The sequence below is a fragment of the Salvia miltiorrhiza genome, chromosome 3 (genome assembly GCF_028751815.1).
Source record: "Salvia miltiorrhiza cultivar Shanhuang (shh) chromosome 3, IMPLAD_Smil_shh, whole genome shotgun sequence".
Lineage (NCBI taxonomy): Eukaryota > Viridiplantae > Streptophyta > Magnoliopsida > Lamiales > Lamiaceae > Salvia > Salvia miltiorrhiza.
This window is the reverse complement of record NC_080389.1, coordinates 15,921,937-16,066,115: the sequence shown is the minus strand read 5'-3', so window position 1 is coordinate 16,066,115 and position 144,179 is coordinate 15,921,937. Positions and strand designations below refer to the sequence as shown.

Below are 144,179 nucleotides of genomic sequence, written 5' to 3'. Positions count from 1 at the left end.
ATTCATCAACAGGAAGAAGATCCGAAGATTCTCCCAAGAACATAAATCGATCGGGTTGAACGATAACCCTCCCACTACGACGAAGCGGTGGTGGTACAGCTGTGACAACGATTTGTGCAGTGTCCTGTGGTGCATTCACTTGCACACTTGGCTGGGGTGATGGAATCGCCTGCCCATTGCCTTTGATTTCTTGAAGGACAATCTCGGACTTTGACTTATGTTTATCTATATAATCCTGTTCCAAGAATCATGCGTTGGTGCTAACAACCACTTTCTGATCCTTAGGATTATAGAAATAACCACCTTTCATTTTCCTTGGATATCCTACAAACAGCATTACTTCGCATCTAGGCTCCAATTTCTTTGCCTCTTTGTCAAGCACGTATGCAGGACAACCCCACACCTTTATATGATGCAAGCTAGGCTTTCGCCCTAACCATAATTCGGTAGGAGTCTTAGGCACAAACTTGGACGGTACTAGATTCAGCAAGTAAGCTGCTGTTTCCAAGGCATATCCCCAAAATGAAATAGGCAACGATGCATAACTCATCATTGATCGTACCATTTCCAAAAGAGTCCTATTTCTTCTCTCCGCTGCACCATTCTATTGGGGAGTACCCGGTGCACTTAATTGGGATGTAATCCCAGAATCTGACAAGTATTTCTTAAACTCGTTCCCGAGGTATTTGCCACCGCGATCAGACCGCAATGACTTGATAGATTTACCCAATATCTTCTCCACTTCCGCCTTGAATTCTTTGAATTTTTCAAAGCATTCAGACTTGTGTTGAAGTAAGTAAATGTACCCATATCTTGAGTAATCGTCAATGAAAGTGATGAAATACTCATACCCTCCACGAGCTTTTGTGGACATTGGTCCACACAAGTTAGAGTGAATCAATTCTAACACATGCGAGGCCCTATTCCCCTTTGCCTTAAAAGGCCTTGTCATCTTTCCTTCTATACGGGATTCGCATGTTCTAAATGGAACAGCTTGAAAGTTTTTCAAGATTCCATTTGACACGAGCCTTTGGATCATATTTAGATTGATGTGGCCTAACCTTAGGTGCCATGCATGTTTATATTGTTCATGAGAAAAGTATTTCCTTTTATTTGGATTTGGACAGATTTGTGATGTAGATGCAACATGGACAGAGTTATTAATTGGACATGTAATAGTATAGAGAGAGTTGTTCAAAATTTCGGAGCAAATAGTCATGTTATTTTTCATGATAGAGATGCCTCTATCAAAAGTAACAGAATATCCATCCAAAAATAATTTTGAAACAGAAATTATGTTCCGTCGAAATTCTGGCACATATAAAATATCTCTCAAAACTAAAATGTCATCACCAAAACATAAAGATAAATCTCCAATAGCAACAACTGCGACCTTCAACGCATTGCCCATGGAGATGGTGATCTCATCACTTTCCAGATTCCTTGTCGGCTTGAAGCCCTGCAAGGTGTAACAAACATGGTCAGTTGCCCCCGTATCCACTACCCAAGAATGAGTAGAAAACGAAGCTAAGCATGTCTCAGTTACTAGAACTTGTGACGTACCTTGTCCCTTTGCCTTGAGCACCGGATAATCTTTCTTCCAGTGCCCAGTCTTGCCGCACTTGAAGCACTTTCCCTTTCCAGTTGGCTTCTTCACGCCGTCGGTAGGGCCGCCTGCTTTCCCACTCCCACTTGCTTCCTTGCCACCTTTGCCCTTTGGACCTTTGTGCTTCTTTTTCCCGTCTTTCGACGAAGAAGTAGATCCTTTGGCAGTGACAAATACTTCTTTCCTATTGCCCAAGACTCCCTCTGCCGTAACTAGAGCATTCAACAACTCATTAAGAGTATAGTTGACCTTGCCCATGATGGCATTGAGACGGAAGTTCTCAAAAGACTTGGGGAGAGTGTTCAGGATGATATCGACTTTGGCTTCTCCTTCGATACCTCCTCCGAGTAACTCGAGCCTATCAAAAAGATTTATCATGTGCATGACATGCTCGTGTAAAGAACTGCCCTCGCTCATCTTACATGCTAAGATTTCTCTCATTATGTTAAAGCGAGCAGATCTCTCGGACTCCCCATAAACCTCAGAGAGGTTCAACATGATGTCAGCCGCGTCATTCATGACCTGATACTGGAGTTGCAAAGTTTGTGACATAGTCATCATAATATAGCACTTGGCCATATTATTTGACTTGTGCCACCTTTTATGCGCCTCTCGTTCCGCATCAGTTCACTCATCAGTAAGGGCCGTAGGACGTGGAGTGGTGAGCACAAAACTGTGCTCCTCAGCGTCAAGAATGTACATAATGTGGCGTTTCCATTCAGTATAGTTTGGACCGGTGAGAGGATTGTTTGCAAGAATAGAGATGATTGGAGACATAGACATATCTGAATGTAAACAAAATAAACATGTAAGAACATGAAGCACATAATTCGTAACAATAATATTGTAACCTTTTGATAAAACAATATTAATGAAACCTCCAACTGCCCAAGAAATCTCACGAGTAAGCCACGATAGTGTGGACATTTACATATGAACCCCTCAACCAGACTATTTACCTAGTCGTTTAATTTTCATCCATGTCAACTTTACCTTTTGACAAAGGAAATTAATAGTTGGACCTTAACTAGACCATATCATATTCAAGAAGGGACTCCGATGGGGAGTTGTATATTGTACTTGAAATGATATCTAAGCAGCGACCACAATTTAACCTTGACAATTAAATTCTTGAAATTGGCATACTCACTAGGACCATGTTGCTTTCAATTTAACCTCTTGGTTATCTTATTTAAAATCCATCCTCTAAAGTACTTATGAAAATCATACGAGTAAGCCACGATCGTGTGGACGTTTACCGCATAACTCCCACTACTTAAATGGATTTAAATATTTTTAATAGAAATCTCAACTTAACAAACTTGTGAAATCAAATATGAAGTAAGCCACGATCGTGTGGACGTTTACTCATATTCTCAATCACTTTGTCTTGAGACCACATGTGGAGGTCTAAAATAATTTTTAAATATCATAAAAATTATTAAAACAGCTTAGTCTTTTTCTTTCAAAAGGTTTGATCATGCTCAAAACACATAATCCTAAACATGCTCTTCTAGAATGCAACACGTAAAACATGCTCGCAGAATTCTAAAACTTGCTTAAGAAAATGATAAACCCAGCATGCTTGTCTAAGCGTAGTTAATAAACACATATTGACAAGCAAAGACAAAGAAAGCAGGTAAAGAGCATAAAGGATTAACACCACGACATGCAAAGAACAGAATAAAAGAATAAAATTCTTCGTGACCCATTCGTGGAATCCAAATTCTAATCTATTACATTTTATTAATAAAAGAAAAACTCGGCCCGAACAGCTTCATCAGGCCCGTCTTTGAAAATAGGGTTTGGGCCACCTAGGGTTTGAAGCCCCAGGCGGCGCCGCCACCTCGCCTTGACAGCAGCCGGACCGGCGCGGCAGCAGCAGCCCCGATGCGGCAGCAGCAGCCTGGCTCGGCAGCAGCAGCTCTGGCGCGGCAGCCCTCGGCCTCGACGCGCACCGCCCTTGGCAACGAACGAATGACCGTGCGGCGCAGCTCTGGGCGCACAGCACACAGCGCGCAAGCACGCACGGCACTCGCCTCCAGCCTGACCCCAGCGTGCTCTCCTCCTCGGCAGCCAGAGCAGCAGCGGCCGCGCGGTGCCTGACTGGGCACGCAGCGCACGGCGCGCAAGCGCCCGCGCGCGCGCAGCCTCTCGGCGCACGCAGCCCCGTCTGCTCCGATCCTGTACACAGCCATCCAGCTCTAGAGTATGTGCGCGCGCCGTATCGCACGGGGCTCGCGCAGTGTGCAGCCCTTTGTGCCCTCGGCGCCCGCTGCCTCCCGGCTCTCCTACCTTAATTCTTTCGATGTTGATTCGTCGTCATCTTCGTTTTGATTTCCAACAATTACAGATTACAACGGAAAAATAAATAGAATTTGAAAACCTAATCTAACCACGTATTTTTCTCGTGGTGAAAAAGGATTACAACGTCAAAACGACGTATCCTACGAATCAACAGACCACGAAGAACAGCAGCAGTAAAAACAACGCACATTATTAATCGTACGTAAATTAACTGACAGAGCCAAGAAAAGCAATCGAGGCTCTGATACCAATTGAAGGATTATTAGCCCCAACGGGATCGTTTCTTGGATATCTTAATTTACCATACAACGAATAATCCTAACATGCTCCTATGAATTTTAGTGCTGCACGTTGGAGTTAGGATTACTTACTTGTAAACTGTATGCAGAGGTTATCGATGATCGTGTTGAACAACTCCAGCTCTGACCTTCTGAACTGTATCCCGCTCAGTTTTCACCGTTGGATGGACAACGAGCTATGAAAGTCCCAAGAGAGAAAAACTGCTCCACACGTCTGGCGCCTCTTTCTCTGCTCTAAAAAACGTAATTTTTATCTGTGTTTTTCCTGAGAGCAGACAACTATATTTAAATAGATTAAATAAGCTATGGGGTGCCTCTCATTCTGTGCTGGGCGATTTCTCCCTCTTCTAGGGCAAGGAGACTTTGGGCCAGTCCAGGAACCAAATACAAGGAATAAAGATGGGCCTCAAATAAATTAATTCTCCATGGTCAGCCCAGACCATAATTAATTTATAAATATTAGTTCATTCCACTAGAGAACCAATATTGACCTACCCCTTTATTACCGGTGATGAGTCGGGGCTTGTATTTAGACTTATTAAATCTCCGTATTTAAAATATCCGACATCCATTAATTAATTACAGCTCTGACAGCTTAAATTAATTAATCTCTTTGTAATCCTTAAGCAGTACCACTCAAACCTTATTATTGCGCCTGAACTTAATCAACCTGCAGGGTTTAACACAATAAACCTTATTCAGCTCCTTAAGGGGATGTCATTATCCTATACCGGATACAGGTACAAATACAGATAATCAAATATCATATATTGACCGCTATCACCCAAGATAAAGAGTACTCAAGTTACTATATAACTCTCACCCATAGTAAATCAAAGTGATATACGAATCAACATATATATATGAAATCTTATTGGTATTAAGATTCTATTAAGTCACCGAGATCTTGATTCTTCACTTAAGTCAGACAGAAGAATATATCTCACTGTGGTCCTATCAATACGTTATGACGTACCAGTATAGACAAGTAGTCAAGACAAACTGCTTCCATCTATACTGAAACCTAAACCAATGACTCGTGCTAAAGTCATCTCGGTTGTGATCATTTTATATATCTTAAGGTTATTCCAATTATATGGCCTTCTGTGATCTACAACACACCATATAATCTACTTATATAGAGATAAGGAACATACATATGCAATCATGAACACAATCAGATAGGAGATTAAACAGTGAACATAGGAATCATTGTATACAAGCATAAAAGGTTCTTGCTCTCAGTATACAAATCCAACACTCTTCCACTTGGTCCATCACGGAGTGGGAGTCGACCATCTTGTAGTCCAACCACTTGGCGATGACATACTTTGTAGTATTCGTCTTGTCCACTTGATATTTGAGATCAAGTGCCTCCCACACCTCTTTCAAGGTCTTATGGACCTTGAAAACATTGTAGAGCCACTCGTCCAAGGACAAGAGAACGGTGTTGCGGCACAAGTAGTCGCCTTAACACCAATTCGCATACTCGGCACGAACCTCGAAGCTCATCTCCCCTTCACTCGGGGTCGGAGGCCTATTCTTCGACGTTTGCAACGGGGCCATGGTGGAAGTGAAACCACCCGTTGAGCCAAAGATGAGCCAAAGAAGGTGGAAGAGGTGGAGCCGATAGTGGCGGAGGCGGTGGAGCCAATGGTGGCGGAGGTGGTTGAGCCAATGGTGGCAGAGGCGGTGGAGCCGTTGGTGGCGGTGCCGGCAGCAGGAACGGTGGACGTCATCTCCAAGCAAAGGTTTTTAGTTTCGAAAGTTTTAATGTAAATTAAAATCCAAACTCGAACGTGCGGCAGCAGCGGTTAATCTTCTTGCGATTGTTACAGCGGGGTACACGATCGAGTGAACTTTTACAACTCAAACTAAAACAATCGATGCTAGGAAACTGAACTAAGAAAATAAACAAATTAGAAGTAACAAGAAAACTAGAAAGAAAATACAGCGAAATAAAAACAAACGTGAGAAAGGCGTCGAGTCAAGATGAAACTCTTCCCGCAAGAAGATTATCGCCCCGGTAGTGCTCATTGTGTTGGCGAATCTTCCCCAAAGGTAAAATGACGACGTCTCGTAGGATGTAGCACCACAATCCGGCGAGCTCCGGCGAACGGAATAGGATCGAGAACTGAGCACGAGAATGATTTTAGAGAGTAGTGGAGTATGCAGATTTTCTGTGTCGCCAACAATGCCGTGCTCTAGACCTATTTATAGGCTACTCATCAAGGGGGAAATTAAGACTGCATTATGGGAATTAATCCACATAAAACTGTTGGGATGTTACACTATTTGAATTCTGAAGTTACAGAATTCGTTCTGCATCAATTCCAGAATTCAAAAGATGAGCAGTTTCGAAAACTGCTACAGCACTTCAAGGCTTGGGTGGGCTGAAAACAAATACAATTGGGCCGAGAATTATCAATCCAAAAGAGGCCATAAGTATTTTGTCCAAAAAATTATATAGTTTGGACCCAAACACCACCCAAAGCACCAATTGCCAAGATCCAAGTCCTTGGCCGCGGCCCGTACCCGACCCGTCCGTCCGACGGCATCGTCGTTGTTGTCCGTCCGATCGATCGATCGTCGGCGGCGGCGCGCGCGTGTGTGTGCGCGAGGTCAAGGCCTTCATCCAAGCCCACTAGCAAGCCCACAAGTTATTAACTCCATGAGCATTGCTATTCTTATACAAGAGTATTCTTCCCTTGTTTTCCAATGTGGGACAATAGCACTTCACAAGTGTTATTTCCTTTCTCAACATCCAAACTTTGATATACAATATCTCACTCACCGGAAATCGGTTTTGAGACTTCAAGTATACCACGTTCATCTACTCAAGACGTAGATTAACATTCAATAATTATTTCAATTAAATAATAAATATTTAATTAAATAATTAATTTCAGAAATGGTCTAAAAACCATATTTCCAACACCTCATCCCCCCCCCCTCCCCTCCCCTCCCCCCCCCCCTCCCACCCAAAAAAATATATATTTTTTTATTTTTCTCGCCACCCCCACACCCCACCCACCCCTCCCTCCCCCCCTATTTTTTTTTGTTTTTCTCCCCACCCCACTTGCCACCTACCCCCAACCCCCACCCTCCAACATTTTATTTTTTAAAATTTTTCTCAACCCCCCTCCCCAACCCACCCAAAAAAATTTAAATATTTTTTTAGTTTTCCTTGCCACCCCCACCCCAAAAAAATTTATTTTTTCTTTTATATTTCTAATTTTTCTTGCCACCCCCAGAACCCACCCCACCCTCCTCCCCCAATTTTTTTTTTATTATTTTACTCGCCACCCCCACCACACCCACACCGATCCATCATGATGCAGAAATGTCACAAAGACACATGCCCCATTGGTATTGCAACTCAAGATCCAGTTCTTAGGGAAAAGTTTGCTGGTGAACCTGAACATGCAATAAAAAAAGGGTTAATAGCCCAAAAATACTTGAACTGTTTTCAAATTTGCATACTGCACATCACCTTTAAAATTAGCTCCAGAATACATCACCTTTTAATTTAGTTGTAAATTGCACACGGCAAAAATTTCGGCAACTCTTAAGTTTAACCGACGACGACATGGACAGCCACATGGCTTTTTTTACACGCTGGCAAGCCACGTGGGCAAAACGATATCGTTTTGATGTTTTGAAGAATTTTTAAAAAAAAATCTTGCTTTTCCGGCGAGCCATTCCACTGCCTTCTTCCTGCTCTAGGCGGTCCGCCACGCCGCCGTCACCATTTCCAGAATCCGGCGAGCCATCATCGGCCTCCCCTTTCGATTCAAAGACCGAGCAACATGACTTCGCCCCTTCGAAACACAACCACAACCACCGCAAGCACTGTTTTCCCTCACCTCCACCATAACCACCACCATCGTTTTGCCAAAGAAAATCAAAGACCAAAACTTAGCAAATCGATTGGGTCCGCGGCGGCGCAGAAGTAGAGGTTGGTTGCTGCGACGTCGATTGCACGGGGCGATGGAGTCGCTGGCAAAGATTTAGGGCTCGGTGGGGGATTTGGGGGTTTCGCAAACCTGGTAGATCTATGGTAAACTGAGAAGTTTGTGGCGTGGTGGTGGAAGGCGGCGGCTGGACCTGAGCGGTGGTGGCGGAACCCGGTGGAGGCGGTCGGCGTTTTACAGATGGAAAAAGGACGGCGACGGCATGAAAATAGCAGCGCAGTGGCAACGTCTGGCAGCGATGGTGGTGGAGGCGGCACAATATCTGGAAATTAGAGGTGACGCGTCTTGTGGCGAGGAGGGCGGAGGCGAGCGGCGGCCGGCGACGAACTGGAGTGGTGGTGGTGAACTGAGGTAGGCGGCTGGTGCAAGGGGTGAGGGAGGCCGGTGAGTTTGGGAGTGAAGATGAATTAGGGCTCAATTTTGATTTTCACGATTCCCCCCCACTCCTTTCCCCCGTTTTTTTTAAATTTATATGCACTCAAAACGATGTCGTTTTGAATGCCGGTGAGTCAACGTCTGAAAATTTCGGTGCCACATCAACACCGATCAGGGTGGTGGTCAACGCGTGTGCAATTTGCAACAAAATTAAAAGGTTGTGTATTCTGAGGCTAATTTTAAAGTGATAAAGTAGGAAAGAGAATGTGATAAAGTGATAAAGTATGAGATAGAATATAATTAAAAATTCTTATTGTTTAATTAATTGTTACTCCCTCCGTCCCACTCCAATAGGCTCATTTTCCTTTTTGGGTAAAAAAGTTGTACTTAATTGGTGTGGACCACACCACTTTACTACTACTTTCCTACTAAAAAGTAAGTTTCCTTAATCTCCGTGCCCAAAAGAAGTGAGCCTATTAGAGTGGGACGGAGGGAGTACTATTTATAGAAATGAGACAAGATAGTGGGACAAACAAAAAAGGAATACGGAACAAGATCAATGGGACGGAGGGAGTAATAAATTTCTAAATTTTGGTTTTTCCCACAATCTTTCATTCTTGTTTCGAAATTCATAATAAATCATTTTTTTGGAATTTTCCACGATGACATATTTCAATCAAAAATTTAAATGACGTGGCAATACAATGTAATTACATGGAAATTATGTGACATAACAATCTAATTGCCCCCTGCGTTTTAACAGTGATTGATCCCGTTAGAGCTGCGCTTGGGGCTGCCGTTAAAACGTGGAGGCATTTTATTTTAGTTTTGAAACGTTGAGGTAGTAAACAACGTCAGCCCTGACGTTAGGGTGTTAAAGGCAATAGGGGTGTCAACGTTGAGGGGGAAATGGTTCTTAACCCTTAAATATGTCACATCATTCAAGTTCGGCGCCAATTTAAAAAATTCGCCGAAATATCACACTACGGGAAATTCCAAAAAAGTGATTTATTATGTATATTTGAAACAAGAATGAAAGTTTTGTGGGAAAAATAAAAATTTAAAATTTTATTATTGTTTTGAACCAAATTTACCCTAAAAAAAAATTGGGAGGTAGGGGGGGAGTTAGTGGGAGGTGAGAATTTTTTTTTTTGAAAAATAAAAAAACAAATTGAGGGGGGGGGGGGAGGTGTGGGGGTGGCGAGTAAAATAAACAAAAATTTGGGGGAGGGGGGTTTGGGGTGGCGAGAAAAATTAAAAAAAAAAAAAAAAAAAGATAGGGGGTAGGATTGGGAGTGGGGTTTGGGTGGCAAGAAATTTTTTTTTTTTTTTTCAAATTTTTTTCTTTTCGATTTTACCCCAATGCAGATTTTGGTTTGTCCCTACAAATATAACACAAAATAGAGATGGAAGAGAGATGCAAAATAATGCTAGTTTGATAAATTATGATGTAAATGTAAATTTAGTAAAACAAAATAATTCCATTCCATTGCTAGAATTTATTTTTAGATACCAATCACAGAAATGGAATCAAACAAGGAATTACAATTTCATTCCTTTTGTATTCCTTATGCATACCAAGCAAAGGAATCACCAAGGTTTGTCGTTCCTTTCCTCCCTTCATTCCATTTCTACCTTCATTCCATTCCATCCTCATTCCATTCCATCATACCAATCACCTCCTAAGAAGTCATGCGAAGGTGGCTATGAGTGGCCATGTCAAGACGAACTTCGTGTTTTATGGCATCAATCTCGTGGGGACACTAGCCATCCGTCATGTTATAATTTGCCATAATATTCGCAATTTTATTTCCTTCTCCGATGATTTAAGTAATTTACATCTGGAAACCCTGAAGGAGACCAAGAACGTTACGCCAAGATGCAACAAACCGCCAAGGGACCGCCGTGGATCGGGACCTAAGGAAACGAATCATGTAAATCTGATGTGTGTATTTTAGTTGTTCATATTCTTGGATTATTTTATACTTTAATTGAATTTAATATATACAATTAAGTTATTTTTTGTGCAAGAATTGAAGAATTCGATGTTGACTTAGTGAAAGCAAGTGGAGAAGTTTGATGCAAAATGATAAGATTATTATTATTATTATATAATAATATATCTATTTATTATATGAAAACACAGTTTGTGGAAAAATTGTAATTAAAGAATCAATCAAAGGTATTTATAAAACTCAACAAACCTCATATATTTTCTCTCTTCTCTCTCCTCTCTCCTCTTTTTCATCCTACCCATTCTTCAATTTTCTATACTCTCTCTCTCTCTCTCTCTCATATTCTCTTTTTCATATTTTGATGATTTTTTTAAATTAAAGATAAATGCAAGATCTTTGATTTGGTATCAAATAATTATTCAACTCTTTTATTAGTATTCTAATAAATTCTAATAATATAATTTATTTTCATACTTATCAATTGAAGCTTTTCTAATAAGATGACATAGGTAATGAGCTAACTTAGAAAAAATAATTTTATGCATGATTAGCTCATGTTTTAAAAATATATTGTGATGTGAAAACTCTTTTTTTATTATTTCTTCGTTTCTTTTAATTTGAATGATGTGTTAATTCTACTATAATTCTAGGGAAGAAAATAAAGTTTTCCATCAAATAGATGGAAAATTAAAAACGATACTTTTCAAAATTATAAAATAAAATTAAGGATCTTTACTGAGTAATTGATGTAGATTATTTTATTTTTTAAGAAAAAATAATTTACATTTACTTATATTCTAACTATATTTAATATTTATTTTTTATTTATTTGATACATCGTTTAATTTATTTATTTTTGATAAATTAACAAGATTAAATAAAGAAATTTAAAGGTCGCGCCACAGGGGGCTCGAACCTAAGACCTTCGGTTTTAGACATTAACTCATAATCGCTTAATCGATACACACTACATCGTTTAATTTTGATGCAAAACTATGTTCGCCGTGCGATGCACGGGCGAATGTACTAGTTTTATAATTAAGCATTAGTTGACTAGATGTATTAGTTTTTGGGCTTAATATAGATTGATTCTTATTTTGGCCCATGAACTAAAGGGTGGTTGAGTTCATTTTATTAGATGAGGACGTGGACTTTATTTAGGAGGAGTTAGGCGGCTAGGTAATTAGATTAGGAGGTGGAGATTTTGACCTTGGCAGAAGAGACTTGGACGAACATCAACACATTTACGGCGACAGTAGAAGTTTTCTTACTTTTGTTTATTTTATTTCTTAGTTTAGATTTATTTTGAGTTTAAAAGATGTGTTCTTACGTTTCTGGTAATATTATATATTTCAGTTTATTAGATTAGTAATTATGTTTTCTTTATTTGTTTTTATTGTGTTTTATTTTAATAGCATGAGTAGTTAATTTTCTTAATTCGGCAAGAATATTGAAATAATAATTTAATTTCTATGAGACCTAATTGTTTATATAATTGATTCCTATAAATTTCGATTTATTCCTTGTGTTTAGAGTCAATTCCGGTTTTATTTGAGTCTGATCAATTTAAATTTAATTGGATTAAAGTCAATTGGTTCCTCCAATCCGTAATTGTTGGAATATGGCTGATTAGTGATAAAGCTACCATGTTCGTAGTAGGGATAATTTGGTAGACGAATTATTACTTGTGTTCTTGGGTAATTTGTCTAAATTGGGTCTTAATGCTATTGAAACTGTTACGTTTTTGGCTTCAACATTAAGCCATGCACATGTGTGCATGCAGGGGGCTACTTTGCAAAGTTGGGAAAGTTTGAGGATTAAGCTGTAATATATGAATCTGTTATAACAGATTCATAACTCTTTTATCTTCATCCGTCTGATCTGATTCAACGTTTCAGATTAGTTTTGGAGTTAGCTTTTATTCTTTTTCTAGCTTTCTTAATAAGCAGTCGTCATTTTCAGTTTTGAGAGAGTGAGGAAGAAGAGATATTGTATGAGAGTTGTTGATGCTTCTCTGCGATTGAGAGCTTGGATGTAGCAGTTGTTCTTGTTGTGATTCTTGTACATGTAAATCTCATTTCATCACTTCAATAAAGTCATCAAGAGTTCACCCTCCCGTGGATGTAGGATTACGATCCGAACCACGTAAATCCATTGAGTTCTTTACTGTTTTCTTTGATCGTGGATTGAATTTGTGTTATCACAAATTGGCTCCGTCCGTGGAACTCTATCAATCCGCGTTGGCAACTCGATTCGATGTGGAGAAATTCACGGGTAAAAATGATTTCGGTTTGTGGCGCATCAAGATGCATGCGATGTTGATCCAACAAGGATTGGATGAAGCTATCAGTCCAGAGCCAATCAAGAAAGAAGGTGATCCGAAGTTGGAACAGCAGAGGAAAGAAATGATGAAGAAGGCTCATAGTGCCATCATTCTGTGCCTCTCTGATAAGGTTTTGAGAGAAGTCTCAAAAGAGACTACTGCTGCTGGTGTTTGGGCGAAATTGGAAAGTCTGTACATGGCTAAATCCCTAGCCAACAAATTATTCATCAAGCAAAAGTTATACTCGTATAAGATCCTTGAAGACAAGGGGATCAGTGAACAATTGGAAGAATTCAACAAATCAATTGATGATTTGGAGAACATAGATGAAGAATTGAAAGATGAAGATAAGGCCATTATGCTCATTAATGCCTTACCAAAATCTTTCGATCAACTTAAGGATGCCATGCTTTATGGCAGGGAAAACTCCATCTCATTAGAAGAGGTCCAATCAGCCCTAAGATCAAAGGAGTTACAGAGGCTCAACAATGGAGTCCATGATAATGCAGTACAAAGTCTCAATGTGAAGAAATTTAAAGACAAGAAAGCCAAGAAAGGATCATCTGATGGGGCCAAGCAGAACCAACAAAAGCCTAAAGATGGTGATGGAAAGGAAACCAGATCATGCCACTGGTGTAAGAAACCAGGGCATCTCAAGAAGAATTGTTTTGCTTGGAAAAGAAAGCAAGCAGAGAAGGATCAGAAGCCCAACACTGCTGATGTTGCAGAAGGCATTGATACAGCTGAAATTCTGAATGTGGTGGAGAAAGCAGTGGAAGAAGAGTGGATAATGGACTCAGGATGCAGCTTCCACATGTGCCCACACAAAGGCTGGTTCCAGCAACTGAAACAAGAAGAAATGGGGTCAGTCCTTCTAGGCAACAATGAAGTCTGCAAAGTGAAAGGAATAGGTACCATTAAACTCAAAATGCATGATGGTTCTGTGAAAATATTATCTGATGTTAGATATATACCAGGACTTAAGAGAAATTTGATCTCACTTGGCATGCTTGAGTCTAAGGGCTATTCTTTCACATCTGAAAATGGACAAATGCATGTCATTAAAAACTCCATCACTGTCATGCTAGGAATAAGAAGAAATAGTCTCTATTACCTGAATGGAGAAACTGTTATAGGTAGCTCGCATGCTGTAAAAGATGAAACTATAGAATTATGGCATAAAAGGCTAGGACATGTTAGTGAAAGTGGAATGCATCATCTCTCTAGAAAAGGTTTTATTGAATTTAATTGCAATACTAAACTTGATAATTGTGAGGCTTGTTCTCTTGGTAAAAGCAAGAAGCTAGTATACCCTACTGGTAAGCATACTTCATCAGCACCTTTAGACTATGCCCACAGTGATTTGTGGGGGCCTTCACAAGTTGAAACTGTTGGTGGAGGCAAGTATTTCATGAGTATCATTGATGATTACTCAAGGAAGTTGTGGGTTTATGTACTCAAGGATAAAACTCAAGCTTTTGACAAGTTTAAAGAATGGTGCACTGAAGTAGAGACAGAGAAGGGTACTACTCTAAAATGCTTAAGGACAGATAATGGTTTGGAATTTCTGTCAGAAAAGTTTCAAGTATTTTGCAAAACTAAAGGTATAAAGAGGCATAGGACTGTGCCTGCTAACCCACAACAGAATGGTGTGGCTGAGAGGATGAATAGAACCATTTTAGAGAGAGTAAGATGCATGCTCTTAAGTTCAGGCCTCCCTAAGAAATTTTGGGGTGAGGCTGCATCTACTGCTGCTGTTCTGATAAACAAATGCTCATCTTCTGCCATTGAGCATGACACTCCTGATCTCAGATGGTATAGGAGTGTTGGAGATTATTCAAGGTTAAGAACTTTTGGTTGCAAAGCATATGTTCACCTGAAGCAAGACAAGCTGGAAGCAAGGGCCATTATCTGTGTATTGCTGGGATATCAGAAGAATGTGAAAGGCTACAGACTCTGGTGCATAGAGAAGGGAAAACAGAAAGTAATCATAAGCAGAGATGTGAAGTTTGATGAAGGAGAGATGCCATATCTAAATGATGGAAAACTAAAGCCACCAGATCAGCAAAAGGGAGTACAAACTACAAGAGTTGAGGTGGAGTTGGGCTCTGAAAATCAAACTAACATTGATGATGAAAGTGCACCAGATGAGAACACCAATAAGGATCAAAGATCAGATGAAGAAGATCTCAGTGATTACAGGCTTGCAAGGGATAGAACAAGAAGATCTATCAGGCCACCCACCAGATTTGCAGAAGCTGATATGCTTTATTATGCCTTGAATGTAGCAGAAGATATTGAGTATGCAGAGCCAAGTAACTATAAAGAGGCAGTAGGAGGAAAAGAAAAGGATAAATGGCTGAAAGCCATGGAGGAAGAGATAGATTCATTAATCAAAAATGGAACTTGGATTCTGGTGGAGAAACCAAAACATCAAAAGGCTGTAAGCTGTAAATAGATTTTCAAAATGAAAATTGAGTCAGCTGATAGAAGGAGGATAAGGTACAAGGCTAGACTTGTAGCCCGAGGTTTTACACAAAAGGAGGGGGTGGATTTCACTGAGGTTTTTTTCTCCAGTGGTAAAACATAGCTCCATCAGAATTCTGTTAGCTATTGTGGCTAAAAACAATTGGGAATTACAACAACTTGATGTGAAGACAGCTTTCTTGCATGGAGATCTAGAGGAAACTATATACATGATGCAACCTGAAGGTTTTGTGAAACCAGGAGATGAGAACAAGGTATGCCTTCTCAAGAAAAGTCTTTATGGTTTAAAGCAAAGTAGCAGGCAGTGGTATAGAAAGTTCGATGATCACATGCTAAAGATTGGGTTCAAGAGATCTGATTATGATAGTTGTGTGTATATTAAGATGAAAGATGGAAAGGCAGTGGCATATCTTCTACTGTATGTAGATGATATGCTGTTAGCAGGAGAAAGCAAGTTAGAAATTGAGAAGATTAAAAGTGATTTGAAGAGCAGTTTTGACATGAAAGATCTAGGAGATGCAAGGAGGATCCTTGGCATGGATATAATCAGAAATAGACAGAGAAAGGAGTTATGGTTAGTTCAACATGATTACATTCAGAAACTCTTGAAGAAGTTCAGGATGAATGAGACAAGAGAAGTATCAGTTCCTTTAGGTCAACACTTCAAGTTATCTGCAAAATAGAAACCAGAAAGTGAAGCAGAAAAGAAGGAGATGGATCTGATTCCATATGCCAACATAATAGGAAGTATAATGTATTTGATGGTGTGCACAAGACCTGATGTTGCTCATGCAATTAGTGTAACTAGCAGATACATGTCAGGATATGGAAAAGAGCATTGGCATGCTTTGAAATGGTTGCTCAGATACTTGAAGGGAATTGCAAGACATGGAATTTTGTTCAAGAGTAATGAAAGTAATGAAGAAAATGCCATTGTTGGTTATTGTGATTCTGATTATGCTGCTCACATTGATACTAGGAAATCTCAATCTGGATATGTGTTTAATTTGTTTGGATCTCCTGTTAGTTGGAAATCATCTTTGCAATCCGTAGTGGCATTATCAACAACAGAGGCAGAATATATGGCTCTCACAGAAGCTGTTAAAGAGAGCATATGGTTAAGAGGCATTGTTGGAGATTTTGGGATAACTCAAGGTCATGTAGTGATTCACTGTGACAGCCAAAGTGCATTACATTTGGCAAAACATCAAGTGTTTCATGAAAGATGTAAACATATTGATGTGAGACTGCACTTCATTAGGGATGAAGTTGAGAAAGGGGTTGTGAAATTAATCAAGATTCCTACAGAACACAATCCGGCTGATATGCTCACCAAATCATTGATAGTTGCTAAGTTTTCTCATTGCTTAGAGCAAATCAATGTGATTCCTCACTAAGAGGTTTGAAGGATGCCCTGTAATGGGGCATAGGTGGAGGGGAAGCCAAGCTTGATGTCTGATGTTGTGGATTCTTGAAGCTATGACTGTTGCAGCCAAGGTGGAGTTTTGTTACGTTTTTGGCTTCAACATTAAGCCATGCACATGTGTGCATGCAGGGGCTACTTTGCAAAGTTGGGAAAGTTTGAGGATTAAGCTGCAATATATGAATCTGTTATAACAGATTCATAACTCTTTTATCTTCATCCGTCTGATCTGATTCAACGTTCCAGATTAGTTTTGGAGTTAGCTTTTATTCTTTTTCTAGCTTTCTTAGTAAGCAGTCGTCATTTTCAGTTTTGAGAGAGTGAGGAAGAAGAGATATTGTATAAGAGTTGTTGATGCTTCTCTGCGATTGAGAGCTTGGATGTAGCAGCTGTTCTTGCTGTGATTCTTGTACCTGTAAATCTCGTTTCATCACTTCAATAAAGTCATCAAGAGTTCACCCTCTCGTGGATGTAGGATTACGATCCGAACCACGTAAATCCATTGAGTTCTTTACTGTTTTCTTTGATCGTGGATTGAATTTGTGTTATCACAGAAACATTAAATTTAGGTTTGGTGTCTACAACTAGGTTATGTTTTAATAAGGGAAATAGTTAGGTCTGGCGTCTACAGCTGACTATCGACAAAGTACGTATAAATTGGGGTATGTCTGTTGCATTCACGGTATCGTATGACTGGTTGGTTAATAGGGATTAATTTAGCATTGTGTCGATCATCGGAGTTATTAAATTAGTATGAATTTATTCGAGCCGAGTTACCTTTCTTTGATTAATTTCTAGTTGCAATTTTTGTTGATTTATTTGCTTTTCGTAGTTTATTAGTATTTTCTCCAATTTAAGGTGCGGTGGCTACACCAAACTTGATCTATAGGAAATTGAGTGCATTTACCCATTCTCTGTGGTTCGACCCTACTTATTGTTATACTCATTTAATTTTGGGAGAATTGCAGAAATTATTTGGTGGTATACGACGTCCACCAAATTGGCGTCGTTGCCGGGGAACGGTGTTAATTGTTTTTCTTTTTCCTATTGATTTTTTTTTTATTATTATTGTTTATGAGTAGTCTTCTAAGCCAACTCTTCTTTTCGACTTTGAAATCAAGAAGACTGCAAAACGGTTGAGGAAGGAGGCCAAGGCAAAAAAGCAGTGGAATCTGTCTGAATTGAAAACTGTTCCGTTTGCCTAGACGGACCGAATTTTCGAAACTGAATCCAGTGCCTCAAGTGCTGAAGAGGATCTGTTTGGCTAAACGGAACCTATCTCTGAAGCAGAAACAGACACCGTGGAAGAAGTTGAGTCTACTTTCGTCGCGATCACTAAAGGTGATAGGTTGTCCATGATCCTAGATTGTGTGACCTTCCTTTTCATGAGGATGATGATCCTCCTACGCCGATAAGGATGTTGGAGACAAACACACCGATTGAGATAAAACTGGGATTGCTCAATATTCTTCCCAAGTTTTATGGCATAAAAGGAGAGGATCCATACAATTTTCTTAGTGAGTTTGTTAAGCTATGCAAGGTGCAGAAACGACCAGCGGGGGTCTCCGATGAACAATTTAAGCTAGCCGTGTTTCCTTTCACTTAGACGGCAGAGGCGAATTCCTGGTTCACAAGTCTTCCGCCAAACTCCATATCCACATGGACTGAAATGAAGAAGTTGTTTCTGGAACACTTCTTTCCACCAACTAAGACTAATGCATTGAAGAAGGAGATTAGTGGAGCCAAACAAGAATATGATGAGTCGTTGACTACTTACTGGACAAGATTCAAGAGATTGGTGGATAGTTGCCTAAATCATAAATTTTCTGATGGTGACTTGTTGCAATATTTCTACCAAGGAACGACTGTCGACACCAAAAATCTTGTTAACTCGTCAAGTGGAGGAGGATTTTCGAATTGCAGGGTGAGCGAAGCTAAAAAGCTTATCAACACTTAGTGGAAGTAACGAGAGAATATGATAACCCAATTCGTTTACTTAAGAAAGCTACAAAAACAAGTTCCTCTAATTTTGAGGACAAGTTTGAAGAAAGATTGGGGAGGATGGAAATAATGCTAAGTATTGTGGTGGAAAAAGTGGCGAGTGTTGGACAGCCGGAGAAACCATGTGGAGCATGTGGTAATTTTGACCACACGAGCTTGCAATGCAATGGGAACGATGAAGATCTCCATGCTCAAGTAAACTTGTCTCATAATTTTTATAGCTGCCCTGATCCACCACCAAAGAGGGAACCATATGCGAACACTTACAATCCAGGTTGGAGGGATCATCCTAATTTTCGCTGGAGAGACCAAAGCAATCAAGTGCAACAGCGGCAGAGCTATAGACCTCCTCATCAGACAGAATTCCAACAAGCATCACCACCTCCACAAGAAAAGCAAGGCAAAACTCTTGAAGAGATGATGAGAGAGTTGATTGGCTCACAATAATTTTTACAAAATAATGTGCAACAACTTCAACAATCACATGTTGAGCAAAAAATATATATGGGTTGAGAAAAGAAAGATATATTTAAAACCTTATGTTTTGATGATACCAAAACCACCCAAAGGTACACTCTAGCTAATGATGCTCATATGATCCTAACTGTCTTAAGTTCTTTGTATAGCTTGAAGGATCAAGAAAATTGAAATAAATGAAGACATCGTCTCGACTGAAGAAGTGTTTGACAAAAAGATTCCACATGAGTCTAGAACATGCGAAAGATGCAGACTCAACTAAAAGCTCCTAACTAAAGGAAACTTCATCAAGAATGACTGAAGAAAGAAAGGTCACATGAATAAATTCCAAGACACACCGCAGTCAATGAAGAAGTCAGAAGCATTGACTTTAAAAGAAGATGTCCTTATACCTGAGCCAGAAAAGAGACGTTATCTCCCAATGGTAGGATTTGAAGAAGAAGATCTCCGCCAACGGATCTATTCCTCAAAGACGCCTATAAATAGCTCAGAAGATCTGTCAATCAGAAAGAGAGAGAAGACAAGATTCTGATTCAATCCTCAATGCAAAAGTTACATTAGAAAATCAAATAGAGCTCAAAAGTCCTTGAGCATTAAATCGATGAAGAGAGGATTTAAATATTGTAAAATCAGTTTCACAGATTACTTAAACTCTCTTATTGTAACTAGGATTTTCACTTAGATAAATCACTAGCCTAGTTATCGATTACTTGAGATTCTGTACTCAATAATCCTAGTTGGTATATTACAATACCCATTTTCAAAAGAGCGAGAAAAGTGTTTGTAATCGAGCTTGAGACTTAGACCAAGCTCAGTGGTTGTTTAGTACCAAAAAACTAAACAGTTAGGTTCCTTGGCACCCGCAAGCTAAGTGTGTAAATCCAACTCAATGAGTTGGTTGCTGTAAGGAGTTTCCTTTCAATAAAGGTTGCTTTGCACCCGTAAGCACTAGCAAGTGATCGTCAGACTAATCATCTGGCCGTGGATGTAGGAACGTTGTTTTATGAACCACGTAAAAATCCCTTGTGTTCTTATTTGTTTTTATATTCAGTATTTGCGCATATCTTTGTTTCTCTAATACTGACTAACTGAAAAGAGTAACAGCTGATACGGCTAGTGTCTGTTTGGTGCCATTATTCATGTCTTTCTCTTGGGCTCATGTTGCCTTTGAAGAAGTGTGAACTTCTCCAAAAGATCATCATAACTCTCCTTATTGACAACTGCAATCCTCTTTGTTGAGGCTATCTCCTCAATCACCCTATAAGCCTCTTTGGTTTCCCGATATAGCAGACATCCTCTGGCTGTAGCATCCACCATGCTCATTGTGAGACTAGTCAAACCATTATAGAAGAATGATTTGTTGCTCCTATGTGAAACCATGTTGGGGGCAATGTCTCAAATCTTTCAAGGCTATTTCACTAAGTTTAATATTCCGCTACTAGAGTTATAGGTTTAACTGATCATTCTTTCGATAGTCAGTTGAATTAGTAACTCTACTCTGTTTCACTTACGACTGAAGCTTTACATGGACGGAAGTTAATTGACCAGCTCAATTAATTGAAGTCACCCACTGAACCTCTGTTTCAGTATCAGTCGTCACCCCTTGTCAACTGAAGCGTGCATATTCAAAGTAGCCAAACTGTCTTCCAGAACAAAGGTGTTGGTTTTAAGTAACCTTGTTTCGAAAATAGCTTACAGGTGTATTCCCCCCATACAGCTGTCCTTTCAACCCTCAGGGGACCCAACAATTGGTATCAGAGCAGGTTGTTCGAAAGAACAATTTGTTTTGATCAAAGTTCTACTGAACTAGATCCTGTACAAAAGGGTTGTCAAAAGATTTCAAAAGTTTTCAAAACTTTTTACAAAACTCTTCTTATGTGTTATGTGCTCTTATTTATCTGTGATCTTTGCTTATGCCATAGTCACTAATCCGCTCTTTCAGTTCTCTCTCTCCGAGATCGACTCAACGACTGAAGTCAAGAAGAAAGTCGACTCACACTGATGAACGGATCAGTCCTCAGAAAGAAATTTGTGCTCTAAAGATTTTATTTCTAATGGATTTCTCAATGTATTCTCAGTGTATTGTCATCCAGATGAGTCTTTTTGAAGGGATGATCAAAAATCAAGTTTAGGCAAAGGAAATAGGAAGCTAATTGCTCCAAGTCCATTCACACTCATTCAACCAGAAGATGTAAGCTCCATCAGAAGTCAAGCTTCATCAAATCTGAAGAAAAATGAGCTGATCAAGAACCACTTTAGAAGATGTCAAAAATGCAACTGAAGGATCAGAAACAAAAGTCAAATCTACCAGCTGCATCTTTCAGTCATCTAAAGTAAGTTCATCAACTGAAAGAATGTTCACCAAGATATGAGAAGGTCAATTATGTGAATCAAAGTCAACATCAATTCTGGCCAGGTTATCCGAGGCAGCAAAGGGGAAATCAACCTGACTAGCTTAGCAATAGGAATCACCCAAATTTCTCCTACGGCAATCTGAGTAATGGTTTACAGCGTTCGCACGGTTTTTCGGTCTCTAGTGGAGGAGCCGTCAATGTGCCTAGAAGGCGTCACTTGAGGAAATGGTGCAGCAGTTGTTGGTTCAGATAGGGCAGACAGGAAACAAGATTGCCAACATTGAGAATACTGTTTCTGATCTAGCTAAGAGGATAAAGATGTTTGGTCAGATTTTTCACATACACTACAAGAATTTAGATCATAGACTACATGAAATAGACGACATTGAACAAAGCATGTTGTGTAATAAGGTAATAGACGACGCATTTTAAATTCGTGTTGTCTATGAGCAAGGGAATAGACAACACACAGCCAAGCATGTCGTCTAATATGATAATAGACGACGTGGAACAGAGTCGTGTCGTCTATTGTTGGCGGTCATAGACAACACGCCCAAAACACGTCGTCTATTATAGAATAGACGACGTGTTTTGGGCGTGTTGTCTATGACCGCCAACAATAGACGACACGACTCTGTTCCACGTCGTCTATTATCATGTTAGACAACATCTAAAATTGCGTCGTCTCTATCAAAATTCAGATTTACTCAAAATCCAAATTTTCTCCCTCACGCAATATGTTCTCTCTCCCTCCCTCTCTGTCGTTTCCTTCTCCCAAATTTCTCCGACGAACGTTGCCGGTTCTCGTCGCCTCCGGCGCGGCGAGGCTGGCGTCTCTCTCCCCTCCTCCTTTCTTTCCTTTTTTCTTTCCCTTAATTTAAATTAGTAACTACCTAGGGTTTTTAAATCTTGTTCAATCATGTTCTCTGACGAGTTCCGCCGCGCCGCCGCCGTGCTCGTCGCATCGCCACTCCTCCATCTCAGGTAACCCCCTATCTCTCTCTCCATCTCTCACACTCGATCTCATTTGCTCTCGATCTCTCTCTGCCCTAGATCTTTCTCTGCCTCTCGCTATCTCTCTCTCTCTTTCTCCATCTCACCGTGTAATGTGATGATCCCTTTTGGTATCAGATCTGGGAATTTCGTTGTTGAGCGACAACCCATTCCACAACATTTAATGACGAGCACGATTGAGGTGGCTGATCTTTATGCCTTATTACTAGTTTTAGTTCTGTGCTGAGATTGGTTAAACTTGATGCAGTGAGTGATGAAGGGGAGAACTGGAGCATGGGGCAGAGGCAGCTCTTCTACCTAGGAAGGATGCAACCGACTGGTCGCAGCCATGGTGGTCGCCGCTGTCAATTTCGCCCGCTTGCATCTCAACAGATCTGAGCCTCTCTCTTTCTCTCTCATTTTTTTGATGAATTCCTCAATGTGTTTGGGAATGAAACATGCAGCTCTTTCTGATAATTTATTGGACTTTTGGTGGCTTATTTACTTATATTTTCACTTTTTTCTGGATCTGGAAGGCTTATGATTGTTGCTTTGAGTCTGAGTTCATGAATTTCTTCTAGTTATTGATGGAGATTTCGTGTATTCCGTAATATTATAGAATCATTGGCGTTGTTATTGATTAAATTATTGCTCGCGTCTGACAATTGATCCTTATTTTAATGATCATGTTAGCAGTAGCAACCAGATCAAGAGCAGCTTCGTGGTTGGAACCTCTGCAGGCGGAAGGAAGACGGTGGGGAGGTGGTTGAAGGATAGGAAGGAGAAGAAGAAAGAGGAGGTGAGGGCGCAGAATGCACAGCTTCATGCTGCCATTTCTGTTGCTGGTGTAGCAGCTGCAATTGCTGCCATCGCGGCTGCCATAGCCGTGTCGTCTGGAGCTAGAAAGGACGAGCAGATGACCAAGACTGACATGGCGGTGGCCTCGGCTGCAACACTAGTGGCTGCTGCACAGTGTGTTGAGGCGGCTGAGGCAGCCGTTGGCTACTGTACGAGGATCGGTTAAGAGATGTGGCTCTCTCTTTTCCCCTCCCGGCCTCTTACTTGGGATCACTTGATGGTGCTCAAGTTTATGATTCTATCAATACAACTAGGTGCTTTTTTGGTATATCCATTCTTGTTTAATTCTCATGATTGGTTGATTTTTTCACTCATTGTTTTGGATACTTTTTCAATGTAGGATGATAATTAACTTTGAAACTAATGAATGACCTTTTTATTATTTGTGTATATATTTTAAATTATTTATTATGAATTTTTAGATTTCATAAAATATTTATTTAAAAAATAAGAAATTTAAGTATAATTGCAAAATTAAAATAAAAAATTAAAAAATTCAACGAATAGACGACGGACGCATGCACGTCGTCTATTAGCTAATAGACAACATGCACATGCGCGTTGTCTATCAGCTAATAGACAACATGCGCATGCATGTCGTCTATTACGCGTCGTCTATTAGGCCTAATAGACGACGTGCATGCGCATGTTGTCTATTAGCTGATAGACAACGCGCATGCGCATGTTGTCTATTAGCTAATAGACGACGCGCATGCGCATGTTGTCTATTAGCGCCCTCAATAGACTACACCCACATAGATGACATGTGATTTTCAAATAGATGACACGCTTCGCATGTTGTCTATTAGCATTTTTCTTGTAGTGATAGTAGCTGCTCAACACAAGCCGAAACATGCAGAAGTCAAGCAAAATACCCAATGCAAGGTAATTTTCGCTGTCACAATGACTTCGAGACGTGATGAGACAAGCATGGAGCATGAGTATCCATATGATGAACCATACAAGGCTCATGTCCCACCAAGAGAATACGTCCCCTGTTTAGCCCTATTTTGTGATGATTTTGTGAGTTTTCCTGCTGTGCATTCGAGCTCGTTTCGTACCTTTCTGCTCTATTTTTTCATGTGCTCGATGATCTTTTTGGATGTACTATTGTCGCGTGCAGGATTCGCGAGTTGCCGAGTGTTTTGGCATTGTTTCGAGCATGTTTTGGAGTCAGGATCACGGCCGCCGCCGCCAGGCGGCGGCCGCCGTGGAGACGGCGGCCGCGGCCCCACGGCGCGGCCCGTGCAATTCATGGAAGAGATCAGCGAAGGGTGCTCACGGAGGCGCCGTCCCACGGCGGCCGCCGTCCACGGCGCCGCCGCCTCACGGCGGCCGCCGTCCCTGGCAATTTTCGGCAGTTACGTTTTCACCTTTTAAAAGCCGAATTTTAGGGTTTTATTTGGACTCTCGACTCCCAGCAGCCTCGAGGCGATTTTACCTTGTTTTCCCTAGTTTTAGAGTAGTTAAAATATCATCAAACACCTTGTAGCTTCGTGGATTGAAGATTATGTTTGCTTTCATACATTAGATTGAAGATTGGATCATACTAGCTGTAAGAACTTGGTTATTGATTTCTTTATGATTGAATGTTAGTTTACTTCCATTGCCTAGGTTATTGATGCTTAGTATTCAATTGCTTAAATGTTTATTCTTTTATCTTTCCTAGATAATCGTTAATTGTTGAAGTATCTCATGCTTTCTAGATTGCTAGTTAGAACCCTAGGTTTATTGGTTCCCTGCGTTCTTAATCTGCTTCATATTTATTTCTCGCCTAGATAGATTTATATGCTTCCCGTTGATTCTGCACTAGATAATTTTACAAGCTTTATTAAATTACGCCTAGATTTAAAGAGAGAGAGTGCCAGACCCAATTACCCGATTAGAATGTTTAGGTTTCCTTCCTGTTTCCTGTGAGTAGCACGATCGAAGCCCTGCTAAGCCTTCCTTGAGAGACGACTTGAGTCACCTTACCGCCCTAGGACGACCTCGTATAAATTCGAGTCCATCCACTAGGTGTTTTTGGATGAGTCAAATTTTGGCGCCGTTGCCGGGGAAGGCTTTAGGCATTTGATTGTGTTGCATTTGTTTTCCGTGTTTATTTTTGTTTATTTCTTTTGACTTGGTTATTTTCTCCCTCCGGTGCGTTTGATTTGGTTTGCTAGTGTTGTGTATGCAAGGTCGCCGCAGCTTGAAAAGAAAGCTTGCCCCTTACTACGACAACATTCATCGACCTAGGGAGGTCCTTTTAAGCCTGGAGGAGGAGTCCGAGTCCAGTTCGAGAATTCTTGTGGAATCTCAGTCTCGAGAGGGAGACCGTGAAGAGAGAATCGCTGCCAACCCCATTCTGGAAGCCGTTGAGGATACACCTCCTGTGCACTCTGACGAAGAAGAAGAAGCTCGGCCCAACCCTGACCAAGAAACCATGGCGGAGCAGAACGTCCAGTACATGGGAGATTTTTCCAGGCCTGTTATCGGGAACACTAGCACGTCGGCGATAGTGCTTCCCACGGCGGTCCGGAATTATAATCTGAAGCCCAATGATTCAAACCTGTTGCCGCTCTTTTATGGGATGCCCAGTGAGGACGCATTGCAGTTCATCCGTGATTTCTGCACCCAAGTGCAGACCTTCCCACTGCTGGAACTCACCGAGGATCAGTTGAGACTCAAGTGCTTACCTTATGCACTCAAGGACCGAGCTAGGACGTGGTTACTGTCCCTGCCGCCGAACTCCATCACCACATGGGGAGAGGCATGTGAGAAGTTCATGCTCAAGTACTATCCTAGCCACAAGACACAGGAGATTAGGAGCCAGATAATGAACTTCATGCAAGGAGCTGACGAGCCCTTCCACGAGGCTTGGGAGAGATTCCAAGAGCTCCTCCGCCAGTGCCCACAGCACCAGTTAGCACCCGTCATGTTGATGCAGTTCTTCTATGACGGATTGATTCAGACGGCACAGTTTATGGTGGACAGTACAGCAGGGGGCAACATTGCCCGGAAGACAGCTGATCAGCTCAAGGAGATTTTCAACACACTTGCCGCGAGTTCTCAACAAAAATCAGTCAGAGGAAGGAGGGTCGAAGCCAATGCTGTAGCCCCAAACAATGAGCTTCAGAAGCAAGTAGCAGAATTGATGAGGCAAGTTCAGCACCTCAAGATGAACCAGGCAGAAGCCCCACCAGTTCACGTGCCACCAGCAGAAGGATGTGGAATATGTGGCGAATTTGGCCATGGAATTAACGCATGCCATCGAATGGGCGAATTCCCTCCTGAAGGACAAGCAGAAGTCTATGCTGCGGGGAGACCTCAATTTGAACAGAGGCCCAGCTTCAATCAAGGGCAACAAAGCTCCAATTCGGGTTGGAGAGCTCAGCAGCAGAACTACACTCAAGCTTATCAGCAGCAGCAGCCTCAGCAGTATCAACAGTTCCCTATGCAACAAGGGAATTTTCAGCAGCAGCAATACCAGAATGCTCCCCAACAGTTTCAGAAGCAAGCTCAACCGCAGAAGCCGTCGCTCGAGGACACCATGCAGTCCTTCATGGAGATGACCCAACAGAACATGGAGTCTCAGAGTGCTACCATCAAGCGCCTCGAGACTACAGTTGGGCAATTAACAGGAGCCTTGACTCAACTGCAGCAAGAACGGCCAACGGGGAAGTTCCCAAATCAGGACCAACAGCCGCATCAAGCTCATGCTGTGGCGGTGATCGAGGAAAATGCCCCAATAACCACTGGGAAATGGAGAAGCAAAACCGTGCAAGCAATCAAGGCTACCCAATGCACCAGTGAGCCTCTGCCACCTGTCATTGCTACACCAGAACAACCACCACCCAAGCAAGGAGATCCAGGTAGCTTTATTTTTAATATTAGCTTAGGTGGGGTTGAAAAGGTGTTTGGAATGCTTGATTTGGGCGCGGCAGTCAATTTGATGCCGTTTGATATTTTTGAAAAATTGGGTAATAAAGGCTGATAGGCACGAATTTGAAGATAGAGCTAGCTGACGGCTCTATTAGTAGTCCACGGGGCCTTGTTGAGGATGTTGAGGTTGTTGTGAGGGGGATTAGTGTTTTGACTGATTTTATTGTGCTTGATGTGGGAAAGGGGATTAGAGGAGAGAATGGGCATCTCGTGCTACTTGGCCGACCCTTTATGGCTACCACCCAGACTCGCATCGATGTGGGTACGGGAACTGTAAGTATGGTAGGGGCAGGTAGAGCGGTAACATTCTCTGTTTTTGATAAAAAGCCTCCTACCTCCACTTCCTTAATTCAAACCTGCTCTTATGTTGAAACATTTGATGCCTTGGATGAGGATTGTATTGTGCAGGAATTCCTTAATAAGCTACAGGAGGAGGACGAGATCGTGGAGGAATTCTTTGCTAACTTGCAGGAAGAGGCTGACATTGAGCAGGAGTTTCTGGAAAAGCTGCAGGAGGAAGATGATAAAGAGCAAGGCCTCATGTGCGCCTTGCTATTGGAAGAGAAGTTTGACGAGGCTGGGTTGTTCAATCTCGCTGGATGTGTGGATAGAGGGCCATCCCAGGATAGGAGTATGGAGGACTCGTTTGGAGGGCTCGCAGCTGCAATTCAAGAAGATGTGTTTACAAGGGCGCTTAGGCAGCTGGAGCTCCAATCAGATTTTGGTTAAGGGGTTCTCTTAGTCGGGATGGCGACTTAAAAACTAGCGCTGCATGGGAGGCAACCCATGTTTTCTTGCTTTTTCCTGTTTCGTTTTCCTTTCGTTTTGTTTGTGTTATGTTTTGTTGCTTCTGTTGTTTGGTGCAGGTCGTTGCGTTGGAGACTGTTTGTTCTATGGATGAGAGAGAGGCAGACATCGTGGGACACTACAGACTCACCACTTGGATCGGTATTCAGGGAAGTTTCCTCTTTCACCCCTCTTTTTTTTGTTTGCACTGAGGACAGTGCCAGATTTTAAGTGTGGGGGGGCGTTTGTTGGTATTTGTAAATCCTGTGGGTGTCTTCTTGTTGTGTCCTTGGGCTTTCTTTTGTTGGGGCGAATGGTCCCCTTGCCTTGTTTTCTTGCTTGTTTTTAAGTGCATCGCATGTTGATAGGATTCATTGGCGATTCTGGATTGTGTCTGTGTTGTTTGTTATCCTCGTTTTTCTTGATTGATTTGTTCCCAATGAAGTGTAATTAGTTTAAGGTTTTGGTGCAACACCCTGATAAGCAATTTTTGACGTGATTTGTCCGGTAGATGCTAGGGTGAGTATTTTCAGTGCAAATTCCTAAGATCATTCTCTGTGTTGAAATTGTTTCGTTGGTTGTTGAGTTTTTGATAGATCTGGGTCTCTGCTCCTCTAATGGCTTCATTATGAGCATGGGAAACCACACGAGAATATTTTGGATCACCTCCAAAAGTTCAATCTCGTGAATTATGGCCCGTCTATTGAGAGCGAAAATAACTTGACCCAAAAAAAAAAAAAAAAAAAGAAGAGAAAGTGAAATGTGAAAAAAAAAATGAAAGAATGTGAAAAAGGATGAGATATGATTATAAAGGAAATTGCATTAGGAAATTCACCCTTAGCGGAGAACTGGGTCTGATCGGATTGAGTTGTATCATCTTGTTGTTGCATTTTAAACCTTAACCTTGAACACCCGATTGGGGACTTTGATATTTTGAAAGACTTGGATTGGTTGTGTTTGCCTGGTGAGAAGAATCGCTGGTGGTTTTTCTGTCGATGTTGTGACTGTTGCTTGAGGACAAGCAAGGATTTAAGTGTGGGGGGGTTGTTTAGCCCTATTTTGTGATGATTTTGTGAGTTTTCCTGCTGTGCATTCGAGCTCGTTTCGTACCTTTTTGCTCTATTTTTTCATGTGCTCGATGATCTTTTTGGATGTACTATTGTCGCGTGCAGGATTCGCGAGTTGCCGAGCGTTTTGGCATTGTTTCGAGCATGTTTTGGAGTCAGGATCACGGCCGTGCAATTCATGGAAGAGATCAGCGAAGGGTGCTCACGGAGGCGCCGTCCCACGGCGGCCGCCGTCCACGGCGCCGCCGCCTCACGGCGGCCGCCGTCCCTGGCAATTTTCGGCAGTTACGTTTTCACCTTTTAAAAGCCGAATTTTAGGGTTTTATTTGGACTCTCGACTCCCAGCAGCCTCGAGGCGATTTTACCTTGTTTTCCCTAGTTTTAGAGTAGTTAAAATATCATCAAACACCTTGTAGCTTCGTGGATTGAAGATTATGTTTGCTTTCATACATTAGATTGAAGATTGGATCATACTAGCTGTAAGAACTTGGTTATTGATTTCTTTATGATTGAATGTTAGTTTACTTCCATTGCCTAGGTTATTGATGCTTAGTATTCAATTGCTTAAATGTTTATTCTTTTATCTTTCCTAGATAATCGTTAATTGTTGAAGTATCTCATGCTTTCTAGATTGCTAGTTAGAACCCTAGGTTTATTGGTTCCCTGCGTTCTTAATCTGCTTCATATTTATTTCTCGCCTAGATAGATTTATATGCTTCCCGTTGATTCTGCACTAGATAATTTTACAAGCTTTATTAAATTACGCCTAGATTTAAAGAGAGAGAGTGCCAGACCCAATTACCCGATTAGAATGTTTAGGTTTCCTTCCTGTTTCCTGTGAGTAGCACGATCGAAGCCCTGCTAAGCCTTCCTTGAGAGACGACTTGAGTCACCTTACCGCCCTAGGACGACCTCGTATAAATTCGAGTCCATCCACTAGGTGTTTTTGGATGAGTCAAATTTTGGCGCCGTTGCCGGGGAAGGCTTTAGGCATTTGATTGTGTTGCATTTGTTTTCCGTGTTTATTTTTGTTTATTTCTTTTGACTTGGTTATTTTCTCCCTCCGGTGCGTTTGATTTGGTTTGCTAGTGTTGTGTATGCAAGGTCGCCGCAGCTCTTTCCCGAGGCTTTATGTGATTTAGGGGCTGGTGTCAATGTGATGTCTATTACTATTTTCAACCGTTTGAGAAATGGAGATTTCAAGCCGACCCCTGTGGTAATTCAAATGGCAGATCGATCAATGGCGAAACCTAAAGGTATGATTGAGGAAGTCTTTGTGAAGGTTGACAAGCTCGTCTTCTGTACAGACTTCTTGGTTCTCGACATGCTGGAAGATGAGAATCCTCCGTTGATCCTTGGTTGATTGTTTCTAGTTACGGGGCAAGCTCTGATAGATGTGACGAATGGAGACATCACTTTTAGAGTGAATGATGCGCATGAGTTTCCTGCCTCTCTTCGTATTAGCCAGACTGCTACGTCCGTTAAATTAAAAGCACTTGTTGGGAAGGTATAACCTAGCTGTTTTCTTATTTTTGTTCTTCCTTCGCCTTTTTCTTTTGGTTCTTTTTGTTTATTTTCTTTTCTTTGTTTTGTTTCTTTTGAGGAGAAGATCGCAGAAGAACTTGAAAGATGTAGAGTTTTGGAGTCTCGTCCATACCACCACGTACTTTAGAGCATATTTTACTGTGAGTAGTGACACACATATATTTGTTATTTAATATCACTATTATAATTAAAAATTCGCTACAAAAGGTTGATAAATCTGAAATTATGGCGTATAATTTTTTAGAACTTCAATTTATTAAAACAAAAATTAAGTATGATTAAGAATATTATAATTAATTTATGTTTTATAAAAACTTAGTATTAAGAAAGTAGATTTAGCAATTGGAAACTCACACCCTAAAAATTGTTGGGATACTAGATCTCATTCGATTCAACATGGAAACATATGCTTCACTGAAAAAAAAAAAAAAAAGAAGTCAAGATGTATAAAAATTAACCATTCAGGTTAGATATCCAATAAAATAAGCAAAGGGAAATTTAAAGTAGTATTGATTATTAGAAAATATGTCCTTAAATTTTCATTTCCGAATAAATTCGTGCAAGAATAATTTTTTCTTCTTCAATATAATTTGAATCGTTTTTATACGACATAAATAACCAAAATGTTTACAAATAGAATGAAGTAATATTTATCTTCCTTAAATCGGTAATTTTTTTATACAAGATCTTTATTCACCATACTTGATTGAATAGTACTATAAGCCAATATTAAAATTATAGAATGTAGTTAACTATAATATTTAATGAAATATCATGAATTCGTATTTGAAACACTATATAAATACGAGGAAAAGACTTTTCAATATATAATTTCAGTGCAAGCATTCATCGTCAAAATATTTAACATGGCTTCTCAAAAGTCGACTTTTACAATCATCTTTTTGTTAATGATAGTTGATGGTTAGCATATCTTCCTGTAATGTGTTATGAGCTTCCTTTTCTTTATTTAAGTAGCAAATTTTATTAGACTTATAAATATAATGGTTTTTATAGATTATTCAAATAACATAATAAGGTTTTAAAAATAAACTTTGTATCATGTGTTTTCTATTTTATAATCTTGTACTATTTTATGGAACGACCTGAAAGTATTGACGTTCTATTTATTTCAACTAAAATTACTATTAATTGGCAAATTTACCATTAAATTAAAATTTGGTAAAGTATTATATATATATATATATATATGTATGTGTGTGTGTGTGTGGGGGGGGGGGGGTTCGGTTCTAGTGAGAACCACAATTTTCGTGAGAACATGAGAACCATTAAAATTACTCCATCTGTTATACAAATTAATGCATCCGCTATTAAATTTACTGCATTAAAAAAAAAAATTTGCTTCCTTCAAGATTCGAACCCAGGTTCTTCATTTATCCACCGTAGATCTTAATGATCGAATGGCTTAAAATGGTTCTCCGTTATTATTTTATTTAGTGGTTCTTCTTTGAACCTCTCCATATATATATATATATATATATATATATATATATATATATATATATATATTCTAACAAACAGACTTCAATCTTGAAATTATATTCTTTACTTGTTGTTTTGAGTTTTGTGTATTTGATGTTTTTCTCTTTTGGATAAATGCAGTAAAAATATCATTAGCGAAATGCGTGTTGCGTGAGGACTGTAAAATTAGATGCAATAAGGGTTCTCCATTATGTCAGGATGGCGTTTGCATTTGTCTCGACGAGCGAAAACCGGCCTTCAGGGATTATGGTAATTTTAATAAATTTGTTAGATGTTGTATTCAACTATTTATATACTACATTTTTAAATTGTTAACTATTGTTGAAGGACCTGAGTGTAACAGCACTGTGGATTGTGCCTCGCAAAATTGCATCGCAAAACAGATGTTTGATTTTCAACTTGGGGATTGCGCCTGCCACTTACAATTAGCATCAGAAAAAAGTGATGAACAATGCACAATTGAATGTGTGGCCCAGTGTTATGACGGACATTGTGTTTGTGATTAAAAGAAAGGGCAAAATCATCTCATAATATTTTTCAACAATATTGAATAAATTGAAATCTTGATGGAGATGAAGTGTTATTATTTTTTTGCATTATCTAATTTATGATTAATTATACTCCCTCCGTCCATGAAAGAACTTCCTAGGAGGGAGTGGCACTGGTTTTAAGAAAAAATATTTTTGAGTGTATTGAGAGTGGATATTTGGTAATTAAGTGTATTGGAAGTGGTGAAAAAGTGTTATAATTAATATTCGGAGTTGTGAAAAGTGAAAAGTAAGAGGATTATAAGTGGCGGGGTATAGTCCAAAAATAGATAGGAAGTTCTTTTGTGGACGTCCCAAAAAGGAAAGATAGGAAGTTCTTTCGTGGACGGAGGGAGTATATAGTATGTGACCCAAATTTTCAACATTTTCTAGAAATTGGTGTTCAATTTAAAAATCCTCAATTCTGAAAAAAAAAATACTATAAGAAATCTGAAATTAGGGTTATAATTTTGGGAAAAGGTGCAAATACACCCTCCTAGGTGTAGCCCTTATAGCGTATACCTCCCCTTACTCTATGTGAGTGCAACTAAACCCCCAAACTAAAAAAAATGGAGCAAATAAGCCCCCCACCCTAGACGTCGTCTTCTCACCGTCAGTCAACCTTTTTTTTTTTAATTTGCTGTGGGGCCCACCCAAATTCTCATCCAATTTTTGAGGACCAGAATCAACACAAATGGTCGCCGGAAAAGTTAAAACGACAATGGGAATGCAGAAATCGCCAGCTCAAACGAAGACCCAGCCTGACGCCTCCACGCCGAGCTCCAGCAAGCACCAGCCGCAGGGCCAGAAAAGCTCTAGTGCCGGCTTCTCCTGCTCTTTCGGCGTCTGTTTTCCACGCTCCTCCGCGCAGGTCTAGCCGGTGCTGGAGAGCGAGATTTCGAGTAAGGATTGTGAAATTGAACGGTCTAGGAAGAAGATCGAGTGCTTGGCTGGAGGTGGAGAATGAGCGGCTGATGAATGAGAACGAGCTCCTGCATATGGAATTGACGAACGAGGCACCCTCGATTTCGGGGGGATTCGTCTTGACGGTGCCAAGGTCTCAGGCTACCACGCCGACAACGTGGCACCCTCGATTTTGGGCGGATTCGTCTTGATCCGCAGCTACGAGCCCTTGGAGCTGATGCAGCTGAAATTCCCCCAAGAGAAGAGTCTGTATTTCGTGCTGGTGAATCCGGAATTCGAAGCCCCAACGAAGAAGATGAGGGCGGCGCTGCCGCCGGAGGTTTCCATATCGAACCACGTGTGGAACTGCAGCCAGGCGGGGGCTCTGGTGGCGTCGGTGCTGCAAGGTGACCTAATTGGATTGGGGAAGGCGCTGTCGTCGGATAAGATTGTGGAGCCGAGGCGGGCGCCGCTGATTCCGGGGATGGATGCGGTGAAGAAGGCAGCAATCGAGTCAGGGGGTGCCAGGTCTCAGGCTACCACGCCCAAAATCGAGGGTGCCACAACAAATTAAAAAAAAATAGGTTGACTGACGGTGAGAAGACGACGTCTAGGGTGAGGGGCTTATTTGCTCCGTTTTTTTTTTAGTTGGGGGGTTTAGTTGCACTCACATAGAGTAAGGGGATGTATATGCTATAAGGGCTACACTTAGGAGGGCTTATTTGCACCTTTTCCCTATAATTTTTTAGGACTTCAATTTATTCAAATAAAAGTGGGAATTATCACATATAGTCTTTTTTGTTAAAAGCATAAGTTTTATAGCACTAATTTATAATAGATAAGTTATATAGCCACATATTTTATGCTTAAAAGACTATAACACACCCTTTGACTTTTTTGTATTTTTATTTAACATTTTGCATTATATTTTTATTTAATATTTAACATTTTATTTAATATTTTCTTGTCTACACATTCTCTCTCTACATCAAAACTGCCACTGGTGGGTGACCATCGCCGCGCCTTTCCAGTCATCGCCGCCGTACTCGATGGTGTACACATTGGCAGATGAGATCATCTGTCCCAGAATATTGTGTGTACCATATGTACCACTCTTCATTTCTTTGTTTTATAAATTGTTTTTTATAAAAATAAAAATTATTATTATATTATAAACTACTCCCTCCGTCCACGAAATGAGTACTCATTTGTGGACGGCACGGGTTTTAAGAAATGTATGGAGTGTAGTGTGAATAGTTTAAGGGTCCCACTTTTTTAGTGTATTAATTAAAGAGATGTGTGGGGTACACTTGCCAAAAAAGGAAATGGGTACTCATTTCGTGGACGGACGAAAAAGGAAATATGAGTACTCATTTCGTGGACGGAGGAGTATATTAGTATTTATCAATGAAAAATTAAAAGTTTAAAAATTATATATCCCAACTTTGAATTAATGAACCCAAATAATCTATTATTAATTCAAATAAATATAAAAAATTAATTATAAACCCTAAATGGATGAGTGAACCCTTGTTAATTATCTTTATATTATATAAAAGCATAATAAATTAAAATTGAATAAAAAATAATTTAAAAATATAAAGAAATGAAGAGTGGCTATAATAAGATTTCCCTCCAAAATAATAAGATTCATAATATTATGATTAATTTATGTTTTATAAAACCTTATTATTAAAATAAAGCTATAGTAGTGGGATATCCACATTCAAAAAATTATACCTGATCATGTAATTCAATACGTAAAAATGCTTCGCTAGGAAAAATAAAAAATCAAGATGAATAAAAACTAACCATGATCAAATTAGAAGTCAGATTAATACAATAAACAAATGGAGAAGTGATATTTGGTACAAGTACATATTTGAAAGCCAATGCAAGGCAGAAGATTATTTCAAATATAGTGGAGAAGACAAGACAAGAGTAGATTAATTGCAAAACTAACGAAAGTGAAAGTGATCGCTTCATTTCTACAGTTTCTCTCTCTGAAGAAAGGCATCGCCGGAATTATCACTACAGCTGGAGTGAAAGTGAATCCAGGAAAATGTAGTTAATTGGAAACGAAACTGGTTCACAGAGCTGGTTGTTGTATCGCGTTTTACTTTGTAGTCGAGGCGATATCCTGAACTCGCAATTTGCTCAACGTAGCTTTTTAAGCCAAGTTAATAGACCACAACAATGGTGCGAAAATTTTGTACAAATATTACAGGACAAAGAAATTAATAGATATAGATGAAGCTCCTTTTGTATATTGAGGCATAAATTCAGGTGAGTTTGTGTTTTTAATGTTCTAGAATTCACAACCAATTCGATGAATTCACAACTGAATCACAAGTATTGGTTGTGAATTTGAGTTTTAAAGCTTTAATTCATTTTTTTTTATCAGTAAAAAATGATAATATTAAGAAAGGTACCAGCGGTATCAAGGTGGGACTTTACAGCAGTTTACATAATAAATCGTTGGAGCACCAGGAGTCCAACTCGATCTCTTTATCAATGACCTTAAAGATCCTATTCCAACACCACAATCTAATCTTAATCTCCAAAACAATTTTTTTAGTATCCCAACCTTGACTATGAAAACGTCTCTTATTTCTTTTTTTCCACAAAATTCCAAATGCAACCCACCCAAATAGCCAAGAGTAAATTTTGAATCTTCTTATCATTTCTGAAAATCGTAAACATACCAAGATGTTTGTCGATCAAATTTGGCTGAGCAAATTCTAATTGAAAAAAATAAATAAAAGATCATAAATTACTTGAATCAAACGAAATTTCGACAGCATAACCCCACTATCCTAACTACCAAGTGCTCGACTCTACCAGCAGCTATAGTGACCATAGTGATCCTAATTTACTAAGCCTATACTAGGTCTACCCGGCCCCTCATTGTCGAAGCAATAATACAATACATATAAAACAATAAAAAAAAACAAAGTAATTAAATTTAAAACAATCATTGTTGGGAGAAGATCCTTAAGAAATAATCAATTTCTATCCCAAACGGAGAAGATCCTTAAGAAATTGATTAAATCTATCCCACACTATATAATAACATATCATTTCATCCTTAATAATTATTTATAAACTAACAAATTCATAATTCATCATACTATTAATTAAAATAGACATAATCATGCTTAATCTAACAAAGTTATCTAAAATAAATAAATAAATAAATCTAACCAATTAAACTTAATCAAAATTTATAAACTAACAATTCAATTCATAATTAAATATACTATTAATTAAAATTAATCTAACAAATTCATAATTAATCTATTGGGGATATAGAGAGCGTACGGTGGTGGCCTTTATATCCTATCTTAAAATTAATTAAAGGGCATTGCAGTCACCTATTATTTCCAGAAAATTTCAAGGGTATTATTATGGCCGTCATAATTATGGTTCCATATAATTTCCCAATTTGCTATGGCCCAACTCTACATTTATACGTTCATTTTTTATGAATTTAGAGGGTGTTTGGCTAAACTTATTGTAAAGAGCTTATAAGCTCTTGGAGCTTATAAGATGTTTTAAGAGCTTATAAGATGTAATTTTTAAGAACTTATAAGTTGTCAAAGTGTTTGGATAATTGAGCTTATAAGCTAGAGAGAGAATTTTTTTGCTAGTTGTTGGGAACCTTGTGGAATATCCTAACCCTTGTTTTGATGATACCAAAATTCATACGACTTAAATGTAATAGACTAGAATCGTTTTGAACTCAAGTGTTAGAGTTCGTTTCTAGTTTAGTTGCGGTGTCGAAGACTGAAGACTGAAGACTGAAGACTGAAGACTGGAGTTACCAACTGAAGTATCAGTTGAAGAATCAGTTGAAGACTGATTATTTAATGCGCGCCATAGACTGATACTAAAGTCAAGTATCAGTTGAACATTCCTCCTAGGACTGATCTTCCAACGTTCACAGGAAGCCACGTACGCTCAAAGTACAGCCGCATTAAATGCAGAGATATCTCAATATCTTATCTCTGCAGAGGTCATTCCTATCTGGTGGCTACTTTTCAGAGATGTCACATCTCCTGTCCTTCAAAGAGAGCCGTTTCCACACAGACAAGGAACCTCGAAGATTGAAGCCTCAGCCCAAATTCGAATTGCTCTCCAACGGAAGAAATCTTGAGGACGATTTACGCCAACAGATCTATTCAAGAGTTCTCCTACAAATAGCGCTCGAGGATCACTTCAATCTTCACCGATTCAACAACATAAGCTGAAGCTCTGCCGAAATAGCTACTCAGCCTAAATCTTAACCGCTCAAAGCTTGAATCGAAGAAGAGAATTCCAAAGCCAAAATCAGTCACTGCTGATTACATACATTCTCTTAGACCCTAGGCATATATCTGTGTACCCAGAAGCCAAAGGTCAAACTTGCTTCAAAGAACTTGTTCTTTGTAAGTATAGTTGGCACTCGTTTAAACCTCTCCCCCATAAGAGTGTTTGAGTGACTCGGAGTTCAGGAAGGTACTCTGAACTCTGAAAGGGAAGTCTGAGCACGAGGTGTGCTTAGCAGGGAAATCCTACGCGAGTTGTGTAGGTGCTGAAATCCTACGCGAGGTGTGTAGGTGGGGAAACCCTACGCGAGGTGTGTAGGTGCTGAAGAGAGTTTATCTTCAGTTTACGGTTTGCAGTGCACCAGGCAAGCACTTGTGGAGTGGATTGTTGGTCTGATCAACCAGCCGTGGATGTAGGAAAGAGTTTTTCCGAACCACGTAAAAGTCTCTGTGTTATTTACAGCTTTCAGTTTTACTTTCATAACTGTGCTATTTCAATTGATAAAACTGAACACTGACTAACAGCAAGAGAAACCCTAATCCAACTATCTGCTCCACTGAGGCTATTCGAAACTAAGTTTAATTTTCGCTGCGTGTGATATCAATCTGACTGAACTATCCTCTGATAGTAAGGAAGAGAGATATCATCTCTATCGTTGCAAACACGACTGAAGCCCTTACGTGGATCAGTTAAGTTCTAGTGACTTAACTGATAACTCTTTACTGAAGAGCTTTCAGTATCAGTCGTCAACCCTGTTGGTCAAAACTAATTTCGGTTAAACAGGTGTCTGGTTTGCATGAAAAGTTTCTTTTCTATCTCTGACTGAGATCCCTCTGATTGAGGTTGGTAGATAGCCAAAAATAGCCTATAGGTGTATTCCCCCCCCCATACACCTATTCGAGACCCCCCGGACCTAACAATTGGTATCAGAGCAGGTTGTTCGCAAGAACTATCTGTCTCTGACTAGTTCCTACTTGAACTAGATCCTTTCTTAAAGGTCTCAAAGAAGTTTTACTCTTTCTTATTTTTGTGCTTGCTATTTGCTCTATCTGCTGTTATCTGTTCTCTCTTTTTTGATGGAGACTAACCACAGCAGATTATCTTCTCTACCTATGTTTAGTATTGAAAAATACGACATATGGAAGTTTCGGCTTGAAAGCTTCCTCACCGCCCAACATTGCAGAATGTGGGAAGTCATCACCAGCGGTCCGATCATCATCACCGAAACTGTAAAAAGGGTTCCTAATGACATCCGTCAGGAATCTTACGATGAGGACCAGCCCAAGTCAAAGGCAGACTTCACCACAGAAGAAAGGAAGCAAGATGAGTTAGACAACCTCGCCAAAAGCATCATCTCCGGCACCGTTCCTGACAAGCATATCATGAAGATCATCAAGTGCAGAACAGCAAAGGAGATGTGGGACATTCTGGAAAGAATGTGCGTAGGTTCTGAGGAAATCAAGGAGAATAAGCTATCCATAGCTTGCCAGAAATTCGACTCCTTCCACATGCTCAAGAATGAATCTGTCGAGGAAATGGAACAAAGATTCAATCTTATATTGAATGAAGTTCAATCCATTTCCAAAGACAAATACACTCAACGAGAAATCAACCTGAAGATTCTTCGAGCACTGCCACGTGGAGAATGGCAGATCTACTCAGTCGCTCATCAGCATAAGCCAGGATTCAGTCAGCTCCCGACAAACAAGCTTTTCTCTGATCTCATGGCAAATGAGTTCGACCTTATGAGAAATCTTGGTAACAAGAAGGCTGGAGGATCAGACGAAGATGGTCCATCAACCTCAAGAGGAGTTGCACTGAAAGCCTCGACCAGAGAAGGCAAGAAGCAGATCAAGGAGCCAACGGAACTCAACCCTGAGGACTTCTTCAGTCAATATGCCTTGTTGACTGACAGATTCAACAAGATGAAGTCCAAGTTCCGGAAGTACAGAAGGTTCCACAAGCAGCACTACAAGGGAAAAGAAAGAGAAGGGGACTCCAGACATTCCACAGATCGAAGCGGAGAAAGGAAGTCAGCCGCTTACGACATCAAAAAATTGGAATGTTTTGGATGTAGAAAGAAAGGGCACTTTCGACATGAATGCCCTGATTTGACTCCAGCTGAGCGCAGGGAACTGAAAGCGAAGAAAAATCGCAGATCTTCGAAGAAGAAAGCGATGGTTGCTGATGATGCTGACTCTTCCAACGACACATCAGAATCATCCGACTTCGACAGTTCCAGCTCAGATGATGAGAGCCGAGCCCTGATGGCCAACGAATCAGAAAGTGTAGCTGACAACAGCTACGACAATGGAATGAATGGCCCAGAGGTAAAATCTCTCACAAAAACTCCATATATTGATAACTTCCCGATGCTTTCAGGAGACCTCTCAGAATCTGGAGATAGCTCATCCGTTGAAACTGACGAGTTTGATCAGCTCCTGACTGATCACTGTCAGCTGAGGAAAATGTTCGAAGATCTCCTCAAGCAGAATCAGAAAATGGACAAGGAGATCAATGATGAACGAGCTAAGCATCAGACAATCATCTACTTTCCGGATGAAACCTGTCTTGATCAGCTAATCATGGAGAACAGCCGACTGGAAGAAGAGCTCAGAGTCTCCAACTCAGAATGTGAAAGAGCATCTCATGAAATCAAGAGGCTCAATCACAAGCTGGAAGAAACAGTCAAGAACTGCATGATGCAGTCTCCCATGATGAGCAACTTTCCATCGAAAGGACTGGTCAACAGCATCGGAGGAAAGGTTGCAGCTGCCAAAGGAAAGGATATCATGATCATCTCTAAGAATGATCCTTCTGAAATCACAACCTCAGAAGAATCAAGAGATCATGATATGGATGAAGTTCACAAGCGCAGACTGATGGCCAGATCAAATGTTCCACCTCCACGAAGCTACAGACGAGCTAAGGAGGCTCCCAACCAGATCATCTTATTGAAAAGGCTGGAAAGCAGATTTCAGTAAAAGATCCGGGAAGGAACATCAGGAGCCAAGAAGAATCTTCCTCATCAATCCAGGGGGAAGAAAGGCCACATCAGTCAGAAACTGACATCCTCGATTCAGTTTCAGAAGGAACAACATCCATGGAGATCAAGCAATGCTGAGTCCAGTCAAGCCATGCCACTTCCTCGACGACAAGCCACTGGACGTCAGACAAATCTCCATAAGTCTGCAAAGACTAAAGTATCTCAAGAAAGATACTTCACAGAGCAAAGAAGACCTCAACCACTCATCAGACAGAACTGCTACAAGAGTGAGGCCTTCAAAAGGATCTCTCAACAGAAGAATGCTCACGTGCCACCTGAAGCGCCAACGACATCGATCAGACATCCAAAAATGCGCAAAAGATCAGCCAGACCAATTCTGAAGCAGATTTGGGTTCCAAAGGGAACTCGAACTAACATTGAAAGACCCAAAGCTTAATTAAGTGCCTGAAGCAACTCTTCCTTGCAGGTCAATGTCAGGAAACATAAAAAGAAGGAAGAGGTCAAAGCTTCAATCAGAACGTGGTATCTGGACAGTGGCTGTTCGAAGCATATGACGGGCTACAAAGAATATCTATCCCAGTATGTTGAGAAAGCTGGATCCAAAGTTGCATTCGGAGACAACTCGATTGGAGAAACAAAAGGCTACGGTGTGCTCAACATGGGTAACGCCAGTATCAGTAATGTTAGCTTTGTTTCTGGACTTAAACATAATCTGTTGTCTGTGAGTCAATTTTGTGACAGTGGTTTCACAGTGAAAATCAAAAAGGATGAATTCACTGTTAGAAACAATCAGAAGAAGGTGGTTCTGAAGGGATTCAGACAAGGGAGTCTCTACGCCGTTTCTTGGGAAGACAGCCCACCAGAAACGTGCCTCATCAGCAAGAGCAGCTCGGAGCTCAATTGGCTATGGCACAAGAGACTCAACCATCTCAACTTCAAGACGATCAACAAACTTGCTAAACATCAACTGGTAGAAGGTCTTCCTTCTATTGTATTCCAGAAGAAGCAAGAATGTGAAGCATGCCTCAGAGGAAAGCAGACGCGGACGTCATTAAAGTCAAAGATAGGACACTCCTCTGGAAGGATTCTACATCTACTTCACATGGATCTGTTTGGCCCGATCACTCCAAGAAGCTACAACGGTAGGAAGTACACCTTGGTAGTTTTGGATGATTATTCACGATATACTTGGGTTATCTTTCTCTTCAAAAAGAAGGAGACACTGGAGGAACTGCCAAAGCTGCTGAGAAGACTGAGCGTTGAAAAGGAAGTCAACATCATCAGCATCAATCAGATCGTGGGACTGAGTTCCTCAATACTGTCATTCGTGAGTATTGTGATGAACAAGGAATCAATCATCAAACTTCTGCAGCAAGAACTCCACAGCAGAATGGAGTTGCAGAAAGAAGAAACCGATCTCTAAAGGAAGCAGCCAGGACGATGCTAGCCGAGTCAAAACTCCCCTTGAAGTTTTGGGCCGAAGCAGTCAACAACGCATGCTACACGCAGAATCGCTCCTTCCTCACTCAGAGACATGGAAGAACTCCATACGAGTTATGGAAGAACAGAAAGCCACACTACAAGAAATTCGCTCATACTTGACGGTTTTTCACCGTCATCTATGATATCCGTCGACCGTCAAGTATAGTGGTGTCATGTATAGTACCTAGTATAGATGACGGTTTTTAACCGTCATCTATTCTCATTATTCTTGACGGTTATGTATGTATATATGACGGTTTGTAACCGTCAACTATTATGCAATACTTGACACTCATAATATTTTTCTTGACGTTTTCGGACCGTCAAGTAAAATATAATACATGACGGTTATTGGTATATATTTGACACTTTCTCACCGTCATGTATGTAGGTTTTCATGACATTTCTATGTATATACTTGACACTTTTCAACCGTCATCTTTGGGAGAAAAATTGTCAAAGTTAGATACCATATATGACATTTCAAGAACTGTCATCTATGATCTTTCAGAATTTAAAATATATTTTTTCCTATTTTATTTATTTTTTTCTATTTTAAATTTATAAATATCATTAAATAGAATAAAATAACAAATTCACACATATTGGAAATGTCATTTAATCATTGATAATAATCAACTATCCAACATCCACAAAAGATCTATTATTATACAACATCTCCAACATCCATACAAAAAGCTACGTACAAGTCTTCATTCTCAACGCTCCCACCTTGCTTTCTTTAAGTCTTCATTTCACCTTGCTTTCTTTAGGTCTTCTTTCTTCCACATTATAGCTCTATTAATGTTCTCATTACCAAGTAACTCACCCTTCTGCAATTACAAATATTAGACATGGCAGAGGCTTAGATAATTAAAAACTCGAGTAAAATGAAATGCTAAATTACATGATTCGCATCAAAGTTCAACAAGCATCGGGCTGCATATACCTGATGGAAATAGTCTAAAATCTATATTGAGATCTTTTATCAACATAATATGGAATGGAAACTGATAATTTCCAATTCTCTGATGGCATAATAAAAAGAAAAGACAGCCAATTAGTGAAAAGCCATATCTTTTGTATGAAAAGTACCTTGTATAAATTCCACCATCAAAGAAAAGAAATTGTTATCTTTCACTGAAATTCTCAGCAGCATCAGCGGCATACAGAAGGTTCTCCCTACCTTTTCTATTACCATATAAAGCTCCTTTTCCTCTAACAAGCTGGCTGAGGGGCTAAAAATAGTTGTTGGCTCTAATGCATGTTTTCTTTATCATTTTCATGACCTGAGTTTGTCCCATTTTAGCTCTAGTTTTCTCTGAGCCGACCTCTTCTCGGAGCTTACTACTAATGATTCTTGTCCATCATGACAGAGAGATAACCGAATTAGATGAACATGAGATATGACCAAAATATAAGATCACAAATATCAGGGATTTGGAAAATGACTCTCCTAATAAATGAATCCAACAGTACTCGGGGCACGAATGAAGAATTTGTAATACAAGATTATAGTTAATGTCAAAAACTTTTGATCAATCATTAGATCATGAGCACTGGAAAGAAAATCATAGTGGCACGGAAACATTCTCTACAGAACTAATTCTAACATAATTATAATTTTCTGCAGCCAAATAGTTCGAATATGGGAAGTTAAACTCAATAAATAATAAACACGAACAAATGTTTGTAAGCTAAAATCAGAGAATAAATATGGTACACATGTTTTAAGCCCTATATTATAAGGCACACAGTTATTCAGTCTTTTGTGTTTGTCTGAGGAAGACATAACCATTTTCTGCAGATCATATCTGGTATCACATAAGGAAGAATTAGCTCAGCAGATTTTATTACATTATCAGCTTCAGTTAATCGCACAGAAGAAAACACAAACAACTGTGACAAATGACAATGCTCAACCATTCGATGAAGCTATATGATTCTCAATGTGGTTGTTCATATATATATATAGAGAGAGAGAGAGAGCCGCAACTTCTGTTTGATTTTTTTTTTAATACCAGAAATTTATCTTCCAAAACTCTTAGGATAAGTAGATGGTATTGTATATAATTTCTAAACCTACGCACAGGCATTTCAAATTAACAATAAGCTAAGCTAAAAAAGTGCTCAAATGGCAGCAATGACAGAGATTACCTACTAGTATTCTATCCCAAAATGGTAAAGAGAAAAAGAAAGAAGTAAAAAGATAATGTGCTTACTTTGTTCTTACCAGTGAGTACCTCTATTTCTCATCTGCTCCCAAATCCCACTTCTCTTCTCCACCATGAAGACTTGTGAGATTAAAGTCGGGCACAACCTCGATGTTCCTATCAGGCTGCCACAGTTGGAGTAGACGCAATAACAGAAAATCGATTATCATGACCAAGCAGAAGAGCTTGCCTGCCCATGCACCACAAGATAGGTACCTGGGTAAACGATCTATGAGAGACTGATTGGAGCATTTAAAAACACGACCGTACACAATCCCAGTCCTTTTGGCAACATCATGCCAACTGTATAGTTTTTTTATACGATTGTGCATTTCTTCTGGATTGATTAGATGGACCAGATTTAAGCTAATATATATGAGGAAAACAGTATGGGTATGTTGTATAGGTATATATCTAGAGTCTAATTTCTGTTATTAAAGCTTAAGCTACATAGATACAGCTAAAAAGAAACCAAAGTTAGGACATAGATGTTGAGTTATAAATATACACACAAATCAAATTACTTCCCAGACATCACCGCAAAGTTTTATTAATTAAACTGCGATTTTTATTAAAAAGGAAAAAGAAAAAACCTAAAAAGAACCCTTGAAAGCACAGGAAAAGCAGACTAAGGGCCGAGCCTCATTAAAACGACCGCAAAGTTTTATCTTACAAGCAATTTCTAACTAATGACAGACATCACCACAATACATCTATTTGGGATATGCATGATAGATGTTTCAGTTAGAAGAATATGAATGAAGTACATGTAGATCAAGCCTGTGAACATTAAAGATGTCCTTCATAGAGTATGAATTGTAAGCGAGAATGTAAGATCTGTAGGTATCTTTGGCCGACTTGTATAAATGATAGTTTTCGGAGATCATGTTTACCTGTAATGACAATTGTTTAATCAAAATAGGATAAAGAGGGCACTGCTCTTTCGAGCCCTAGGTAAATAGAACATCTATGCTGCCAAATTGAGCCCTAGGTAAATAGAACATCTATGCAGCCAAATCGAGCCCTAAGTAACTAGGATTTTACCTTAATTCGTGAACTGGAGGATGGAGTCATGGAGGCGGCGAGCGCGACGGCCGACGGCGATCCTAGACACCGAAGAGATGAGGGCGACGAGAGGCTGGAGTTGTCTGGAGAGCGGCGAGATGAGGGTCACGGGATGCTGCTGCCTCTGCTCTGCTCGCGTGAGGCTGCAGCGAGCACCAGTTTCTGTGGCGGCGCCGATGAATTCTCAGGCGTGAGGCGTGAGGCGTGCAGCCGCCATGAGTGTGAGAAGTGAGGGAGAGAGGCGGCGGGCAGAGGCTGTAATGGGGAGAGCCGGAGAGGAGGGTGGGGATTCTGGGTTTGGGAAATGAGGAGCAAACTTAACAATTAAACTTTAGTTTACTTATACTTATTTAAATGAATTTTTTTAAAATGAATAATTGTTTATTGATATTTTATTTAATAATAATAATAATAATAATAATAATAATAATAATAATAATAATAATAATAATAATAATAATAATAATAATAATAATAATAATATTATTATTATTATTATTATTATTATTATTATTATTATTGTGTGCCTTTTTTTATTTATCAGATCTTGTTGCAGTTGGTTGAGCATGATTTTTAATGGAAAAAAGTCAACAGTTCAATCATTTTTCATTGCATTTCAGTTTTTACTTCACAAAAGTGCAATGTTTTTAATTATTTTTTTCTTCAAAAAATTGCATTTAAGAAAAATATATGACAGTTTTTTTACAACTTCTTAACGCTTTAAAATTTGTATCAAGAATAATGTAACTAATGACGATTTTATAATGATATACATAGAGAAATTAAATTAACGGATATATGACACTTGTTATAAATATAGTTGACGTTATGCACCAAATGTCAAGAATATTACAATTAATGACAGTTTTTTCAATCAAATACATGACATTTTGAATAAATGTCATGTATAGCATTTAAATTAACGCACATACATGACGCTTTGAAATAAATGTCATGTATACTATGAATAAACGACGCTCATACATGACGCTTTTACTAAAAGTGTCAGCGCAATGTCATGTATTCTATACATGACACTGCATACATGACATTTTTTTTAAAAAGCATCATGTATACCAAAAAGGCGCTCATACATGACGCTTTTTCATAAAAAGAGTCATGTATGCAGTGTCATGTATACTCATTTTTCTTGTAGTGCCATCGATTGCCTACTTTCATGCTTTCGGTTATAAGTGTTTCATACACAACAATGATAAGAAGAGGTTGAACACCTTCGATAGCAAGGCTGATCCAGGAGTCTTCCTTGGATACTCTGGAACAGAACGTTCAAGCAAAGCCTATCGAGTGTTCAATACTCAAACTATTTGTGTAGAAGAAACACCTCATGTGATCTTTGATGAGTCTACAGATGGTTTCAGGGAACAAGATGCTGAAAAGGGTGTTCAGATCGATGAAGGTTCCAAAGCTGAAATCCACACTGTCGAGCCCTCTACTGTCTTGGTGTGGGGACCTGGCAAAGATGAAGATGCTGAGATGCTTCAGTATCAGAAGATCAACCAACGGTCTGAAGTCCAGACTGGAGCCAATACAGATGGCATCAGTCAAGGGGGAACTCCAGTTGCTGAAGTTCAAGTTGAACGCGCAGAAGCCGCCCCAGCTCAACTCACCCCTGCTCCAGAAGGTGCTCAACATCCCAGAGCTATTCTGACCGAAGAAGCTCCACCATCCCCTGAAGAGATCAAGAAGTATCGAAGATGGTTTGAACTCCACTCTAAGGAGAACATCATTGGAGAACCATCAGATGGCGTCAAGACTCAGAGATCAATGTGCAACCTCGTCTTCGACATCAACCAGAACTGCATCAACGAAGATAAGAATCTCAGCTGTTTCTTATCAACTACAGAGCCCAAGGATATTGAAGAAGCTCTGAAGTCCACTGAATGGGTCATCGCAATGCTAGAGGAACTCAATGAATTCAACTGGAATTCAGTTTGGGAGCTTGTGGATCGACCAGACGATGCAAAGGTGATTGGCTTGAAATGGATTTTCAAGAACAAGGAAGACGAAGAAGGAAACGTTGTGAGAAACAAAGCAAGGCTTGTGGCTAAAGGATATAGTCAAGAAGAAGGAATCGACTACGACGAGACATTCGCCCCAGTTGCCAGATTGGAAGCAGTCAGACTCTTCTTAGCCTTCGCAGCTCACAAAGGTTTCAAGGTACACCAAATGGATGTCAAGTGCGCATTTCTTAATGGAGTGCTCACAGATGAAGTCTATGTAGAACAACCTCCTGGATTTGAGGTTGCTGGACCAGAAAAGGTGTACAAGCTGAAGAAAGTGCTCTATGGGTTGAAGCAAGCACCAAGAGCGTGGTATGATACTCTCTCTGAGTATCTGGTTGAACAAGGCTTCAAAAAGGGATCTGTGGACAGAACCTTGTTCACTCTCAAAGAACGAGAAGATCTCTTGCTTGTTCAAATTTATGTCGATGACATAATCTTCGGATCCAAATCCGAACGCATGTGCAATAAGTTTGCTGACATCATGACGAACAAATTCCAAATGTCCATGATGGGAGAAATGAATTTCTTTCTCGGATTGCAAGTCAAGCAGACCAAAGAAGGAATACTGATCAGCCAGTCCAAGTATGCCAAGGAGCTGATAGCTAAGTTCGGTATTCAGCACATGAAATCAGTCAAGATTCCAATGAACACAAACTGGAAAGTTGTCCAGGTTCAGAAGGAAGCTCTGTCTCTTCGAAGAAGTACAGAGAGATCATTGGATCTTTGCTGTATTTGACTACGAGCAGACCAGATATCGCATTTGCAGTCGGGGTTTGTGCAAGATATCAATCAGATCCTAAGGAAGCTCATTTGGATGCAGCTAAGCGAATTCTGAGATATCTCAAGGGCACACCCAATTTAGGATTGTGGTACCCAGCAGACGACGACATCAAGCTCACCGGATTTTCAAACTCCGACTTTGGTGGATGCAAGCTTGATCGCAAATCAACCTCCGGAACATGTCAATTCCTAGGCAACAAGCTCATCTCTTGGTTTTCAAAGAAGCAGACTTCAGTCGCCACCTCTACAACTGAAGCTGAATATGTTGCTGCCGGAAGCTGCTGCTCACAAATCCTGTGGTTAGTCCATCAACTAAAAGACTATGGGATCGAGGAAAAGGAAGTTCCTATCTATTGCGACAGCTCCAGTGCTATTGCAATCTCCCAGAATCCAGTTCATCACACCAGAGTCAAACATATTGAGATTCGACATCACTTCATTCGTGATCATGTCGAAAAAAAGAACATCTCTGTGGAATGGATTCCCACTGCTATTCAGAGAGCGGACCTGCTGACCAAGGCTTTTCCAGAAGAGAGGTTCAATGATCTATGTGCAAAGATCGGCCTCATCAACCCTGAAGAGTGATGCTGTGTTTGAAGATTTTCTCAAACAGTCATGCTGACTGGTGGTCAACCAACTGCTGCTTCTACGATCGCCGACGTGGAAAGCAATGAAGTCCAAATGCTCATCTGAAGAAGAAGTCATCCTGATGATTCAACCAGGATCACGTGGTATCAACTGACTACTATGTTCAGTTGATCAGTAAGTATTTTAAATGCTTACCTTTTCAAAAATCAGTTATTTCAGTTTAGAGCTTTAAGTGTTTAGTTCAAAACCTTTTCTCTAACTGATCAGTTTCTTTCAAAAACTTTAACTGATTGTTGGAATTGTTGGAAAATGGAATATCCGAAAAAGGACAAGATTTTTATAAAGAGAAAATCTGTTTTGATTGAACTTGTCTTGATCTTTTTGCCAAAAATCCTTCCAACCTTTTTGCCTCTGCAATAAAATTTCTTGAAACGCTCATTGACATGACATATGTAATGATGCCTTTCAAAGTCCCTCGCAGTGACGGCGGACGCGAAATTTTTCTTCAATTGCATTTTAGGCACAGTTTTCGAAAAACCTTTTCATCTTCTACATGGTTCACATCTTATCTATTTATACACCATGCTGTCTTCACGATTCTTCTGCATCAACTAACAACTCTCCACAGCCTTCACTGTGAGAAAAAGTTTCAATTTTTTCCAAAGTTGCAGAGAAAAATTGTTCCGACTAAAGGAGAAATCTATGACTGCAAAGTCATGGAGTGGAAGAATGACGCTCATAGTCTTGGTCTACACCGGACCCTTCCACTGGATCACAACGTCTCTCCGACGTCAAAGATTGCTCTACCCTCACTTGTATCCAGTGAAGCGAGTGTCTTCCATCATCATGCCCGGCACATGGATTGGAAGTTCCTGTCTAGAATATGGACAGACTTCACCTGTTTCTCAGGAAGCTTCTCACCTTTTGGTGAAAACTCCATGTGGTGCAACAGCAATGCGCAGAAGCTCATTGCCATCCGGCGCAAAATCGATAGTGCTAGTCCTCACGACTGCCACTGATTCGATTCTCCATCTTCACATCTTCTTCTCTCCTATGTATGACGAAAGCGTGTTCTGATCCAATTCTTTCATGAACGCCTCGCCATACATTTCCTTCGTTTCTCTTCCCCTCCTCTCGCACTTCTAATTCCTCTCTTCTCGTCTGTCTCCTCGCTCTTCGGATAGTATGTATAGTTGCATCTCATGATTATCTCTAACGATGCTATGCATACTTTCCTTTCCTTCACACTGCTTTCCATCATTCCTCTGTCTCCCCGCCTTCTCCGTCATCTCTTTTTCATCCTTCTCCACCCACTCCTGACGTCCTCTCCTTCTGCATTCTCGGGACCTCTCCTCTTCCCAAGACGTTACCACAACTTGAGAATTGGAGTTGTTGTCTCATTTGATTTCAGCTTCCATGGTCATCTCTCTCTTTTTGATGTTGCCAAAAAGGGGGAAAGTTAGGAAAGTAAGAGTGAGTGAGTAATCTTTTTGAGAAGGTTACTCCTGTCCCTATTTCTTGACTGTAGATGGGATAGCTATGGATCACCAGAAGGATGACGTTTCAGAAGAGACCTCAATTCAACGGAACACAAGTGAGAGTGGAACAAGCTTAGGAACATGAAGACACGAAGACAGAAGATGAAGATCAAGAAGTTCAAGGCGCAGCCAAGCAGACTGCTGGAGTCCATGGTTTATCCATGATGTTTTTGTTTTTCTTTTTACTCCAATGTAAGTCTTGCTCTGTACCTCGACTGATGGCTTATCATTCTTTTTAATGAAATGAACTTCTTATTGATCTCACCCTGAAGACAATGACTCTTTGTCCAGGCTCTGATTTATGGTTTTTCTGTCTACTTTAAGTTCTGTGTTTAGAACTGTTTTCGTTCTTGCTCTAAGTACAAGTTGTTTAGGTTCTATTGTTAAGGGGGAACTGTTTTCTCTCCTTGTCTAGAACTTGTACTGAGAGCTCAGTCTTTTTATTGTCTAGAACTTCTGTGTGGTTTTGGCATCATCAAAAAGGGGGAAATTGTTGGGAACCTTGTGGAATATCCTAACCCTTGTTTTGATGATACCAAAATTCATAGGACTTAAATGTAATAGACTAGAATCATTTTGAACTCAAGTGTTAGAGTTCGTTTCTAGTTTAGTTGCGGTGTCGAAGACTGAAGACTGAAGACTGAAGACTGGAGTTACCAACTGAAGTATCAGTTAAAGAATCAGTTGAAGACTGATTATTTAATGCGCGCCATAGACTGATACTAAAGTCAAGTATCAGTTGAACATTCATCCTAGGACTGATCTTCCAACGTTCACAGGAAGCCACGTACGCTCAAAGTACAGCCGCATTAAATGCAGAGATATCTCAATATCTTATCTCTGCAGAGGTCATTCCTATCTGGTGGCTACTTTTCAGAGATGTCACATCTCCTGTCCTTCAAAGAGAGCCGTTTCCACACAGACAAGGAACCTCGAAGATTGAAGCCTCAGCCCAAATTCGAATTGCTCTCCAACGGAAGAAATCTTGAGGACGATTTATGCCAACGGATCTATTCAAGAGTTCTCCTACAAATAGCGCTCGAGGATCACTTCAATCTTCACCGATTCAACAACATAAGCTGAAGCTTTGCCGAAATAGCTACTCAGCCTAAAGCTTAACCGCTCAAAGCTTGAATCGAAGAAGAGAATTCCAAAGCCAAAATCAGTCACTGCTGATTACATACATTCTCTTAGACCCTAGGCATATATCTGTGTACCCAGAAGCCAAAGGTCAAACTTGCTTCAAAGAACTTGTTCTTTGTAAGTATAGTTGGCACTCGTTTAAACCTCTCCCCCATAAGAGTGTTTGAGTGACTCGGAGTTCAGGAAGGTACTCTGAACTCTGAAAGGGAAGTCTGAGCACGAGGTGTGCTTAGCAGGGAAATCCTACGCGAGGTGTGTAGGTGGGGAAACCCTACGCGAGGTGTGTAGGTGCTGAAGAGAGTTTATCTTCAGTTTACGGTTTGCAGTGCACCAGGCAAGCACTTGCGGAGTGGATTGTTGGTCTGATCAACCAGCCGTGGATGTAGGAAAGAGTTTTTCCGAACCACGTAAAAGTTTATGTGTTATTTACAGCTTTCAGTTTTACTTTCATAACTGTGCTATTTCAATTGATAAAACTGAACACTGACTATCAGCAAGAGAAACCCTAATCCAACTATCTGCTCCACCGAGGCTATTCGAAACTAAGTTTAATTTCCGCTGTGTGTGATATCACTGAACTATCCTCTGATAGTAAGGAAGAGAGATATCATCTCTATCGTTGCAAACACGACTGAAGCCCTTACGTGGATCAGTTAAGTTCTAGTGACTTAACTGATAACTCTTTACTGAAGAGCTTTCAGTATCAGTCGTCAACCCTGTTGGTCAAAACTAATTTCGGTTAAACAGGTGTCTGGTTTGCATGAAAAGTTTCTTTTCTATCTCTGACTGAGATCCCTCTGATTGAGGTTGGTAGATAGCCAAAAATAGCCTATAGGTGTATTCCCCCCCCCCTCCCCATACACCTATTCGAGACCCCCCGGACCTAACACTAGTGAAAGAAAATATTTTTTTAGAGAGAGAAAATCGAAGAAAAATGAACTTTAATGATATATGATGAAAATAAAAAATTATAGTTGAAAAATATTTGTAAAATGATTGTTGCATATGAGATTATAAAAAAATAAGTTGGGGTAGAGGAACTTATTTTTTGGGGAGCTTGTAAGCTCTTGGAGCTTATTTTTGGAGCTTATAAGCTGTGTAGGATCGCTTATTTTGCCAAACACTTTGAAAGAGCTTATAAGCTCCTAAACAGCTTATAAGCTGTTTTGAGGAGCTTATAAGCTCAGCCAAAGTTACTATATTAGGCAAATGGTTAATGAACTGTTGTTAACTAAATTGATTCCTTGCTCATCTCATTAATTTCCTACAAATATAAGTATGAAAAAGAAAAGTAGTTATTGCACGCCAAAGGCTTAAAGTCAAACTGCTCTTTATGCTAAGAGCCAGTGCAGAAATAAAATGTTCATTTCAAAATACTGCTAGTATATGATTGTTCGGCTTTGTGGATTTCTAAATACATTTTTTTTTCTTTTTGTATAAAAATGATGTTTCAGTCACCAATTTTCCCGATATATTTTTCTTCAAATTGTAGATTCTTTGTCAAGATATTAAGATAATTTGTGTCTGTCGAACTAAAATAAAATAAAAATAAAACTTAACCAAAAAATCAAAATAATCATTGAATGCGATTTAAATCATTTGTTGGTTTCCTATTTGTGTAATCAGATTGCAAGAATTTTGATAGAACTTATGAGAATCTCTAATGACATGTAATAACAAATATTTATAAGTTCTTCCACAACTAACTATGTATTACTTGACTTAGACATAACAAAATTGATTTAAAGATTTTTATTAAGAATCGATTTAAACACAGTTTACTAATATTCAAATTTTGGTGGGTCATTCACAATCACAGCCTCACGTATCAAAACCATGTGATCTGTATAACTCCAAAATGGGCAAAATCTAAATCAATTTCACAAATATTTACCATAAACGAAAATGGCAAAATTTTGACAAAGTTCATTGATTAATTTCAAAACCATGCATGTGATCTATAAAACTCCACAATTAATGGCCAAAATTAAAATCATGTATTTTGAATCCTTTTATTTTATATTAATTTTTAATAAATGAATAATTTATTACGATTTCATAAAGAAGTTATTAATTTTAGTTCAATAAAATTTACTTTAGGCCCAATTACATTTTTCTTCAACTCCACAAATTTTTTACCAAGATAAAATTGACCATGAACAAAATCACGAAAAATATTGGTACCCATTTCAGCATTGTCTCTTCTCTCATCATCAATCTAATGCCACATCCCCACTCTCTCTCTCTCTCTCTCTCTAGAATTTAAATCTGATATCTTCTCTCTCGATCGCCCCATACTAATTTTCTTGTTTCCCCTCTCTCTGTGATGGATGGCTGAAAAGCAACGTTGCCATCTTCATTACCTATTTGGCTATTTTAAATTTAATAGAATTGACAAATCACATATATGGTAGTCACTTTATTTCTTTTCTGTTTTCCCCTTTTCCATTTTGTGATTCTGATGGGTAATATTGATATGAAGTCTCTATGCATTCATTCTTGATGGAGACAATCAGATCCTCTTTGTCTCTCTTGATCACCCCATACAACGTGTTTCCCCTCTCTCCGTCTTCACTAAACTTTCTTAACCCAAAGTTGCAATAAGAGTTTGGTGAGTGGATTTAATGATAGCAAATGCATTTAGAAAAAACTTTATTTGCATGCATCATGTCTTCTTCTTCTACTACTTGGATAATTAATTAGCTCTATTTAAACAAGATGCGAGTAATGCTTTTAAGCCATCGCATTCTCTCCTTTTTGCATCTTCCTAACATTTTCAGCTAAGAACAAGAAAATGTATTATTCTAGCAAAATCTCCCTTGCACTCGTGTGCTTCTTCTTCCTTGGCTTCGGCACTACCACGGCGACGGCGGCCACCTGCAGCAACGAACCAGTAATATTCAACTTCGGAGATTCCAACAGTGACACCGGTGGCGCTTCCGTTCTTGGAGGGAAGCCGCTCGAGTTCCCGGACGGGCGAACATTCTTTCACGAGCCAACCGGCCGTGCAAGCGATGGTCGTCTCATCCTCGACTTTCTATGTGGGTCTCCCTCCTCAACTCAATACATGTTATATTTAGAGCAAATGGGCTCACTTAGCCCTTCCAACTTAATAATAGGAAAAAATGTCCACTCAAACTAAAATATGGAAATAGTAGCCTTTAAGACTTTTTTACCCTTATTTGAATTTTTAATAAATTATGAAAACTGAAAAATTAAATCCTATTTTGTTCAATTTAAAATATACTTAAATCAAATAAAATTACATCAAAAAATTACCACATCAAATTTTTTACACCCAAAATTCACACTCAAACCCTAAAACCTTTTCCCCCCCATCGCCCTCTCTCTCACGCCGCCGCCGTGTCCGGCGCCGGCCGCCCGCTCCGACGCCGTTCCGTCATTGTCCAGCAGCTACGCCTGTCAACGCCTGCCGCCTCTCCTCTCCCCCTCCCTTTTTCAATCAGCGCCTTTTCCTCTCCCGCTGCGAGGAACGAACCGGCGCCGTCCTCCACGGCTGCCGCCTCTCCTCTCCTCTCCCGCTGCGACGTCGGAACCGGCGCCGTCTCTCCTCTCCCTCTTCAAGTTCAATCGGCGCCTCTCCTCGGCCTCTGCAAGTTCAATCGGCGCCTCTTCAAGTTCAATCGCAGCCGCCGCCGCAAGTTGCGGTTTCAAGGCTTTAGGGTTTCTGCGCCGCCGCGGAATCCGTCAGCCGCCTGCTGGCCCCATCGACTCCTAACAATGTCACGTTCTGGCAATAGTGAATCAGAGGTAATTTTCAACAATAGTTCATTTTCTGATGTCTACGATTAGAAAAAAATGTTTATATTTTGTTAGTTTTATTGTTTGAATACTTTAGTGTTGACATGTATTTCATATGTTGGTTGTGTGCTGATAATTTAGCGCCGATATGTTTAATATGTTTGTGTTGTAATGATATTTAGATTCAAATGCATAATTACACACATAATGTAATGATAAAGTGTGTAAATGATAAAGTGTGTAACTATGATAAAGTGTGTAACTATGCATTTGGTTTTAAAGTGTGTAATCTTTGGTTTATTTTCGTACACAAATAACTTTATTTGGATGTGTGGTAATGATATAATGTGTGTAACCGTATAAATTGCACTGTTACACAATTCTTTAGCGATAATGTGTGTAACTGTGTAAATTGAACTGTTACACACTTGTTTTTGGCGATAATGTGTGTAACCGTATAAATTGCATTGTCACACACTTCTTTGGCGGTACTGTGTGTAACCGTACAATATACACAGTTACACACATTATAGCTAGAAAAGTGTGTAACCGTGCAATTTATACGATAACACACATTATCGCCAAAGAAGTGTGTAACAGTGCAATTTATACAGTTACACACATTATCGTGCTGCAAAAAAAAGTTTAAAATTTTGTGAATATGCGCTGAAATTGCCATATTAAAAGTCATGAAAATTTGGTTGATGAATTTTTTTTTATTATATTTTCAGCATGGTCAGTGGACGTATGAACGACGTGAGATGATTGACGTGAAATTTAATGTCAATGTATATTGTCATGAAACAATTCTGGATGATATTAGACATACACTTCTTTCCTTTGGAGATGGAGTATTCAATAAATTTGCTAGGTCATGCTTTGGTCATTTTCTTGGATTGCCTAAACCATTAGGAAAATGCATGCAAGTACTTCATTATGTAATTTCACGTCAAATGAAATTTCGTAATGAAGATCCTAGTGAATTGTGGTTTTGTATAAATGGAACTCCCATTCGGTTTAGTCGATTTGAATTTGCGTTGGTGACTGGATTGAGATTTGGCGGTACATCTTTTACTCCATATCGACGACATGCTATGCCTATCGACTCATTCTACACCCGTGTCCTCAATAATAAAAGGATATTGGTTAGTGACTTGCGTGATAGATTTATAGCAAAAGACCTTGGATTATTGACAGAGGATTATGTAAAGGTTGCTAAAATCTTGTTCGTCTATAATGTGTTATTTGGTGTTGAGAAATCAAAGCCGAAACATATATCAGAGTGGTTATGGGTTTTGATTGAGGATGAAACAACATGGGAGTCATTTCCGTGGGGAAGTTATGCTTTCCAAAAACTTTTGCACTTCTTGAAGAGCATCAAGAAAACCACTTCATCGGGCACAGCAAAGCGAGAGTCATACACTTTATTTGGTTTTAGCACAGCCTTTATGGTATGTTTAAATATTTTTAAATTACTGTTGTTATTATTATTATTATTATTATTATTGTTTGTTTAAGTAAAGTATTGTTTATATTTTTAGGCTTGGATATATTGTGCTATCCCAGAATTTGGATCTACCATAGGTGTTGTATCTTCAACAACAAAGATCCCTCGTATGCTGCGCTTTCGTTATACTCGGGGAAATATAGATGTGGCTGATGTGAAAGATGAGGTATTTGTTTATTTAAAATAAATAATTTCATTAATTTCACCATTAATGATTTTTTTGTTATTAAACAGGTATACCCCAAGTTGGAGCCTAATGATGAAGAAAGAAAAAAGTCAATTTGGGGTACAATTGAGAAAGAAGGGATGCCACTTCTTCTACACTATGACCACTCCTTAGATAGAACCAAAAGAGGTCGTGTACAAGACTCCATTGTGACTCATCCACCATCCGGTACAAATGCCACGACTCAGCAAAGAAATCAAAGGTCTTATCTGCCACCAACACACACAGTGGCTGTCCCCCAAAGGCCCCCGATGGTTGACTCGTCAAGTCAGCACCACACTAGGAGCACCCATGGTCCAGAGGACCCTGTTTATAGCTTCACTTTTTCGCAGAGACAAGCACTTGTTCAAGAGATAGACGAATATGTTGTTAGTCAATTGATGACTACTGATTTTGTTCATCGGATTGGTGAGTATGCTGCCGATCGAGTTATGAGTCGGATTGGTGACATGCTACCTCGATATACAGAGCCTATGTCAGAGGAAAGATGTACATCGCATGTTCTGGTAAATTATCCATTTATGAATGTATTATTTTTATATGTTTATAAAATTCATAATTCTTATATTTGTTTTTTTTTTAATTATCTTAGGGTGGACATGATATAAATGATGACAGACATGTGGCCAGTGATCCTGGTTCCGTGGAGCCACTACAGAACATCATAGAAAAAGGTGATGCTATAAATAATGAGAGACAAATGGAGGATGATCATTTGGTATGTATATGTTTTATAATTAGGTCATTTACAAATTTTCTCGATTTTAAAGTGTGTAACTACACTAATAATGTTTAGGAAAGAAATGTGTGATTGTTCGAAATTAACCATTGCACACTTTATTGAAAAAGTGTGTAACAGTTCGAGATGCACTATTTACACACTTTTTTTAAGTAAAGTGTGCAATGGTTCATTTTTAGCAATGACACACTTTTTTCCTTAACATTATTATAGTTACACACTTTTAAATCACAAATGTGTGTAACAGTACATTTTTAACTAATACACACTTTTCATATTTAGTGTGTAATAGTTCAAAATGTACTATTACACACTTTAGTGCTAGATATTAGTAATGTTACACACTTCAAAATAAAATATCTTAATATAAGATTATCTTAATTTGATTTATCTCATGATATTAGGAGCGCGGTCCTACTTCCGTGGAGCCACTAGAGAACATTATAGGAAAGAGTGATGATGCAAATGATAGGAGACATATCTCGGATGATCATTTGGTATAATTAAGTGTTTTATAATTGTAATATTAATTTGTATCTTCATATTTATGTTTAGTTTATTTTTTTGTCATAAACTTAGGAGCATGGACCTACTTCCATGGATGAATTTGGTGGATTTCATTTGGTATCTCAATGGACACAACCAACCGAGACTTCCCAGTTAGATGATACTCCGGTTGATGCAGATGTTGTCAAACAGGATGGAAATCACACAATTCCTCCGAAACTTATATTTATTACTACATGGTGTTATGGTGATGATGGTGTATGTGCAGGTGAGAGTCTAGAGACGAAGTTCTTGACCCCGTATCTGGAGCTCTTCACTCCGGATTTCTCAAACGGCGTCAACTTCGCCTTGGGCGGCGCCGACTCTCGCCTGGGAAGAAACGACGTCACTCCAGTTGCGTACACGCTGGGGAACGAAATTGCCGAATTCAGTCGGTTTCGAAACGTCTCCATTCGCCGCGGCTCTCTTGGTAAATCAAGCACGTTCATGCTTAATTTAATTGATAAGTCGAGATACTGCTTGAATTATTCTGATAACCTGGTTTGAAATTGTTGTGGACAGATGCAGGGCAGGTGAAATCTGCTCTCTTCATGTTGGATATCGCCCAAAACGATATCCAATTCGACGGCGATTCCAAACCTCTCCAAAAAGTTCTGGGCATAGTCCCCACAATCGTCTCCAACATTAGGGAGGCTATGCAGGTTAACTCATTAAATAATCTCTCTTGCTAATTAATATAACTTTTAACTAGTAAAATATAGTACTAATATTTTTCTCTTTTCTTCATGCAGAACATATACCAGCTGGGTGGGAGAAATTTCTGGGTGCACAACACGGGGCCGTTGGGCTGTTTGCCTTCTAACGTAGCCCTCATAAATGCATCCACGGTGGTGGACGAGTACGGCTGCGTTTCCGACAGGAACAAAGCAGCTGCCGCCTTCAACTCCCAGCTTGAGCGTCTCTGTCGGGAGCTGCGGTTGGAGATGGGCGACGCCACCATCGTCTACGTTGACATCTACTCCATCAAGTTGGACTTGATCGTCAACGCGACATCCTATGGTGAGAATTAATGTTTTTTTTATCATTTTGTAATTCATTCACATATAAAAATGATTAATTGTGATCAATGCAGGGTTTGAGAATCCTTTCGTGGAGTGCAAGCCGCGGGGACAGAGTGTGTGCGCGGAGGGGTCGCGGTATGTGAGCTGGGATGGAACTCATTACACGGAGGCTGCTAATATGTTGGTTGCCTCTAAAATACTTTCCACCACTTTCTCTACTCCACCTCTTCCATTTCAATTTTTTTGCAATTAATTATCTACTCGTGTCTTGTCGTCTCCACTATATTTGTAATAATCTTCCTCCTTTGCTTATTGTAGTTTTTATGGATCTTTATTTTTTCTTTTTCCTAGTGTATGTGTTGAATGAGATGAGATTTAGTATCCAACAATTTTTTGAATGTGAGATTATTATATAATTTTCGTCCACGATTTAAATACAAGAATATGTACATATTACACCCATGTTGAAACAAACGAATGAATAAAATGGAAGGGACGTGGGTGCTGCGTTCGAATGAGCACGAGCTCAGCTTGGGTTGTGTCGAGAGAGAGTGGGGACTGCGGTCGCCGGAGACTTGAAGGGAGGTGGCTGCGCCTTCGCCGTTGAAAGAGGGGAGAAGTCGGAACTCATACAGGCAGAACCAAGATGTAATGGGGCCTAAAATAATGTTTATCGTACCAAAATGTAGACTATCTGTGATTCAAGATATCGAAGTTTAGAACCATCAATTAAGGTTATAAAAATTCTGATACATTTAATTCTAGGCTCGAACTACATCCTATATTTTTAATTCCCTACTTTCAATAACTTCTTTATGAAATTGTAATAGATTATTCATTTAAAAAATAATATAAAAAAAAAGGAATCAAAATACATGATTTACTTAATGTTGGATTCATTTGAAACTTTTTCTTAATTATATATAGCTTTTGTCTTAAATTAATAACCATTTTTGTTTTTTGGTCCTAATCGATCAGTGAAACTTTGTCAAAATTTTGCCATTGTCGTTCATGGTGAATAATTGTAAAACTGATTTAGATTTTGCCCATTTTGGAGTTTTACAAATTACAGATCACATGGTTTTAAAGAGGGTGTGAATGATCCACCGAATTTGGATATTAAATAAACTTTATTTAATTCAATTTTGCATTTATGTTTGAGTCGGTTACTCCATATATAGTTTGTGGAAAAACTTATAAATAGTTACATGTCATTATAGATTCTGAGGGTTCTTTGCCATATCTCAAACCAGAGACTTTCGTCCATATCTGAACCATAGATACTAGTGTTCGAGAATTATTTGATGTTATAATTTATAAATAAAAAGTTCACCTCCCTTTCATAATATATTTATAAATAATGAACATTATCTATATCTATACTAATAGAAAAAGAGCCTAAACATTATATGGGACAACTTGTGGATTGCCTATTTTACCCCTCTATATATTTTATTTTATATATTTATAAAATGTAAATTTATTTTGATATACATTTATTTGTTACCCAAATCTATAAAGAATACTTATTGCATTAGAATTCTATTCCTCTTCTACCATGTACTCGAGATATCTGAATCGTGATTATGTTATTATCTTGAGGATGGAAACCATCCTGATGGCGGAAACATAAAAAGTTGAGAGGTGAAAATTCATGTAAGGGGCAAGAGCACATCTCACGATTTTGGGTTACAATTTTCTAGAGAGTAGCAATATTGAGTGGCCTTTGTCAATTTGGGGAAGACAATTGCAAAGGTCAGGGATCGTTTTTAAGTTTTTTTCTTTAAACTTTCATGTTTCAATTTGTTTCGTTTTGTGTTGTCGGACGAATTGAGGAGCAGAGAAGGAGATTAATCACCTATATCTATCATATTCTTATATATCAGTCTTTCTAATATTCCAACCTTCGCCTTTAATTATATATTGCTTTCACATTAATTTCAACCACGGTAAGTGTCTTCAGCAGTGATCTGGTTGGATTTCGACGTGAATTATTTGGTGTTATAATTTATAAATAAAAAGTCCACCTCCCTTTCATAATATATTTATAAATAATGAACATTATCTATATCTATACTAATAGAAAAAGAGCCTAAACATTATATGGGACAACTTGTGGATTGCCTATTTTACCCCTCTATATATTTTATTTTATATATTTATAAAAGGGGTTATTGCCAGAAAATACATATACTTTGTCAATTTTCTGGTTTATATCATGACCTTATAATTTGGCCAGAAAATACATCAATTTTCAATTTAATTGCAATTATAACATGACTTTATAGTCTCGCCAGAAAATACACCAAGTTTCAATTTATTCTCAATTATAACATGACCTTGTAATTAATTTAGTATAATAATATCAAGTTTAATACATTAAATATTTTTAATTTTCTTTTCATCTCACAATATACTATATATAAATACATATATATTTGATAAATATACATCTATATGTAAATAATATATAATATTATTTACTTTTTAACATAGTTTCTATTATATATGTATGTAATTTTTTTATTGGTTTTGATTCTCGCTTCGTCTGTTAATGATTGTTTACTGCCTATGGCTATGTGTAGTATGTTGGGAACAAGTTTACAAATTGATTAAGTTCCACATCTATTACTTCCGTTTATTGATTATTGCTTCTGGTAGGGGTAGTTTCGGAATCCATGGTATTCTGATATGGTGTTTTTGGAGATGATGAGGAACTATATGATTGGTTTGGTGAGAAACTTAATTAGGGTTTTATTTGGTTTAATTAGTATAGGAGTATAAATATAATATTCATGTACGTGTTCTTCGTTTTTTATTAGTTTGTGGACTATTTTATGTCACTGTCGATAATGTGTTTTGGCTAAATTTTGCGTAGTGATCACAAGCTCACCATTTCTTCATTGGCAATATATTTTTTTCTTGAAAAGAAAAAACTCTGAAATTCCAGTACGACATGTGTACACTCATTGAAATATGTAAAATTCGAAAAATACGTTTAAAATTCCAATGGATCCCACATATTGCAACTTTCAAATTTTGAGGGAATATGTAATTGGTTTATCCGTTAAAATATTGAAAAAAAAAAACTTTCAAGAATACATAATATTTGAATTGAGTAAATTTAATATGTAAATATATTAATTAAATTAAAAATATAAATATATTTAATTTTTCAATTAACAATTTGGTCTATTTAATTCTATTGTCTCTTACAATAATTTTTTTAGAAAATTTATTAGTCATTAAACTTGCATTTTCTTAAGTTTCTTCGGAGTTTCAGCAGGAATATTCGTGCTTATAATAGTATATTCTCATTTATTTTGTTTGGTGTTAAATTGGATAAAGAACTCGCATCTGCAAGACGAAAAGTTTATTCATTTTTAGCACAAGGAATGCTTTATCATGATCTTCGTGGATTGATTCCACAATATACATCTCCAGCGTTTTTTCAACTATACGTTTATGACACACGAAGTGAAATTGAGAATAAAATTAACATATATAATGCAAAATCAAATTTTGCCAGAAGCACTTGTAAATATGCTCATGAAAATTTTAGAGGTCAACTTGTATGCAAAATTCTTTCGAAGATTGAAAGATTATCCTTCAATGGACGATGTTCAGATTCATATTTCTAAAGATGTCAACTTAGATCAACGAATATATAATTCTCCATATGCAGATCAAGTTGCAACTATATGGGTTGAGGGAAATAATAAAAACATTTCATTGAAGCGGGATATTGTAGTTCGTACTCATTCCGATGACAAGCATAGAATAAAACATTATTACGAACGCTACAATCCATTGCAATATCCACTTCTTTTTCCAATGAACGAAACATGTTGGCATCAAAACATTAAAAAGATTGATCCCACAGTCTTCAGTTCGTAATACAAATTTTGTTTCTACTTCTACTTTATTAGCAAAAATCATAAGTGCCGGCAATACTATCTCCAATGAAGAACAATGTATCTCTATTGATTATAGTCTTTATAATTAATTTTACTAATTTGATAAATTGTAGTTTTAAACTTTTCGATTTAAGTGTGTGAAAAAAATAAAATATACTTTGAAGTATTTATGTTCTTACAAACAATACAAGATTTAAAATTCGTCTTACTAATTTAGGATGTTTTTCATAGATATTTTTGTATTTTTATTTAGGCATAGATTTTAAATTTTACTTTCTTACATTTAAATTTATTCATTAATAATTTCATTGATTTCTTTTTAAAATTTTAATTAAAGTCAATTTAATAAATACAATTAATTAATAAAAATATTCAAAACTATATAATAATACCTATATATTTATTTTCATTGTATAATATCACATGTGTTAAACGTGCATCGCATGTTCTCACTGCTAGTTCAATAAAATAAGTGTTAACATGACATAGGTTTACGTTACATATCAAACTAAAATGAAAAAATAAATTAAAGATGACTTTTATCCCTAACATGACTTAGCGAAACATATATTTGAACAAATTATTTGCCACTCACTACTATTTGCCACTCATACCCGCGATCCGCGCATACCCGCCACCCGTTGGGTATCCGCCACTACTATTGTACACTACTATTTGCTACCCATACCCGCGACCCGCGAATACCCACCAACCCACCACCCGTCAGATACCCAAATTTCGACTAATACCCGCCATCCATTACCCGCAATAAAACGTAATTCTTTGCAAATGATAATCGTTAGTTGCAGCACCCGTGGATCGCAGTCCCAGAATGTACAATCACCCGTGGATCACAATCCCAACAATCTAGTTTGTTTTCAATTAGTGCTGCTGCAAAACTACATTAAGGATAAGCGAAATAGCTTGTTTGGGATTGGGACCCTTTAATGGACAACACAATATATACATTTCCACTTTAATTATTCTAATGATTAAATCAGAAACAACACCAAAATTATGGAAATCATTCACTAAATATGTAGTATACTATTAAGGGCGAGTTTGATAGGTATTATTAGGTGAGATAAATTGTTTTTCTCACCTTTTCCTCCTGTTTGATAGACTTCACCAATAATCATCCAGGCCCGCAGAAAGAGTCCAGCCCGCATCAAAGTCACTGTTTCACTGAGAAAACTCATCCGCCGCTCACCCCCAGTTAAATTATATGGTCTTGAACAGTGATTTAGATTAAGTTTTCCGTTTACGATTTTATCCCTCCGTCTACTTCAAAAATCGCTAGCTTAATCAAATCCGGTCTTACTACGCCATTTCTTTGACACAACCAACCCTCGATTCTTCAGACTTCAATGGCTGCTCGTCGGTAGACACGCGTTGAATTCGTCGAAGGTGAGATTTGAGAAATTTCAAAGGTGAGATTTCTAGCGGTAGGAATGATTTGATGAGATTTCGTTGAATTGATTCGTCGAAGGTGAGATTTGATTTATTTCTGGTCGTAGGAATGATTTGGGCCTGCAAATTTGTGAAATTTCGAAATCAGATCTGCGCAATTTTTCGATTGATTCCTCTGCGACTTGGCGAAATCAAATTTCGAAGAGTTTGATTAGGGTTTTCTGTTTTAAAGACATTTTTTCTTTTTTCTGATTTGGATCTGCAAATTTGTTTTGCGGCTGTAAAAAATTGGTCTCAAAGCTTTCTCTTTCGCCAAAATTATTGCTTTTGATGTGAAGACCAAATTAATGGAATAGAAGCTGAGATTTGAAATATGAAATTATTTGCTCAATAGCTGAGATGTTTGGCTTCGAAATATTTGGCTATGAATTGATATCCCATTGTGATTTGCAGAAAATCTGAAATGTCTTGTGCCATCTTCACATAATACCAATGACTTGCTGACACTTCTAATATTTCGAAGCCAAGCATCCACCCAAATGTCTTGTGAATTAACAAATTTAATTTCAGATTTTTTTCAGTTGGTTGATAAGCTATCCATTTTGATTCATTACTAGCACCCACTGAAACAAAATGAGGAATCAATGGATAACTTGATTCATTACGTAACTGAAAGGGGTTTAAGTGGAGGGTAATATGGTAATTTCACAAGATATACTATCACTTGGGCAATGTTATCAAACATTATATGCATTTTAGTAGAATCTATCAAACATCCAAAACAAGTTATACATACATTATTTATTAGCTATCAAACAAAAGATTAAATAATTAAACTCACAAAAGTTCGATTAATTATCTCTATATAATTAATATCTTCATTTCTATATTACACTATCAAACTCGCCCTAAATTAAAAATATTGGTAGAAGAACTATTCATCTGTGAGCACATTATATTAATATACACGATCAAATAATTCCTCACAAAAACAGAAAATGAATGCTATGTCATTTTCTTTGATTTCTTTGTATTCTAAAACATCAAATATTTTTGTGCTCTGGAAGAACATGTAGCGGAATTGTTGGCTGTGATCTATGCTATTCACATTGCTCATACCCGAGGCTGGCGGCATCTGTGGGTTGAGGCTGACTCTATGTATGTGGTTCACCTTTTGTACTCTCGCTCGAGTGATGTTCCTTGGAGATTTAGGGCGTTTTGGCAGCATACTCTTCGCCTGCTTCGGGATTTTTCTTTGATGGTCTCGCATATTTACCGTGAGGGTAATCAACCGGCAGATATTATGGCCAATGATGATCGGCAGGAAGGCTAGTGGCCTTTTGCGATTGAGGAGATTAGGATTGCGGTTGCAAGGGATATGTCGACGCATAGTCATATCCGTATGGTTATATAAGCAGGTTCGTTGGTTCCCTTAGGCTTTGGTTGGGTTGTTTTCTTTTGTTGTTGGTCTCCTGTTTTCTTTCTTGGTTCTTCTTCTTCCGGTTTTCTTGAGCCGAGCTTCTTAGGGGTGATGGTTAGGCCGGAACTCCTGAAGTTGTCTCTTCCCGCTCCTGAACCGAATGTGAGTCTTTCACGAGTACTCTTTTTCCTTCTAAGGTCTCTTCTTCTTAGAAGGTTTTAATGAGGCTCGATCTTTTGTTTGCTCTCTTTTGCGCTTTCTTGGATGTTTTGTACTCTTTTACTTTTCCATTAATACAAGCCTTATTCTCATCTCCATCTACTAAAAATGTTTGAGACTCTTTCAAGTTTAGTATATTCCCCTCTAACAATGTGTCCATAAAATGTTTGATAAATCATGTAATATACTTTCGATTGTAGCAAAAGATTAACAACATTACTATTTAGAAGAACTATACAAAGCAATTCAGTATTATAAAATCTAGATATTTGTATATTATAGTTCAAGCCAAACCGTCTATAACATACCATTTTAGCGGCAAGCCTTTATACTCAAACCACACAGTGTCAACACCATGAGTGTGTAGACGGGCTGCAATCTGCAATATATTGAATGCGTGTGTATATGTAAGTATGTGCAAATCTATGCGTATGCAAAATCCCACGAATAATTAGATTCCAGCATTCCCCATGAGTACATTTGTCCCTGAATGCAACTAAAGCAGCAATGTCATATTATAATCCAACAAAAAGTAAAACCACACAACAAACTTGATCAATTAAAGTTGAACCTTCTCACATTACAACTAAAGAAGCAATGCAATTTATAATTTATTATCCAACAAAAAAAACACACAATAAACATGATCAATAATGCTGGAATCTTTTCACATTTAACCAATTATAACATTAAGAATGGAAAATTATGGCGTCTTAGAGAGGGAGATTACCATTGCAAGCTGCAGCAGATGGATTCACTTAAAACTGGAAACAATTTCCTGCAAAAAAAGTAGAATTAAAGTAAGAATTAACACAAAGTAAGATTTAACCCATTACAAAAAATCTTCAATAGTAAGATAAAGAAAAAGAAACTTAACATAAAATAGAAGATAAGTACTGTTGGGTGCAAAACTCTATGCGGCAGAATATTTAGCATTTGAAGTTTTGAACTAATGATAAGCCACCTGGGATCAAATAAGCCATATAGGATATATATTTTAAAGCTAAAAGCTCTAGAATTGCAGGGATTTGAAATAATGATTCATGACGATGCCACGTAGGACCTAAAATCAAGGGGAGGCCAGGAATCTCAAACCGTATTATCATTATATATAATACGGTTTGAGAATCTTGGCCTCTCCTTAATCCAAGGTCCTACGTGGCATCTCTAAGAATTCACTATTTAAAATCCCTGCAATTCTAGAGCCTCTAGCTCAATTCTCTGTCGCTGACGTGGCCATATAATTCCACATAAGCTATATTTTATATATACATTATTTAATTACGTATATATTGATTTAATTAGTTATTATACATCACATTCAATTAATTTAAACACTGTAAAATCATTTGATTTCTCCTCTTCTCTTCCCTTCTCCTCGCCGACCACCCCCACCGGCGATTCGCCCACCGGCCGCAGCCCCCTTCCACCTTCTCCGATGCCACCTTCATTTCCCTCTCTCCCCCACGGCGATCTGACCTCCCAGCGATTCGACCCACCGAATATGGCGGCGATGAAATCTGCCCCTTTCATTCCGATGGCACCTCCATTTGCATCCCCCCGACGATCTGCCCCTTCCACCTTCTCCGACGCTTCCCTCTCCCGGCGGCGACGCCAGTCACCTCCACCATCTCCCTCGACTGACACGCGCAGAAACAACAGTCCGCCGCTTTCCTTGGGGGTCGGCGAAATCGTCGGCTCCTCCCTCTCTTTCATGCAATACATGGTAAGAATTATATTAGGAAAAAACCCATAGTTTTGTAAAGTTCTGATCTTTTGCTTAGAAAGAAAATTTTTTGGAAAGAATTTTAACAAAGGAAACTTAAACCCTAGATTTTTATCTATAAATTCATTACCTTGAATTATTAACGCCACAATCGTGTTTTTACAATTCGCCGCGGCGGTAAGCTTCTTATTCGGCTTGAAATTCGATGGCTGTTTGTCTGCGATTCACCTTTTTATTTATATTTTTCCAGATTTTTGGTTTAGATTTTGTTAATTAACTCTATGTGATTGCTTTAATTCACAGTCGTTCAACCTTGCCTCCCCGACTCGCCACTCAGTCGGCTGTCAATTCTGCTGCACCCCAAACCCTTTTGGGATCTGATCTAAGAGTTTTCCAGAATAGGCGTTTGATTGAGGTATTGTTCTTTATTTCTTGCCTCTGGAAGTCAGATATATTGATTTTTAAAGTTTGATTCGGTTTAAGTTTGATGCACATCGATGCATTTAGTATTCTGATTCGGTTTTATTGGTTTTTTGTTAATCGTCTCCATAATCTGCCTTTGGTTTGGGAAAAGGTTTGGTTCGAATTTGTTTGTGCTGAAAAGTTTATTTTGATGTTTATTTTCTGTTATGTTAGGTTGATGAATTTGCTCTAATCCTCTTTCGGCATTAAACACCAGATGATGGTATTGGAATCAATGATTGCATTCGAATGATGTATTTTCATTCACATGAATTGTTTTTAAATAGAGGCTAGGAAGAGCCCTAAGTCATTGTTTACTTTTTTTCCCCTTCCTTTTTTCATTCTTTCTTTTTAGAGACGATTGGTATTCATTTAATTGTTTCTTTGTATGTTTTCTTGTGTTGCAGGATTTTTTTGTTTCCCAGTTCTCTATCACAATCTCTGTTTGCATGGCTGAAGTAAGTGTTGATTATCTGGTTAGTCCCGAAAAAGATAAATTGGACGATGGGAAAATAAATGATAAAATGAAGGTTCTGCTGGGAATCAGGATTCTCTGAGTAATGGGCGCAGCACTGAGACACCTCCTGTTAGAGCATCTGTTGGTTTCTACCATGCTGGGCACAGTTCCATGAGGAGTTCCGCGGACAAATCGGAGTCTACCAACAGTAGTCAAAAAATGGTTCCTCATTATCTCAAAGCATCTATTGGCTCTTGCCATGATTTTTGTAAATTTGGAAAACAACATTCAATTGAAACTAAAGCAAGGAAGCCCATTCGATTTGTGTTTATTTATGTTTTGGTGGGATTGTTGTATTGACTCGATCATGTTTTAAGTCAGTCTATAATGTATTTGATAGGTTTCCTTATCGGTGGGATGTTTGTGTCGATTTGAGCGTGCGCCGCTTCGTGTACTCGTCATTCGCCGGACTTCTTTATCTCTGTGAGTGTTCTTCTCAAGTTTACATGTTTTTAGTTTTGTTAGTAGTTGATGTTGCGAAATTTGTGATTTTAACATGTTCCATTCAAGGTAGTAATTCATGAGTTTCTGGTTAACAAGAGTTCAGATGCACTATTCTGTTTCTTTTTTTGGGTCGGTTAGAATGCAATTTGTATTGTATACACTTGAGCTCAATAACAAGAGATGGTCTATGAAAATTTTATTGCGGTATGTCTGCATTTCTTGGTAAACAATGAAGACGTTCAGATATTATAATCCGTGGATAGTTTGGATTCATTGGGATATTTATGCTATAGTAGGAAGTTTGGATTTTTCTGATATCTTTCTTATAAAATATTATGCATCTGTTTATGGTTTGAAAGATTTGATGTGTTCAAATCCTTGAATGAGTCATAAATTTGAGATTAGTCTTTATGTTTCTAATAGTTTTTACATGTTTTTTTGGCTTATATGTTTGAGAAAATTGTTGCTTTACCTGCAGAAAAACAGCTTTTTGGAAGAGGGATTTGAGTTCTGTTTCGAAGTCATTAAAATCCAGCATGGTGTTTGTTCAGGATTCAAGATTTGTTGAAGGATGGTGATGAGGGGTTGAAGATTGTAGGCCATTTTTCTGTTCACTCACAAAGGATAGGAAAATTTGTAGCAACAATGATCCAATCTGTATAGCTATAGCTAGGTAGTTGTAGTATTGACTTTGAGCAAATTAAAAAAAAAATGTTATTATAAAATATTGAGTAGTTAACTATGTTTCTATTAGGTTGTAGTTTGAACTATATGCCTTGAATCCGTCCTAGATTCAAATAACACTAAATTATTTATCTAAATTATTCTCTTTTTAGAGAGGTATTTAAATTATTCTCTTACTTGGCTCTTTTACTAAACACTACTCTATTACAACCTTTTCTAATAACTAATATACATATTTATACAAACTAGCAAAGGTGACCTGCGTTTGCACGTAAAAATGAATTATTATTTTTTTGAATAACTTATTATGAATATAAATTTATATTTTATTTCATTTAATAGCAATATTTATCATTTTAATTAGGGGTGTAAATTCGGGTTGCGGGTATCGGGTATACCCTCACCCGCCCTGATACCTACACGGGTATCTGGTGCGGGTATTGTTTTCTCAAAAACTACGGGTATTGGGTACCCTCGGGGTACCCGCGGGTACCCGCATACCTGCATGTAACTTTTAATTAAATAAATAATTTTTATAATTATTAATTACCTTATAGGAAATATGAAATAGAAAGAATATTTTCAATTTTTTTTTCTAATTAATAATTAATTTATTATTTCTTCGTCATAGATTTTATGGATAATTGATAAAATAGAAATGATATTTTAAAAAAAAATTCTAAAATGAGAGACAAAATACCCGCGGGTAAAGAGGATACCCTCCGGCGGAACAAAATACCCGTAATTTTTTTCTAATTGCAGGACAAGAATACCCTTCGGCGGGACAAAATACCCTCCAGCGGGACAAAAAAATCTGCAAAATTAAAAACAATCAAGAACTTGCGAGAAATGAGGGTACCCTCATTCCCGCAGTGGGTATCCGTTGCGGTAGGCGGGACGAGTGAGGGTGGGGGTTTCGGACGATTTTGTCCCGCGGGTACCCGAATTTACACCCTATTTTTAATGTATTTTTCGAACCAATTATTGGTTAGTTCTTAAAAGTATAATGTTATAGAACTCATAAAATTAAAATATTAATTTTAATTAATTGAACATCACCTGATGGATTTTAATTACAATATTTTTTTTGAGGGAAATACATAATAGGGGTTTCAACCCTAAATTTTTGTAAATTTTAGTTTCTATGTGTAATACACCTGTTTCTGGCGATGCATCGTGCCAAGTAGGAGCTCAGCGAGTCGGAGGCGGCAGGTAGAGGGAGATATGTCCGGACGGTATTTGGCGGCGGCGAGTCAAAGGCGGCAATCGACTTCGGGTTCGATTTCGGCGTCGCAGGGGGTATTTGGCTCATCGATTTCCACATTAGTTAAAAAAAAATCATTTCTAACGGTGTTAAGCTCTGTTAAGTAGCGGGGATGGAGGGAGTATTTGGTGCAATTTTGCCACGTTGAGATAGTAAACAACTCTAACCCTTCTAACCCTGACTATAGGGTCCTATAAACGATAGGGACACCAACAACGGGGGAATTTGGTATTAACCCATTATTAAATTTTAAAAATGTTATTCAATTTTATGATTTTTTTTTTGCAGGTAAAACAGGTGGAAGAAAAGGGTGAATGAAAGTCTTTTTAAGAAACATTTCTATTTTAGTTTTACATGTATGTTTACCTTTTTTATTATGATAGTTTGACATGATATGTCAACATTTTTTTAATGAATTATTTCCATAATTTATAAATATATTATAAAATAATTTCTACGTTTATTTTTTATATAAATTATAACAACAAATAATACCCGTCGAAATTCGTATAATAAAATAATGATTCTTGTGAGTTCTATTAAAGTTTTTTTTTTTTTTTTTGAGAAGATTCTATTAAAGTTAATATGCGGTGACTTGAGAGAGAGAGAAAGTGATCAGAATTAAATTCTAGAGAGACTTTTTTGGAATGAGAACTTTTTTGGTTATTTTGTTTATGGTGAAATGGGCATTAGTGCTATTTATGCTATATATTCGTAGAGCTGGCAAATCGGGCGGGCCGGGCCGGCCCGGCCCAACCCAGCGGGCTTTCGAGATTTACCGGGCCGGGTCGGCCCGGCCCGAAATCGATCGGGCTTCCGATTTTCAAGCCCAGTCCAGCCTCGATCGGGCCATCGGGCGGTCGGGCCAAACCCGCCCAATAATTTTTTTTCACTAAATTTTATTTTTTTACAAAAAATTAAATAAACTAAAATAAATTCAAATAATAATTCATTAGTATATTTTTTGACTTGCAAGTCTAATTAACTATTTTTGATTTCATTACAGCAAATTAACATTTTTGATTTTGCTAATGATTTTATTATATAAAAATCAAGAAATCATTAGCAGCAACTCATTAGCAAATTTTAATTTTTGACTTCCAAGTCTAATCGTTAGTATATTACAGCAAATCTAATGTCTTTTTTACAAGAAATCATTACAGCAAATGCATTAGTTAATTTGAATGCATCTAAAAAATATATAGCACTCAGTCTCTCTCTATATATAAAAGATTGTACTCTGTAAAAAATATATAGCACTCTGTAATTTTTAATACTAAAATATAAACTGCATTGTCTCTCTATAGTCTATGACTCCATATACAGATGATCGATAATCAATTAGTGAGAATGTTTAAACTTTGAACTTTGTTTGAAGTTTGAACTTTGGACTTGGAATGAAAGGAGAGTAAGGAGACTTTACGGGAAATTTAGTGAAAGAAAGTAAGAAATTATACTATAATATCAAAAAAAATAAAAAATAAAAATAAAAGAGTGGGCGGGCTTTTAGGCCCGAAAACCCCGGGCTTTTTAGCCCAAAGCCCGGTCAGCCCGGCGGGCTGACTGGGCGGGCTTTTTAGGCCCGGGTTTTTTTGGGTCTATATTTTGTACAGCCCAGCCCAGCCCTAAACACGGGCGGGCCGGGCCGGCCCGTCGGGCCGGGTCGATTTTGCCAGCTCTATATATTCGTCAATTTTATCTTGGGCGAATTGTCGATATAGGCAATGACAATATTGAAGGAAAACTTCGAATAAATAATCACTAATTCTCACTAACTCATATCACTATAGTCATGTTGTAATGGGGATATAACAAATCTATCTAATTTATTAATCGATAAAATTAGTTGAGAGAAAGGGGCACATCAAAGCCATTTTTGCCACTAGGCTGCTACATCGATTTTTTTTTGGATGACACATCAAGCATAATAAAGTTACAACAATTGTAAAGTTATACCAATTTTAAAAACGTTGTGCAAATTCAAAAATATATTTCGTTGTACTTTAACTCCAATAACTCAATTAATTTTTATAAAAAAACTAATAATATTTGAATTAATAGTGATTAACTCCATCTTTTTTTAATTTTAACATTTAATTAATGTTGTTACGATTAACAATTACATGATTGAGCTCTTAATTGGTAAGATCAACTTTTTGGATAAATAAATTTCTAAAGATTTGTGACGATGAACTTGAACATAAGATATTGAGTTAATACATAAAAGTATCAACTTTCATATTGTAAAATTAAAATATAGCCTATGAAATAAAAACATTAAAATATGGCCAGTTTTTATGTAAAAGTACAAAATTACCCCCACTTAAAAATTTTAAAAAATAGCCACTCATTTATCTCTTTCTCTCCTCTCTCTCTTCACATTCACGTCACTCTCTCTCTCTCTCCCTCTCCCTCTCCCTCTCCCTCTTGCTCTCCTTCTCGTCCGCCGCCGCTGTTGCCGCCCACCACCACCGCTACACTGCTGTACTGAGACGGAGGGAGCCGCGCACGCGGCAGCGTTGCTCCGCCACTGCTGACTCGACGGGGAAGAAGACGCTCTTCTGGTTCGGCACCTTTAACTCCGCCGCGCCGCCTCCCCCGATCCGACGCTCCGCCTTCCCCGGTCCGACGCGCCGCCTCCCTGGTTCGACGCTCCCTCAGAAGCCTCCCCCTCCGTTCGCCTACATCAGCGCCTCCTCTGTACACCTGAATTTGAGTCCGCCCCACCCCTGAATTTCAATTCGCCTCGCCGGAGTCGTTGCAGTGGCTGGGCAGATCTGGCGGGGACAATAGAGGATCTGGTGACGACGGCCAAAATGGCGATCATCATGTCCGGAGGTAACTTGCAGTCGCCCATGGCGTTCGTCTTCGCCGCTGCCTTGTTCTTGTTGTGGGATTTTGAGTTTCTCTTGGGAGGCATTGTGATTTCGTCGAGGGTTTTGGGAGGCAGCGTAGGATTGAGGCAACTGAGTTTATTTGCTGTGAATGTGAATGTGATTGGACAAAATTCAGGAAAGGTGGCAGACGGATTAGCGAGAAGTAGTGCCCAATCTACACTAGTATATGTTTTCAACTCTCATCAAATTGTATTGTTAATGCTTTTTAATATGGCTTCACTAAATAAGCTGCATTTTTTCGATCATCAAAAAATTTACTTTTTTATAATGTTAAGACTTATAATTTACACTACCTAAAAAGAACGAGAGAGTTAGAATTATCATTTTGTATTCAAACTACAACAAACAAATTTTAGTTAAGAAACAGTAAATTCAGAACGTAATTTTCTTAAATTCACAATTGGATTAATGAATTCACAACTTAATGTTTTTAAATTCACAATTAGATCCATGAATTCATAATCAGCTCGATGAATTCACAACTTAATGTTCTTGAATTCACAGCTTAATATTTTTGAATTTACAACCAAATTTATAAATTCACAACTAAAATAAATTCTAGTTTTAATTGTGAATTCAAACTTTAAAAACCCCAAATTCACAACTACTTGAATTCACAATCAAAATAAATTCTGGTTGTGAATTAAATTTTAATTGTGAATTCGACTGGTTGTTAATTCACAAACAAAAAATTCTGATTGTGAATTAAATTTTGGTTGTTCATTCGACTGTTTAGGGTTTAGATTGGGTTTAGGGTTTAGGTTTTAGGGTTTAGTTTTTAGGGTTTAGGGTTCAGTTTCAGTTTTAGTTCAGTTCATCAGTTGTGAATTCACAACTAGGGTTTAGGTTTAGGGTTTAGTGTTTCACTTCAGTTCAGTTGTGAATTCACAATCGTAACAATTCACAACTAGGGTTTAAGGTTTAGATTGGGTTTAGGGTTTAGGGTTTAGTTTCTAGGGTTTAGAGTTCAGTTCAGTTCAGTTTCAGTTTCAGTTTCAGTTCAGTTGTGAATTCACAACTAGGGTTTAGTGTTTCAGTTCAGTTCAGTTGTGAATTCAAAATCGTAACAATTCACAACTAGGGTTTAGGTTTAGGGTTTAGATTGGGTTTAGGGTTTAGGTTTTAGAGTTTAGGGTTTAGTTTTTAGGGTTTAGGGTTCAGTTCAGTTTCAGTTTCAGTTCAGTTCAGTTTCAGTTCAGTTGTGAATTCACAACTAGGGTTTAGGTTTAGGGTTTCAGTTCAGTTGTGAATTTAATGTTTCAGTTCATTTCAGTTCAGTTGTGAATTTAGTGTTTCAATTCAGTTGTGAATTCACAATCGTAACAATTCACAACTAGGGTTTAGGTTTAGGGTTTAAGTTTAGGGTTTCAGTTTAGTTGTGAATTTAATGTTTCAGTTCAGTTCAGATGTGAATTTAGTGTTTCAGTTCAGTTGTGAATTCACAATCGTAACAATTCACAACTAGGGTTTAGGTTTAGGGTTTAGGGTTTAGGGTTTAGGGTTTCAGTTTAGTTGTGAATTTAATGTTTCAGTTCAGTTTAGTTTCAGTTCAGTTCAGTTGTGAATTTAGTGTTTCAGTTCAGTTAAGAATTCACAATCGTAATAATTCACAACTAGGTCGATGAATTCACAACTTAATGTACTTGAATTCACAACTAGCTCGATGAATTCACAACTTAATATTCTTGAATTTACAACCAAATATATAAATTCACAATCAAAATAAATTACAGTTTTAATTGTGAATTCAAACTTTAAAAACTCAAATTCACAACTATTTGAATTCACAACCAAAATAAATTCTAGTTGTGAATTCGACTGATTGTGAATTCACAACCAACATAAATCTGGTTGTGAATTAAATTTTGGTTGTGAATTCGTTTGTTGTGAATTCACAACCAAAAAATTCTAGTTGTGAATTAAATTTTGGTTGTGAATTCGACTGGTTGTGAATTAAATTTTGGCTGTAAATTCGGCTAGTTATGAATTCACAAACAAAAAATTCTGGTTGTGAATTCGACTGGTTGTGAATTCTCAATTCACAACCAGTGTGAATTCACAACCAAAAAATTTTGGTTGTGAATTCACACTGGTTGTGAATTGCGGGATTTTTTAAAGGGGTGATGTAAAGTGGACATTTTTTAAATTTTTAATGTGGAAGGGTATTTTTGTAACAGTGGCCATTTTTTAATATTTTTATCCTAGTGGACAATTTTTAATTTTACAATATGAAAGTGGCCATTTTAAAAATCCACTCTAAGATATTTAGGTTTAAATATTAATAAATTATTTTATTATTAGGCCAACTCATGTACACAACTCACATGTATATATATATGAACAAATAAATATATTATCAACAAATAAATTTAAAAATAGATGGATAATGGATTCGAACGTGAGATCTTTGGCCTCGGTTAATAACGACGCTACCACTAAACCAATATTATTAAATGAAATTTTATTAAATAAAGGGGAAAAAGAAACCTAGAAAACCCTTGAAGGCACAGAGAAGCGATCTAAAGGCTGAACCTCGATAAAACCCCAGTAAAACGAAAAAGAGTACTCATCTAACAAAGACAAAAAATAAACACCACAAAAATGCAACCAATCGGAGCCCAATGAAATGTGACATGAGGTGAGCTTCGGACTAGCGTATGCCACCCCGGAAAGGCACGACAAAGCTCGGATAAACTTGGAGCTTCGGACTAACCATCACCTCAAGCATACTGAAGCTATTATCACGCCGAGAGAAGATAAGAGACACACCTAGGTTGAGCAAAGAACGAAGCCGACTTGAGAGCCCACGCATCCAACCCCAGCGCACTAGGTGGCTGAAAAAACTACGAGAACTTGAGAAGCCAAAGAACTGCAGGACAACCTCAGCAACGGCCACCAGCTGCTGACGGAATGCCCCAAGTCAGGGAACCAAATGCGAACAAAAACATCACATGAGCACGATCGACCCAGCCTCCAGTGCACAAGAGGTCTGTAAAAAGGTCGTCGTGCTCAAAACACCGGCAAGCTCCATGAAAGCCAGCTGAACACTGACGAGAGACGACCTGCCCCATGTTTCTTGATGAAATGCCGCCGAGTGAGACCACTTTCTAGAATTCAGAAATAGACAGTAGCATGATGTTGAGCATAGGAGCACAACGCAAGACCCAGTGAAACAACAGACAAATCAGCCAAGAGAAACCTCGATGCTGATTAGAGAGACTCATGAGGTCTCTCCAATTGCGGAGCCACCCATGAAGCCCGACTCCCTAGAGCCCAACACCTAGCGCACTAGAATGTTGATAAAAGCTCCAGAAAACGCTCTAACCACAACCACCAAAACACCCGACCGACACACCAGAAGCCTAGAGCCGCAAACAAAGAGTAGCCATGTAGAGTCGCGGAGACATCAGAAACATTAAGAAGTCATGCGAAGGTGGCTATGAGTGGCCATGTCAATACGAACTTCGTGTTTTATGGCATCAATCTCGTGGGGACACCAGCCAACCGTCATGTTATAATTTGCCATAATATTCGCAATTTTATTTCCTTCTCCGATGATTTAAGTAATTTACATCTGGAAACCCTAAAGGAGACCAAGAACGTTACGCCAAGATGCAACAAACCTCCAAGGGACCGTCGTGGATCGGGACCTAAGGAAACGAATCATGTAAATCTGATGTGTATTTTAGTTGTTCATATTCTTGGATTATTTTATGCTTTATTGAATTTAATATATACAATTAAGTTATTTTTGGTGCAGGAATTGAAGAATTCGATGTTGACGAAGTCAAGTGAAAGAAAGTGGAGAAGTTTGATGCAAAACGATAAGATTATTATTATTATTATTATTATTATTATTATTATTATTATTATTATTATTATTATTATTATATAATATATTTTATAATTAAGCATTAGTTGACGAGATGTATTAGTTTTTGGGCTTAATATAGATTGATTCTTATTTGGCCCATGAACTAAAGGGTGATTGAGTTCATTTTATTAGATGAGGATGTGGACTTTATTTAGGAGTGTTGAGAAACTTGTGGAATATCTTAATTCTTGTTTTGATGATACCAAAATTCATAGGTCTTTATTGTAATAGACTAGAACTGTTTGAACTCAAGTGTTAGAGTTCGTTTCTAGTTTAGCTTGCGGTTCTGAAGACTGAAGACTGAAGACTGAAGGACGAAGGACTGAAGACTGAAGACTGAAGATACCAACTGAAGTATCAGTTGAAGAATCAGTTTGGAACTGATTACTTAATGCGTGCCGCGTGGACTCAGCGGACCGATACTAAAGTCAAGTATCTGTTAAACATTCTTCCTCGGACTGAACTTCCAACGTTCAAAAGAAGCCACGTACTCCAAAGGTACAACCGCATTAAATGCAGAGATCTCAGGATCATTCCTCTCTGCAGAGGTCATTCCTATTTGGTGGCTACTTTATCAGAGACGTTCCATCTCCTGCTCTTCAACATAGCCGTTCCCACCAAACAAGGAACCTCGAAGATTGAAGCCTCAGCCCAAATTCGAAATGCTCTCCAACGGAAGAAATCTTGAAAACGTTCTCCGCCAACGGATCTATTCAAGACCTCTCCTATAAATAGCGCTCGAGGATCACTTCAATCTTCACCGATTCAACGACATAAGCTGAAACTCTGCCAAAATAGTTTCTCAGCCAAAAGCTTAACCTCCCCAAAGCTTGAATCGAAGAAGAGAATTCCAAAGCCAAAAATCAGTCACTGCTGATTACACACATTCTCTTAGACCTTAGGCAAACCTCTGTTTACCCAGAAGCCTAGGTCAAACTTGCTCCAAAGAACTTGTTCTTTGAAGTATAGTTGGCAAGTTTTCAAACCTCCTTCCGAGAGATAGAATCGAGTGTTTGAGTGGTTAGGAGTTCAGGAAGGTACTCTGACTCTGTGAGATCTTAGCACGAGTTGTGCTAGGAGTGAGAAATCCGACACGAGTGAAGTGTGGGTACTGAAGAGTGGAATCTTCAATGGTACGGTTGTGTGCACCCGGCAAGCACACGGTTCGGTTTGCAGTGCACCAGTTAAGCACTTGCAGAATGGATTGTTGGTCTGATCAACCGACCGTGGATATAGGAAGTGTTTTCCGAACTACGTAAAAGTCTCTGTGTTATTTACAACTTTCAGTTTTACATTCTTACTTGTGTTCTTTCATTTGATAAACTGAATACTGAATAACTACAAAGAGAAACCTAAGACTAACAACGTGCTCAACCGAGGCTATTACAAAACAAAGTTATTTCTGCTGCGTATGACATCAGTCTGACTGATCTATCCTCTGATAGTCAGGAAGAGTGATATCATCTATGTTTTAGCAAACTCGACTGAAGCCCTTACGTGCATTAGTTAAGTTCCAGTAACTTAAGTTAAGTTCCAGTAACTTAACTGATAACTCCTTACTGAAGAGTTTTTCAGTATCAGTCGTCAACCCTGTTTGGTGAAAACTCATTTCAGTTAACAGGTGTCATAGTTTGCTTATAAAGTTTCGTTTTGATCTCTATCTTGAGATCCCTCTGTTTTAGAGGAGAAAAATAGCCCATAGATGTATTCCCCCCCCCCCATACACCTATTCGAGACCCTTCGGACCTAACAATGAGGAGTTAGGTGGCTAGGTAATTAGATTAGGAGGTGGAGATTTTGACCTTGGCAGAAGAGACTTGGACGAACATCAACACATTCACGGCGACAGTAGAAGTTTTCTTACTTTTGTTTATTTTATTTCTTAGTTTAGATTTATTTTGAGTATTAAAGATGTGTTCTTACGTTTCTGGTAATATTATATATTTCAGTTTATTAGATTAGTAATTATGTTTTCTTTATTTGTTTTTATTGTGTTTTATTTTAATAGCATGAGTAGTTAATTTTCTTAATTCGGCAAGAATATTGAAACAATAATTTAATTTCTGTGAGACCTAATTGTTTATATAATTGATTCCTATAAATTTCGATTTATTCCTTGTGTTTAGAGTCAATTCGATTTTATTTGAGTCTCATCAATTTAGATTTAATTGGATTAAAGTCAATTGGTTCCTCCAATCCGTAATTGTTGGAATATGGCTGATTAGTGATAAAGCTACCATGTTCGTAGTAGGGATAATTTGGTAGACGAATTATTACTTGTGTTTTTGGGTAATTTGTCTAAATTGGGTCTTAATGTTATTGAAACATTAAATTTAGGTTTGGCGTCCACAACTAGGTTATGTTTTAATAAGAGAAATAGTTAGGTCTGGCGTCTATAGCTGGCTATCGACAAAGTAAGTAGAAATTGGGGTATGTCTGTTGCATTCACGGTATCGTATAACTGGTTGGTTAATAGGGATTAATTTAGCACTGTGTCGATGATCGGAGTTATTAAATTAGTATGAATTTATTCGAGCCGAGTTATATTTGTTTGATTAATTTCTAGTTGCAATTTTTGTTGATTTATTTGCTTTTCGTAGTTTATTAGTATTTTCTCCAATTTAAGGTGTGGTGGCTACACCAAACTTGATCTTTAGGAAATTGAGTGCATTTACCCATTCTCTGTGGTTCGACCCTACTTATTGTTATACTCATTTAATTTTGGGTGAATTGCAGGAATTATTTGGTGGTATACGACGTCCACCAAATTGGCGCCGTTGCCGGGCAACGGTGCTAATTGTTTTTCTTTTTCCTATTGATTTTTTTATTATTATTGTTTATGAGTAGGTCTTCCCAAGTTTTATGGCATAAAAGGAGAGGATCCATACAATTTTCTCAGTGAGTTTGTTAAGCTATGCAAGGTGCAGAAACGACCAGCGGGGGTCTCCGATCACTACTAGAAAAACGCTCATAGATAACGGATTTTTTCCGTTATCTATGAGCAAAAAAATCGTTGTGTATAGTGGTGTTATCTATTCTATACGTCATACACAACGGTTTCAAAACCGTTATGTATAGTAGCATAGATAACGGTACGATGCGTCATACATAACAGTACGCATCCGTTATCTATAAAGGTTATACATAACGGTTTTTCACCGTTATGTATTAAGATTTTTCCGTTATGTATTAATTTTTATTTTATTTTTTTATCATAGTTAACAGTTTTTTGCACTTTTTATAACGATTTTAACTGTTATCTTTGATAGAATACATAACGGTTTTTCACCGTTATGTATTAAGATTTTTCCGTTATGTATTAATTTTTTTTTTTTTTTTATCATAGTTAACAGTTTTTTGCACTTTTTATAACGGTTTTAACCGTTATCTTTGATAGAATACATAACGGTTTTTTGCACTTTTTATAACGATTTTTTGCACTTTTTATAACGATTTTTACAGTTTTTATAACGATTTTAACCGTTATCTTTAATTAGAATACATAACGATTTTTTGCACCTTTTATAACAGTTTTTTGCACTTTATATAATTGTAGTATATTTTTAAATTTTGCAATTTTTATAAAACGACAAAATGATAAAATCAACGATAACAATATTATATATCATCCAAAAAATTCATACATTATTATACAAATGAACCAAATATCAAGTATACATCATCATTGCATATTCCGATTCAAAATTGAAAATACCAACTACCTTATAGCTAAAACAAAAATCTATCATACAATGTTTCTAGCACCAAGTCCTCAAGAACTAGTTAATCAACCTGCTATGATTCTCTGGTTGTCTTTTGACCTCAAGCCATCCCAAGCTACCATAGCCCATGTACTTTACTGAGATTCTCGCAGTCCCCACAGCCCATGTACTTTACTGGTTCTCCTGCATCACTTTTCTTCTTCTTTATCTGGAATAAAGGTTGAATAGGTTTTTGAGAAAAAACTAAACCGTAAACCCTAGAATAAAGGTTGAATAGTTGTTTAAGCATTTAAGCATCAATTAATGGCCGATACATTCTGTGTGTAATGACCCACTCTTTTATATATTTTAAATCCAGTTATGAGTGTTTATTTTTGTTCATCAGTGAATGAAAACGGTTATTATCCTGATATGAATTCAGCTTATGATCCTGAATTTATATTGTTAAAACAGTCAATGATATTATTTCAGAGTTATAACTGACTTAGCAAAGTCACGTTATTTATTTAAGCGAGATGGAATTAGAATTTATTTTTACTCAAGTCGTGGATTATTTCCGACTCGTGAGTTAATTAAATCTGCGGATTTAATTTAGATTCATTTTATAACTTATCGATTTTAGCGAGTTATCACATGTCGAAATCGAGATTTATGTAAATATACAGTATCAAGCAGAATCGAAGCCAGTATTTTATTACAGTTACTGAATCACAGAGATTTGTTTATTACAATATATATATATATATAAAATACTACAATCTGCTTCGATAAAACAGTATTACACGCACACAACATATTTTTACAACTACAAGTAACAATATACAATATTCCAATCACATTGATACATTGATGTCCACAACTCATAATAACATACAAAGTCATCAGTATCATTACACAAACTTTCTTTTTCGCTCCACCATGCTTTTCTCCCCATTCATACAACACCACCACTACACTTTGTCAAGCCAATTGAAGAGCAACAACTCCTCCTCACTTAGTTAACTCCAGCCAAACAACACCACATTCTTCCACCTTATTCCCATATATCAACCGCAATTAATGGAGAGCAACAACTAATCATTTCAGCTATTTTCAATTTGCTCAATACCTCAACAATTGAAGGAGTAGAGAGATAACCTTCATTCATTACTCTGCCAAGTTCAAAGGGGTAAGCCATACTTCAACTCTCTCTAGCTCTGCCATGTATTCCTCCTGCATTATTAAGGGGAACATCATATGATTCTATTTCAGATTCTATCAGCTTCATTTAAACCAACGACAATCAGCCAACCAACAGTCATTTTCAAGGTATTAATTCAATACCAAATATTCAATCCAGTTGTATGCATATCAAAGCATGATCAGTATATAATGATAGAAAACATTTTTGCATAATGGACATAGCAATCAACTAAAGTCAGTTTTTATGTGTTATTCATGAGTTAGACAATGAGGACTTTCGAAATAGAAACAAACCACTATGGCTAGTTTTACCCACTGCATAATCGAATTATAGAAATACTAGAGCTCAATAGAATCATGAACTGAGTTTACAACAAGCTTTGAGTTTCGTTCACAATAGAGTATTAAGAATGAACTTAGCTTCGAATGGAAAAGGGCGCAGCCTGTTCGGTCGAGCCATGAAGCGATGATTGGGCGACGGCTCAAGGGGATCCAAGCGCCAACCGTGAATCACGGCGACGTGCAGAGGTACGCCGGACTCGTACGCAGCAGCGGCGGTTCCAAGGACAGCAGCGTTGACGGCGTCGAGCGGTGAAAGGTAGAAGACTCCCGACCTCAGCGATGGTCCTCGCCGGATTCCAGTAGCAGCAGCGGCGTCGGGGCTCGGAGAATCGACGGAGACAACAGACTTTCGACGGTGAAGTCCGAGAACGGCAACAGCAGCAGGCGGCTTAGCTGCTGCCCGTCGATCCAGAGAGAGAAAAGGGGGCTGGACGGCGGCTGGACAGGGGGCTGGACGGCGGCTGGATGCGAAGCTGGTCGACGAAGGGAGAGATGACGGGCCGATCAGCTGCTGCTCGGCCACATCCGGAGGAGATTCGAGGGAGCAGAAAGAGAGGCGAATCTGGTCGGAGAGAGAGTCGCGGCGGCGGTGCTCGTCGGTTGCTCAGTGACGGCGACTCATGGTGAACGACAGAGGCAGAGCCTTGCTACTTGACGAAATTCGACGGAAACTAGAGAGGACTCGTCGATTGCTCTGAATCGGAAGACAGCGGCGCTGAATCGACGAAGCCGGATTTGGTGGGCTGTGAACGAGAGAAAGAAGAGAGGCGAGGAGGCGTCGGACCTTGGCGCGGCTGTCGACCTCGCCGGATTCCGGAGCAGCGGCGGCGAGCCCTCATTGGAGAAGAGAGAGATGAGAATTGAGAGGAAGAGAGAGAGATCTATTTGTGTGGGTGCGTGTGAGTGTGTATTGAGAGAGAGAGAGAGAACCGAGATGTTGGGGGGGGAAGATTTGGGCTTTTTCCTATTTTAATTAAAGTTGGGCTCTTTTATTTTAATTGGGCTTTCTTTATTGTAATTGGGCCTTTATTTAAATTCTTTGGGCTTTTATTTAATTTCTTTGGGCCTTGTTGTATTTATTTCAGTGGGCTTGAGTTGGGCTGGCTTATTTATTAATTTTGGGCCTTGATTTATTGATATGGGCCGATTTTTAATTACTGATTGGGCCTGTGAATTTATATGGACATTTGATTATTCACTTATTTGGACTGCTGTATCATTTCAGTTGGGCTTTGGTTATTTTATTTCATTGGGCCGAATTTATTTAAATTGAAGCTCATTTATTTTATTTTAATTGGGCTGTTATATTATCTTTGTTGGGCCTCGTTTGATTTATTTAATTGAGCCCAGCTAATCAAATTATTTATTTATTGGGCCAAGATTTATTTAATTACTTGAGCCGATGAATTTTTTCAATTGGACCTCTCATGTTAATTATTCAAGCCCACTTTTACTTAATTATTAGGTTACCTTATGTTGAGCCTTTTAATTATTTAATCTTATAACATTACTTATTCCTATTTATTAAGCCGATTAATTATGAGGTTATAAAGCGAATAAGCTGAAGTATTTATTTATTTTCTATTGACTACGAGGAGCGGGGTTTATTTAATTGACGGATTAGAACACCCCGAAGAGAACAGATTAATTTTTGTTAATTATCCGGCTTCATGAGACGAGACTTAGCTTTTGTTTAAATCCGATAGCCTGGATTAACAATAGAAATTCCCTGATTATTATCTCAGAATAATAGTTCATGCATACGAGATTCATGCATAGTTTAATTACGCATTCTCATTTAATTGAGAATTTTCCCTCGATTTAAAGGCTTACGTTATTTTCTCGGATTAAAGGTCGAGAGCAAGAATAAGAGCTCGTCAAGGGGTCACTAATCTGTAGCAAAGCTTTGCTATCAGGTGGGTTACTTTCATATATATCAAATGAGTTTAATGTTATGTTTGAATAGTTATTTCATTGCAAAATCTTTGAACTGAAAATTATTTCAACTGTTGTCTTGCCATAAATGTTTCAATGTTTGGTATGATATCTATCTGATGTGGCTTTGCCAGTTATTATGAAATCGAATTCGGGTCCTGAGCAGTTGATAGCTATCCTGCCAGGGCTAGTGTACACCAGTGACCGTGAGTCATCTAGCGGGTTGGCCGGTCAAGTGTCCGTGAGAGGTGGCCACCTCTCCGGCACACAGTTCCAGATATGATAGATTACAAGAGAACTTAGTCTGCAGACGAACTTTAAGAATCACAAATGAATTTAGTAAGCTTGGGCCTTTTTAGCGAAAAAACTCCCTTGCTGTACTGTTTATGATGGCATGACAATTTACAACTTTACGAAGCATGTTATATTTCATAGTAGGCATATGTGCCCACTGAGTACTTTTGTACTCAGCCCTGCATATATTTCTAAATGTGCAGGTTGAGCAGCTGCCGATGGTGATGAAGTGACGAGCGGGACTCTTTTGTCTTATTATGTATTAATGAACTCTAGGGTTACATGTCTTCATACATGTAATCAGAATCATATTCCGCTGCGTACTCAGAAGCTTTATGTTTATTTGGCTAAGTCAGAGATATCTGAACTTACTAGTTATTTGAGTCTATAAGACTAAACTTCTGTTATATTATAAATATCCTTTTTGTTAAATGATGAAATGCGATCCCTCCTTGTTTGATTATCCCCTTTCTATCCCGCTTCTAATTTCCCTCTATTATTCACGGTTTTCCGGCTTAATTATCCTTAATTAGGTCCGGTCGTGACAGAGTGGTATCAGAGCAGTTCATTTGCTCTGAACCCTAGAGTTAGCCCATTTTTCTAGTATGATCACTAGTATATATGAGTCAGTCAGCCAAAGCTCATCACTTCATCACATCGTCATGCTCAGCAAGAAAGAAGGTGGTAATGATTTTAAAACATTGAGAAGTTCACGTTTTATATGAATGTACTGATGCTTACATTCAAGTTTTATGCTTTATTGATTGATTAGATATCTCAATGAACTTAGATGCGTTAAGAATGCATGATCACTGTTACGAGAAGAACAATAGAAGCTAGAAACTCAGTTATATTTCACTATAGCCATGGTGAAGAGCTAAGAAAGAAAAAGAAAATCCCATGAAAGCAGTGCAAGCGGAGTGCCACGCACGAATCACTGAAGCAGGCATAGTTCTTCATTCAGGTTGTTCACGAGTGACAGAACACCGAATCGACTATTGCCTTATTTGATGATAGATCACGTGAGTCATTGCTCGTAGCGACGAGTGTGACTTATGTAATCAGCTAGCTATCGCATAATGAGCTAAGACTCATTACTAACTCTCGATTATCACCAGTTATGGCATGAAGAGAACCTTCATGATTTATGTTTGAACTTCAGAGTCGGACTCATATGCAGTTATAACACTTTGTGTATGATGTTATAACATCGCGATTAGAACTGCCAGCTTACAGTTTCAGCTATTCAGAACCTTTATGATTACAATTACCTATTATATTACACGTGAGCATGATTTAGAATCCCTATTGATTACGATCACCTGCTACAAATCGAAAGAAGGATAGGTGCCATGGGTAACTAGAAGTTACCAACCATTATGATTGACTAGAAAAATCTATACAAGTGCGTAAGACGGGAGGAGTTCCTGAAGATGGTTTGGAGTTTAACAAGAGCTAGAAATATCGACAATGGTTCGATGTTAAAGTTAAGAGATTGAGATTATGATGAGAGACTAAGCAGGTTAAGTATGCATACCTTAGTCGATCAGAGACATTCCCCAGTTAGAACATTTTAGACCAAACATTCAGTTTAGTAGCCAGAATGCAAGCATTGACTAAGGTCATTCCATGACTTAGAATTACACATGGGGACACATACCCTATAAAGGTACTCAGATGAGCAAAAGCTATTTCCTTATTGAATGCGTGATGATTCAGAAGGTCTTTTGCAATAACACGGAAGAGTGCTTCAAATTATATGGTTGCATTTCAAGAGCTATGTGAAGGAACACTAAGTACTAGAAGTACTACAGTAAGATCATATAGAGGAACATTGTTGAGTAAGGTCAAGCCTACCTTATTTCACCTATAGAAGATGTTTAAGGATTGCATTAAACTAGGAGGCAGACTCCAAGTTTGAGAAGCTCTAGAATATTCTCAAGGACATGTTCAAGATATTAAGAAGAAAGTAGTGATTTTAGACCAAATATACCTTTTGCAGCCAAGGAATAAGAGTTTCCAAGTTCGGAAAAGTATTTCCGAGTGACAGAGAAGTAGTTATGTCGGACCTGGCCAGTCCATATGGCCAAAATCTCAGTAGTCGTCATATATGGGTCTTTAAACCTATATATTTTAAACCTTCATCTGAAAAGCCAAACGGGTTCAGACTATTAGGTCATTTCGTTTCGACCTTTCAGTCAATTCATTTCTACCCTATGGTTATTCATTTTCAATTATTTGGCAAATTATTGAAACACTTTGCCTAATTGCCATTTGTGATTTGAATCATTGCGATATACTAGCTATTGGTAGATTTTCTGTGACCCAAGGACAAGCAGATACTCATCAGATTAAATCAGTCAAACACGTATGCTTCAATCCAAGGGTCAAGCACGTAATGCATACAGACATTCTCTTGTGCATTTAGTAGGACGTTATTTGTGTATTTCAAATACGATGATCATTTCGATGCTTTTGTATGCCCCTATGTTGGCTTAGTTATTTTGATAAGTATTAGTACGAAAATGCTGGTTCATAGGGCATTTCGGAACTGAGCTCTTTCATGATGACCTTGCTAGATAGCTAGTTCATCGTGTATAATGCTTGGATAGATCACCAGATCTATATTCAATTGTTGATGAAATAGTCCTCATTGATACTAATTTCCCATGTCTATGTAGCGACCCTATCAGTCTTTTGCGACAAGTTACTTCCGCTATGTTATTTATATACTTTCATGAGGAAGAGTATGAGCGAGATTTGAGAATCAAGAAAACAATTTACAGAATCGATGATATGCATCTGTGTATTACATTGGTGACTATATGTCGACTCATCGGAATGCCAACAAAGCAAAGGCGTCCGAGAGAAGTTGGATAGAACAATAGTATGCCTTGTGATGTTGCATTAACAACTTGTGTTTTGACCTAATAGAATGCCGTCAAAACGAGGACGACCAAGAGGAGGGGGCAGGATTCCCCGAAATGAAGGAAGAGGCCCAGAAACAGGGCTAGAACCAGAAATAGTTCAACCACCTGTTCAGCCAGAACGACGGATTGAAGAATTATTCTTGCGACAGAACCCACCTACCTTCAACGGGACAGGAGACCCGGCAGAAGCTGAAACTTGGGTTCGCGTTATTGAGCGCATTTTCAACTTCCTGCGTTGCACCGACCAAGAGCGCCTGACTTGTATGTCCTTTCAGTTGACTGGGTCAGCTGATTTCTGGTGGGAAGCACGGATGAAAACGATGACAGCAGAGCAGTTAGAAAACCTGACTTGGGAACAATTCAAAGCCAGTATATATGACAAGTATATACCCAAGAGCTACCGCAAGAAGAAGGAAGCTGAATTTTACAATCTAAAACAAGGGAAGATGTCGGTAACTCAATACGACAGGATGTTCTGCAATATGTCTAGATATGCGCCGGAACAAGTTGACACAGATGAAAAGATGGCTGAAAAGTTTTGTGCCGGTCTGAGGCACGAAATTAGGATGGCTTTGGCAAGCCACGGAGGATTGTCTTACACTGAGTCGCTCAGCCGAGCGTTAGACATTGAGGCAGCCATGCCAGGAGAAAGACTTGCAATTGTACCTGCGCCAGCACCTCCACATGATCAAAGTTATAATCAGAATTTCAAAGGAAAGAGGAGATGGGACAACAGTAACCCGAACCAAGGCGAGAAGAGGCCATGGCAGGGACGGGTCTTCCAGTCACAGGGCTATGGAGGCCAGAGTGCACCGAAACAGATGGGAAATAACCAACAGAGAGCCCCACATTGCCCCAAATGTAACAAAAATCATGTGGGAATCTGTAAGGCCGGCAGTGATAGTTGCTATATCTGTAACCAGAAGGGGCACTATGCAAACCGGTGCCCGAATAAGCAACATGGAACGGGTTCAAGACCAAACACACCTATCCAGGCTCCGCATCTGCGAGCAATCCAAGCTTTGCCCCAACCATACCCAAGGCAGCAACCACAGTAACAGCAGCAACAACAGAAACAACATGAAAAGCCTCGTCATGCTAGAGCCTATGCTATGAGGCAGAAGCAGCCCGAGAACAACCAGGGAAACTTGGCAGATATGGGCATGCTACTCAATACTCCTGTTGTAGTTCTATTTGATACGGGCGCATCGCATACTTTCATTTCAAGTACATGTGTCGACATATTAAAACTTAAAATGAAAATAGCTGAACATGAGTTGAGTATATCTGTCACGACCGCACTTGCTAAGGATAGCAAATTCGGGAAAACCGCGACTAAGGGAGGGAATTTAGGAGCGGGATTTAGAAAGGGGCATATTCGGTTTCTTGATGACTTGACTTGTATAAAGAAATCAATCGAAATATCTAGAAATCAATGAAGGCCACAAGGGGACCGTACATAATATTATTCAAAGGGGTACTCAACGAGTTTGAGTACATTATTAAATAGTACATATTGTTTTGACAGATAACATAATGTCTTAGTAAAATCAGTGTTGCAGCGGAATAATAATTTGAGTATATGTATGAAGACATATACTCTACTCTGAGGTACTCGTCCTAGATTGACAGAAGCTCCGCTTGCACACTACATCCTCGATCACAGCTCAACCTGCACATTTAAAAATACATGCAGGGCTAAGTACAAAAGTACTTAGTGGACACTTGCCGAAATTTACATATATGCATAATATTTTATTGTCAAGCCTTTCAACAGTAGTAAAATACGAGGGTTTTCCTTTAAAGACTCGTATTTACCAAACATAATATCATTTCTTTCATCAATAACCCGCGCAGGTATTTTATATCATTAATCACCATATCAGTAACTCGTGCCGAGAGGGAGGCCTCCCTCTACGGACACTATGATCGGCCAACCCGCTAGATGACTCACGATCACAAGGTGTACACTAATTCCGAAGGGATTTGCGGTCCCATCCAGAATCCGAATTCGATTAACATCAGATAGGCAATTAATAATAAAACATAAAGCATTTAGGCATTGACAATATCATTTAAATTCATAAGCATAAAGTCTTAACAATTCTAATATATAAATTTTAGTTTATACATAGAAAGCCTACCTGAATAGCAGACTCACGGTTTAGCTCTAACTCTGGTGCTTGACCTTTAATCCGAGAAAATAAAATAAGATTCTAATTCTCGAAAAATCTCAATAAATGAGGATGCGTGAAATGATTATGCATGACTCATATTCCTTTAATTAAATTATGAGATGCTAATCCTATTTAAGGAATTAAATCTCGTCTTATGAGGTCGGATTATTAATCTTTAATAATCTACTCATCTTAAAATAATCTAATTCACTTACTAATTAATAATTAGTAAGTCTTAAAATCTTCTCTAATTAAATTTAATAGAATAATTATGAAGACCCAATTAAAATAAAATAATCAAGGCCCAAAAGGAATTTAATTCGAGCCCAAAAGAATAAATTCGAAGCCCAGTGCATTAATAATATTAGGCCCAACATCAATTAATTTATAGAGCCCAACACATGAGGCCCAAGATAATAAAATCATGAAGCCCAATAAGTGAGCCCATCATCACCCTTAAAATAATTAGTAAATTTTAATATTAATCTTATCTCGTCAAAACCTTAGACTCAAAACATTATCACATACTACCATTTAGGTTCGAAACTATTTATTCGAACATCAACATGCGCATTAATCATAACTCGTTCTATTTATGTCATCAAGTCAAATATTCCGTCATTTTAAAAAAAACAAAACCTATAATATTACATAGATAAATTATATCATCATAGATCATGCTTTCTCATACATAAAACAATTTAATCATTTTCAAATAATCCATATTAATAAGTCGTTTTGAAAAGAATTAATTTAAATGAGAGTTTAACTCGAAATATTTCATTTTATAATCCATTTATAAATACTTGAAATAAAGAACTCCATTTAAATAATTAATTTAAAGGTCAATATATAATTAAATTAATCAAGCTCAATTTAAATTAATAATTAAGAGCTCAAATAATTTAAATAGATATAAGCCCAAATTAATTAGATAAATTAAGTCTATCATGTTTTTCTTTGAATAAGGCCCAAACAATTTAATTAAAATCGACCCAAGTCTCGGCCCAAACAATTAATAAAATCGGCCCAAGAGGGAGCCCAATATTTTCGGCCCAAACCCGGCTCAAACCCGGCCCAAACCCGGCTGAAACCCTAACCTAAATATACACACACAATAAAACACACTCAACACACACACATCAAATGCGCCTCTCTCTCTATCTCTATCTCTCGGCTCTCTCTCTCCCTACTCTCTCTGCTCTCTCTCTTTACTCTCTCTGCTCTCTCTCTTCGTTCGGCTGAGGGCGGCGCCGCCTCCGGCGCGCCGCCTCGCCGTCGCCTCCTCCCCTCCTCTCCTTCGGCCACCGCGACCAGCCACCAGGTGTCGCCACCCTCGACTCCCTCGCTCCCTCGGCCGCTGGAACCAGGCGCAGCAGCGCAAGCACGCCGCCGCTCCGTCGCCTCCGCCTCTCCTCCATGGCAGATCCGCCGCCGCCGTTCAACGCCACGGCCACCCCTTGTTCTCCCTCTCTCTCTAACCTCAAGAAACGAACACTGTTCATCATCTCTCTCTCTTGCTCGATCCAGCCGTCGCCGCCACGGATTTCGCCGGAGGAGCAGCGGCGATAGGCCGCGCCACCCTCGGCTCTCTCGTCTCTCTCTCTGGATCGACGGGTAGCCTAAGGTAAGCCCTAATTTCTTCCTTTTCTATTTTCCCCCTTTTTTTTCATTTTCTAAATTAAAAATCTGAAATACTCATCTCTTTTTTTTTCTCTTTGGCAGATCGGAGACCACCTCGGCTCCGTCGCCGACCGTCGACCGCCGCAGCCACCGCGGCTGCCGTCCCCTCTGATTTCGACTCACACACACAGTAGGTTCAAGCCACAATTTAGTTCACAAAATAGCATAGGATTTTGAGCAGAAATCAAATACTGTAAATGCTTATTGAAATCTGAAATTCTTTTCTTGAAACTGAACTAGTCTATAAATTTCAGTTCATATGTGCATATGTAAACATGTTGTGAAATATCAGAACAGCCGTATGAATTGGTATGAATTGGTGGTTCCCTGAGGGTGATGATACCTTGAGTAGGTGGATAATAGTCTCTGCAGATATTGTATATCACAAAAATTAGGAATCAATTTGGGAAGAGAATGGAAAGATACAGAAATTTCTTTGTTGCATTACCTTAAAATTGGCTGTGAATTTGGGCTGCAGTAGTTGAAAATGGTGGTGTGAGAATGGTGAAAGTGGCTGTGGTTTTAAAGAAAAATGGGGTGGTTTGGATGGATGAGGATTGTGGAATTTTTCAACTTACAGGTATGAACCCCTTTCAGCCTGCATGTATGACTGAAGAATTTCTTCAGCATGCGCTCAAAATTCTTCAGCATGCTTTAGGATTCAGCATGCTTGCCATTATTCTAATTTAAAAATCTAAGAGATTAATATATTAATTATAAGGTTCCAAACTCATTTAAATACATTAAGACATATAAGCCTAATTCTTATTGAAGCATAAAATCCATTTGAGCTTGCTTCTAACATAAAATAAATTACTCATGGGCTTAAGTAAACAATCGATAAAAGATTCATATTTAACACTTCAGTGTTAAATTCTCCACAATAAATTAATGGACTCAAAATATATTTTGAGTGCATCATCTATTGAAAATAAAAAAAATAAATCATCACATATATAAATTATCAAATTCATATAAGTTCGTATTTTATTAATGGAAGCTGAACTCTAATTACCATAATAAATCCTTAAATCAGTAATTAAAAGTATATAATCCTTAATAAAAAGTCGGGTCATTACAATATCATCACCTATAGGAGGGATGACAACAGTAGATCATGTGTGCTTGAACCTAGAACTGAATATAAGGTCACTCAAGATTGTAGTGAACAACTCGTATGTTATACCGATGGGAGATGTGGACATAATCCTAGGAATGGACTGGCTAGCCGAGAACTATGCCACCATCATTTGTAACGAAAGACGGATATCGTTTCGACCCCCAGGAAGGGAGCCGTCACATTTCCACGGAATTAGTATGGGAAGAAGAAAGATGATCATCTCCGCCCTGCAAGCAACGAAAATGATGAAGAAGGGATACTCAGCTTACCTCGTATACTTGCACGGAGAACTGGGTACTGAAAAGAGTATAGAAGATGTAGCAATTGTACGGGACTTTTCAGATGTATTTCTAGAGATTCTGCCAAGGCCACCACCGGACAGACCAATTGAGTTTACCATTGATTTGGAGCCCGGGGTAGCTCCCATTTCGAAGGCACCATACCGAATGGCTCCTAAAGAGTTGGAAGAACTCAAGATACAACTGCAAGAACTTTTGGAACTTGGATTCATTAGGCCAAGTGTATCACCTTGGGGTGCACCTGTACTTTTCGTGAAGAAAAAGGATGACACATTGCGAATGTGCATAGACTATAGGGAACTGAACAAAGTGACACTGAAGAACAAATATCATTTACCAAGGATAGATGACCTTTTCGACCAGCTCAAGGGAGTAAGCGTGTTCTCGAAGATTGATTTGCGGTCTGGTTATCACCAGCTGAAGATTCGACCAGAAGACGTACCTAAGATGGAATTTCGAACTAGGTATGGCCACTACGAATTTGTAGTTGTGCCATTCGGGCTAACTAATGCGCCAGCCGTATTCATGGACCTCATGAATCGAGTGTTTCATCCGTACTTAGATAAATTTGTGTTGGTGTTTATAGATGACATCCTGATCTACTCGAAGAACGAGAAAGACCATGAGGAATATCTGAGAATTGTTCTAGAAACGTTGAGGACGGAGCGCCTTTATGCCAAATTCAGCAAGTGCGAGTTTTGGCTCAGCGAAGTCATGTTTTTAGGACATATTGTGTCATCAGAAGGGATTAAAGTAGACCCTGAAAAAGTGCAAGCAGTGCGCGAATGGAAATCGCCTACTAACCCTAATGAGATAAGAAGTTTCTTAGGATTGGCAGGTTACTATCGGAGGTTTATGGAAGGATTTTCCAAAATTGCAAGGCCAATGACGCAACTATTCAGGAAGGGAATAAAATTTTCTTGGACAGAGGAGTGCGAGAAGAGCTTCCAAGAACTCAAGGAAAAGTTTACTAAGGCACCAGTGTTAGCCGTTCCAACAGCTGACAAGGAATATGTGATCTACACGGACGCGTCCAAAAATGGACTCGGTTGTGTACTAATGCAAGAAGGAAAAGTGATAGCATACGCGTCACGACAGCTTAGGCCACATGAACTAAATTACCCGACTCATGATCTGGAATTAGCTGCAGTGGTGCACGCACTAAAGATTTGGAGACACCACCTATATGGAGTTAGGTGCGAGATATACACAGACCACAAAAGCCTGAAATATTTTTTTGAGCAAAAGGACCTTAATATGAGACAAAGGAGATGGCTCGAACTAGTGAAAGATTATGACTGTGGTATTAACTACCACCCAGGCAAGGCTAACGTAGTGGCTGATGCATTGAGTCGTAAAACTCAATCTAAATTGGGAACTCTCATCACTCGAGAGACGGTGCTCATAAGGGAATTTAGCAAAATGAGCATAGAAGTGATTAAACCACCAGGGACGATAGCAAGCGTTGTGGCAACGGTACCTAACTTGAGGAAGACGATCGTAGAAGCACAAAGAAAAGATGGGAAGATGGAAAAAACTACGGGAAGCAGTAAGGAAAGGAGGCGTCAAGAATTATCAAGAAGCATCAGATAATGCTATCCTCTTTGAGGGAAGGATATGCATCCCCCATGATGATGAGCTTAAGGATAAAATCATGAGTGAGGCTCACGATACCCCTTATACTGCCCACCCAGGCAGTACTAAGATGTATCAAGATCTAAAGAAGCATTTTTGGTGGGAAGGCATGAAAAGAGACATAGCATCCTTTGTAGAGAGATGCCTAGCTTGCCAACAAGTGAAGGCCCTACACCAAAGGCCATATGGAAAGCTACAACCATTGGAGATCCCAGAATGGAAGTGGGAGCACATAGCAATGGATTTTGTGACCAGTTTGCCCAAAACAAAGAGAGGAAACACTGCCATTTGGGTAATAGTGGATCGACTTACAAAATGTGCTCATTTTATACCAATACCAATCACACACGGGTCAGACAAGCTAGCTCAGTTGTATGTTCGAGAGATTGTACGCTTACACGGTGTACCCGTGTCAATTACTTCAGACCGAGACTCAAAATTTACTTCTAGATTTTGGATGAGCTTACAAAAGGAGTTAGGCACGAGGCTAAATTTCAGCACCGCCTTCCACCCGCAGACAGATGGGCAGTCTGAAAGGACAATTCAGACCCTCGAAGATATGTTGAGAACAGTGGTGTTAGACAGAGGTGGAAGTTGGAAAGTAGTGCTGCCGTTGATTGAATTTGCCTATAATAACAGTTACCAGTCAACTATCGATATGGCACCATATGAGGCATTATATGGAAGAAAATGTAGATCACCGCTTTATTGGGATGAAGTGGGTGAGAGAAAAGTTTTAGGACCAGACATGGTCAATGAGATGGTTGAGATAGTCCGCCAGATCAGAGGACGAATAAAAGAGGCACAAGATAGACAGAAATCTTACGCTGGTGCACGTCGAACTGAGTTATGTTTTGAAATAGGAGACAAGGTCTTCCTAAAGGTATCTCCTACCAAGGGGATAACTAGGTTTGGTGTCAAGGGAAAACTTAGACCCCGATTCGTAAGACCTTATGAAATTTTGGAGAGAATAGGCCCAGTAGCCTATAGGTTGGCATTACCGCCAAGTTTTGGAAACGTTCACAATGTTTTCCATGTATCACAACTCAGAAAATACGTTTTCGATCCAAAGCACATAATCCACCAAGAAGAGATGATCCTTTGCCCAGATTTGAGCTATGAAGAGAGACCAGAGGTCATTCTAGATCGAAAAGTACAACAACTCAGGAATAAGGCAATCACATCAGTGAAAGTCTTATGGAGACACCAAGCCACGTGGGAGCTTGAAGACAAAATGAAGGAGAAATACCCCGAACTGTTTTAGAAGAAATATGCAAATTTCGGGACGAAATTTTTGTTAAGAGGGGTAGTATGTAATGACCCACTCTTTTATATATTTTAAATCCAGTTATGAGTGTTTATTTTTGTTCATCAGTGAATGAAAACGGTTATTATCCTGATATGAATTCAGCTTATGATCCTGAATTTATATTGTTAAAACAGTCAATGATATTATTTCAGAGTTATAACTGACTTAGCAAAGTCACGTTATTTATTTAAGCGAGATGGAATTAGAATTTATTTTTACTCAAGTCGTGGATTATTTCCGACTCGTGAGTTAATTAAATCTGCGGATTTAATTTAGATTCATTTTATAACTTATCGATTTTAGCGAGTTATCACATGTCGAAATCGAGATTTATGTAAATATACAGTATCAAGCAGAATCGAAGCCAGTATTTTATTACAGTTACTGAATCACAGAGATTTGTTTATTACAATATATATATATATATAAAATACTACAATCTGCTTCGATAAAACAGTATTACACGCACACAACATATTTTTACAACTACCAGTAACAATATACAATATTCCAATCACATTGATACATTGATGTCCACAACTCATAATAACATACAAAGTCATCAGTATCATTACACAAACTTTCTTTTTCGCTCCACCATGCTTTTCTCCCCATTCATACAACACCACCACTACACTTTGTCAAGCCAATTGAAGAGCAACAACTCCTCCTCACTTAGTTAACTCCAGCCAAACAACACCACATTCTTCCACCTTATTCCCATATATCAACCGCAATTAATGGAGAGCAACAACTAATCATTTCAGCTATTTTCAATTTGCTCAATACCTCAACAATTGAAGGAGTAGAGAGATAACCTTCATTCATTACTCTGCCAAGTTCAAAGGGGTAAGCCATACTTCAACTCTCTCTAGCTCTGCCATGTATTCCTCCTGCATTATTAAGGGGAACATCATATGATTCTATTTCAGATTCTATCAGCTTCATTTAAACCAACGACAATCAGCCAACCAACAGTCATTTTCAAGGTATTAATTCAATACCAAATATTCAATCCAGTTGTATGCATATCAAAGCATGATCAGTATATAATGATAGAAAACATTGTTGCATAATGGACATAGCAATCAACTAAAGTCAGTTTTTATGTGTTATTCATGAGTTAGACAATGAGGACTTTCGAAATAGAAACAAACCACTATGGCTAGTTTTACCCACTGCATAATCGAATTATAGAAATACTAGAGCTCAATAGAATCATGAACTGAGTTTACAACAAGCTTTGAGTTTCGTTCACAATAGAGTATTAAGAATGAACTTAGCTTCGAATGGAAAAGGGCGCAGCCTGTTCGGTCGAGCCATGAAGCGATGATTGGGCGACGGCTCAAGGGGATCCAAGCGCCAACCGTGAATCACGGCGACGTGCAGAGGCACGCCGGACTCGTACGCAGCAGCGGCGGTTCCAAGGACAGCAGCGTTGACGGCGTCGAGCGGTGAAAGGTAGAAGACTCCCGACCTCAGCGATGGTCCTCGCCGGATTCCAGTAGCAGCAGCGGCGTCGGGGCTCGGAGAATCGATGGAGACAACAGACTTTCGACGGTGAAGTCCGAGAACGGCAACAGCAGCAGGCGGCTTAGCTGCTGCCCGTCGATCCAGAGAGAGAAAAGGGGGCTGGACGGCGGCTGGACAGGGGGCTGGACGGCGGCTGGATGCGAAGCTGGTCGACGAAGGGAGAGATGACGGGCCGATCAGCTGCTGCTCGGCCACATCCGGAGGAGATTCGAGGGAGCAGAAAGAGAGGCGAATCTGGTCGGAGAGAGAGTCGCGGCGGCGGTGCTCGTCGGTTGCTCAGTGACGGCGACTCATGGTGAACGACAGAGGCAGAGCCTTGCTACTTGACGAAATTCGACGGAAACTAGAGAGGACTCGTCGATTGCTCTGAATCGGAAGACAGCGGCGCTGAATCGACGAAGCCGGATTTGGTGGGCTGTGAACGAGAGAAAGAAGAGAGGCGAGGAGGCGTCGGACCTTGGCGCGGCTGTCGACCTCGCCGGATTCCGGAGCAGCGGCGGCGAGCCCTCATTGGAGAAGAGAGAGATGAGAATTGAGAGGAAGAGAGAGAGATCTATTTGTGTGGGTGCGTGTGAGTGTGTATTGAGAGAGAGAGAGAGAACCGAGATGTTGGGGGGGAAGATTTGGGCTTTTTCCTATTTTAATTAAAGTTGGGCTCTTTTATTTTAATTGGGCTTTCTTTATTGTAATTGGGCCTTTATTTAAATTCTTTGGGCCTTTATTTAATTTCTTTGGGCCTTGTTGTATTTATTTCAGTGGGCTTGAGTTGGGCTGGCTTATTTATTAATTTTGGGCCTTGATTTATTGATATGGGCCGATTTTTAATTACTGATTGGGCCTGTGAATTTATATGGACATTTGATTATTCACTTATTTGGACTGCTGTATCATTTCAGTTGGGCTTTGGTTATTTTATTTCATTGGGCCGAATTTATTTAAATTGAAGCTCATTTATTTTATTTTAATTGGGCTGTTATATTATCTTTGTTGGGCCTCGTTTGATTTATTTAATTGAGCCCAGCTAATCAAATTATTTATTTATTGGGCCAAGATTTATTTAATTACTTGAGCCGATGAATTTTTTCAATTGGACCTCTCATGTTAATTATTCAAGCCCACTTTTACTTAATTATTAGGTTACCTTATGTTGAGCCTTTTAATTATTTAATCTTATAACATTACTTATTCCTATTTATTAAGCCGATTAATTATGAGGTTATAAAGCGAATAAGCTGAAGTATTTATTTATTTTCTATTGACTACGAGGAGCGGGGTTTATTTAATTGACGGATTAGAACACCCCGAAGAGAACAGATTAATTTTTGTTAATTATCCGGCTTCATGAGACGAGACTTAGCTTTTGTTTAAATCCGATAGCCTGGATTAACAATAGAAATTCCCTGATTATTATCTCAGAATAATAGTTCATGCATACGAGATTCATGCATAGTTTAATTACGCATTCTCATTTAATTGAGAATTTTCCCTCGATTTAAAGGCTTACGTTATTTTCTCGGATTAAAGGTCGAGAGCAAGAATAAGAGCTCGTCAAGGGGTCACTAATCTGTAGCAAAGCTTTGCTATCAGGTGGGTTACTTTCATATATATCAAATGAGTTTAATGTTATGTTTGAATAGTTATTTCATTGCAAAATCTTTGAACTGAAAATTATTTCAACTGTTGTCTTGCCATAAATGTTTCAATGTTTGGTATGATATCTATCTGATGTGGCTTTGCCAGTTATTATGAAATCGAATTCGGGTCCTGAGCAGTTGATAGCTATCCTGCCAGGGCTAGTGTACACCAGTGACCGTGAGTCATCTAGCGGGTTGGCCGGTCAAGTGTCCGTGAGAGGTGGCCACCTCTCCGGCACACAGTTCCAGATATGATAGATTACAAGAGAACTTAGTCTGCAGACGAACTTTAAGAATCACAAATGAATTTAGTAAGCTTGGGCCTTTTTAGCGAAAAAAACTCCCTTGCTGTACTGTTTATGATGGCATGACAATTTACAACTTTACGAAGCATGTTATATTTCATAGTAGGCATATGTGCCCACTGAGTACTTTTGTACTCAGCCCTGCATATATTTCTAAATGTGCAGGTTGAGCAGCTGCCGATGGTGATGAAGTGACGAGCGGGACTCTTTTGTCTTATTATGTATTAATGAACTCTAGGGTTACATGTCTTCATACATGTAATCAGAATCATATTCCGCTGCGTACTCAGAAGCTTTATGTTTATTTGGCTAAGTCAGAGATATCTGAACTTACTAGTTATTTGAGTCTATAAGACTAAACTTCTGTTATATTATAAATATCCTTTTTGTTAAATGATGAAATGCGATCCCTCCTTGTTTGATTATCCCCTTTCTATCCCGCTTCTAATTTCCCTCTATTATTCACGGTTTTCCGGCTTAATTATCCTTAATTAGGTCCGGTCGTGACACTGTGACAGTTGCATCAAAATATATACTCTTTTACTTGAGAAAATGAGACACAACCTTGAGAGTAAAAGCTCTTCCTTGCACTCCACATCCCTGCAATCGAAGTGCTACCTCCTTGTATAGATTTTTTAGAAAGTGCTGAGCCTGAGACCAGAAAACAACAGTCACAGAATTTAACTTTCATTTACAGAAGGACTATAGTATGATGGACGACTAACATCATTTGCATTATTGAATCTGACACCCCAGTTTACTTCTGCACCAATCACTACTAGAAAAACGCTCATAGATAACGGATTTTATCCGTTATCTATGAGCAAAAAAACCGTTGTGTATAGTGGTGTTATCTATGATACGTATCATAGACAACGGTTTAAAAACCGTTATGTATGTGAGAATAGATAACGCTACGAGACGCTCATACATAACGGTATGAAACCGTTATCTATAATGATTATACATAACGGTTTATACCGTTATGTATGAGGATTTTTCCGTTATGTTTGTATTTTTTTTGTTTTTTTTCCTATCATAGTTAATAGTTTTTTTTCTATACATAACGGTATGAAACCGTTATCTATAATGATTATACATAACGGTTTATACCGTTATGTATGAGGATTTTTCCGTTATGTTTTGTATTTTTTTTATTTTTTTCCTATCATAGTTAACAGTTTTTTTTCTATACATAACGGTATGAAACCGTTATCTATAATGCTTATACATAACGGTTTATTACCGTTATATATGAGAATTTGTCCGTTATTTTGTATTTTTTTTTGTTTTTTTCCATCATAGTTAACAGTTTTTTTTACTTCTTATAACGGTTTTTGCACCTTTTATAACAGTTTTTTTGCACTTTATATAATTGTAGTATATTTTTAAATTTTGCAATTTTTATAAAACGACAAAATGATAAAATCAACAATAACAATATTATATATTATCCAAAATATTCATACATTATCATCCAAATATAATGAAAACTTCACATATATTCTATTTAGCTAGATGTTTAATTAAAAAATATTACAAATGCGCGCAACTTGCTAGACATTTGAAACGACGTTCTCTGCTTCAGCCTTCTCGTTTGTAGTAGTCCTCATAGCTCATCGACTCCCATCTACTTGATCTACAAGATATAGCAATTAATTCAAAACAGAGCTCCTCTCATTGAATTAGACAGCAACAACTCTTGTTGGGCATGAAAGCATACATTCATTATCTGTCGAATTTGGATCTGATTGCTGCAAAAAGTAAAAGACATGTTAATGTGCGTTCAGAGCATTCAGAATGAGAAAGACAATGCAAGAAAGAGATGATGATGATGATGGATTCATATCTAGCATCTGAGCATTTATATGATCTGAAAGCCACTCAATATTCAGCTCCTGGCATACAGTGGAAGATTATTAATTAACACAAATTGAGAAGTGCCTCAAAATATCCCTGAACAGAAGTAAGGTTTGAGAAAGAACAATAATCAAGGTTATACATAGCAGCCAAGAATACAACTATTAGTAGTAAATTGTATACTATGAAATTGAATATGAAAAAAGGCAAAATAAAAAATCTTTCACCGAGAGAGAATTACCTTGCAAATAAGCTCGCCCTGGAATCCCCCAGCAATCAACAAATTGTCACGGACAGCCAGAGTACTAACTTGAGTTTGAGTAAATCCTTCTAGCAGACTTCCAGGGTGTTTCTATAAAAGGAGATAATATCAGTCAGCGAAATTATATAAGTACAAAGGAAGCATAGAGCCCAAAACTTAAATTACTCAGCATATGATCATTTAGGAAGAGATGCACCTCTGCCGGAGCCACATGCCCAGAGACATTAAGAACTTCAGTCTTTTTGGAACTTAATGAAGACCAGTGAATAATTGAGTAATGCGACATGAGGTAAACATCATGCTTTGATGTTGACCAAACAAGGTTCCTCAACTGCGATCACAGTTACAGAGGGAAACTCAGAAACCATGTATTCAATATAACCAACAATGATGCTCAATATATCTCCAAAGAAAAACAATGATGCTCAATATACATTGAGAAAATATTCAGCATGTTCTTATGCATCTCAATTAATCTCATTGTGAAACTGGATCTACAAGAAAAGTGAAGATATCACAGCATTGAGAGAATCCATTTAGTACATTTCACATTTAGACTTTGTCAATGTGCTGTAACAAAATCATGGATGCACATCCAAACACATCTAACATGAGAAACTCTCCATGGAAGCAAAATATCATTACATCATTCTAGACTTTACAACAAACTTCATCCTAGCAGATGAGAACATTGCAATCCCTCAGTTAGTCTCATCCAAATAGAGAGAGCACACAAACAGACTCAAGTGAGCAAAAGAGGCTGGTACCCAGCACGTAGCAAATAAGAAAAATGGAGGACGACAAAAGGCCAGATAACTCCTGGCATTACACCAGAAAATTTTAATCTCAGGTTATGCGTCAGCCACATAATGACATACTTAATCTACCTAAGACTCCAAAATTAAAATAGGTCTAAAGTAATAGAAAACTAAACATATAAATTAGACTAAAAAAGTAAATCACAATTTGAATCATTCAAGATGCCTGCCAATGCAAATTCATTCTTCTCTTTACTCTAAATTCAAGATGTATGCAATCAATTAGGCAGAACTGGACAAACTAAGTGCAGCATGATCTTGGAATGCATTCATACAAGGAACAGCAGGTTTCAAAGCAACCATTGACCACACCAACTCTAATACTTATAAACCTTGGCAAAGTTTCAACTTACAGCCGTTAAAATGAACAACAGACATCAAAGAAGAATACAACCCATAATTACCTGAAAATGAAGAATGGTTGATTTTACTGATCTGGTGTTCTGCCAGAATTCATAATACGCTCCACCTTTCCTAGTTACTTTGCATTCCTAACAAATTCAGAACAGAACCAAACTTTATACATGCTTTAGAATCAATAATACAATAGTTTATAACTTCTAGAATCACAAAAGCAAGCTAACTAACTAACTCTGTTCAGCTATCATTAAAGACTGAACATTACCTTTTCTGATTCCTCTCCGGAGTGGAGCACATTCTCATAATTCTGTATCCAAATAAAATAAAACAGATGACATGTTTCTCCATTTCATAGATCTCGATCACTCAAGTGTTCAGCAGCAGAAATACAAAGATCTCAATAATAGTAAAGTTGGTAGTCAATATTGCTAGCATACACCATCTCCAGGTTTTTGCTTCATAAACATCAAAACAAGAGCCTGCCTCAAGTAAAAAGTCAATGTCTATTCTTAAAATGTTTAAATACCTCTGAGTTGGAGAAGTTCCGGGCATTTGATAAGAACCTTCCTTTATGGAATTAACCAGGTCAAGGTTGAATCTAAGACCTGAGAAGTTACACTCCGATGGAAATGCAAATAAATTGTACGTCTCACCTGTAAAACGCATTTACACACATAAAACAACGTTAGATGATTCTAATAGAAAAAATAGTTCTTACTACCACTATGTCTCTCTCATTTCTGTAAGTGATTTAAGAAACTATATGTTACTGCTTAAATCTCATCCTTGTAAATAATACAATCTGGTAAAAAACTTTATACATAAAGGGTTTTCACTCCAAAATCCAATTGAGGATTGTCTTCGAATGTTAGCTCCAGTTTAATTATGATCTAAGAAATCAAGAAATCCCAAATTTTGCAGTTGCAAGATAAAACAAAATAACAAATTAGAAGCCTCAAAATCGACTGAAGATGGAAAAACACCAATCTGTTGTCCAGCTACAACTACTATAATTCTACAATCTGTCCATTTTCACATACACGGAGAGAGAGAGAGAGAGAGAGAGAGAGAGACAGAGACGCACCTAGCAAGTTTGAATCAATTCCAATATAATGTAGCAAAAATAGATGTAAACAGGATTCTTTCCTCTACAACAAATCTAACATTACGCAAACACAAACTCACCAAAGAAACACCTTAGGCTGCTTCAAAAAAGCATTCTCGGTAGAAGCAAAAACCCTAGTCCGCAGCAGCTGAGAGTGAACCATGTGATTCAATTAATCAAAGCAAATACACCCTCTCTATTTAAGCTTAAATATTTCCCAATTATTTCAATTCCAACATCAAAATAAACACACCTTATCTATTCAGGATCAAAAGCCTTTCTAAATGACAGCAAATCAAAAAAGATGAGAATAACAAAAACCCCCAAAAAAGAGAAAACCTCTTCAAGTGTGTGGTTCGAACGAAATAGACAAATTGCAGCTAAAATTCCAAAATTATCAGAAATAAATAAATAACAGGACAGCAGCGGCTCGACCGCCGCAGAGGCGCGGGTTTGCGGCAATGACTGCCAACGCTGCTGGATCCGCGGTAGCCGCCATGAATGAGACGGAGAGATAGGGCGAGTGAGAGCAAGAGAGAGAGAGACAGAGAGAGAGAATACCGAGACGTACCGTAGCGGCGCGAAGAGTAATTACCGGCGTGCTTCTATGGCCGGAACTTGCCTCGGCAGCGGCGGCGACTATCTCTCAAAGAGGGAGAGATCGCGAAGAGAGAGAGAGAGATTTGGGGAGGAGATGAGACGCAGCGAGGGTGGGCGGCAGCGGCGCGACGCAGCGCGACAAGGGTGGGCGGCGACGGGCTGGCTCGGGGCAGCGGCGCCGGCGGCGGAGTCGAGAGGGGAGAGAGAGAGTCGAGAGAGACAGGGAGGAGAGGACGAACAAAACTAGGGCTTCTAGTTTGGGGGGGGGGGGGGGGGGGTTTAATTTCTAAATTTCCTAAATTTTTTTCTTTTTTTCTTTTTTTTCACTTTTAATATTCAATTTTTGGTATTTAGATTTCTAATTTAGATTTTTAATTTACATTTTATATAAGTGTTGATAAAATAAAAAAAATGTTATGAATTTTTTATTTTTCAAAGTCTATATCTAGGAATAAATTCAAATTTTAGGATAAATAATTTATTTGTTATTTTTTAATATAATATAAGAATGTAGAAAATTATTTTAAAAAAATTAATAAAAAAATTATACATAACAGTTTTTAGAGACGCTCATACATAACGGTTCAAAAACCGTTGTAAATGACTCTTATACATAACGGTTCAAAAACCGTTGTAAATTACTGTTATAAAAGATGGTCATAGATAACGGTGGCACAACGGTTTTGTAATACCGTTATGTATGCAACTTATAGATAACGCAAAAACATAACGCATTTGTTCAAACCGTTATCTATGCATTTAGACAACAGTACATAGATAACGAATTTTCGCAAAACCGTTATCTATTCCTAAAAGTGCGCTCATACATAACAGTTTTTGAAAAAAACCGTTATCTATTCACTGTTATGTATGTAAACTTTTGTAGTAGTGAATAGACTTGCTTTCCTGCAAAATAAGAAAAGTAAAACAAAATATGTAGGAGTCTAAAAGTAAAATATGACAGTGACAATATCTACCTATGGGCAGTTTAGAAAATAAGAATTATCAAGTGGCACCAACATCATCAAAGGAAATAGGCGGAATGTAACCTTTATACTTCAGTTAGACTTGGACCTTACAGGTCTATACATCATGAGCAACATTTATGAAGTCATTAGCAAATTCTTTAAGAACACAAATGAATATTAAAGGCCTTTAAAGTCAACATGCATCTTGTTTCAACTCGTTTGTCATGTAGCAATTAAATTCTAACTATGCATGTGTCCTGTACAAATTTCACTCATGCAGATAGGCCAAGCTAAGCATGTATTACAGTTTCCAATAGAACATGTTTGCCATAAAGGAGTAGAACCATGTCTATCCACCAGCAAAAGTCGGCAGATGCCCTCAAGTACACCAAGCATACATATTATAAAGAGTTCTAAGAATATTACTCAGCTGAAAACCATAATTCCAGAAGAATATAAAGCTTAAACTATGTCACGACCGGGCTTAACTAAGGATAGTTAATCCGGGGAATCATGACCAAGGGAGGGAATTAAGAAGCGGGAATAAGAAAGGGATTAATTTTTAGAAGCGGATCGAAAGTTTACACTGAACCGAAAGAAAATTTTAATGTATAAAGAAGTCACTCTTTATAAACTTGAAAGGATTTCACAAGCCAAAGATGTAATTTACATAAGAGAATCACAATAGAGAAGACCTATTGTGATCTTTACACAAAATAAGTGTTCGAAGCGGAAGACTGGCTAGAGAGGCATGTTAAAGACATGCGTCTCGAAATATACATTCAAACAAAACAAAAGACCGCTCGACACCATCTCATCATCGTCTCTGCTCAACCTGCACGTTTATAAATACATACAGGGCTGAGTATAAAATACTCAGTGGACACAAGCCAAAGATACGTACATGCATACTAAAGCTGTAAATTATCATGCCTTTTCTCATGGCGTACAGAGGTTTTAGTAAAAAGTCTGCACCCACTAGTCATTTATTTGTTCTAAAGTTCGTCTGATCAGACTATGTTCTTTTGTGCTCTACCATATCTGCAATAATAACTGTGTGCCGAGAAGGTGGCCACCTTCTACGGTCACTGACCGGCCGATATGCTAAACCGGCTCACGGTCCTAGACCGGCCGATACGCTAAATCGGCTCACGATCCTAGACCGGCTGATACGCTAACCGGCTCACGGTCCTAGATCAGCCGATACGCTAACCGGCTCACGGTCCCTTGTGTACACTAATCCTGTCTAACATCTGGATAGAACATGACCCGAATTCGATTAACTGCTGGTGCCAGATAGGTATCATACATAAATCTTAAAATTGATAGGCAATGATAATAGTTCGCAAGATTTTATTCAACTGCAACATAATCTAAACTTTGATTTTTATATAAGAAAGCCCATCTGGTCGTGGTCTAATGATTCAGGTGATTCTGAACTATGGATTCACCTTCCTTTGTATATGACCTTCAGTATAAATTAACTAACTAAGTAAATAACGAGAAACTAATATGGATTTACCTTAAAGAGTACGTATGTGGGTCTTAAGGGATATTCTTTTTTAAATAAGGACTGAAGACTAACTGCCATTTGGCAACCTTATCAACAAATACCAACATAGATTCAAATGTGGTACCCATTCTAATTAATAAATAAATATGAACTTAAAATAGATATAAGTCCAATTTACTTTTCTTTTCAGTACTTGATTTCCCAATAATCTAGTGTCTAATTATGCATAAATACTTAGGATAATAAATTATTAATAGCTACTTAAAAGAATTCTATATGTTTGAACACTTTAATTAACCAACTGAACAGTTAATCTCATTTACATGAACTACTGGATTTAACATAATAATTTAGTATAGTTAAGTAAATTATGGACCCATTCAGTAAATCAATCCATCACTTAACTAACTAATAAGGCCAACAATAATCTATTATACTTAAGCTTATTAGGAAATGAATGGGCTCATGAGAAATTGTTAGGTCCAAATACTAAATTAAGCCCAATTGCCCATTTTCTATTTTAATAAATTAAAGTTATGTTAAAATCCAGAATTTTCTTTTAAACTAATTATCTCTCCCCTTCTTTCATTTTTTTGTTCTTACGCAGGTATGCTTTCCCCCTCTCTCTCCCTACCGTCTCTCTCTCTTCCCTATACTCCGGCTAGTGTCGCCGGCCCTCGCTGCCTCCGGCGCGGCGAGGCCGGCCTCTTCTCTTCCCCCTCCTTCTTTCCTCTTTTCCCTATAACTAAATCCCCAAATCATAAAATCTAATTCCTAGGGTTTCTACCTCCCTTATTCCCCTCTGGAATTAATCTCACCGGCGAAGCCTGCCGCCACCGCCGTCGTCCTCGTCGCACCGCCGCCACCGCCGTCGTCCTCAGGTAAGCCCTATCTCTCTCTCCACTTCTCTCTCTGCTCTCTCGAACCCCCCCCCCCCTCTCTCTGCCCTTTCTCGATCTCTCTCTCTCTCTCTTCTGGTCAGGCTGCGGCGGCCGCTGCGAGCTGCGACGGCGCGTGCAGCGCCGGTGGTCGCCGCCGCCCTGCTCTCCCCTCTCTTCCTCCATCGCTCGTTCTGCCTTTCTCCTTCTCTTTCTGCTATCTGTCTCTATCTCACTCTCTCGCTCAATCTCCCTCTCCCTTTCTACTGTCAGCAGCCACCGCGGGTGCCGTGGCTCAGGCAGCGCCGACGGTCACCACCGTCAGCCATGCCTCCGCCGCGATGGTTTGCCACTGTTGCTGCTGCTACTGCTAATCCCCCCTCTCCTTTATTTCCAGTTCAAAGTCCCATTCCAGCAAACTTCCGATTTAATTTCTATTTCAGTTTAAACATCACAAACTAATAAATCTCAAATTATTTTCTGTTTCAGGAATCGACCGGCGTCGTCGTTGCTTGAGACGTCTCCGGCGCAACAGTCCTTTATCAGCTCAAGATCCTATTTTTATGATTGTTTTCCTTTTTATTGCTTATTGAGAAACAACTGTATTCGTGAGATTAGAATTAGAGATATGTAACTATTGTTCATCTTTGCTGTCGATTACTGTTTTAGCAATGAGATAATTGTACTGAATTAAAGAAAACTACCTTCTCTGACGTGAATGGTTGTGGACACTGTTGGGATGACTTGTGTGCTTGGTGTTTTTTTGTTTTAGAACTTGCAGAATGGGGAAAATTTGGTTCACGCTCAACCTAGATTGCATAGGTGCGCGGGGGCGGGTGCGGGTAGGGATGGCAATTTTACCCGCAAACCCGCATACCCGCCCCTAATGGGGCGGGAGCGGGTTTATATATCCCCGCCCCGATGGCCCCGAAACTCGCCCCGATAAATAAACTCAATATATATTTTTTAAATTATATTCAAATTTTTAATAAGTTTAGTATTTAATTATTATTTTTTGATAAATATATTACTCCCTCCGTCCCATTAAAGTTGGCAACATTTCTATTTTGGGTGTCCCACTAAAGTTGGCCACTTTCTAAAAATGGCAAAAGTTTACTTTAATTAAGTCAACAATTACTCACTAATTTGGTCAACAATTGTAGGCCACTTTCTAAAAATGCCAAAATTACTTTGATTAAGTCAACAATTACTCACTAATTTGGTCAACAATTGTAGGCCACACTCTATTAAAACATATTAACACTCAATTTCTTAATCTCCGTGCCGAAACGAATGTTGCCAACTTTAGCGGGACGGAGGGAGTAAATAATTTACATTCTTTTAGTTATTTTTTATTATAATTTTAGTTTTTTATTAATTATTTTTAATAAAAAAATACTTTTTTATTCTAAAAAATTATTATTTTATTATAAAAATTATATTTTTAATAAAAAATAAATTTAACATGTACCCGTTGGGTACCCGTCGGGTACCCGTCCCCCGGCGGGTATGGGGATGGGGAAGCAATACCCGACCCCGCCCCGCCCCGTTGCCATCCCTAGGTGCGGGAGCGATACGATTCCAGTGCGGGGATACGGATTTTTCAAAAATGGTAGGGTGCGATTCGTGAAGGATACGTCCGTGTTATATATATATTTTATTACATATAACCAATCAAATATATATATATATATATATATATATATATATATATATATTTTATTATATATAAAACCAATCAAATTTATAAGGTGCGATTCGAGGATTTAGAAGAGTTAAATTAGAGAGTATAATGTATTAGTTCAAATATTTAGTACTACATTTAAGTAAAAATATATAAATTGAGCCCAACAAAATAAAAGTATGACCCATGAAATTAAAATAAATGGGCCCATGAGATTTAATTATCCACCAAGAAATCGGCCCAATTAGAAGTCAAACCCATTTTCTTCACAACCACCCTTTTCTCTCTCCTTCCTCACACCCACCGCCCCCTCTCTCTCTAATCTCTCTATCGGCTCATTCATTTTCTCTCTCTCGAAACTGACCACGCCGCCGCCCTCCTTCCGGCGTGAATCTCCAGCAGTCGTGCCCCCTCCACCGCGAATCTCCGGCAGTCGCACCCCCTCCACCGTGAATCCCCGGCAGTCGCGCCCCCCTCACGGCCCCTCCACCTTTGCCACCGCCTTCGATCTGTCCTGCCCTTCAGCCCCGCCGCCCTGCTCAGCCGCCTCGCCTCCTGCCAGCCAACAGCCGTCCGTTGAGAGTGAGAATCCCGATTCGCGAATCCAATTTTTTTTTTTTTTAGGGGGGGGGGATTCGCCAGGTGGCGAATCCCGTGCGAATCCCACGCGAATCGCGCCCGCACCCGCCCCCCGCGCGAATCGGATACTGCAATGTGTTGGTTTATGGCGAATCCGTGCATCCCAGCGCTCAACTCTCCTTTTCTTATACTGTTTTGAGTCGGTTGAGGGAGTGGCTGAGTCACGTTTGCTACGTGTTCCTTCAAGGATCAGATATGTTTGGTTTGGGATTCCTATTATTATCATCTATTAACCCAAATACCAGCTGTTGGGCTCACTTAGAAACTGAATTGATATATATAGATACTGGGCTTTGGTTATCAATAAGATCATTGGCCCAACAACATTATTGGGCCTCTTTTAAAAAAAATAAATAAATATAACTATTAACCCAATTAAAAGGTTATTTGGAATTTATCAAAGAAAATAGAAGTTGCATTTATATTTCTTACTTAATCAATTAATCTTATGTAGAGATTGGCTTGTTAAAATTCTCTATTTAATGAATATCTATAGAAAAATCTAATATATGAACTTAATTATATAACTAACAATAGTATAAATACGGTGGGGCTACTACATCCTACCCCTCTAAATAAAAATTTCGTCCCGAAATTTGCGTACCTAGTTAAACAACTCCCCGAAATTTGCGTACCTAGTTAAACAACTCTGGGTATTTATCTCGCATTTTGTCTTCCAGTTCCCATGTTGCTTCTTCCTGGTCGTGATGTCTCCACAAAACTTTCACCAGTACGATTGATTTATTTCTTAAATCCTGTGTCTTTCGATCCAGGATAGCTTCTGGTCTTTCCTCATAAATCAAGTCTGGACTCAAGGTTATCTCATCCTGGTGAATTACGTGTTTGGGGTCGAACACGTATTTTCTTAGTTGTGATACATGAAACACATTATGAACATTCCCAAAACTTGGTGGTAAGGCTAATCTATAAGCAACCTGGCCTATTCGTTCCAAGATTTCATAGGGTCCCACAAAACGAGGTTTGAGTTTTCCTTTCACGCCAAATCTAACTATTCCTTTTGATGGAGATACCTTCAGAAAAACCTTATCTCCCACTTCAAACTGTATTTCAGTTCGGCGCGTATCTGCATAGGACTTCTGTCTATTTTGGGCCTCTTTCATTCTTGCTCGAACCTGTCGGATAATTTCTATCATTTCATTAACTGCATCCGGCCCTAGATTCTTTCTCTCGCCTACTTCATCCCAATAAAGTGGCGATCTGCATTTCTTTCCATACAATGCCTCGTATGGTGCCATATTAATGGTTGCTTGATAGCTGTTATTATAGGCAAATTCGACCAGTGGTAACACTGATTCCCAAGCACCGCCTCTATCCAACACTATTGTTCTTAGCATATCTTCCAGTGTTTGAATTGTTCTTTCTGTTTGTCCGTCTGTTTGTGGATGGAAGGCAGTACTAAAATTCAACTGAGTGCCTAACTCTTTCTGCAAACTAGTCCAAAATCGAGAGGTGAATCTTGAATCCCTGTCCGAAGTGATTGACATAGGTATTCCATGGAGGCGTACAATATCTCGGACATACAATTGAGCTAGTTTGTCTGATCCATAAGTAATGGAAATTGGGATAAAGTGGGCACACTTTGTTAGTCGATCAACGACTACCCAAATAGCAGTGTGGTTTCCTCTTGATTTGGGTAAACTAGTAACGAAGTCCATCGTAATATGGTCCCATTTCCATTCTGGAATTGGTAATGGTTGTAATTTCCCATAAGGTCGTTGATGCAACGCCTTCACCTGTTGACATGTCAAACACCTCTCAACGTAAGAAGCTATGTCTCTCTTCATTCCGTCCCACCAAAACTTCTTCTTCATTTCCTGATACATTTTCGTACTTCCAGGGTGAGCGGTGTAAGGTGTGTCATGAGCTTCACTCATGATTGTATTTCTAAGCTCCTCATCACATGGAATACACAATCTTCCTTCAAACATAATGGCATTATCAGCGGCTTCCTCATAACTTGTGGGTTTGTCTGCTTTGATTTTCAAGCGCAATTTCTCTAACATTTCATCTTTCCTTTGCGCATTGACAATTCTTTCTCGAAGATTTGGTTCTGCCACAATTGCTGCTATGATGGATTGCGTCGTATGCGGGGGTTGTACCACTTCTAAACTCATTCTACTAAAGTTTTCTACTAGTTCTTTCTCCTGAGTAAGGAAAAATCCCAACTGTGGTTGAGTTTTACGACTTAAAGCATCAGCAACCACATTAGCTTTGCCAGGGTGGTAGTTTATTCCACAATCATAATCCTTTACTAATTCGAGCCACCTTCTTTGTCTCATGTTCAAATCTTTTTGCTCGAAGAAGTATTTTAAACTCTTGTGGTCTGTGAAAATTTCACATCGTACCCCATAAAGGTGATGTCTCCAAATTTTTAGCGCATGTACAATGACACACACCCGTCGTGCGGTGCGGACAAAATACCTGTGTATGCCCAGTACAGACAATACACGCTCCTACTTCTCACAATAAGAACTTAGCCTTAGCGGTAAGTGTAGGGTCGAATCCCACAGGGAGTGAGGAACCACTTTGTTCTCTGACGACAAACTGAGGTGTCACAATTCTCAATCTGTATACGCTGCACAAGAAATAAACAAGATCAATAATAACAAAGGGGTGAGGTTATTCGGTTAGGTCATAACTGTTGTTAACATTCGCTTCGGTCATAGGCACACTGATGATCCGTCTATGATCCATGCAAACCCAAGGCGTGGCCCAAAGACATTGGGGCGTTTCAAGGGGTTACACTTCACATATAGGATGGTTGATCTCATTGTGGTCACTTGGTCCGAAGGTCACACAATCCCTGGTCACAAGGCAGTGCTTCACTTCTCCGTAGATAGTAGTCATACCCGTTACTCACCAAGTATGACCCTCACCAACCTTCTCTCCCGAGGTCCCCAACTCCACGCTTTTAGTGACACATGCCTCCTGGACTCAACTATTTCCGGCTTTGTCAGCCGACCAGTCATAGACATGCTACGGCGCCGAGATTGCTTTCGTCGTTTGATAACCATGGCTTTATGCCTCGTCACAGTTGATGGATAGTCTCTAGAGAAGCCCAAGACTGAGGAAGGGCAGTGTATCCCATCAACCCTTTCCCCACCTTCTGGATCTACAACGCCTTTTGTTGACGCTGCTCAGCTACTCGGTCTTGGGCATATCGATTGTTGTACCTTGGTATACCCTGACCTTTGCTTAACATGGACAGCGTTTTACCGAACGGAGATCACCCGTTAGGCCCCTACTGCCCATGGTTTCGAACAGATCCTTCCGGAACCACGAGATTCAACCGAAAGAACAAGTGCCTCACGAATGTTTACATGTTAACAACAATTATTTCCACCCCTAAAACCTCACCAAAGGGGATTACTCACACATAACACAATTCATAAATGCAAAAGTGATTAAACACATGATAGAATGAAAAGAAATACTGGAATAGATAAAATAGTACCTAGGCTTCAAGCCTTCGAACTTGTTCAAAAGTAGAAAAACAACGGAATAGGGAAAAGCACGGAAATGTAAATTGTTTCGGATGCCACACACGGCGAACTTAAATGATAATTAAAGTAAAACAAGAGTTTTTAGGTGCCAAGAGCTTGTGCACGCTGCACACCGTTTGTCTTTTATACTGCCGGATGGTAGAGGCCTAACCCTAGCCGCGCCGGTTCCAAATCTTCGCCGGGATCTTCTTTCCTTAATTAGCTCAATCTTTGATTGATCCGATTGAAGATGGCGTCCAGCTGCAAGCTTAGTCAACCTTTCCCATTCTTTCGATCCTTCCAGTTTCTTCTTCCACCTTCCACTTGTTTCTTCGAGATCTTCGAGATTGACCTTCCTTTTATGGCTCTGGCTGTCTGCTTCTCCTGGTAACGATCAGATGGACTGCTCTTATCGGTATGGCTCATACCAGGTGGTCGCTCCAGGTTCCCATGCCCCAAGTTGAATTGGAGAGGTACTTGTTGGCCGAAGCTCCATGCTGGTAAACATGACTTAGCAATCTGGGCTCGGTAATGCCCATTCTGACCGCATTTTTTCCGTTTCCGCTCTACTGACCTTCCTTCCTTCACAACTTCGTTTTTTCCCCGGACAGAACTGTACTGACACAAATAAAGAGAAAAAATAGGGCCAAATGGCCCCAAAGTCGAAGACGCATCATACAACTGCTGCTAATTCTAGGTCATGTGTGGGATAGTTCAATTCGTGAGGCCTAAGTTGTCGAGATGCATAGGCTATCACCCTTCCTTCTTGCATTAATACACAACCTAGTCCACTCTTTGATGCATCAGTGTAGATGTCATAACCTTTATTAGCTTCTGGTACGGCTAAAACTGGTGCTGTAGTCAATTTCCTTTTTAATTCTTGGAAGCTTTCCTCACATTCACTTGTCCATGTAAACTTAACTCCCTTTCTGAGCAATTGTGTCATGGGTCTTGCTATTTTTGAAAATCCTTCAATAAATCTCCTGTAATATCCTGCTAAGCCTAAGAAATTCCTTATTTCATTAGGGTTAGTTGGCGCTTTCCACTCTTGTACCGTCTGTACTTTTGTAGGGTCCACCTTGATTCCCTCAGATGACACAACATGTCCAAGAAATGTTACTTCATTGAGCCAGAATTCACATTTGCTAAACTTCCCATAAAGTTGTTCAATTCTTAGTGTTTCCAGAACTATTCTCAAATGTTTTTCATGTTCTGCTTGGTTTTGAGAATAAACCAAGATATCATCAATGAACACTATAACAAACTTATCTAAGTATGGGTGGAAGACTCGGTTCATGAGGTCCATAAATACCGCTGGGGCGTTCGTCAATCCGAATGGTACAACTACAAATTCATAGTGTCCATATCTCGTTCTGAATGCGGTTTTAGGGATGTCTTCCTGTTTGATTCTCAACTGATGGTATCCAGATCTTAAATCAATTTTTGAGAATACACTTGCACCCTTCAGTTGATCAAACAAATCTTCAATCCTCGGCAATGGATATTTATTTTTGAGCGTGATTTTGTTGATCTCACGGTAATCAATGCACATTCTCATTGTACCGTCTTTCTTTTTCACAAAAAGTGCTGGTGCTCCCCATGGTGATACACTAGGTCTGATAAAACCTAGCTCCAACAGTTCTTGAAGTTGAATCTTTAATTCTTCCAGTTCCTTTGGAGCCATTCTATAAGGTGCCTTTGATATTGGGGCAGATCCAGGTTCTAAATCAATAGCGAGCTCTATTTGTCGATTTGGTGGTAACCCGGGCAACTTTTCCGAAAAAACATCTTGGAATTCCCGTACAACTGCTACTTCATCTATTGTTTTCGTACCCTTAACTTCTCCACTCAAATAAACAAGATAGGCTTGAGAATCCTTCTTTTTCATTATCTTCCTTGCTTGCAGCGCTGAAATTACGGGTATCCTCCTACCCATACTAATTCCATGAAAACTCGTTGGTTCTTTTCCTGGGGGTTGGAAAGAAATCTGCCTTTCACTACAACGGATCGTGGCATAATTCTCAATTAACCAATCCATGCCTAAAATTATATCTGTGTCCCACATAGGCATAAGATTCAAGTTGTTTGCGACCACTTTAAAAGTCCCTAACTCTATTTCTAGGTTAGAGCAACAATGTGACGTGATCGTAGTTCCCCCTATAGGTGAATGTATTTTCATCCTATTCTTAGCTTGTTTTGTTTTTAATTCCAAAGTATCCGGGCATGCATTTGCTATGAAAGAGTGCGATGCACCAGTATCAAACAGAACTATGACAGGTATATCCAAAAGTTTACCCATACCTGCCAGGTTTCCCTGAGTCTTCTCAGGTTGCTTCTGTTTCAGAGGATAAGCTCTAATTTGCGGAATCAGCTGCTGATGTTGTGGATTCAGTGGTTGTCGTTGATGTTGCTGTTGTAGTTAGGGGGTATCCTTGAACCGCTCTTAGAGGTTGGACTCGAGTTGGTTGGTTCTGTCTGAATCTTGGTCCTTGTTGTTTGGTTGGGCAAAATTTTGAAAAGTGACCCCTCTGGCCACAGGTATAACAAGTATCACTACCAGCTTTACACACACCTGAGTGTACTCGATTACATTTTGGACAAGTATGAGTTTTTTGTTGTCCTTGAATATTTTCCCTAGGTCCAAAATTAAATGGTTTTTCCAACCCTTGTTGTTGAGGTTGTCCCTGTCCCTGCCATATCTTTTTATTGGGTTGATTATTCCCCGTGTCATTCCACTTTCGCTTTCCTTTGAAATTCTGAGACTGCATTGGTGGGGGTGCTGGTGCTGGTGCTGGTGCCGGTGCAAACATTGGAATAGGTATTACCACCCTTTCTGTTGGCATAGCGGCTTCTATATCCAATGCTCTACTGAGCGCATCTGCATAAGTCAATCCTTCATGATCGGCTAAGGTCATCCTAATCTCAGGTCATAACCCACTGCAAAATTTCTCTGACATTTTCTGATCAGTATCTACTTGGGTCGGTGCGTAACGAGATAAGTCACAAAATATTCTGTCATACTCAGTGACTATCATCTTACCCTGCCGGAGATTGTAAAATTCGGCATCCTTCTTTTTCCGGTAGCTTTTAGGAATATACTTATCATACAATCCCACCTTGAATTGTTCCCAAGTAAAATTTTCCATTTGAAGTGGAGTAAGAGCTCTTCGTTTAGTTTCCCACCAGAAATCAGCTGATCCAACCAGCTGAAAAGATATGCAAGACAGACGTTCTTGCTCGGTGCAGTGAAGAAAATTGAAAATACGTTCCATTGCTCTTATCCAAGTTTCAGCTTCAGCCGGATCTCCCGATCCATTAAACGTTGGTGGATTTTGGCGTAAAAATAACTCCTCGATTAATCCTATGTTGTGGTAATGGTGGTGGTGGTGGTAGTATATCATGTCCTGCTGGTTCTTCCATCACCCTTCTAGGTCTACCTCGTGGCATTCTGATAATTACAAAACAAATCTAGTAAATATTGTCCTGTTATTGTATAGCAAGTTTGGCATATCATAATTGGCTTAACATAAAGAAATAATACCCATCTAGTCAACATATACGTACAATTATGCTTCTTATTGCCAAAATTGCCTCGAAAGGTCTTTCTGTACATTGCTAGTACATAGTATGACTTTCTAATAGTCAAACATACTATCACGCTACGTACTATATCACAGGACATTTTAATAAAATGAATGCCTCTGTGGTCAAAAAGGGCTTCGGAGCGTTTATACTATCACAACTAAAATCTCATGGTCACAATTAATCCAATTATTCTTAGACTTACTATTGCAAGGCAATTACACATGATATCACTTCCGAATTTTAGTTAATCATATTATTGTACTAAAATGGCAATAGTCATTTCAGGAATTCGTCGCCTAAGACCCTGAAAAGAGAGACCATGCCTATGTCTCTCACTCAGGAGTGACATTCGCCTTTCACTTTCATCAATAACTCGTCATTACGAACGTATCGAGGTTACACGCTACTAGATCTTCGTTCCTCTGGTGTCTATTCTTCTTAGTAGCTAGCCCCGAATATAATCACCTAACTCAACTCTGTCTCTATTCATTTCTACATTCTATGAAATCAATATTTTTCCAACACCATGTACTATCTCAATCAACTAGTTTCTTACCTTTATATATTCTTTGAGCAAGATGCGAGAAGGTGTCGAGTATTTGGTAGTTAATTAAAACTAGTCTAGCGAATCAAACTAGACTTGACTTGAAAGAATTTGAGGGTCAGTGCAAAAAACTGCTTTGATACCACTCTGTCACGACCGGGCTTAACTAAGGATAGTTAATCCGGGGAATCATGACCAAGGGAGGGAATTAAGAAGCGGGAATAAGAAAGTGATTAATTTTTAGAAGCGTATCGAAAGTTTACACTGAACCGAAAGAAAATTTTAATGTATAAAGAAGTCACTCTTTATAAACTTGAAAGGATTTCACAAGCCAAAGATGTAATTCACATAAGAGAATCACAATAGAGAAGACCTATTGTGATCTTTACACAAAATAAGTGTTCGAAGCGGAAGACTGGCTGGAGAGGCATGTTAAAGACACGCGTCTCGAAATATACATTCAAACAAAACAAAAGACCGCTCGACACCATCTCATCATCGTCTCTGCTCAACCTGCACGTTTATAAATACATACAAGGCTGAGTATAAAATACTCAGTGGACACAAGCCAAAGATACGTACATGCATACTAAAGCTGTAAATTATCATGCCTTTTCTCATGGCGTACAGAGGTTTTAGTAAAAAGTCTGCACCCACTAGTCATTTATTTGTTCTAAAGTTCGTCTGATCAGACTATGTTCTTTTGTGCTCTACCATATCTGCAATAATAACTGTGTGCCGATAAGGTGGCCACCTTCTACGGTCACTGACCGGCCGATATGCTAAACCGGCTCACGGTCCTAGACCGGCCGATACGCTAAATCGGCTCACGATCCTAGACCGGCCGATACGCTAACCGGCTCACGGTCCTAGATCAGCCGATACGCTAACCGGCTCACGGTCCCTTGTGTACACTAATCCTGTCTAACATCTGGATAGAACAGGACCCGAATTCGATTAACTGCTGGTGCCAGATAGGTATCATACATAAATCTTAAAATTGATAGGCAATGATAATAGTTCGCAAGATTTTATTCAACTGCAACATAATCTAAACTTTAATTTTTATATAAGAAAGCCCACCTGGTCGTGGTCCGATGATTTAGGTGATTCTGAACTATGGATTCACCTTCATTTGTATATGACCTTCAGTATAAATTAACTAACTAAGTAAATAACGAGAAACTAATATGGATTTAACTTAAAGAGTACGTATGTGTGTCTTAAGGGATATTCTTTTTTAAATAAGGACTGAAGACTAACTGCCATTTGGCAACCTTATCAACAAATACCAACATAGATTCAAATGTGGTACCCATTCTAATTAATAAATAAATATGAACTTAAAATAGATATAAGTCCAATTTCCTTTTCTTTTCAGTACTTGATTTCCCAATAATCTAGTGTCTAATTATGCATAAATACTTAGGATAATAAATTATTAATAGCTACTTAAAAGAATTCTATATGTTTGAACACTTTAATTAACCAACTGAACAGTTAATCTCATTTACATGAACTACTGGATTTAACATAATAATTTAGTATAGTTAAGTAAATTATGGACCCATTCAGTAAATCAATCCATCACTTAACTAACTAATAAGGCCAACAATCTATATATATATAAAAGCTCAATACATCCATGTATGGACCATTTTCCCGCCAATTGAGTCCAACCAATTATCCAATGTATAATCTGAAACGCATTGATGAAACCAGTTATTAATATTCAGTTTTATTATCTACTGGATTGTTTTGGAGAGCAAGTATACGTAGCTTCCAAGTTTGCCTACTCTATAAATATGATAGAAATCATATTTACCAAAAGCCTTGCCATCCGCCACTGCCATCACCAACACCACCCAAAGCCGGCGATAATTGAAGAAGAAAAGATGAGAAGGAAGAAGCCGCGTGAAGAAATGAGAAAGAAATTGAAGGATATAGGGGGTTTTATTTGTTTGGATTTTTATGTGTTCCAACAATATAAACAATTGTAAATGAAATAAATACACAAAAAGAAGGATTGGTTTTAAGTGTCCTGGTATTTTCTCCTTCATAAAGTATTTTGCATGTTGCAGATGTCCAGACTGCAGTAGTTGCAAAGAAGGCCTTACATTGCATATATGACGGAGGACAAAAATTTATAGTCAGGAACCATACGGCCAATTAATTTGCCTATTAATTTACTTTGACTTCTTCTGATGAAGAAATAAAAATAGGAGAAAACAAAGAGGGATACAAAAACAAACCCTCAAAGCTTGATTAGATTAGAAGAAAAGCAAAACTAAAACTCAAAACTTTATACTTACTAAGATCTTTCGCCCAAATTAGGCAGAAAAGAGCAATTGGCCCAAGGTAATGAGGATGCTTCTTCTCTGTTCCGTGTGTATGCAGAGGAGGCGATAGGAAGTGAAGAAGACGAAGTTTCCGCTAAATATTTTAGTAGTCGCCCATAAGGCTGGGCGAGTCGGCGAAGGCAGCGGTGCTTCGAAAGAGGAGATGAGGGAGACTGAGAGACGAAGGGGTGGGGCAAGCCGACGAGGGCGGCAACATGGAGAGGCAGGACACGTGAAAGAGAGAGACAGAGAGCGGCGCTGCCGCGGAGTAGAACAATGCGAGGGAGAGAGACAGAGAGACTAAAATGAAAGAGAGAAACAAGAAATAAGCGGCGCACGAGAGTGAATCTAATCAAATTTGGGCTAGGGTTGGGCTTAATTATTTTAAGTAATTCACGATAGTTTTATTAATATGTTTTTATCACTGTACAACAAAGCCCTAAAAAAAATTATATCATACAAAAATTACGCATCCGCCAAAAAAATGATTTGATTAGTTTATTTTATTAATTATACAATGAAACATAAAATATAGATTGATAATGTAGATTATAAAAAATGTTCATTTAATTATATAAAATTTAATTAAATAAAAGTGTTCATTGTAAAATTTCACTACCTCAACATCAAAATAATAATAATAACAATAACTACAATATAAAGATTATATTATATATTGCAATATTAAATAAAAAATTGTGACAATAATATAAAGAGTATGTCAAGTACATGACATACTACAACATCAAATTAAAAAAGTTATGATAGTCTCATGTGTAATGTTAAAAAATATATAGGTGTGATTGTAATAGTATAAAAGCTAATATGTGAAAGAATATATATAGAATATATTTTTGAGTTTGAGTTTGAGTTTGAGTTTGAGTTTGTGGGTTGGAGTGACACTTATTGAAAATAGAATTTAAGTTTGATTTTGTGGGTTGGAGATAGTCTAACGAAGAAGATATCGATGAAGGAAGAAGATGTGGACGAAGTGAAGAAATTGAAGAAGCGGTTGCACTTTGTCAGATATGAAAATAGGGGTTGCTCACACTTTGCTTTTTATATTGTTTTCAATTAGTTTTATTTATATTTGTTAAAATTAAATTAACTTCATAAAACATGGGCTATGTTTTTTTTAGGCGATAAAATATGGGCCGTGTTGATTTAATAAGAATCTGAGCTTTTATTTCATGGCTATTTAATCTAATTAAGAGTCCAAAATTATCATAATAAATATAGGTTGTTGCTTTTTAAAAAATTTGTGTGGGTTATTAAATATTATGCATTAGTGATATACTTTTATCAATATTATTTAGCTAACTTTATCTATAATAGCTATGGTTTGAAAATGATAAGTGTAACAATAAAAAAAAACTACATACATTAAATAAAATTAAAACTATTTAATTAAAAAGTTTTACGAAATAATATGTAATTTACAAAAATAATAGGTATGATTGAAAAATTATAAAAAATGGGGTAACTATCACTTTAAACCCCAAACTATTTTCTCACTATCAATTATATCCTTCTGACCAAAAAAAAAACTATCAATTATATCCTGAACTATTGAAAATAATTTTTTAAACCTTAAACTATCGATTTTGTATCAATTGTACCATTTATCCATTTTTCATCCTTTGAATTTTTAATGAGTGATGCATATAATCACGTCATTTTATATAATATAGATCAAAACAAGAATGATTCTAAATACATTGTGGTATCCGGTGAGCCACGTCAAATTTTTGAAGCTAAAAAAATGAACGAATGGTACAATTGATACAAAATTGATAGTTCAAGGTTTAAAAAAATATTTTCGATAGTTCAGGATATAATTGATAGTGCGAAAATAGTTTGGGGTTTAAAATGATATTTACCCTAAAAAATGGTATGATAAGGAATATAGAAAGAATATTCTTTTTAATCATCACTTATGAATGCAAATAAAATATATAAATCAAATTTTATTAATGAAAGTATATTAACCTAATTTTAATAATAAAAAAATGGAGAAAATTTTAATGCAAGTCATTATTCACTTAATTATCCGATAGGTGAGCCTCTATTGTATAAGACAAAAAAAAAATACTAATAACTTTTCTCTACTCACTAAATAAACAATTAACTTTTCTTAATACTTGTGTCGCCCTTCCTTAGAACTTATTGTTGCGGACGGATGAAGTACATTAAATAAAATTTAAAAGTTCTATGGAATGATATGTAATTTGAAAATATATATTGGTAAAGCTGACTCTAATTATGCTTTTAAAATACATATCATTCAATGAGTTTATGCAATGGAACGAGACTGAATATTACAAAGTTACGTCATCATGTTCTAAAGAGAAGATTGTCGAGTAGACACAATGATTTGACAAAATATTTTGATACCTCAACTATTACTTATACCATTGGATCCAAAGATTATCGTTCAGGTTTCATCAGTGACAATTTTCATTGATTGTGTTATATGCACATAGCATCAATAAAAAGTCATGGTTAATCTCCTTCGTATATAGATTTGTACTTAAAAAATCTATTTTTACTAATAAAGTCATGGTTAACCTCTTTCGCATATGAATTTGCACTGAAAAAATCTATGTTTATTAAATAAAAGTCATGATTAATCTTTTTTCGGTATAAATTTTAACTTAAAAATCTACGTTTTATGTTGATGTATTAAGGGTACTTATCGTCGAGGTATTAAAATTTTATTTGTGATGATGAAGAGAATTGTATGTCTACTGAGAATATTGTGTACCAACAAATTTTCAAAACTTATTCTCTAAAATATTTTGGTATAATGTTTTATACATTATATTTTATTTATTAAAATATTTTTCTTTATATTTATAATTAGATTTCATAATTTATGTATAATTTTATAAATTTCAATACCGTGCATCGCACGGGTACATACACTAGTAATCTATTATACTTAAGCTTATTAGGAAATGAATAGGCTCATGAGAAATTGGTAGGTCCAAATACTAAATTAAGCCCAATTGCCCATTTTCTATTTTAATAGAATAAAGTTATATTAAAATCCAGAATTTTCTTTCAAACTAATTATCTCTCCCCTTCATTTTTTTGTTCTTACGCAGGTATGCTTTCCCCCTCTCTCTCCCTACCGTCTCTCTCTCTTCCCTATACTCCGGCTAGTGTCGCCGGTCCTCGCTGCCTCCGGCGCGGCGAGGCCGGCCTCTTCTCTTCCCCCTCCTTCTTTCCTCTTTTCCCTATAACTAAATCCCCAAATCATAAAATCTAATTCCTAGGGTTTCTACCTCCCTTATTCCCCTCTGGAATTAATCTCACCGGCGAAGCCTGCCGCCACCGCCGTCGTCCTCGTCGCACCGCCGCCACCGCCGTCGTCCTCAGGTAAGCCCTATCTCTCTCTCCACTTCTCTCTCTGCTCTCTCGAAACCCCCCCCCCTCTCTCTGCCCTTTCTCGATCTCTCTCTCTCTCTCTTCTGGTCAGGCTGCGGCGGCCGCTGCGAGCTGCGACGGCGCGTGCAGCGCCGGTGGTCGCCGCCGCCCTGCTCTCCCCTCTCTTCCTCCATCGCTCGTTCTGCCTTTCTCCTTCTCTTTCTGCTATCTGTCTCTATCTCACACTCTATCTCACTCTCTCGCTCAATCTCCCTCTCCCTTTCTACTGTCAGCAGCCACCGCGGGTGCCGTGGCTCAGGCAGCGCCGACGGTCACCACCGTCAGCCATGCCTCCGCCGCGATGGTTTGCCACTGTTGCTGCTGCTACTGCTAATCCCCCCTCTCCTTTATTTCCAGTTCAAAGTCCCATTCCAGCAAACTTCCGATTTAATTTCTATTTCAGTTTAAACATCACAAACTAATAAATCTCAAATTATTTTCTGTTTCAGGAATCGACCGGCGTCGTCGTTGCTTGAGACGTCTCCGGCGCAACAGTCCTTTATCAGCTCAAGATCCTATTTTTATGATTGTTTTCCTTTTTATTGCTTATTGAGAAACAACTGTATTCGTGAGATTAGAATTAGAGATATGTAACTATTGTTCATCTTTGCTGTCGATTACTGTTTTAGCAATGAGATAATTGTACTGAATTAAAGAAAACTACCTTCTCTGACGTGAATGGTTGTGGACACCGTTGGGATGACTTGTGTGCTTGGTGTTTTTTTGTTTTAGAACTTGCAGAATGGGGAAAATTTGGTTCACGCTCAACTCTCCTTTTCTTATACTGTTTTGAGTCGGTTGAGGGAGTGGCTGAGTCACGTTTGCTACGTGTTCCTTCAAGGATCAGATATGCTTGGTTTGGGATTCCTATTATTATCATCTATTAACCCAAATACCAGCTGTTGGGCTCACTTAGAAACTGAATTGGGCTCACTTAGAAACTGAATTGATATATATAGACACTGGGCTTTGGTTATCAATAAGATCATTGGCCCAACAACATTATTGGGCCTCTTTTAAAAAAAATAAATAAATATAACTATTAACCCAATTAAAAGGTTATTTGGAATTTATCAAAGAAAATAGAAGTTGCATTTATATTTCTTACTTAATCAATTAATCTTATGTAGAGATTGGCTTGCTAAAATTCTCTATTTAATATCTATAGAAAAATCTAATATATGAACTTAATTATATAACTAACAATAGTATAAATACAGTGGGGCTACTACAAACTACCTCTTATTGCAGACTCAAAATAGAAACTCACCTGAATCACTCCAGCCATGATTTGAGCCTATATTTGCACCAGCATACTCTTTGTAAGGGAAGGCATAAAGATGCCCAATAGCCGCAATAAGCATCTCAACACAAATTATAAGAGATCAGAACCACATACGAGCAAGCCATTAAGTGACTCAACGAGAAAAAGACAAAACCTCATGAGCTTGCTCACTTATTACTAACTAAAAATGGTAGCATTATCAGTATTGAGTAACTTGCCTGTTAAGAGGAGATATAAACATATCCATTAATCAATCCAGGAAGAGGAGATATTAAGACCCTCACTCTGAATTGTATACATGCATTACAACCCAATTATTAGGACCAAAGGAAAAACTTTTAAAGATCAATTGATGAAACCTGTGAACTGTATCTGCAAACTCATGTTACAAACACAAGTAGAAACATCCAACAAAACACTAAAAAATATCATGCAACGGACCTAAATAGACCTAAACTGAAGAAAAAGGCACAACAGACAATACATTAAAGCAGATCAGAGAGCTTCGAAGATTCTTACATACATAAGCACATACCATTCAAGAATACACTGGAGGTGGAACTCATGCCGGCAATTTGTCACCTACAAGGCGGTACGAGTCATGGAATTTCATTAAGCATAAGAGATTCTATCAACTGTAAGAATACAAGAGATCATTCTATCACCGTGGAAGGACATGAGATCTACTTGATAATACTATGTATTGCCCTTTTGCTGATCAGAATGGTGAAAGCCCTTTCAGAGTATGAACTTCTATCTAGTGCTTTAAACTAAATTTAGAAAAGCAAAAACAATAGTCAAGAAAATATTTAGCAGATATTATGATTAGTTACTTACCCTTCACTGGAAAGAAGAGCCCCCTGAAGCACTGACTTGAAGGCTCTCGCTGCAGTTGCACTTATACACATAATAAATCCATATAGATGGAAGCTGGGCTCACCCTAGAAGAGACGAGAAACTGATGCGATTTCAAAAACCAGAAATCAAGTTTGAGTAAGAAGCAATTGCTAGTAGAGATGCCATCAACCAAAGATAGTGCTTTAGACTAAATTCAAACCACGACGAGCTTACAACATAGAGCTTATGTGAAAATAATGGGAGTAGAGAATCAATTGTTAGGACTTGTTGTCTAAAATCAAAAGAAATATCATCCAAACCCTTCTGAGCCTCCGGAGTACCTTGCAGGACTTGTTGTCTAAAATCATTCAGGGAACCAACCTGTTCCACCACAAACCAAAACAACATATATTAGATAAATTGATCTATTACACGTAAACTAATAATGAAACAATGAGAACCACAAAATGCTTTTTAGAAGTCATACACACATAAAAGAAACACAAACTGATCAGTCCTGCTTGGAAGTATAATTTCATACATATAACCCCTTATTTATGTCTCTAGAAGGACACCAAATTGAAAATAACAATTGGCATACTTTAACGGATATTGAAGAGCATCATTTATTGCATTTGAGTGCTCCTAATACTAAGGGTAAAGATTATTTACGTATTGAACATTGAGAATTTGAAATCATAGCATCAACCTTCCTAACTAAATACAATAACAAAGGGATGAGAGAGATAGAAAATGGCACATCGAAATCATATCCAAAGAAAAGAAAATAGATCCCACAAGAAAGGTCAATTGGCACAGATTCAGATTATAATACAAATAAAAGCTTCAGAGTAATTAAAACTATAGACAAATCTTGTATATGTCATTCAAAAGGAAAATGTTTCAAAACTTAACAAACAAAAGTTAAATACTTCTAATATCAAACATTCATCAATTGGGAGACTACCGAATAATGCTGGTTCTGGAGTGGGTCGCGGTGGTGTTGCGCTGCGACGAAGGCGGCTGGGCTGGTGCTGTGGTGGTCGGACAGGTAGTGCGGCCGGAAGAGGGAGTTCAGCGGCGGATTGAAGCTAGGGCACGGCAGCGGCAAGGAGCCGCTGTTGTCGCCGGAGTATGGAGAGCAGAGGGGGCTTTGGGCTGCGCTCGGAGGCGGCGGCCTTCCCGCCGTGCGGTCGATGGGAATCGACAGGGAGGTGGTTGTAAGATTATGGATCTAGGATTTCAGGCGCGGTATGGTGTGCGTGCATTTGAGTCAGAGAGAGAGGAGATTAAGAGGGAGACGAGGGAAGTGCGACGAGCTTGGTGGCTAACGTTGCTGCGGCCGGGGAGGACAGAGGGGGGGCGTGCTTCTATGGCCAGAACTTGCCTCGGCAGCGGCGGCGACTATCTCTCAAAGTGGGAAAGATCGCGAAGAGAGAGAGAGATTTGGGGAGGAGATGAGACGCAGCGAGGGTGGGCGGCAGCGGCGCGACGCAGTGCGACAAGGGTGGGCGGCGACGGGCTGGCTCGGGGCAGCGGCGCCGGCGGCGGAGTCGAGAGGGGAGAGAGAGAGTCGAGAGAGACAGCGAGGACGAACAAAACTAGGGCTTCTAGTTTTGGGGGTTAATTTCTAAATTTCCTAATTTTTTTTTCTTTTTTTTCACTTTTAATATTCAATTTATGGTATTTAGATTTCTAATTTAGATTTTTAATTTAGATTTTATATAAGTGTTAATTAAAAAAACATGTTATGAATTTTTTATTTTTCAAAGTCTATATCTAGGAATAAATTCAAATTTTAGGATAAATAATTTATTTGTTATTTTTTAATATAATATAAGATAATATAATATTATTTTAAAAAAATTAATAAAAAAAATTATACATAACAGTTTTTAGAGACGCTCATACATAACGGTTCAAAAACCGTTGTAAATGACTCTTATACATAACGGTTCTTTAACGTTATAAATAACTGTTATAAAAGATGGTCATAGATAACGGTGGCTCAACGGTTTTGTAATACCGTTATGTATGCAACTAATAGATAACGCAAAAACATAACGCATTTGTTCAAACCGTTATCTATGCATTTAGACAACACTACATAGATAACGGATTTTCGCAAAACCGTTATCTATTCCTAAAAGTGCGCTCATACATAACGGTTTTTGAAAAAAACCGTTATCTATGCACTGTTATGTATGTAAACTTTTGTAGTAGTGGATGAAAAATTTAAGCTAGCCGTGTTTCCTTTCACTCAGACGGCAGAGGCGAATTCCTGGTTCACAAGTCTTCCGCCAAACTCCATATCCACATGGACTGAAAAGAAGAAGTTGTTTCTGGAACACTTCTTTCCACCAACTAAGACTAATGCATTGAAGAAGGAGATGAGTGGAGCCAAACAAGAATATGATGAGTCGTTGACTACTTACTGGACAAGATTCAAGAGATTGGTGGATAGTTGCCTAAATCATAAATTTTCTGATGGTGACTTGTTGCAATATTTCTACCAAGGAATGACTGTCGACACCAAAAATCTTGTTAACTCATCATGTAGATGAGGATTTTCGAATTGCAGGGTGAGCGAAGCTAAAAAGCTTATTCAACACTTGGTGGAAGTAACGAGAGAATATGATGAACCAATTCGTTTACTTAAGAAAGCTACAAAAACAAGTTCCTCTAATTTTGAGGACAAGTTTGAAGAAAGATTGGGGAGGATGGAAAGAATGCTAAGTATTGTGGTGGAGAAAGTGGCGAGTGTTGGACAGCCGGAGAAACCATGTGGAGCATGTGGTAATTTTGGCCACACGAGCTTGCAATGCAATGGGAACGATGAAGATCTCCATGCTCAAGTAAACTCGTCTCATAATTTTTATAGCTGCCCTGATCCACCACCAAAGAGGGACCCATATGCGAACACTTACAATCCAAGTTGGAGGGATCATCCTAATTTTCGCTGGAGAGACCAAAGCAATCAAGTGCAACAGCAGCAGAGCTATAGACCTCCTCATCAGAGAGGATTCCAACAAACATCACCACCTCCACAAGAAAAGCAAGGCAAAACTCTTGAAGAGATGATGAGAGAGTTGATTGGCTCACAACAATTTTTACAAAATAATGTGCAACAACTTCAACAATCACATGTTGAGCAAAAGATGTATATGTGTTGAGAAAAGAAAGATATATTTAAACCTTTATGTTTTGCTGATACCAAAACCACCTAAAGGTACACTCTAGCTAATGATGCTCATATGATCCTAACTGTCTTAAGTTCTTTGTATAGCTTGAAGGATCAAGAAAATTGAAATAACTGAAGACATCGTCTCGACTGAAGAAGTGTTTGACAAAAAGACTCCACATGAGTCTAGAACACGCGAAAGATGCAGACTCAACTAAAAGCTCCTAACTAAAGGAAACTTCATCAAGAATGACTGAAGAAAGAAAGGTCACATGAATAAATTCCAAGACACACCACAGTGAATGAAGAAGTCAGAAGCATTGACTTTAAAAGAAGATGTCCTTGTACTTGAGCCAGAAAAGAGACGTTATCTCCCAATGGTAGGATTTGAAGAAGAAGATCTCCGCCAACGGATTTGTTTCTCAAAGACGCCTATAAATAGCTCAGAAGATCTCTCAATCAGAAAGAGAGAGAAGAGAGAGAAGACAAGATTTCGATTTAATCCTCAATGCAAAAGTTACATCAGAAAATCAAATAGAGCTCAAAAGTCCTTAAGCATTAAATCGATGAAGAAAGGATTTAAATATTGTAAAATTAGTTTCACTGATTACTTAAACTCTCTTATTGTAACTAAGATTTTCACTTAGATAAGTCACTAGTCTAGTTACCGATTACTTGAGATTCTGTACTCAATAATCCTAGTTGGTATATTACAATACCCATTTTCAAAAGAGCGAGAAGAGTGTTTGTAATCGAGCTTGAGACTTAGACCAAGCTCAGTGGTTGTTTAGTACCAGAAAACTAAACAGTTAGGTTCCTTGGCACCCGCAAGCTAAGTGTGTAAATCCAACTCAATGAGTTGGTTGTTGTAAGGAGTTTCCTTTCAATAAAGGTTGCTTTGCACCCGTAAGCATTGCAGATAGGTTTGTGTTACACCAGTAAGCATCGTGGTTAGGTTTGTTGTGCACCCGTAAGCACTAGCGAGTGATCGTCAGACTAATCATCTGGCCGAGGATGTAGGAACGTTGTTTTCTGAACCACGTAAAAATCCCTTGTGTTCTTACTTGTTTTTATATTCAGTATTTGCGCATATCTTTGTTTCTCTAATACTGACTAACTGAAAAGAGTAACAGCTGATACGGCTAGTGTCTGTTTGGTGCCATTATTCATGTCTTTCTCTTGGGTTCATGTTGCCTTTGAAGAATTGTGAACTTCTCCAAAAGATCATCATAACTCTTCTTATTGACAACTACAATCCTCTTTGTTGAGCTCCGATCATTTGGCCCTTGGTAATTGTTTGAGGCTATCTCCTCAATCACCCTATAAGCCTCTTTGGTATCCCAATATAGCATACATCCTCTGGCTGTAGCATCCACCATGCTCATTGTGAGACTAGTCAAACCATTGTAGAAGAATGATTTGTTGCTCCTATGTGAAACCATGTTGGGGGCAATGTCTCAAATCTTTCAAGGCTATTTCACTAAGTTTAATATTCCGCTGCAAGAGTTATATGTTTAACTGATCATTCTTTTGATAGTCAGTTGAATGAGTAACTCTACTCTGTTTTACTTACGACTGAAGCTTTACTTGGACGGAAGTTGTTAGGTCCTGAGGGTCTCGAATTGGTGTATGGGGGGGGGAATACACCTATGGGCTATTTTTAAACTCCTCAATCAGAGGGATCTCAGATAGAGATCAAAACGAAACTTTACACGCAAACGCAGACTCCTGTTTTACTGAAAATAGTTTTCACTAAACAGGGTTGACGACTGATACTAAAAGCTCTTCAGTAAAGAGTTATCAGTTAAGTTGCTGGAACTTAACTAATGCAAGTAATGGCTTCAGTCGGGTTTGCTAAAACAGAGATGATAACACTCTTCCTGACTATCAGAAGATAGATCAGTCAGACTGATATCATACGCAGCGGAAATTAAACTTAGTTTCGCAATAGCCTCGGTGGAGCATGTTGTTGGTTTTTAGGTTTCTCTTTGCAGTTAATCAGTGTTCAGTTTATCAATTAAAATAACACAAGTAAGAATATAAAACTGAAAGCTGTAAATAACACAGAGACTTTTACGTAGTTCGAAAAAACCCTTTCCTACATCCACGGTTGATTGATCAGACCAACAATCCACTCCGCAAGTGCTTAACAGGTGCACTGCAAACCAAACCGTGTGCTTGCCGGGTGCACACAACCGTACCACTGAAGAAAACCCTTCTTCAGTACCCACACTTCACTCGTGTCGGATTTCTCTTGCTCAGTACAACCCGTGCTAAGACTTCTCACTCAGAGTCAGAGTACCTTCCTGAACTCTGAATCACTCAAACACTCTTTTGGGAGGGAGGTTTGAACGAGTGCCAACTATACTACAAAGAACAAGTTCTTTGAAGCAAGTTTGACCTTTGGCTTCTGGGTAAACAGAGGTTTGCCTAAGGTCTAAGAGAATATGTGTAATTAGCAGTGACTGATTTTGGCTTTGGAATTCTCTTCTTCGATTCAAGCTTTGGGGAGGTTAAGCTTTAGGCTGAGTAGCAATTTCGGCAGAGCTTCAGCTTATGTCGTTGAATCGGTGAAGGTTGAAGTGATCCTCGAATGCTATTTGTAGAAAAACTCTTGAATAGATCCGTTAGCGTAGAACGTCATCAAGATTTCTTCCGTTGGAGAGCAATTCGAATTCGGGATGAGGCTTCAATCTTCGAGGTTCCTTGTCTGGGTGGAAACGGCTCTCTTGATGGACGTACAGGAGATGTGACGTCTCTGAAAAGTAACCACCAGATAGGAATGACCTCTGCAGAGATAAGGATATCCTGAGATCTCTGCATTTAATGCGACTGTACTTTGTGAGTACGTGGCTTCCTCTGAACGTTGGAAGATCAGTCCGAGGAGGAATGTTTAACTGATACTTGACTTTAGTATCAGTCCATTGCGCGCATTAAGTAATCAGTTCCTAACTGATTCTTCAACTGATACTTCAGTTGGTATCTGCAGTCTTCAGTCTTCAGTCCTTCGTTCTTCAGTCTTTGACACCGCAAGCTAAACTAGAACTGAACTCTAACACTTGAGTTCAAAACAATTCTAGTCTATTACAAATACGACCTATGAATTTTGGTATCATCAAAACAAGGATTAGGATATTCCACAAGGTTCCCAACAGAAGTTAATTGACCAGCTCAATTAACTGAAGTCACCCACTGAACCTCTGTTTCAGTATCAGTCGTTATCCCTTGTCAACTGAAGCGTCCATATTCAAAGTAGTCAAACTGTCTTTCAGAACAAAGGTGTTGGTTTTAAGTAACCTTGTTTCGAAAATAGCTTACATGTGTATTCCCCCCATACACCTGTCCTTTCAACGCTCAGGGGACCCAACAATTGGTATCAGCGCAGGTTGTTTGAAATAACAATTTGTTTTTATCAAAGTTCTACTGAACTAGATCCTGTACAAAAGGGTTGTCAAAAGATTTCAAAAGTTTTCAAAACTTTTTACAAAACTCTTCTTATGTGCTATGTGCTCTTATTTATCTGTGATCTTTGCTTATGCCATAGTCACTAATTCGCTCTTTCAACTCTCTTTCTCTCTCTCCGAAATCGACTCAATGACTGAAGTCAAGAAGAAAGTCGACTCACACTGATGAACGGATCAGTCCTCAAAAAGAAATCTGTGCTCTAAAGATTTTATTTCTAATGGATTTCCCAGCGTATTGTCATCCAGATGAGATTGTTCTAACACTTGAAAGGATGATCAAAAATCAAGTTTAGGCAAAGGAATTAGGAAGCTAATTGCTCCAAGTCCATTCACACTTATTTAACCGTAAGACGTAAGCTCCATCAGAAGTCAAGCTTCATCAAATCTGAAGAAAAATGAGCTGATCAAGAACCACTTTAGAAGATGTCAAAAATACAACTGAAGGATCAGAAACAAAAGTCAAATCTACCAGCTGCATCTTTCAGTCATCTAAAGTAAGTTCATCAACTGAAAGAATGTTCACCAAGATATGAGAAGGCCAATTATGTGAATCAAAGTCAACATCAATTCTGACCAGGTTATCCAAGGCAGCAAAGGGGAAATCAACCTAACTAGCTTAGCAATAGAAATCACCCGAATTTCTCCTACGGCAATCTGAGTAATGTTTTACAGCCTCCGCACGGTTTTTCGGTCTCTAGTGGAGGAGCCGTCAATGTGCCTAGAAGGCGTCACTTGAGGAAATGGTGCAGCAGTTGCTGGTTCAGATAGGGCAGACAGGAAACAAGATGGCCAACATTGAGAATACTGTTTCTGATCTAGCCAAGAGGATAAAGATGTTTGGTCAGATTGTTCACATAGTAGCTGCTCAACACAAGCCGAAACATGCAGAAGTCACGCAAAATGCAAGGCAATTTTCGCTGTCACAATGACTTTGAGACGTGATGAGACAAGCATGGAGCATGAGTATCCATATGATAAACCATACAAGGCTCATTTCCCACCAAGAGAATACGTCCCCAGTGCCTCGTTTCCTCGTAGATTGATGAAGGGGAAGGAGAATATTGGAGATGATAGAGAAGGTGAATGCCGAAACGCCTCCACTTGAGGCATTGCGTGAGGATAAGAAGAAAGTTATCTTCCTCGAGAAGACATGTGATGAGAATGAGATAATTCCATTGGCACAAGAGTGTTGCGCTGAGCTGCCTATGAAGCTACTACCAGAGAAGAAAGATCCAGGTAGCTTCACTATAAAATGTGAGATTGGAGGTGAGCTCTTTCCCGAGGCTTTATGTAATTTAGGGGCTGGTGTCAATGTGATGTCTATTACTATTTTCAACCATTTGAGAATTGGAGATTTCAAGCCGACCCCTGTGGTAATTCAAATGGCAGATCGATCAATGGCGAAACCTAAAGGCATGATTGGGGAAGTCTTTGTGAAGGTTGAGAAGCTCGTCTTCTGTACAGACTTCTTGGTTCTCGACATGCCGGAATGATGAGAATCCTCCGTTGATCCTTGGTTGATTGTTTCTAGTTACGGGGCAAGCTCTGATAGATGTGACGAATGGAGACATCACTTTTAGAGTGAATGATGCGCATGAGTTTCCTGCCTCTCTTCGTATTAGCCAGATTGCTACGTCCGTTAAATTAAGCACTTGTTGGGAAGGTATAACCTAGTTGTTTTCTTATTTTTGTTCTTCTTTCACCTTTTTATTTTGGTTCTTTTTGTTTATTTTCTTTTCTTTGTTTTGTTTCTTTTGAGGAGAAGATCGCATAAGAACTTGAAAGATGTAGAGTTTTGGAGTCTCGTCCATACCACCACGTACTTTAGAGCATATTTTAGTGTGAGTAGTGACACACATATATTTATTATTTAATATCACTATTGTAATTAAAAATTCGCTACGAAAGGTTGATAAATCTGAAATTTTGGCGTATAATTTTTTAGAACTTCAATTTATTAAAATAAAAAATTAAGTATGATTAAGAATATTATAATTAATTTATGTTTTATAAAAACTTAGTATTAAGAAAGTAGATTTAGCAATTGGAAACTCACACCCTAAAAATTGTTGGGATACTAGATCTCATTCGATTCAACATGGAAACATATGCTTCACTGAAAAAAGAAGAAGTCAAGATGTATAAAAATTAACCATTCAGGTTAGATATTGTAATACCCCGCCCATTTCCATTAAGTTTAGATTTATTTTAAGCTTAGAATTTAGATTATTCACGCCAGATAAAGAAAATGAATTATTTTAAATTCCAACAAAAAAAAATATATATTTTCCAAAGCCTTTTGTAAAATTTAACCTTATGATTTGGTGCATTGCATATAAACTGAATTATATAAGTATGTGATTATTCTATATAATTAGTATTTATTTGTATATGATTTAAATTCAAGTATGTGTTAGATTTTAACTATTAATAGTGTGATGAGTTTTAAATATTTTATTCATTTATTTATTTTTATTTTTATTTTATTTTTGAGAGCTGCCACCCCTATTCATCATGCCACCCTATTTATCCAATCACAGCTGCCCCCTTATTCACCCAATCACAGCCTTTTCAAATCCACACTCAATCTCCTCACATTTCACATAACAAAGTGCAGCAGCAGATTCAACACCATACCTTTCGAACTGTAGCAACAAATTGATTCTAGCCATCACAAATCAACAACACAACAGAATTATTTCTAAAGGTTATTACCTCTAACTCAATTTCCCCAAGCATTTGTTTGAAATCAAACTCAAACTAGAAACCCCACACGCACATCTGTTCCACCATTCATATATATATATATATATATATGTATTATATGTATGCATAGTTCAGTGAACAAACTCATGTATTTGCTTTTTAGAAGAAACAAACTGAAGATGCTTGAGTATAAATTTGTATATATATACGTATATGAAACATGATTTGTTTTAACAATGAAAGGAAAAGAAAGGTAGAGTCTTGAACTGGTGTTGTGTGTGTGTTGGGCTGGATCGTGAGAGATATGCGAGACAGAGGGAGGCCGCGGCACGGCGGCTCTGCCCGCTGCTGTCGGGCCGAGGACGAAGAGAGAGAGGGAGGCAGGAGCTAAGGGGGTGGCGGTGGTTAGCTCGGCTAACTGTTGCGGCCGTCGGACTTCGAAGTGAGGCGACGGCAGGGTTGTGAGGGAGCCGGTGAAGGCGGCGTCCTTCATCGACTGGAGGCGACACGAAGGCGCGTTCGCTGGAGATCGAAAGGGAGGTGGAGGGTGCGGACGGCAGTCCGCTTCTTCTGCTGCTGTCGGCCGATTTGAGTGAGGAAGGAGGGAGTTCAGGCGGCGGCGACTGGTCTAGTGCAGTCGTCGGAGGGAGTTCTGGGTTCGGTGAGATAGAGGGCGAGTGATGGGAGCGGAACTCGAGAGAGTGAAGGGAGAGCCGAGGGTGGCGCGGCTTGTCGCCGCTACTTCCCCGGCGAGTCTCCGCGGCGGCGGACTTCCGACGTGAAAAGAGAGAGAGAAAGGTAATGTGCGGCTGTGGGTGAGTAAGTTGTCGTGAGAAAGAGAGACAGAGGGAGATGGAGCTCAGGGGGGCGGCGGCGGCGGCCGGAGGCCGGCTGCAGTCGTCTGCCGGAAGGGGAGAAAGGGGGGGGAGCTGGTGACTGAGTGTGTGTGTGCGTGTGTGTGTGTTGTGTGTGTGTTTAAAGAGATGGAGAAATAATTTGGGCCCTTGCCCTAATTAGTTTGGGCCCAATTTTGGGCTGCAAACTTATTTAATTAAATTGGGCCTCAATTTTATTCAAAACATGTTTTTTGTTTCTATTTATTTAAGTTGGACCTTTTATTTTAAAGAGTATGGATTGCCCTTATTTAATTATTGGGCTTGACTTTTATTTTAAGAATAATTTACATAATAATATTATATTGTTATTATGTGCATATTTTAAGTGATTACTTATTATATGTTTAAAGCATGACATGTATTGCACTTGCATTATGCAATAAAAGTATTCATGATTTAATTGGTTATCCAATTAATAAAGAAAAACGAGTAAGGATATTGTTGGTGTCCTTAACTCAAAAATTTTAGTTTTCAATTATTTATTCATTAAATTTTGAAAACCCGGCTAAGTGAATTATATAATGATAAACACTTTACTATGACTTAAGATTAGATTCAGGAGACCTATTAAGAGTATAGATTTCTTGTAGGCTTTGAGGATCAGGAGGATTAGCACTGTTTTCCCGTGACAGGTTTACGATTAAACTACAGGCTTTGCCTATTCAGGTGGGCTTTATTTTATATACAATGTATCTTGAGTTATATAAGCTCTGATATTTCATGAAAGATTATCTGTTTATCCAATATAAATGTTTTTATGTGCGTTCTGTAATTGTTTAAGGCTCACTTAAGCATCGATCGAGATTCTCATTTGGCCTAACACTGCTAAATGAGGATTGTGTACACAAGGTTAGTGGCTCGATGGGTTGATCGCAATCGTGCACTAACAGATTTAGAACATTATAAGGGTGGGTGCTTGACAGGAGGTTATCCGGAGCACAGTTAAGACTATTGATTCTGACCAGGTGCGTCCCGAGAATCAATAACAGATTTTTGGATCTGACTGGGACGTGTCCCGAGATCAGTGAATGTGGGGAGAAAGTGAGTAACAATCGAACGACACATGGCACGCCACTTAATGAGAAAAGTTTTGTCATGCTTAGAAGCGGATTTCTATTTTAAAACCTTCTAAGTTATGATTGTGATATTGGATAAACTGTTTCGATTATTTCATAAAATATTTCAGAAACTCGTGCCCACTGAGTACATTAGTACTCAGCCCAAATCATTTTCAAATGTTTTTAGGTTGATCAGTTGGTGCAGACGAGGCTGAGTTGAGGCTAAGTACCACGATGTCTTTTGCTTCCGCTAATGACTAGCTTATCATCTCGTCTTTTAAATTCTCTAAATTTAGAATTTCTATTATGTGGTACAATATTATCTTGTTGGGCTTAAACTCTTATCCTATATTTCTATTAATAAAGCTATCTTTGATTATGGTCAGAGTCATGAAACTAAACTTATGTGATCCTGAGTTTGAATATTGTCATTTGATTGGCAGCTCTTAAGGCCTTTCAATTTACCTCCTTTTATTTTTGTCTCTTTGGAATATGAATACCCAATTTAATGGGTAGATTGTCAAGTTTATTCTGGTTGATTAAGACTTTCCATTATTTTTCCTATTTCCTCTTGCCTTCGGAAGTCGGGCTGTTACAAGTGGTATCAGAGCGTAAGTTTTCTTTCGTGTCTCTAACTACCGCTAGTTTAACTATTTCTAGTCTAGAATTGTACCTCTAGACTACTAAGCAATTCTGCAACCCTCAGCTCACCGTCTCACTGCCTGATCAACAAAGGTACGTTTTCAAATAAATGATTTTGCTTCAAGAAAGTGCGCGCAAATGATTACCTTGTGAAATACTTGAATGATTCCACATATGCAAGGAGATATTGTTTATGCAAAGAAAGAAAAGTGTGATTTCTGGACCAACGAGTCCTTACAAGAAGCAAAGTATGTAATCATGATGGGACTCTCCGAGTCCACGTGATCTATTTTCAGAAGAAGTATATTATGATGAGTCTCTTTGAGCTCACATAAGCATGTTTGAAAGAGAAAATATTTGTCGTTTATGTCTTGATTCTATGAATCGTTATGATTAAAGATATGTTATGATTTTTACTTCATGCATGTTGAGAAATATTTCAGATGGCATAAGTGACATTATTTGTCGACTTAGGTTATTTAAGACCTTTTTGACTTGACGATTATGAGTAGGTTGACTCAATAGTCAATAAAGATATGTTATGATTTTTACCTCATAGCTAGAGGTGCACTATCAATACGTTATGACGTACCAATATAGACAAGTAGTCAAGACAAACTACTTTCATCTATACTGCAGCCTAAACCAATGACTCGTCCTAAAGTCATTTCGGTTGTGATCATTTTATATCTTTTAAGGTTATTCCAATTATATGGTCTTCTGTGATCTACAACAAACCATATAACCTACTTATATAGACATAAGGAACATACATATCCAATTATGAACACAATCAGATAGGAGATTAAACAGTGAACATAGGAATCATTGTATACAAGCACAAAAGGTTCTTGCTTTCAGTATACAAAACCAACACACTAGCCATCCGTCATGTTATAATTTGCCATAATATTCGCAATTTTATTTCCTTCTCCGATGATTTAAGTAATTTACATCTGGAAACCCTGAAGGAGACCAAGAACGCTACGCCAAGATGCAACAAACTGCCAAGGGACCGCCGTGGATCGGGACCTAAGGAAACGAATCATGTAAATCTGATGTGTGTATTTTAGTTGTTCATATTCTTGGATTATTTTATGCTTTAATTGAATTTAATATATACAATTAAGTTATTTTTGGTGCAGGAATTGAAGAATTCGATATTGACTTAGTGAAAGAAAGTGGAGAAGTTTGATGCAAAATGATAAGATTATTATTATTATTATATAATAATATATTTTATAGTTAAGCGTTAGTTGACTAGATGTATTAGTTTTTGGGCTTAATATAGATTGATTCTTATTTTGGCCCATGAACTAAAAGGTGGTTGAGTTCATTTTATTAGATGAGGACGTGGACTTTATTTAGGAGGAGTTAGGTGGCTAGGTAATTAGATTAGGAGGTGGAGATTTTGACCTTGGCAGAAGAGACTTGGACGAACATCAACACATTCACGGCGACAGTAGAAGTTTTCTTACTTTTGTTTATTTTATTTCTTAGTTTAGATTTATTTTGAGTTTTAAAGACGTGTTATTACGTTTTTGGTAATATATATATTTTAGTTTATTAGATTAGTAATTATGTTTTCTTTATTTGTTTTTATTGTGTTTTATTTTAATAGCATGAGTAGTTAATTTTCTTAATTCGGCAAGAATATTGAAATAATAATTTAATTTATGTGAGACCTAATTGTTTATATAGTTGATTCCTATAAATTTCGATTTATTCCTTGTGTTTAGAGTCAATTCCGATTTTATTTGAGTCTGATCAATTTAGATTTAATTGGATTAAAGTCAACTGGTTCCTCCAATCCGTAATTGTTGGAATATAGCTGATTAGTGATAAAGCTACCATATTCGTAGTAGGGATAATTTGGTAGACGAATTATTACTTGTGTTCTTGGGTAATTTGTCTAAATTGGGTCTTAATGCTATTGAAACATTAAATTTAGGTTTGGCGTCTACAACTAGGTTATGTTTTAATAAGGGAAATGTTAGGTCATGAGGGTCTCCAATAGGTGTATGGGGAGGGGGGGGGGAATACACCTATGGGGTATTTTGCTTTTTTCCTCAAACTGAGGGATCTCAGATAGAGATCAAAACGAAACTTTACACGCAAACAGTGACGCCTGTTGACTGAAAATAGTTTTGTCCAAACAGGGTTGACGACTGATACTGAAAGCTCTTCAGTAAGGAGTTATCAGTTAAGTTACTGGAACTTAACTTATGCACTTATGGGCTTCAGTCGAGTTTGCTAAAACAGAGATTATAACACTCTTCCTGACTATCAGAAGATAGATCAGTCAGACTGATATCATACGCAGCGGAAATTAAACTTAGTTTCGCAATAGCCTCGGTTGAGCACGTTGTTGGTCTTAGGTTTCTCTTTGCAGTTATTCAGTATTCAGTTTATCAATTGAAACAACACAAGTAGGAAAGTAAAACTGAAAGCTGTAAACAACACAAAGACTTTTACGTGGTTCGGAAAAACCCTTTCCTACATCCACGGTCGGTTGATCAGACCAACAATCCACTCTGCAAGTGCTTAACAGGTGCACTGCAAACCAAACCGTGTGCTTGCCGGGTGCACACAACCGTACCACTGAAGAAAACCCTTCTTCAGTACCCACACTTCACTCGTGTCGGATTTCTCTTGCTTAGCACAACCCGCGCTATGACTTTTAGAGTCAGAGTACCTTCCTGAACTCCGAATCACTCAAACACTCAAATCTTTCTGTCTGAAAGGAGGTTTGAACGGGTGCCAACTATACTGCAAAGAACAAGTTCTTTGGAGCAAGTTTGACTTTGGCTTCTGGGTAAACAGAGGTTTGCCTAAGGTCTAAGAGAATGTGTGTAATCAGCAGTGACTGATTTTGGCTTTGGAATTCTCTTCTTCGATTCAAGCTTTGGGGAGGTTAAGCTTTAGGCTAAGTAGCGATTTTGGCAGAGCTTCAACTTATGTCGTTGAATCGGTGAAGATTGAAGTGATCCTCGAGCGTTATTTTTAGGAGAACTCTTGAATATATCCATTGGCGTAGAACGTCCTCAAGATTTATTCCGTTGGAGAGCAATTCGAATTTGGGTTGAGGCTTCAATCTTTGAGGTTCCATGTTTGGTGGAAACGGCTCTCTTGAGGGACAGGAGATGTGACGTCTCTGATAAAGTAGCCACCAAATAGGAATGACCTCTGCAGAGATAAGATCCTGAGATCTCTGCATTTAATGCGGCTGTACTTTTGTGAGTACGTGGCTTCATTTGAACGTTGGAAGATCAGTCCGAGGAAGAATGTTTAACTGATACTTGACTTTAGTATCAGTCCGCTGAGTCCACGTGGCACGCATTAAGTAATCAGTTCCAAACTGATACTTTAGTTGGTATCTTCAGTCTTCAGTCTTCAGTCCTTCGTTCTTCAGTCTTCAGTCTTCAGCCTTCGGAACCGCAAGCTAAACTAGAAACGAACTCTAACACTTGAGTTCAAAACTGTTCTAGTCTATTACAATTAAGACCTATGAATTTTGGTATCATCAAAACAAGGATTAGGATATTCCACAAGGTTCCCAACAGGAAATAGTTAAGTCTGGCGTCTACAGCTGACTATCGACAAAGTAAGTAGAAATTGGGGTATGTCTGTTGCATTCACGGTATCGTATGACTGGTTGGTTAATAGGGATTAATTTTGCATTGTGTCGATCATCGGAGTTATTAATTAAAATTAGTATGAATTTATTCGAGCCGAGTTACCTTTCTTTGATTAATTTGTAGTTGCAATTTTTGCTGATTTATTTGCTTTTCGTAGTTTATTAGTATTTTCTCCAATTTAAGGTGTGGTGGCTACACCAAACTTGATCTTTAGGAAATTGAGTGCATTTACCCATTCTCTGTGGTTCGACCCTACTTATTGTTATACTCATTTAATTTTGGGAAAATTGAAGGAATTATTTGGTGGTATACGACGTCCACCAAATTGGCGCCGTTGCCGGGCAATGGTGCTAATTATTTTTCTTTTTCCTATTGATTTTTTTATTATTATTGTTTATGAGTAGGTCTTCTAAGCCAACTCTTACTTTCGACTTACTTTCGACTTTGAAATCAAGAAGACTGCAAAACGGTTGAGGAAGGAGGTCAAGGCAAAAAAGCAGTGGAATCTATCAGAATCAAAAACTGTTACGTTTGCCAAGACGGACCGAATTTTTGAAACTGAATCCAGTGCCTCAAGTGCTGAAGAGGATCTGTTTGCCTTAACGGAACCTATCTCTGAAGCAGAAACATACACCTTGGAAGAAGTTAAGTCTACTTTCGTCGCGATCACTAAAGGCGATAGGTTGTCCATGATCCTAGATTGTGTGACCTTCCTTTTCATGAGGATGATGATCCTCCTACGCAGATAAGGATGTTGGAGACAAACACACCGATTGAGATAAAACTGGGATTGCTCAATATTCTTCCCAAGTTTTATGGCATAAAAGGAGAGGATCCATACAATTTTCTCAGTGAGTTTGTTAAGCTATGCAAGGTGCAGAAACGACCAGTGGGGGTCTCCGATGAACAATTTAAGCTAGCCGTGTTTCCTTTCACTCAGACGGCATAGGCGAATTCCTGGTTCACAAGTCTTCCGCCAAACTCCATATCCACATGGACTGAAACGAAGAAGTTGTTTCTGGAACACTTCTTTCCACCAACTAAGACTAATGCATTGAAGAAGGAGATTAGTGGAGCCAAACAAGAATATGATGAGTCGTTGACTACTTACTGGACAAGATTCAAGAGATTGGTGGATAGTTGCCTAAATCATAAATTTTCTGATGGTGACTTGTTGCAATATTTCTACCAAGGAATGACTGTCGACACCAAAAATCTTGTTAACACATCAAGTGGAGGAGGATTTTCGAATTGCAGGGTGAGCGAAGCTAAAAAGCTTATCAACACTTGGTGGAAGTAACGAGAGAATATGATGAACCAATTTGTTTACCTAAGAAAGCTACAAAAACAAGTTCCTCTAATTTTGAGGACAAGTTTGAAGAAAGATTGGGGAGGATGGAAATAATGCTAAGTATTGTGGTTGAGAAAGTGGCGAGTGTTGGACAGCCGGAGAAACCATGTGGAGCATGTGGTAATTTTGGCCACACGAGCTTGCAATGCAATGGGAACGATGAAGATCTCCATGCTCAAGTAAACTTGTCTCATAATTTTTATAGTTGCCCTGATCGACCACCAAAGAGGGACCCATATGCGAACACTTACAATCCAAGTTGGAGGGATCATCCTAATTTTCGCTGGAGAGACCAAAGCAATCAAGTGCAACAGCGGCAGAGCTATAGACCTCCTCATCAAAGAGGATTCCAACAAGCATCACTACCTCCACAAGAAAAGCAAGGCAAAACTCTTGAAGAAATGATGAGAGAGTTTATTGGCTCACAACAATTTTTACAAAATAATGTGCAACAACTTCAACAATC

At 38.5% G+C, this 144,179-nt stretch overlaps 3 protein-coding genes, 10 long non-coding RNA genes and 1 other non-coding gene across 17 annotated transcripts; 8 read left to right on the top strand and 6 right to left on the bottom strand.

Annotated features, from left to right (window-relative positions):
• Positions 1–26,233: 26,233 nt before the first annotated feature.
• Positions 26,234–26,339, bottom strand: LOC131019233 (small nucleolar RNA R71). Its single transcript, XR_009100153.1, has one exon. It is a non-coding gene; the product is annotated as a small nucleolar RNA R71 (small nucleolar RNA).
• A 7,163-nt stretch (positions 26,340–33,502) lies between these two features.
• On the top strand, positions 33,503–34,258 carry LOC131018452 (homoserine kinase-like). Its single transcript, XM_057947172.1, has 2 exons — positions 33,503–33,652; positions 33,839–34,258. The coding sequence occupies exons 1-2, from the start codon at positions 33,503–33,505 to the stop codon at positions 34,256–34,258; spliced, it is 570 nt and encodes a 189-aa protein (XP_057803155.1).
• Positions 34,259–43,076: 8,818 nt separating this feature from the next.
• On the bottom strand, positions 43,077–46,054 carry LOC131017873 (uncharacterized). 2 transcript variants are annotated; one of them, XR_009099901.1, is made up of 3 exons: positions 45,739–46,054; positions 44,704–45,587; positions 43,077–43,314 (listed from the first exon to the last, which is right to left on the bottom strand). It is a non-coding gene; the product is annotated as an uncharacterized LOC131017873 (long non-coding RNA). The 2 variants fall into 2 exon arrangements; XR_009099902.1 differs by having other exon boundaries at positions 44,715–45,587.
• Positions 46,055–55,630: 9,576 nt separating this feature from the next.
• On the top strand, positions 55,631–60,050 carry LOC131017846 (uncharacterized). The gene is made up of 9 exons (XM_057946587.1): positions 55,631–57,045; positions 57,136–57,267; positions 57,336–57,833; positions 57,920–58,045; positions 58,471–58,563; positions 58,646–59,042; positions 59,135–59,274; positions 59,365–59,632; positions 59,706–60,050. The coding sequence occupies exons 1-9, from the start codon at positions 56,284–56,286 to the stop codon at positions 59,885–59,887; spliced, it is 2,598 nt and encodes an 865-aa protein (XP_057802570.1). The 5' UTR covers positions 55,631–56,283; the 3' UTR covers positions 59,888–60,050.
• A 6,701-nt stretch (positions 60,051–66,751) lies between these two features.
• On the bottom strand, positions 66,752–67,498 carry LOC131017880 (uncharacterized). The gene is made up of 2 exons (XR_009099910.1): positions 67,331–67,498; positions 66,752–66,979 (listed from the first exon to the last, which is right to left on the bottom strand). It is a non-coding gene; the product is annotated as an uncharacterized LOC131017880 (long non-coding RNA).
• A 401-nt stretch (positions 67,499–67,899) lies between these two features.
• On the top strand, positions 67,900–70,601 carry LOC131017866 (uncharacterized). The gene is made up of 6 exons (XM_057946613.1): positions 67,900–68,326; positions 68,630–68,741; positions 69,196–69,246; positions 69,336–69,467; positions 69,646–69,728; positions 70,228–70,601. Exons 3-6 carry the CDS (start codon positions 69,238–69,240, stop codon positions 70,325–70,327), a joined length of 324 nt encoding a protein of 107 aa, XP_057802596.1. The 5' UTR covers positions 67,900–68,326; positions 68,630–68,741; positions 69,196–69,237; the 3' UTR covers positions 70,328–70,601.
• Positions 70,602–83,002: 12,401 nt separating this feature from the next.
• On the bottom strand, positions 83,003–84,753 carry LOC131017878 (uncharacterized). Of its 2 annotated transcripts, none has more exons than XR_009099909.1 (2): positions 83,299–84,753; positions 83,003–83,222 (listed from the first exon to the last, which is right to left on the bottom strand). It is a non-coding gene; the product is annotated as an uncharacterized LOC131017878 (long non-coding RNA). The 2 variants fall into 2 exon arrangements; XR_009099908.1 differs by having other exon boundaries at positions 83,328–84,753.
• Positions 83,241–83,900, top strand: LOC131017881 (uncharacterized). The gene is made up of 3 exons (XR_009099911.1): positions 83,241–83,358; positions 83,442–83,498; positions 83,808–83,900. It is a non-coding gene; the product is annotated as an uncharacterized LOC131017881 (long non-coding RNA).
• Positions 84,754–92,029: 7,276 nt separating the features above from the next.
• Positions 92,030–93,064, top strand: LOC131017872 (uncharacterized). The gene is made up of 2 exons (XR_009099900.1): positions 92,030–92,677; positions 92,776–93,064. It is a non-coding gene; the product is annotated as an uncharacterized LOC131017872 (long non-coding RNA).
• Positions 93,065–97,573: 4,509 nt separating this feature from the next.
• On the bottom strand, positions 97,574–99,339 carry LOC131017876 (uncharacterized). 2 transcript variants are annotated; one of them, XR_009099906.1, is made up of 2 exons: positions 97,886–99,339; positions 97,574–97,809 (listed from the first exon to the last, which is right to left on the bottom strand). It is a non-coding gene; the product is annotated as an uncharacterized LOC131017876 (long non-coding RNA). The 2 variants fall into 2 exon arrangements; XR_009099905.1 differs by having other exon boundaries at positions 97,915–99,339.
• Positions 99,340–107,135: 7,796 nt separating this feature from the next.
• Positions 107,136–109,833, bottom strand: LOC131017882 (uncharacterized). The gene is made up of 2 exons (XR_009099912.1): positions 109,637–109,833; positions 107,136–107,376 (listed from the first exon to the last, which is right to left on the bottom strand). It is a non-coding gene; the product is annotated as an uncharacterized LOC131017882 (long non-coding RNA).
• LOC131017869 (uncharacterized) lies at positions 107,391–109,645 on the top strand. Its single transcript, XR_009099897.1, has 2 exons — positions 107,391–108,935; positions 109,422–109,645. It is a non-coding gene; the product is annotated as an uncharacterized LOC131017869 (long non-coding RNA).
• Positions 109,834–124,262: 14,429 nt separating the features above from the next.
• Positions 124,263–125,315, top strand: LOC131017870 (uncharacterized). Its single transcript, XR_009099898.1, has 2 exons — positions 124,263–124,607; positions 125,105–125,315. It is a non-coding gene; the product is annotated as an uncharacterized LOC131017870 (long non-coding RNA).
• Positions 125,316–137,612: 12,297 nt separating this feature from the next.
• LOC131017883 (uncharacterized) lies at positions 137,613–139,063 on the top strand. The gene is made up of 2 exons (XR_009099913.1): positions 137,613–137,690; positions 138,270–139,063. It is a non-coding gene; the product is annotated as an uncharacterized LOC131017883 (long non-coding RNA).
• The last annotated feature ends 5,116 nt before the right edge of the window (positions 139,064–144,179 follow it).

Excerpts from the sequence above, each read along its gene's own strand:
- LOC131017866 (XM_057946613.1), top strand. Across the intron at positions 69,468-69,645 it reads CCAACAGTAGTCAAAAAATG|GTTTCCTTATCGGTGGGATG; the intron begins GTTCCTCATTAT and ends TGTATTTGATAG. Across the intron at positions 69,729-70,227 it reads CGCCGGACTTCTTTATCTCT|AAAAACAGCTTTTTGGAAGA; the intron begins GTGAGTGTTCTT and ends CTTTACCTGCAG.
- LOC131018452 (XM_057947172.1), top strand. The coding sequence starts at position 33,503 with ATGGGAATGCAGAAATCGCCAGCTCAAACGAAGACCCAGCCTGACGCC. Across the intron at positions 33,653-33,838 it reads TTCCACGCTCCTCCGCGCAG|GTCTCAGGCTACCACGCCGA; the intron begins GTCTAGCCGGTG and ends GACGGTGCCAAG.
- LOC131017846 (XM_057946587.1), top strand. The coding sequence starts at position 56,284 with ATGAAAATTTGGTTGATGAATTTTTTTTTATTATATTTTCAGCATGGT. Across the intron at positions 57,834-57,919 it reads GATGTACATCGCATGTTCTG|GGTGGACATGATATAAATGA; the intron begins GTAAATTATCCA and ends TAATTATCTTAG. Across the intron at positions 59,275-59,364 it reads ACATTAGGGAGGCTATGCAG|AACATATACCAGCTGGGTGG; the intron begins GTTAACTCATTA and ends TTCTTCATGCAG.